At 38.8% G+C, this 144,179-nt stretch overlaps 2 protein-coding genes and 1 pseudogene across 7 annotated transcripts in view; 2 read left to right on the plus strand and 1 right to left on the minus strand.

Annotated features, from left to right (window-relative positions):
* The first annotated feature begins 2,949 nt into the window (after positions 1–2,949).
* Positions 2,950–71,561, plus strand: MRAP2 (melanocortin 2 receptor accessory protein 2). Of its 6 annotated transcripts, XM_090279630.1 has the most exons (6): positions 31,155–31,234; positions 31,466–31,560; positions 38,399–38,451; positions 51,239–51,372; positions 62,439–62,538; positions 71,151–71,561. In XM_090279630.1, the coding sequence occupies exons 4-6, from the start codon at positions 51,246–51,248 to the stop codon at positions 71,542–71,544; spliced, it is 621 nt and encodes a 206-aa protein (XP_090135756.1). In that variant the 5' UTR covers positions 31,155–31,234; positions 31,466–31,560; positions 38,399–38,451; positions 51,239–51,245; the 3' UTR covers positions 71,545–71,561. The 6 variants fall into 6 exon arrangements, with proteins under 6 accessions (XP_090135757.1, XP_090135756.1, XP_090135759.1 ...); XM_090279631.1 differs by lacking the exons at positions 31,155–31,234; positions 31,466–31,560 and adding an exon at positions 2,950–3,176; XM_090279633.1 differs by lacking the exon at positions 51,239–51,372.
* A 15,159-nt stretch (positions 71,562–86,720) lies between these two features.
* The window catches only part of CEP162 (centrosomal protein 162), a 68,806-nt gene continuing 11,347 nt past the window's right edge, over positions 86,721–144,179 (minus strand). The window contains exons 6-27 of the mRNA XM_090279634.1: positions 144,062–144,129; positions 141,636–141,754; positions 140,024–140,054; positions 136,323–136,439; positions 131,174–131,365; positions 130,511–130,592; positions 128,668–128,950; positions 126,723–126,981; positions 121,498–121,631; positions 121,004–121,234; positions 120,360–120,500; positions 111,924–112,036; positions 109,809–109,914; positions 107,279–107,405; positions 105,338–105,501; positions 104,488–104,592; positions 98,407–98,619; positions 96,711–97,363; positions 94,033–94,174; positions 92,028–92,126; positions 89,490–89,624; positions 86,721–87,161 (exon numbers count right to left, since the gene is read on the minus strand). Coding sequence (XP_090135760.1) covers positions 86,952–87,161; positions 89,490–89,624; positions 92,028–92,126; positions 94,033–94,174; positions 96,711–97,363; positions 98,407–98,619; positions 104,488–104,592; positions 105,338–105,501; positions 107,279–107,405; positions 109,809–109,914; positions 111,924–112,036; positions 120,360–120,500; positions 121,004–121,234; positions 121,498–121,631; positions 126,723–126,981; positions 128,668–128,950; positions 130,511–130,592; positions 131,174–131,365; positions 136,323–136,439; positions 140,024–140,054; positions 141,636–141,754; positions 144,062–144,129 — 3,724 coding nt within the window. The 3' untranslated portion in view covers positions 86,721–86,951. The remainder of the gene's footprint in view (positions 87,162–89,489; positions 89,625–92,027; positions 92,127–94,032; positions 94,175–96,710; positions 97,364–98,406; positions 98,620–104,487; positions 104,593–105,337; positions 105,502–107,278; positions 107,406–109,808; positions 109,915–111,923; positions 112,037–120,359; positions 120,501–121,003; positions 121,235–121,497; positions 121,632–126,722; positions 126,982–128,667; positions 128,951–130,510; positions 130,593–131,173; positions 131,366–136,322; positions 136,440–140,023; positions 140,055–141,635; positions 141,755–144,061; positions 144,130–144,179) is intronic.
* LOC150007411 (small ribosomal subunit protein eS24 pseudogene) lies at positions 106,250–106,757 on the plus strand (annotated as a pseudogene).

Below are 144,179 nucleotides of genomic sequence, written 5' to 3' on the forward strand. Positions count from 1 at the left end.
ATTAGGGAAAAGAAAGGCTTCTTTGGAGGAAGGTATGCAAGACACATCATACTTGTCCAAAACCCTTTTGCCCACTATACATAGTTTGGGCTGAGGGAAATATTTTAGGTTTTCCCCCCTCTTAGACCTCTGGGCCCTTTCTGTCCAAGCCATTAGGATAGAAAAGAGAAATCAGTTTTAAAGTGAAGCCCACAGATCACCCCATGCTTCAGCCCAGCCCCTTAGTTCAGCCAAACTGTTGAGTCTCAGGAGGCAGTGATGTAGACAGAATTAAGTGAGGCCTATATGTACAGACAATTACTCAGATAATGAGGTCATAGGCATATGCCCTTTGAAAATAGAAAACACATGTTAATTCATGCAACATAACCCACAAACCAGTCTCTAAATCTGTAAGACTCTCTAATTGGAAAGACATCCAGTTGCAAGGCATTTGACATTCTTCTTGCCTGTAAATTAAACATCTTTGATGATGCCACAGACCTAGTTTAATTTCCAAATGAAAAGGAACTTTAAAGAGAGTTAGCTGCACTACTTTATAGTCTACCACTGAGCACTGTGATTTTCCTTGATTCATGATTTTTCTCCCTAAGATTACTCTCCTTGTCATTAAAGGGACTTCATTAAGTCAATTTTTAATTTATCCTGTTGTTTACATAAACACAACAAGAGCAGCAAATGATCATTTATGATCTTTATGTCTGCTTTGCTGGAACTTACACAAGGAACATTTAGGGTGACCTTCAGTCTGCCCTTCAGGGCACAGAAGCTGAGCCACATACCTGGCATTCAGCCTTGCCTGTACACACCTGTCTTTTCCAAGTCCTTCTGTTTTTCCATTGTGCCTTAAGGTCCCTTCTAGCCATCTTTCAGGAAAACAACCATTATTCCTTCCCTGGAAAGATTGCTGTGGACTGCACAACCAGCCAAGGTACCAGGCCTTTTATCTCCTGGGCTTTTATTACCTTTGAAAGTCAATCCCAGTTCCTCAGGACTTTTTTAGTAACAACCATAGCCCAAGCATGTCTCCTTTAGGCATGACATTCCCGTCAAAGTCTCGGTCAACAAAACCTCTATTAATAACTGGTTTTATTAGTCTTATGCAAAGAAACTTATGTCATTACTTACTTATTTAGAATGCCAAACTCTGGAGGGACCAGATAGGGAGAAAAATATACAGTGTGAAGGAAAATCCTTGTCCTTCTAATATTCACTGAACTTGCATTTCCATTCTTTATATTTTCTTTTTTTCCTCCACTAAAAAATTTTTTGTTTGTTTTTCCATTACAGTTGTCCCACTTTTTTCCCCCTTTTGCTTCCCCACACCCTTCCCCCCCTTCTCCCATATTCGGGCCCCACCCAGCTGTCCTTGAAATAAATTCTTGATGTAGCAAAATTAAAAGTGGTTTTTACAAAAAGAAATGTTTTTAAATGACATCTTACTCTACCATTTTATACAAAGTATCTGTTTGTGTCCCAGATATAGTCATATGTGGCTCAGATTCCCCTTCAAGGAAGGAATTGTCCCCACTACTAGGAGTGTTGTCAGCAGACAGCCCCCAGATGCAGCCTGTGCGGACACATAACTGCCTCTGCCTGGAGGGCCCATGTCCAGTGGCTGAGCTTATGTGGTGGGGGTGAGGGGAGTATGTAGGGCAGATGTTCTGGCCTCATGAGGGGCAATCCAATGGATGGATTCAGCTGGACTTCTGTTGCTCACCTTGTTTCTGCTTTCTCTTTTCCACAGGTGGTGATCCTAAGGGCTACCTGATAAACATCTTGAATCCAACTCAAGAGTCTGCTTCCCAGAAAAATAAAATTGTAGCAGTTTTTAATATCTCTTGTCTACACATATTATATTTTTATTTTATGTTTTGGCAGACATACTGAAGTGCTACTTTTATTCTAATTTTTAAACTTAACATTCTTTCATGAACAGTTTCTCAGTATTACATAGCCTTCATAAGTACTTATTCAAAATGTAAAACTAAAGTAATATAACCATATTATAGAATCTACTACTTCATTGTTAATTTTATATTTTGGTATATTTCCTTAAATTTCCCCCCCTGTACATAGTTATTATAAGGCTATAATCACAATGTATGAACTGTCCATTTTTCATTCTTTAAATTTGTTTGTTTACTTATTGCTCTCCCTTGGGCCAGAAAGGATTAAATGTAGGTTATAAAAATTATGTAAATTTAGTAAAATATAAGCTAGACATTAGCTCAGGGATCCTATTCTTCTATTTATGTAAACAGACATCTAACACTGGAACATGTGGTGAATGAGAATCCAGAGACCTTCTAAGGTTTTGAGAATTTCTGACTACTCACGAATTCACATTTTTCCCCAGCTCCCTGCCTGTAAAGGAGACAGCTGGCTGTGTAAGTCCTGTCAAAACCATCTGCATGGTAAGCACAGCACGTTCTTCAGCTGCCGAAACCCCACAGAATTAAAAAAAAAAAAAACAACAACCCACACTCTACTTTCACCAAACATTTTGTGATTTTGCCTACTTCACGAAATCTCTGGGGACTCCAGGGTGCAAAGTCTTCCCCATCTTGCTGGCTCCTGCGTCCTAGCTCCCCTGCTGAAGCAAATTCCCTCACCTCCCCCAGAACAGTTTCACCCTTTTCAGGTCCCTCAAGCAGAGCTTCCGCCCCAAAGCAGCTGATTCTAATTCAGATGATTTTCTCAACAAGGACAGGTCTTGCCCTGCAAGTAGTTCTCTGTTTTTTAAGGCTGAGACAAGAGAAACGTCTTTGAATGTCTGCATCCAAGTAAGGTTGTGAGGAGATAGGTCAGAGGGGAAACTGAGAGTAGAAAGACGATGCTAGGAGAGGGACTAGCTTGTGAAGTGCACGTCCTGAAGTTTCTCACATTATTACATAGCCTGTATAAGTACTCATTCAAAACGTAAAACTAAAGGAAGACAACCATTTGCGGGGTTGCGAGGAGGGCAGAGGAAGGGCTTAAGTCAGGCAACATGACAAAGAATTGTCTGAGATCGTAGCAGCTGGTGAAACCTGAAGAACAGAAGAGACGGGGAAGTAAAAAGGGACACCACCATTATGGATCTGGGACTAAGGAACGTGGCCCCATGGGCAGATGAAAGGAGAAACCTGGAAAAGGCCAGTTTGGAGGGGAAAGTGATGCGTTTTCCTTCACAGGTAAGGCTCCCGCCGGATTTGTTTCTAAACAGAAGTAGAGCGTGGATGAATGGGGCTCCGGGGTGTTGCTGGGGCTGTCCTGGCTCCTGGCTGACCGGGAACATTTGTGAACTATGGAATGACACTGTCACTAACAATTCTTTCCAAAGAGACGGGAGAGTCTTAGTAAGAGGTAGGATGATTCAAAAAATATTTTTGGTAGGGCTCAGGTGACGGCGTGGTGTGGGGAGATGGATTAGTAGAGCAAGTAAGAGACTGTATCTGTGAATGATAGCACGCTCGTAACTAGGGCTTTTCTTTTTTGCTCTTTTGTCTGTGTGTTGGGGTTCTTTTATGAAAGGGGAAGGCATCGTGCTGGATATGAAAAATGATTTTTTGCCACTTGCTGGTTTAACTCTGTTACCATGACAACTGATTGTATCAGCCAGGAGGGAGGAATTTACTGCAGAGACACCCTATACTGGACTGTTGTTATTTTAAAGGGAAATATTTACAACTCTGTCAATAGTGTTCCCATTGAAATTGTGAAGCATGGCCCATTCAACTTGATTTCAATGATTTTTAAAAAGTGTATTCGCTGTTGAATCCAAGTAACACCACTGTGTTTGATTAGTTACTGGAAACAAACCCTCTGTTGGTTGGGGTTAGTTTCTCTTTTTGTCTCAGCTCTGTCAGTAATGAAATTAGTTTATCTCCTTTGTGGTTTAAATCAAACGAAAAGGTTAAAATAATTGTGTGAGACAGATGTGACTGTGTCCTGTGGAGAGCTTTGGTTCTTACCTCATTACTGTTTGGGACCAGAGCCCAGAGGGTCTCCTCATTCTCCAAATAAAAAGCCTCTCCCTCAAGCCTTGGTGAGAATGGACATGTTGGTAGGGAAGCTGGTTTGTATCACAGAGCTCAGAGCCTTTCACCTGCTCCCCACTGAAGACACGTTTTCCTCTGTCTTCTGTAGCCTGCCACAGTCTCTCCTCTTCTCTCTCCTCCAGCCCTTCCTCCCTCCACATCTCCATTCTCAGGCAGGTCCACAGGGTCTGGGCAGACTCCTCCGCTGGGCCTTCTCACACCCATGTCTTAAAAAGTTCTTTTAAGGAAGCCAGATATCATCATATTGGGTTTTTTAAAATATCTACAAACAAAATCCTTCACTGAATAAAAGGGGTACTTATAAATAAAACACCTTTTTTTTTTCTCTGTTTACCTGTTAGTGTTAAGAGGGGTACTTTCTTGGATAAAAAGGGTACTTATAAATAAAACATCTTTTTCTTCCTTCTGTTTACTTGTTTGTGTTAAAAGCTATATGAGTGATGTTAGGTTTCTGCATGCATTTGGTTTGAAAACCACATTTCTTTGCTTTTGAAATAGAATATTTCTCCAGATTCCTACAGTAACAGAATCTGGATATACTGTTCTTCCCCAAAAGTATAAATAGTGAAAATAAGAGCCCGAACCTTTCAGACCCAGATTTGTTTTTCCTTCTAGTTGTAAGATCGCCTCCAACTTTAATTAGCCTCAGTTACTCCTCTTCTTATCCTGCAGTGGTGGTTTTCATTGTGAAAGATGATCTTGTTAATTAAATGGACCTTACTTAAGGAAATATTTGTGTGTTAAGAGGGATTTGAAGGGGGGAAATATGGAGGATTCTTACCTATTTCCAACCCTGTTCTGGAACTAGCATCACTGCACCCTCAAATGTAGTTCATCAGAGAGTTAAAGGCATAGAATCAGCTTGCAAATGCTCCTCATTGAACCTTCTTAATCTTTCTCCCAATTTTTCTGTAACTTCACCTAAAATAGAGGGTCTCTCATTTACTCTATTAAATCTGTGGGTTTGTTGAAATACTGTTATGGACTTTCGGCATTATGGACATATATTCTGAGTAATGACTAACTCAGAATTTGGAAAATTTTAATATTTGGCACAATAGGAAATTTCCCTCTGAATTCTTAATCAAAACACCTTTAATGCCTATAGTTCCTTTTAATTTTAGCTGTCTTAATTAAAGCATGTTAAGAACCCTTATTTTTATTTCCCTTCCAAATGCAAACATGATACTAGACATGAAGATACTAAGATAACTCAGATCAAGACCCAATCTCTTCTCAAGGAACTTATACTGAAGTAGGGAAGATAGATGAGTAAATAAATATTTTATTACAATATATAATAAAGGCAATAACAGAAGTAAACAGAACATTCAAGGGTGACTAACCTGGCCTGGAGAAGTGGGAAGGAGTAAGAAGTTTTCTCCAGAGTTGACACTGTTATTTAGGTACCAAGATGAGTTTGCCTGATTAGGTGAAGCAGGAATGGGCAAGGGGTGCTCCAGACTGAGGGAATGGCAATAAGGCAGAGAAAATATTGATTGGCAGATGAAACTATAATAGGTAGTACATGGCATATAACAGGCATATAAGTTTATTGCGAACTACATGCTACCAAATTTTTTTGTTATTCGTAGTTCCAAGCTCTCTATGACATGTTGCTGTTACTACTGCTCTTCTATAAGTGAGGAAGCAAAGATTACGTGAGGATGAGTATTTGCCCAAGGTCCAACAGTAGTGACTGAACTGTATGGTTCATCCCAACTTGGCCTGACTCCAAAGGGGTTTGATTCCACTTCTCTTTTGTAGATTCCATATGAAATTGTACTGAAAAAAGATATATGTATTTCTGGTTGATTCAATTTCCTGATAAATGATGTGATTATTCATGATAATTATGGATAATTTATTCAATTAAAGATAAATGAAATGCTTGCACAGGGACTCAGATGTCTGAACAAGCCTTTGGTTATAAAATATGAACCTGAGTTTGAATTTGATGATTGGAACCTTTTTAATGAAACATATGTTAAAAGCTATTTTTCTGACATATTAGAAACCTGTTTCCAAAACCAAGGCCTCATAAAGGAGCCCTATTTCTGTTTATTTTATGATTGGAGATGCAGAGGTTGATGGTGATGAAATCAAGGCAGAAACATTTGTGGGCTTTTGCTTTTTTTCCTACTTAAGGAAAGAAAAACAAAATGCTAACATAAATGAGTAGCACATTGAGTTTGGAGTTTTAAATATAAGAGTTATCAGAAAGTACACACCCAGATTACCTTACTCAAGTACAATCTACAAGTGGGACATCACTTTCAGAGTATGCTTTTGCACATTAATATTTTCCATAGTATAACTGCATTGATGGCAAGTCCACTATGCATCTTTTGAAATGTAATCTATTCCAATGTATTGAGGATCTTTTTAGTACACCCAAAGGATAACCTTGGAATCTCTCACTGGTGTTGTAAATATAGTAGAGCAAACTAGTAATTATTCCATTTCCTCAAAGTGTTTGAAATATATAAACACAGTACGAGTTCCTGGATTTCTCATTTCCAGTTATGTTTTTATGTCTCCTTCTCCATGCAGTCAGCCTAATTCAAGGCCACCATATTCATTTCAAGAACAAAAAGATAAAATCTGACATCTGCTGACTTTAATGAGGCACCAAATATCCACTAATCATTATTTACCTTAGTGAACAATAAAACAGAGATGTGGAAGACATAGGAGGGCACAATAAATCATGCCATAATTAGGGAATGCTCCAAGTATGGTCACAAAAGTGTTACTTGCTGGCTCTCCAGAGTGAGTGGGAGTTCTTTAGGAAGATCCATAGGATATCCCTGAATGTGAGACCAGCTTCATCAAAGGCATGGAGCGTGAAAGTGCACATTTTAAAAACAGGAAGTTAACACCAGGCCAGAAGTGAGAATACACTGTGTGGAAGGAGGGAAGCAGAAAGTGACTCACAGAAGCCCTAAGTTAGAAGGTGGTGCAGATTATAAAGGCTCCGTACTCTGTTCTACAGCAATTGGACCAAAAACCAGTACAGAGTATTTACGCCAGTGAATTGAGAGCTCTGTATTTCAAAAAGTGGCTGTAGAGAAGACAAGTCTATATATTCTTTTTATCTTAGTCCTGTATTCATAGGATATCCTAACTTGGATATTCAAGCTAAACCATTGGTGTTTTAACCCTACTGCCTACTGTTTTCAGGCAAGATGGCAGACGGCTGGCAGCCATCTTGCTGTTTGGAGTTCTGTTCTATCACTTCTCACCTTCTTTTTTTGAACCCGATGAACAGTTTCCCTCCTCAAAGGTCTTGTTCTCAAGTCTTGATAGTCTTTGTAGCATTCCACTGAAATGCTACAATGATTAAAAAATAATTTATTTATTTTTGACTAGGCAACACATTTATATAATTTAACCATAGAAACCAATAGTATCTTTCCACCTTGATCTCCATTTGCCCATTTCTTGCTGTCCCCTCCCACAAATAACACTTATTTTTAGTTTTGTATTTGCCTTTCTGGAATTTTTAGCATACAAAAGCTGATGCAATATATGTGCTTTTTCCTCTTTTAAAATAAATAAATAAAAGAAAAATATTCAAAAAATCTTTAAGCACAAATAATGTTAATCTCTTTATAAAGTTTTTCACCTTTTTTTCACTTAAAGTGTTGAAAATATTTCCAAAAAAGTTCACAAAGTTTTTCTTAATTCTTTTTTAACATGGATAATAATCCATTATATGACTGTACCATAATTTATTCAACCAACCCCCTAATGATGGACACTTAGGTTGTGTTTAGATGCTTGCTATTATAACTTCACATGTGTAAATATAATCTGGAGGATAAATTCTTGAAAGTGGATATTCTGTGTCAAATAAAAAATATATATATATATGCAATTGTAATATTGATAGATAATGCCAAATTGTACTTTCCTACTATCTCACATCAAAAGGTCTTATTTCCTCACACACTCACCAATACAGTATGTTGCCAACTTTATGATATTTCCAGTTAATGAAAACTGAAATCCAAGTATGCTTTCAATTTATACTTCTCTTATTGTAAATGCATGGAAACATCCTTTCATATATTTGAGGCATTCAAGAGGCACCCTTTTCTATGAACTGTTTATGCATAACTTTATGTATTTTTCTGCAAATTATATATCCTTTGCCATTTTTCTATAGATGGTAGACATCTTATAAACTTTATGTTTTCTATTCATGCTGGATATACACTTTTTGGCAACCAGCATTAATTTTCCCCCAGTCATGCTCACTCCTAAATCATGGGGATTGGAAGCTAGAAAGTACATTATATGAATAAAATGCACACCTATAAGATTTCAGGAGATGGAAGGAAGGCAGAAACCATGTTCTCTTCCATAAGTCAAGGCACATAAATGGGCTTCAGTGCCATGAGTCTTTGCAGGGACCTCCAGGATCCCCTCCCTGCCCCCTTCCTCAGGACTATAAGGATACTATGAAGTTGACTGCAGTTTCCTGGTTATATAACAACAAAAATCAGCTGAAAAATCTTCTACAATTCAGTAAGGGAGCATAGTATAAAATTAACATTTACAAATTATATGTAATTTTCTATATAGTTAGTATAAAAATATAATGGAATGAAAGAGTCTGTTATCAATAGTGGCCATAAGATAAAATATCAAGAAATAAATGTAGCAATAATTAGACAAAAACCTGTGTGAAGGGAAAGTAAGACTTAGACAAATGGGAGGGCATTCATTAATTTTGGATGGCAGAACTCATTATCATGAAAAATTTTTGGGGGTTTTCTATGTGGCTTCATCTGGTCCATTTTGGTGACTGTACTATGAATGCTTGAAAGAACTATTCTTTATTTTCTGTGTATTGACTCTACATTAATTTATGTCTCTTATTAATTTTGTTATTCAGTCCTTCAATATGCTTACTTTTTTTTGCCAATTTATCTTTCATGGACTAAAAGATGACTTAAAGTTTTCTATAAAAACATGGTTTTGTCAACCTTTTTGGTATTTTCTACAATTTCTGAATTATGAAAAAGTATGCTGTTATATTGTGTTTAAGTAAATATTTATAGCTGTCATATATTCATCATTAACTGAAAGTCTTGGGATTATAAAATGCCTTTTCATTGTCTCATTTAATGTTCCTTTTCTGGTACTCCCTCCACCTATTCTGATATTATAATTGGGCCCCTTGCTTTCTTTTAGTTTATAGTTTATATATATAGTATAACTTACCCCATATGTTTATTTTTAATTTTTCTGAATCATGTTATTTTAGTGAATTTTACATGACTTGGAATTGTCTTACTTTTTGATCTCGTTTACAATTATTTTTCTTTTAATAGATGAATTAAGTTTATTTGTATTTATTCATTTGAAAGACACATGTAGTCTTAATTCTATTATTTATATTTGTTGTTTTTATAGTTTTAAAAAGCATCTCACTCTGTAATATTTTTTCTTTGTTTTAGGCTGTGGATGCTTCATTTGATATTAGGAAGCTTAGTGCTTTGCTTTGTGGTTACTTGTGTAATAATAGATATATAATACCCTAAGCTCTTTATTTTAGAGACAATATTTCTTTTTCCTTACCATGTGCAAATGGCAAAAAGAAAAGAAAAAAGCTCTTTTCACATCCTTCCCCCAGCATTTTTCCCCTCTCCTCCCAATTTTGGTCAGCAATATATTTTTTCAATTTATATATCTTTATATATGGTCATATTTATATTAGTTTAATTTGTAGCTTTAAATGTTATCTTTCATTCAGATATATTATAGATCATTGTACTTACTCTTCCATTTTTTTCTATCTTCTCATTTCAATCTGTGATAATTAAATCACTTTGATACTGCCTGACATATAACATTTACAACTTCTCTATTGCAAGGGATGTATGATGTTTACCATTGTGTTTCTGTCCAATATTCATACTATTTGTATGATGTTTTTTCTTTTCTTATTTGTTAATTCCAACTATATGTTGGATATCTTTTGCCTATTTTTATCCTTTTTTTAAAAATATTTTTTCAGCTTTTAAAGAAATACATTTCTTTTTTGTTTTGATTACAGTGTCTATTTTGAGTTGTGCTCCCACCCCCTCCCCCACCCCCAGTTTTGCCTTATTTCTGTGACGTTTCCCTTTCAGCTCTCTGCTGGTTTTCACCAGCTCACGTTTCATCTCCTCCCATTGCTTTGCCGTCTCTTCCCTCAGTTCTCAGATTCTGTTTTCAGAGAGGTAATTGCTTCACTTAATTATTAAGTTTATGAATGGCTTCCTGTCCCTGTTATTGCTCTCCATTTAAACAATGAAATTCTGTGTTTTAACTTGAACCTTTTTCTGTTACATTTGGACTACATTATCCAGGCAATGCACAGCAGCCCATGAAAATAGATGGGGCAAGAGTGCTTTCTTTTTTAATGGAAAAGTAGAGTTTGTCAAATATTAATAAAATACAAGGTTATGCTTTATCAAGTTTTTATTGATGAGATCCAGAGTTTAAACCTGTATTTGAAAGAGAATTGTGATATAGGAAAGGAGTATGAGAGATGCCCTACTTGAGATACAGTAATTGTAGTCTTCAGAGAGAACTTGCCAGCACATTCAGTGTAGTTAGTTGTAAGACAGCTTGGAACCTGTGAGGCCTGAATTCTGGAACAATAACAACCCAAGTTTCTATATATATAGCCAGGGAGGGATGACGTGCCAATATTTGTCAATAAGATGGCCCAATGAATTTTTATATTTTGTTAATAAAATGTCTACTATAAACTTTATCACCATGCCTGTGTTGTATTTTAGATATTGGCTGAAATATTCTGGAAAAGGAATATACTACCTGGACACTTACCATGAAATAAAATATCCTCATGGTGGTGTTATGCATTCCTCTATAAGTAGCTCATAGGTTATGTGGGTTATTCCACAGTTTAAAAAGAAAGCTCTAGTTAATGATATGCATGCTGAAGTACTTAGGAAAATATGTACTGATGTCTGCAATTCAGTTTGAACTGCATAAAAATAAGATAGATTGATAGGTGCCTCGAGGGTTGGGCTAACAGATAGACATATGAGAATGCAAGTGTAGTGAACTGTTAAAGAAAGACTAGGTGATATTCACTGTAAAATTCTTTCAGTTTTGCTGTATGCTTGAAATTACTCATTGTTAAATGTTGGGGAAGATTGTAGAAGTGAAAACAATTACTATGTAATTGTTACTTTCATGACAGTTACAATGCTACCAAATCAAGGGCTTTGCATATTTAATCCCAACAGATAAAAATGGAGGAGTCAGTCACAATAGTTTGATGATTTCTGTGTACTCTTTTTCTCAGAGCTACCTGATTGACTTGTTAAGAGGTTCAATGCCTTAATATGAATGTCCAAGGTAAGGTGCTCCTGGCCAGCACCCCCCTAAGGGGGACAGAAACAACACCAAATGAAGGCAATTTCAGTGGGACTTCTGCTAAAACAATTCTCCCTATTACTCTTTTGAAATCAGAAAAACTACTTTCCAAGCAGTCTTGTCTTGGAATTCCACTGGAAGCAGCCCAAGTTTGGTGGGTCACATAGAATACTTACAAAGTGTATCCGGCTTTGTATCCCCTATCTGCAGGTCCAACATGGAAGTTGCATGAAGTCCAACACCTTAGATTTTGGTCTCTTATCACACAGATAAGTCTGGATGCCAGAAGTCAACTTCAAACAGGCCATTTTTAAAGACTTCCCAAGTGCCGCAATCCAAATGAATTATTTTAATGAGACTAAAGGTCACTGACTAGATGGGTCTCTTAACAATCACTTGTCAGTTTTGACCTTCTGTATAACACATAACTTGCTGACATCCAAATCTCAGAGGTTAAGCTAAGGGTTTACATTTTTAGGGGTGAGATAATTTATACAAAATGGTTTCCTGCCCTTTACGCATTTTTTGTTAAAATCAGAAAAAAAGATTCTGACTGTTGGAAGTTGCCTGTGTCCCACAAAAGATATTTTGGAGTCCTAACCCCTAATCTATGTGAATGTGGCCTCATTTGGAAATAGGGTCTCTGCAGTTGTAATTAAGATATAAGTTAAGATGAAATCATGCTGGAGTAAGGTGGGGCCCTTATGACTAGCATAGTTTTTAGAAAACACACACATATACCCAGCAAGAAACTCCATGTGATGATAAAGGTAGATATTAGAATGATGGGCCTACAAGCCAAGAAATGCCAAGATTACTGGCACCCACCAGAGGCTAAGAGAGAGGCACAGAACAGACTCTCTCCCAGCCCTCCAGGAGGAACTGTAACAGAACCCACGGGCTGTCCATGGGCTGTTCAGTTATTAGGGGCCCGACTGCCCACCGCCAGAAGCATAACTCTCTATACCAGAGTTTGGTGAAAAGAAAAAGAATTGTTTATTTAATAGTTATATAGATTTAGATTATTTGCGGATTTCTGCTGTTGAGTTTTATTTTTCTTTAAAACACCCACAAACACATAGTTCTGCCTCCCCCTACCAAACCAGGCTAGTTTTAGAAAAGTCAGAGATACAATCTTTTTACTTCCCAAATACAGTTCAGCTTTACCAGGACCTCCCAATCATTTGATCCTGATTGGGGAGGTTTTGCCTGTGCTGTGGTGCCCTCCAGCTCTTAATGCAGAAATGTGTGGAGTTCCCAGCCTCCTTGTAAACTGCATGGAGTTCTCCCTTTTCTTTCCAAAACCGCAAAGGTGTTCCCCCTTCTCAAAGCCGCATGGTGTTCTTTCTAAAAAATGTCTGCTGCTTATTTTTAAATCCCTGACTGCGTCCTGTGACACAGTGGGCATGGTAACCAGTTTTGACCATTCACAGAACCTGACACAGGCTCTGTGTGCTCTTTCTGTACCATCCCATGGTCCAAGACTCCTCCCATCTTCTTGGGGCCTTAGAAGTATCAAAGTCATTTGTGTAACAAAGACACTAGCCACTAGCCACAGGCATGTGAAGGCATCCTAAAAGCTGTTTTCTTTTCTCCACCCCCCCAACCCTCAGGCTCTGGGGATTTTTGGACACCCCCACTCTGCAACAGAACCAGACTTGCTAATACCTTGATTTTGAACTTGTAGCTACCAGAACTGTGAGAAATAAATTTCTGTTGTTTTAAGCCACCAAGTTCATGGAATTTCATTATGGCAGCCCTAGGAAACAGTACACTGACCAGAATTATGGATTCCTGTAGACATAACTTTAAAGATCAATATGATCATAAATGTCTTCCTGTGTTCTACAGTCTCACCCTTCATTTCTTTATTTCATAGAGCCACACCATGCCGTACGTGACATTCTGGGTCAGATTTTGATTTTGTTCAGAGAAGGAAGCTTGTAACTCTCTTGGTAAAATCCATACGCTCACTGCATACAAGCTTTCTTTCCCCAAATGAAAGAGGTAATGGAGAAAATAATTTTCTAAAAAGCCAAACAAAATTTATGTCAGCTTCTGGCTTGTTTTAAATATGTTCTTTTTTCTACTTTTGTGCTGAATCTCCTCACTAAATTATATTTTCCTGGTCTTAGAACACAAATACACATAAAGCTTTGGTATAATTTTCCTTTTTAGAAACAAAAAGTGGAAACTTTTTAACCATTTAAAACAATGGGCTTAATTTCCTTCGTTTGTTGTGATTTTCATAGTAAAGTTCTTAAAATTTGGCAAAAGGATGAAAGGAAAAGAGTAAAACTTCTGTTGCCATTTTCCTTTTCCATTATTAATTTAGAGAGCCATGTTGCTGTGAACCTGTATTTCTGGAAATCAGGAAATGAGGCAGTGGATCTTGAACTTTCCCAGAATTTCAGATCACTTGCTGTTAGTTGGGTTATGCACTATGACACTTTGATTAGAAGGAAATAATGTGTATTACATGGCCATTGCAAGGGGTGTGGCTCAGGACAAGGAACACTATGATAAGAGCTAGGAATTGCCTGATGAAGAGCTTTAATTATGTTTTCTCAAGCTCTTATAATTGCTAAAAAATGACTTTCTTCTGTTGCCACACCATATAACCTTGTGAATCTCTACTTCCTGCTCTCTTTGTATAGCTCTCTCAAAGGAGGAACTAGCATTTTGAATCACAGCAAAAATCATGACTGAATTTTTCCCTTTTTGTTCTCTGGGCTTTGGATTCAGTTCTAAAGAGACAAAAGGAGCTCTGGGGTAATGTGCTGGCTGCTTAGAAATAGTCAGGCTAGCAAAAAACACTTGTGATCTCCTAAATCTACTTTTCTGCTAGGAAATAAAAAGTACCAGAGTTACAGCTGAAGAGGAATATGATGGAACCAATATACTACTGGATATCGGGAGAGTTGCAGACACTTTAACTAGGGGGATCTATAACCGAGTGATGCCCCACATCCCACACCATAATCTAGTCAAAGGCTCTATAACCTATTGCATGGCTTTAGCTTTTGCCTCCCAAATTCTTACCTGTATATCCCTGGGGGTTGGAAAGGAAGTATTGATTGAACATCTTTTCCTTACTTATATTTCTTTCTTATATACGATGAATTAAACCCTGATGTGTCCATTAGGATGGAGGTTTTTTAAAAAGTTTCTTCTTCAGATCTTGCTTTTCAAATGCAAATGACACAAAAGCCATTTCTGAGCCCATAATTGCCTTTTCCTGGGGTCTCTTAACATTTCCCATTTAAAAATACATTGCCTATATGTAACTGAATCCCTGGACTGGGGGATTCATACAACACCAATAATTTAACCAGGCATTATTATGAACAACTGATTTTTCCTGAGGGTAGAAAAATGTTGGCCTGTTTATAAAGTAAATCTGCCAGTTCCATCAGGACAAAGCCTGGGGGTTTGGTGTTCTGTATGCTTCATTGTTCTTTACTGCTAGGCTTCACCAGCCTTCTTTCACTTGCCTGAGGTGGCATCACAGAACCTTGTTCTTGGCACACAGTTCTCCAGTTGCTTTGTGATCGCTGCCAGGCACTGCTCAGATCTCTCTTCCTACCTCCCTTTCCAAATTCCTGCTGTTGTCCCAGAGAAGCAAACTATTGTCTCGCACTACCCTGGACCATGTTTAACCAAATTCTGAAAGCCTGCTGGGGTCACTGAGCACAGAGGCCCCTAAAGATTTTCTAGTCATTAGTCTGTAGCTGTGCCAAGGGCTTATATCCACACCATGTAGGGCATTGGGAGTCTCCAGATGAGAGATCCTTCAGTTAGATGTGCCCTGTCACACCACTTAGTACACTTATCATTTACTGTACATACTTAGACATGTTTCGGTAAATATCTATTAAATGAATGAAGTCTTCTAAAAGGTAGTGAGGCTTTGCCTAGAGGGTATGAAAATGAACCTGTAACCATACACAATGCTTAAGGCTATAGCATTGACTGCTTTGCTTGGAGCCATGGTGCTCTTCTGAGAGGAAATGATGGAGCTGAGAGTAAACCAAAAGATATTTTCTTGACAAGATAGTCTCTCTCCAGAACAACTGCCTCTTGCAGCTGAATGAAGCTAAGAACAGAGAACACAGCTCTGGTAAAGGTGTGAATACCCTTCAGTATGTTCTGGCTGTGGCTGGCTTTTTCTCTCTAGGACGTTTGGCAGGAAGAATCCCTGTCCGTTGAGAATCCTCCTGTGCACCCCACCATGACACTGCCTGCGTAACCAGCGACTCTCTCTTTCCATCCAGCAATACGTACCAGCTTCAGAAATTACAATTCAATTGCTTAGTGCCCCGTATCACAGATGTTCCAAAAGTTCTAAAATGATACCCCTGAGAATGTGATTACCAGGTCAGGGAATCTCAGCATTTGATTAAGTCAAACCTAGAAACATAATTTAGAATTCTGAAACAACTTAAACTTGCACTTGTAATTGCTTTTTAAATGGCAGCCTTTTCCAAAGCCTGTATGTCTTGTGCAGCAGGGGCAGTTTATCTTGTTCTCTCATATATCCCCAGAACCTAGTAGAGAGCCAGGAACCTGAAGGCAGTTAATAATGTTTGTTTTGATTCACACTAATGTAGTGTCTAGCACTGGTGTGCCATAAAAGCAGAATGAATGGATAGCCTTCGGTCTGTCTGATACATACTGGATCAACTTGCATTAATTTCAGGGTTTTTCAGTTCCATTTTTATTATGTTTCTAGCAGCATTCTCATATATTCACTCACCTAGAAGATGCTCTCAATTATTTTTCATGCTAAGTACAGGCTTGGCACATGGAAGGAGTTTATGAAATGAATGAATCAGTGATCTTGGGAGAGTCATTTGTCATCAGCAAGGGAGAGGCTGGGCATAGAACAGGGAACAGGAAGTAGGTGGGACCCTCCACTCAGAACCAACTGATGGAGGCAGAACAGAGAGAGAGAGGAAACTTTGGCAAGAAGATGGACTCCCAGCAGCAGCTGCCCACTCTGTCCACCATCTTGTGAGTGATATCTGCCCATTGTCTGCTGGAGACGCCTCACCCCACATGCTGAGGTTCCCATGCATGTATCTTTGTAAATAGAAAAGGAAGATTTTAAGGTAGGGAATAAATGAAATGCTTTTAAATATTTTTCATAAAATATTTTAAAACACAGCATAGCAGAGTGTGTAAGAGTATGGATGCTGGAGCAGACTCTAGATTTGAATCAGGGAGGCTGTGTGACCATGGGCAATTTATTTAAACATTTTCTGCCTCGATTTCCTCAACTATAAAGTAGGAATGAAGATCATAATGACACCTACCTAATTCATATGATTGTTATGAGGATGAAATGAGTTAATTTTCATAAAGAACTCATAACAATCCATGACCTATATTAAGTGACATACAAATGTCAGTTAAATATAAATAAACAATTGTCTTTGGGGAAAGGATGGTAAGGATATTGCTATGTATGTTAGCCTCTTATCTCTGATTGTGTTGCAAGTAGTCTATATTTTATGTCTTCTTTAGAGGATGCAGAAATCCATGATGTCTACGTGAGATTTAAGGAGACTGAGTTATTGATTTTCACCTTGCTTTTGGTGTGGAATTAAAACTTTCCTGCCCAATGAGATATCTGAAATGGAGCCAGTTCATGGCTCTTTGATGACTTGATTTTCATTCTGCTTCCAAAAGCTGCAGGAACATTCATTAGAATTTGGCAGAAACCATGCTCTCTAATCAGCACTGCAAACCATGAGTTTTCACCAGAAGCTGGAAGGAAGAAAGAACTGTTTTTCAAACAATTCACTTGCCCCCTAAAGACATACTTTGCTTAATTTGTCTGATTTTTGAGTTAAATGATTTCACCTGGTCTTGGAGGGACCTGACGGCTCAGTTTCTCATCCCCATGTCACCAGTGACAATTTCTGGTGACTAAAACAACCACAAGCACATTCATATTCTGAATCTAGTCAGGTGACATGTTGCTAACTGATTCATTTGAGTTCTATAGCAGAATTATTTCAGAAGGCCTAAAGGAAACTAATGTGCCCTCTGTCATTAGAAAGAACTTCTCTTGAACTTTGGTTTTTATCTTCTAAGGCAGGTATCTTACCAAGGCTGAGCCCAGAGGGATGAAAATAAAAGTTAAGAGGAAATGGGTAGAAAATTATCATGATTGGGAAGTCTGGGGACAACAGTGAATTTTATAGACTTAGGTGGTGGGCTTGGTAAGAGGCAGAGCAGGAGGCAGGATGAAGGAATGTGTACCTAGGAACATACTAATATCTGCATACCTGCTTGGCATGGTTGGCTAGTTGGATTGACCACTTTTATTCAAATGTTCCATCCATCTGGCAAGATTTGACATTGTTTGGTATCATCCTTCTTGCTCTGACATGGGCTTTGCTGAATTCAGAGTCAAAAAACCAGTTTATAATGAAAGCCCTTTATTGTGAATTTGAGAGAAACTTCTGGAATGGGAATGACATATACACGTGGGTTTACATTCCTCTGTCCTTTTAATAGTCATCTAGAGTAACTCTTCTTGAAGACCAAGTCCTGGGTCCTTACATATGACAGATCTCAAAAGCTATTCAAAATGAATATAGTCTTCAGTTTATGGATCCTCCTAAGAGGGCAAGCAGTTCCTCCCTCAGCTTGATACCCGCTACTGAAAACTTGAGCGCACCCTTCCCTCTTCCTTTGCCACACTCCTGACAAATCACAAGGATGCGGCTGTCAAATAAGACTCACGTAAATCAGGTATCTTACCCAGGCTCAAGCTTTACTAAGAATTTCAAGGAGACAAGTAATCAAGAGGTAAAGCAGGAACCCATCTAAGACCATCAACTCTATGTCCCCAGGCCCTTTCTCCAGGTACTGGATCATTTCTGGCCCAGGTGAACATGCGAGGTCTCTAAGCAATGTGTGCTGGTTGAGTCACTTACATAGAAGAGGGCCGTTTTAGTCTTGAGACCTCTCCTTTTTATACTCAGCTTGCTCCATAGCTTACATGACTTTTCAGAGAGCCCTGGCCCAGAAATCCACAACTCCCAGTTTTATTTGACAGAAGCAGTTCTAGGCAAATTGGTACACACAGCTAAGTCTTTCCTCAGAGAAGGACTCTCCCACTATCAGTTCAATTACGTTGCTTGGCAGAAGACCTGTCATTCATTTCTTTTCAAGAACAGTAGAGCAAGTCACGTTCTTTATTTCCTGCAATCCATTTTCCCTGTCCACTTAACAACAGGGAGAATGGGTTGCAGACCTGCTAATCCTCTGGTGATAAAGTGGCTGCTTACTTGGAAAGCCTTGGGGAGCATGGCTCTAGGAAACCCATGCTGAAAGCAAACACTACAGAGTCTACTCTTCTCCATAGGAACGAGCCATGTTATGAGACCCCAGAAACAGAAGAGAGTAAAAAAAAAAGTCTCTTCTATTTGAATTGGGAATATGACTGCTGGCAATTTTCCCCCTCATCATGTTTTGATTGAGTTCCCCAAGCTGTCATAATTTCTGTGAGAAGGAAGCCACCCAGCTCCAGAAAATGCTCTCGGGCACAGAACAGAGTCACAACATGAACCACAGAGAGCAGCCTTCTCGTCTCCCTGGGAGATGCTCCAGTTTTACAGAAAGTCTATTTGTGGCAAAACCCGTTGAGATCTGGTGGTGATGCTCGTTTGAAGCAGCCCATCCTCGATTACACTTTTATGTGACACTGGAATTGAAAAAGAATTAGCTGTTACTTATGATGTTTAAAATGACTGACACCTTGTTACCAAAAGGAGCATAAACAGATTCATTGATATGCCCGGAGTACATTTTTAAAAGTCCTTACCCAAGGGGAGGAGGGGAAGAGAGAAGGGTGAGAGAGAAAGAAACAGTGATTGGTTGCCTCCTGCATGTGCCCTGACTGGGGATAGAACCTGCAACCCAGGTGCGTGCCCTGACAGGGGATTGAATCCACAAGTTTTTGGTATATAGAATGATGCCCTAACCAACTGAGCAACCTGGTCAGGGCTGCCTAGAGTACATTTTTTACTTTTGGACTCAAATTCAAAAGTCCAGACTCAAAATCTTGTCTTTTCTCCGCAAGGCAAAGACTGAGGTCATGCAACTGCTGTTAACATCAGGCATAAATAACCAAGATTCACGGCTGCTGTCCTGTGTTGAGTATTTACCCTGTGACAGACCCCATCCAAAACTCTTCACGTAAGTGATCTCATTCTAGCTGCAAAAATTCTGGAGGCATTGTTTATTCCTGTTTTGCAGATGAGAAAACTGAGGCACAGCACAAGTTAGTTGCAGAACAGAGATTTGATCCTAGCTCTCTTGAATGCTGAGCCTGTGTTCTAATCGCTCGTTACTTTGCTTCTTCTTAATCGCTGGCATCCCATCAATCAACTTTGTTTCATTAATTAATTTTCAAAATGTTTTCACAAATGAGCAAGGGTGGCTACTTGTTTTGCCAGGGCACAGACACCCATGAGTTTGGAGCTCTGCTCAGCATTAAGCTTTTGTAGGTTTTCCCATCTACCTATATAGCTGTGAGTTTCAAGTTATTTTCACCTGATGTCCTTTCCCTGCCACTTCCAATTTGCTCTCTTATACAGTAGCCCCTCTCTATATTGTGGTTCACTTATCGCGGTCTCACTGTATCATGGGATTTTTAAAAATATTGTATTTAATTATTTATCGCGATTTTTTCACTATATCGCAGGATTTTGTGGCACTGTATACGTATGTTGTTAAAGTTACGTAGGTTTAAGAGTGTAGAATAAATGTAAGGTTCCTACTTCACGGGTGTGCCTAGAACGTAATACCTGCGATAAGTGAGGGAGTACTGTATTGCATATAATGTATAAAGGTATAACATATTTATAAATTCATGACATATGTGTATACACATTCTCTCTCCTGCCATGAAAAACATGTGCTTACTTTTCTTAATTTCCAAGTGCAGAGAATGCCTATGATGTCACAAGATGACTCCACTGTGAATACAGTCCAGTGATAATACTGAAGAACTTAACTAAAGTATTGGAAAACTACAGGCCAGAATTTAATTAAAAAGAACATCTGAGATGTACTGAGAAATAATAATGCAATTGTTAAAAATAATCACTGCTCTTCAATGAAGAGTAAGTCAGACCCCCGTTTTGTCAAAACATTGGTCCTATACACGTCTCACCAAGCATGTCTATTATCGATACACAGACCCTTATCTTACCCTTCTAGTTTCTTCAAAGACATGTGAAATGCTACAACTTTCAATTTCCTAGGTACTGCAATTTCACAGAAACAGTATACTTTAAAAATGCAACAGAAGAATAGCATTTGATTTTTATGAGTTGTGATTCTCTATTAACAAATACTGGTAAAACATGTGCTATGTGCCAGGCATGAAATTTTCACAAATGAAAAATACAACATTAGCCTTTGAGGAGATCATAACTTAGAAATTAAAATATATTAGGTGTGTAAGGACCACTGCTTCTGAGGTTTAATCTCTTTGCTACATTAAAAACACAGTCGTTTTTAGGGAACTCAGGCCTTGGCAATCACTCCTGAAGTTGAGGTGGGACTGTAAGTGTAGAGGCCCCTCCAAGACCACAGAGGCCCCAGATGAGACAATGTGGAAGCACATGGGGCCCTGGGACAGCAGGTAGTAGGTCTGGGTTTTCATTCTTGCCCCACAACTTGGTGTGCGCCCCTGGGTAAGCCTCTGAACCTCTAATTCTTAGCTTCCTCATGCATAGCAGGGAGTAACCCTCCCCTGCTCATCTCACGCCATCATTATGAGATCAAATGAGAAAATACACACAAAAACATTTTGAAACCTGTCAGGTATTTGTAAGCTCCCTGAAGGCACAAATTTTTTTCTGTTCTCACTTTTGCATCCCTAGCATCAAAACAATAACTGAACTATGATAAATACACAATACATATTTGAAGCCAAGCTGTATTGACTCCGTCTTTCCCTTGGACCCTTCAGCTGCGAGGAGAGGGGGGGTCTGCTGCATGGGCAACAGCAGACCCTCCATGTCGCCCTGCCCAGGCTCTGTAGCTTCAGCTTCACTGGAGAGGACACTCCAGCATCATCACAAGATGTCGATTCAACGCGGGGGGAGACAGATGCCGTGTCGCTCCCGGGTTGGACTGCACAGCCATTCTCGGCGGTGCAGATAGACTCTTAAGAGGCTACACCATCGTCTCTCGAGACGGACGGCTGCCGACGACGACGACGATTTATTAAATAAATGCACACCACAATAAAAAGTCTTGTCTTTTGCTTTGAACAATTTAAAATTATAGTAATTGATTCTTTTCTTTTTTACAAAAGGAAAAACTCATTTGGTATAACTTCTAGAGCCGCCACATCTCAGGGTTGGAAGAGATCTTTCAGAGCGCTCAGTCTAGCCTTGCAGGGTAACCTCAATTCCGCGACTCAGTCCTTGCTAGGGGCTTGGCCAGCCTGTTCCCTAACAGAGCCGCCGAGGGGGCTCTCTCCAGGCACCTGGAAGATGTCTCATCGCCTTCAAATATTTAAAGACAGTTATCACCTCTCCCTGTGCTCAGATTTCCTCTGTCCAGGCCAAATTGAATCTTCATTTATAAACTTAAGGCACTTAATAATTATATATATATATTTTAGTTAGATAAGTAGATGTTTAGAACTTTTAAACAAAAACAAAAAACCTTTTCTGGTGTATGACTGCTGTTACTCACGCAGGCTCTTATGAAGCTGGACATGGCCAGCACCGCCTATTGGTAGGCAGCTGAAAAATGTAAAGTAAACATTAAAGGACAGAGAGAATAACTGCTATGAATTCTGTTGCACCTGCCATTACAGAAGAAAAATGCAAATATCATTGCAGCCAAACCTATAGGAAAGAAACCTGGAGTCTACTTGTCTATCAATAATGAGATAGTTAAATTTTGGCATCCATTCAGTGAAATATTTCAGCTATTAACAGTTGGTGCTTATAAAGATCATATAATAAAATAGAAAATGCTTAAATATAATAGGATTAAGTTTAAAATACAAATTTATAGGTACCATATGATTACTATTTAAATGCAGTTGTAAACAGCCATGTTTTATAATAGTCTAAAAGTAAATGCAAAATACTATCATTGGTAGTTTTATGGTAGTAAAGTTATAGATTATTTCCTTTTCTTCAGCTTTCTATAAAGTCCTGATGCTACTTTTAAAATAAGAAAAATTTAAATTTTAAAATAAGAAAAATTTATTTCAACATTTCTTTTGAGCTTTTATATACAAATACACATACCCAGACACACACATGAATGTGCAGAAGCATCTTTTTCCTCTTCTTCCTCCTCCTCTCCTTCCTCCTCATTCTTTATCTTCTACACATTGAGACACACTTTCTGGTGGAGTCAAAAATATTAAGAATGGTATTAGCTAGAATTTCAGCACATAGGAGCATATTCCTATTCTTGATAAATATTAGTTTCCTCATCTGTAGAATGGGCATGACAATAATAATAGTGGCTATTTCATAGAATTGTTGTGGGGATTAAATATCCTGTCTACAAAGCACTTGGCATGGAGTATATGCTCTGAGGATTAGTGTATTCTACTCTGAGATCATTGTAAAATTACAGTAGATTTAAACTGTGTGAATGCATGATGTGTGTGTGTGTGTGTGTGTGCGCGTGTAGATGTGAGTTGTTCAGGAAGACTGGAGGGGAATGGGACCAAGGGTGACAGGGCTGTGGCTGAGAGATAGAGGCAGCTCCCACTCCTACCCTCCACCCCTCAGGCATGTTCCCCAGGGACCTAACTGTCTGATGCTCCTGGGAGGTGAGGGAGAAACTAGGAGGGTGTGGTGTAGAATATACTGACTGCCTCTGGACCAGCAGAGCTGAGGAGCCTGTAGGAATTCAGTGGAGGCAGGTTGTGGGTTCCCACTTAAGTGGTGTCATTTTAGGGGACTGCACCTGGGTTAGTCCCTGTGGTGGCAGGGACACACTGGCATCACAGAGAATAGAATCCTTCATGTAAAGATGATGGGTGCAGACTTCCTCCTAGGCAAAGGGGCCAGGAAGAGAAAGGTTGAAAGAAGGTAGATTCCATCAGCAGATGAAGCCAAGCAGGGCTGCAAGACATTAACTTGTCCTTCCTCATTGGTAGGTAGACATACAGACTGAGAGAGGCATGAATCTGTACAGAGCACCCATGTGGCTGTAACTTCCCATGTCACAACTGCAGTCGATATGTTTTTTCATCTTGGAATAATTCCTTTGTGCTTTGATATGAGCAAGGAGCCAGTCTCTCTTTTCCTCTGCTGTCAGAGTTGCTGAGCCTCAAGGCAATACATGGAAGTGTCCTCTTTATTGTGTGAGTAAACAAATAAGGAGCCCTGGCTGGTTTGGCTCAGTGGATTGAGCATCGGCCTGCGAGCTAAGTGTCGCTGGTTCGATCTTCCAGTCAGGGCACATCAGAGAAGGAAAACTCTAACTCCAAAAAACCTCCGCTGCCTTGCGGCATACCTCTTCAGGGGAAAGGCTAAGGGAGTAAACCCCGACAGAAAATCCGGAGCCGGAGTCCCTAAGGCGGTTTGATGTTGTAGTCAACACCGGCAACTCCTGCAGCGCACCCGAAGCCAAGCTGTATTGACTCCATCTTTCCCTTGGACCCTTCAGCTGCGAAGAGAGGGGGGGTCTGCTGCATGGGCAACAGCAGACCCTCCATATCACCCTGCCCAGGCTCTGTAGCTTCAGCTTCACTGGAGAGGACACTCCAGCGTCATCGCAAGATGTCGATTCAACACGGGAGGAGACAGATACCATGTCACTCCCGAGTCGGACTGCACAGCCATTCTCGGCGGTGCAGATAGACTCTTAAGAAGCTACACCATCGTCTCTCGAGACGGACGGCTGCCGCCGCCGCCGCCGCCGCCGCCGACGAAACAAATAAGGAGCCACCAGAAATTCATTCCCAAATGCACAATTTGATTTTGAGGACAGGAAATATCCATGCATTATCGCTTCAGGCTATAAGTTAAGGCTATGTTCCTCCCTGGTACATTGTGTCCCCCTCTGGAAGTGTAAAATGTATTCTAGTTGACATTTCAGCTCCATCTTCCTGATTGAATTCCAAACATGAACTAAAATACATTTGATGTTTTGTCTGCCTGGTGCCACGCTCTGTGGGCGGAAATCTGTGCAGTTCTACTGTAGGAAAAGCAGGACTGACAGCAAGAGAGAAGGGAGTTCTCTAAGCGTTGGAAGGGAGGGCATGGGGTGCCATCACAAGGAGGGGCCCTGGGAATGCTGAGAATGCCCACGGTGTTCGCTGGTGTGTGCCTCCTCCTTGGAACAAAAGGGAACAGTTGGCAAAGGAAAGCAGTTTACATATATTCAGGAATAATTGTGCTAATTTGTATAAAGCCAAGCCAAGGCAATCAAATCCAATACATACAGAGTAAGAAAGAGAAAGGAGACAACTCTTCAATTACTTAAGAAAGTAGGTGGAGGGCGTCTACCGTTATGGACATGATTAGAGCGGGGCCAATGGCAGCCTCTGGGTCTCACATCTTAGAAGTTCAGATTTCTGAACATTTACTTTCTATTTATTTTCTAAAACTTAATTGAGCAACTGCATCATTGAATCGAGTCATACTGCTCCCTTGGATAACTTTGCATAATGAAGTATGTGAGATTTTGCCTTAGATTTGGATGAATGGTGTTTTTTTGAAAAAAATAACATTACAGAGGTAACTGTGTTATATTATGTATTTTAACATCTGAAAACAATGTTAATTTTATTTTTCTCATTTTCTTCAGTTGGTCCTTGCCTTGTTTTAGGCCTCACTGAAACAATGCCAAGTTTTCCTCATGCAGACATATTAGCTATTCGAGATGTGTTCTTCTCTGAGACAGGTCTGGATTTTACTGCTTCCTGCTGAGCGCGCTGGCATGGGTCCTAGTCAACTGGAAAATAAATGGAGCTGTCCCAGGTCTTGGGCCAACACTGAGCCTGGGCCTTCCAGATCCTGAAGGCTGCCAGCTGGCCCATTGCGAGCAGGTGGTGCCAGAGCCCACAGTCCCTTATTTACTCTGTATTTCCTTTAACCCATCTCCTCCCCAACTCTATGGTATATTTACCTCTTGCCTTCAGGTTTTTTCCCTCAGTTCATTCTGTTTCCAAATCTTTCCTTACTACTCAGACACTTGGTAACAACTTGCTGAGTTTCATTGTTATTCATCATTTTCCATGATAAATTTCTTAAGCAGATGGTGTCACCTTGTAGGGCTAGAAGGGCATATCTCTATGTTCCCCATCCCGGGTAGGCTCCAGGATAAAGCAAGGCACTCACCATTGAATGAACAAATAATGAATTTCTCAAAGGATGATTCTGATATATTTTTTGCCTTCTGCAGTTATCTTGATATATTTTCTTATTCTATCCTCTGGTCATTTATTTAACCAGTGATTTCCTCTCAACTCTGTCTTCAGCTTCTCTCTTCCTGCTGGGTCCTTGTTCTCAATCTATAAACATGTTTAAGTGTCTCTCATCTGAAACAAATAAATGAATAAAGATTTTTTTTTAATAACCCAGACCTTTCCTTTAACTTCTCAACCTATTCATTTATTCAACATATGTTACTGTGCCTACCGTGTGCCAGGGACTCCTGCTAGTGCCGACTGGAGACAGGACTGCTACTGCTCTCACAGAGCTAGTGAGGTGACTCAGATAATAAGTATACAGACAATGAAAGCTCTACTGCAACTCTATTATTCAAGGCTAGGACATTTGGTGCCTTTGTTAGAAGACCTCCCATCAGCCTCCCTGTGACCTTGGTGATAGAGTGTGGGCTGGATTTCAGTCCCCTGGGCTTTCACAGGCTTGCACCCAAGTTCTCAGCAGTCCCACTGCACTCCCCATCCTCAGCCTCCTTAGAGGAGTGGCCTGTAATGACAGCCTTATTCCTTCACCAGCAGCATTCTGGCCGCAGTTCCTACCACATGATCTCATGCAAAAGTCAGTGGGCTGCAGGTCTTAACCATGACCTTGGCCCTTAGATACTCTTGCCTATTTTTCATCAGGTTCCACATTCTCTTGTTCACCTTCTATTTCTCTAGTTGTCTTCCTTCCAGGTTCATGTTCCAAGCTTCTGAGATCAGACCCCTTCTCTCGACTTTTCACTTCGCGTTTCCATGGAACAGTCTTTCCCAGTCCCCCAGCTTCTGCCACATGTCTCTGCTAATGAGTCCTAGGTTGTTTTCAGATCATCATGCCTGTATTCCCATGACCTGGCTTCAGGGCATGTGACCAGCGCAGTGGCACAGGACTCCGTGCTTAGGAGGGTCCTCCTTGGAGAGTGAATGCTCTGTGGTCACCATATTGAAATTCAAAATGTTAGTTTTGAATTTTGAACTTGTGTTTTGTAAATCTATTACTTTGCTAGCACTGCCCTAACAAAACACCACACACTGGGTGACTTAACAGAAATTTGTTTTCTCACAGTTCTGGAGACTGGATGTCCAAGATTAAGGTCCCAACAGAGTTGGCTTCCTCTGAGGGCCATAAGGGGAGGATCAGTTCCAGGTCTCTCCCCCCGGCTTGCAGATAGCCATCCTCTTGCTGACTCTTCACATGGTTGTCCCTCTGTCCATGAGTGCTTCCAGTGTCTGTGTCCTAATCTCCTCTTCTAAGGACATCCATCAACTAGATTACATTAGGCCCATATGACCTCATCCAGTCTTAATTACCTCTTGAAAGGCCCTGTCTCCAAATACAGTCACACTGTGAGGTACTAAGGGTTAGGAATTCAATGCAGGGAGTTGGGGAACACAATTCAGCCCATAAAAGTAAGTAAAGTTTGCTGAGGCAATGGATCATGCACTGAGGGCATACAGTCTTGGCTCACTGTGGTCTTGCTTTTTGTTGCTTCCCTGGATCTCATTTGCCAGCATCCTGCCTACTGGCTGCTAAGTTATCCTCTCCTTCTGCCTTTAGAGGGAATCCTGGTGCAGATGCTGTGAAGGCTGGGGTCCAGCCATCCTCTCCCATGGCTGACAGCACCACTGCAAATTTGGAAGTGATTTGGCAGGGCCATGCATTGCACCCACTCTCAGGCATCCAGTGCCTCCCAGCTGATGTTGTAATCCTTTGGGCATTACCTGTGGTCCATGGGTTGGGCAGTGGCTGTGGCAAGGGAAAATCACTTATTCACCTCCTGGCATTGGGTCAGTCATCACCCTTGAGAATTTGACTAAAATTATCAGACCCCTCCTGTGAAAAGTTCCCATTCATCACAACCATGACAGTATACCTTTTTAGGGGATAATGGATGTCATCAAGGTATTTATGGATCCCTGTGGTTTGGCTCTCCTTACCTTTCCAGCCTTATCCCAATACTGCTCTCACCATGCTGAGCCCTCCCAAGGGATGGTACTCTTCTCTGAATGCATTGCCTTTCAGGTTTCCGTGTCTTTGCAGATGATCTTTACTCTGCCTACCATTTGCTCATTATCATTATAACAAATTACTGTATCTCCTTCAAGATTAAAACTAAATTCCATCTTCTCAGTGAATCCTTAGTGTTATTTCCTACTTCCCCTAAGGTAAAACAAAGTGCTCCTTCAGGCCTCTATGCATCTCTTATATAGGTTGCAAGCAACTTTTGAATGCAAGAACTGTGACATATATCACTGTAAAAGATTAAGGTATACAACATAATGGTTTGGCTTACATATATTGTAAAATGATTACCACAGTAAGTTTAGTTAGCATCCATTATCTCAATAGATACAATAAGAGGAAAATGCCAAACAAGAAAAAATAAGTCTTTTCTCATGAAGAAAGCTCATGAGTTATTCTCTTGCTAACTTTCCTATATATCATACAGCAACGTTAGCTAGTCATTGTATTTTATATTATATCTCAAGAACTTATTAACCTTATAACTGGCAGTTTGTACCCTTTGACACCTTCCTCTAATTCCCCCAAAACTGTGTTTTAATCATTGATATTTTCACTATGGGTGATGCAGAGCTGAACTAGGTGAATATAACTATTTGTTGAAAGCTCAAATGAATGCGTGCATGAGTGAATGAGTGAGTGAGGAGCAGCATGAGGCTGCATTGAAGAGCACGCACTTTGGAATCAGACAGTTTTGGGTTTAAATCTTGGCTCTATCATTGACTAGTATTGTGACCTTGGGGAAATTACTCTTCAACCTCAGTTTTGCAGTTTCAGAATGGGGCAAATAGAATTAATCTCACAGTAAACTGTTGTCAATTTATATTGACAAACAACAACTGTAACTACATATAGCTTAGTCCTATCACTAAGTATCTGTGAGCTTGAAAGGAATTTTGGAATGAAAAGACAAAATTAAGGGACAATGAAGCTATGCTCCTCTATCTTAATTTATTAACAAAAAATACTTATTGAAAGTGCAGTGGGTTCCAGACACTATGCTAAGACCTGTGGAGAAATTAAATATAAAATTGGTTTCTGGAAGAATAGGAGGAGCCTATTTTAGAGTTAAAACTCTAAAATGACAGGTGTTATAGAAGGGTATCAGATTTTAGAGTAAGAGATCATTTGTAGCTGGGGCAATAAGGAAGGCTTCCTGGAAGAACAGACCTTTGAGATGGCATTTGAAGGGAAAGCAGGAAGCACCCAGGGAGGGAATAAGGAAATATATGCAGCCATGGGAACACAGAGGTACCTAGGAGAGAAATGGAGCTCTGTCATCCAGTTTCAGCTTCTGAAGCTGATTGTTAGTGGCATTTTCCACATGGTACAAAGTGCCCTGTTCTCTGCCTCAAGAGTCATTGGTACTCTGCCCAAAAGAGGCCATCTGATTCTGATGGCTAAGTCAGAGACTGGCCTCTTAGCAGCAGGAGTTCTGTAGCTCTGCTCTCTTTCCCTCCTTTTTAAATAAAATTACCATTTCCCATCCCCTCCCCCTTTGGTAACCATCAACTCATTCTCTATATCTGTGGGTCTGTTTCTCTTTATTTTATTTATGTATTTTTAGATTCCACATATAAATGAAATCATATGCTATTTGTCTTTCTCTGATTTATTTCACTTAGCATAACACCCTCTAGGTCCATCCATGTTGTCATAAATGGCTAGCTTTCATTCTTTTTATTCATTCATTCTGTCCTCTGCCCTCTGACTGTCTTCAACATGCCATATAGGCTCTACTGTGTGGGTGATGGATCATGATCAGCTGAACTGGAATGTGCAACTGGAATCAATGCGGAGAATTAGGGAAGGGACTAATGAGTCATCACAGATGGTCAAATTATATCATCCAGAATTAAACTGCCTGTGAATGAGGCTGAGGCATATGCACACAGCTGTACAGATAGTTCATCAAATATTTCATTTTACATATAATGACACAAGATTTTTTATTTTTTTTTAATCAGTGCAACTGATATCATTTCCAGGAATCTTTTTCTGGCCCCGGGGAGATTGAGTTAATCACACCATTGGCAGCCAGCGTGGGTGCTGCTTATGTTGCGTTTCTTCCGCTGGCTGCAGTATAGTCAAAAGAGGCTAAGGTTCTGGGGCGCCAGGCTTCCTGAGCTTACTAACATGTGACCTTGGGCAATTCATTTAACCTTTCTAAACTACAGTTTCCTCGTCTGTGACATGGAAATGGTCATAATACTGCCTGAAATGGCGGCTGTGAATAGTAAAAGAAATGGCCCATACAATAATTAACAACTCGGGGTGTGGAATACTTTCCAGACACCAGTGTGACTTGCATGCTCATTTTCAGTTCTTTACTCAAAAGTCCTCTTCACTGGAAGGCCACTCAGGCAATCTGATTTAAGACCACACCCACACCATCAACATTCTCTACGCCAGAGGTCCCCAACCTTTTTGTCACCACAGACCAGTTTAGTGGAAGGCAGGGGCGAGGAACTGGGGAAGGAAAGGAGGTGGAGCTCACGTGAGCTTTGCTTGCCTTTGGGTTCCTAACAGGCCATGGACCAGCACCAGGGATTGGGGACCCCTGCTCTACTCCCTGCTTGAGTTATTTTTCTCTAGAGCACTTATGGCTGTTTCACACACTACATATTTTCTTATTTGCTATGGTTATTTCCTGTCTCTTCACTAATATATAGGCTCCAGGAGGCTGTCTCCCTAGTACCTAGATCAGTGTCCAGCATGGAATATGAATTCAATAAATATTTACTGAAACAGAGGAGTGAGCCACGTCTGTTAACTTGAATCTACTCCTGGCTCACTCCTGTTCTTCTGGGGCTCTGTTTGGGGGACATCTGACTGCCGTTGTCACCTGTATGTGCCAGGATGCAGGAGGAGAGCGAAAATACCACACGATGGAGGGTCCTTACTGAACTTGAACACAGTGCTAAGGATTTTTCATAAGTCTTATTCATGCTGCACCACTCCCTTTGGCTCAGCTCTGTTACCCAGAGGACCTGGCCTCAAGGACCCGCTGCAGAGCCGGGGATGGGGGTGGGGGTGGGGGTATTGAGGATGGGGGTGGGTAAAGAACATTTTCAGATTACGGTTTCTTTCTTCCCGGCGGGGTCTTGCCCTGATTGTGAGTGAGCGCAGCTTTAGCAGGAGAGGGCTCTGCAAAGCTCACTTCTTGGCCTCACCATCCTCCAGGGCTGTGCCCCGCGCCGCCTCTGGTCGGGAGCGCGCGTCCCGCCCCTTGCAGTGCAACGCAGCACCGGGAGCGTTTCGCCCAGCCCTGGGAAGCCGGAGACAGAGGCTGCGCCAGCAGCGCTCACAGACCTCGGAGCAGCGGGGCCACAGGTCGGGGCATACCATCGGGTAACCGCGGGAGGGAGGGGGCGCCCTGGGACGCACAACCTGGGATACAGGAGTGGGTGCTTGAGGCTCTGGCGAAGGCAGTCAGCTCAGTCGGTTTTGGGATGGTTTTTAGTTTGGGATTTTTGGAGGGAGGATGGGGGTGTGAAGTGGAAAACTGGGGTTTGAGGGTGCCCAGGGGAAGAGTAAGGCCTGAGTTTGAAACCTTTCTCATAGTCCACTGCTGTGAGTTTCTCGCCGGAGGGCTTTGGAAAAAGCTGGAAGTGGCGGCGCTTGGGGCTTCGGTGGGTTTCCTCCACCTTCTCCCAACGGTGAGAAAACTTTCTGCGTCCTGCTTGCTTGCCTGCTACGGTTGTGCCCTGAAACTGCGAGACCTTCTGGGCTCAGGGTCCCCCCGGTTCCTGCGAAATACGCTGTCCGCTTGCCGGGGTGCGCGCCCCTGTAGGCAGGGTTCTCAGAATGGACTGCGTTTTGACATTAAATTCATTTTGTTTGCACTGGGCAGTCTGCCCGAAGATCATTTTACTGATTAGAGGGAAATATCGGATTCGTTTTTCTCGATCTTCCATCCTTTCTGCGTAATTAATTGCTCAAGACAGAGTCGCCTCATTAGAAACTTGTTTTGAGGCTTTGTGATTTCGAAGCAAAGATAACACGAGGACTCTGAAATAGCCCTGGGTTTAATCTGACAGCACATAGCACTGCATAGTGTTCTGAAAAAGCAAAGGGAGCTTGGGGGAAAGGGTCTGGGCTACTCAGGGGGAAAAGAAGGGAACTCTCATCAATAAATTAAGTCTTACAAAATCCCCAATGGTAAGTGGTAGTATTTCCAATTTACACGTGAAGAAAATTAGGTTGAGATGTTAAATAAGTTTCCCAGCTGAGTCCCGCAGTTACAAGTGGGGTCTGCAAACTGGCACATCATGGAGAGCTTAAGAAGGAAGGTGGCCTGGCCTGCAAGGATAAGTTCCAGAAAGCAAGAGGCTGCCCTGAGCTGGGGTGCCCACAACAGAAGAGTTTGGTTCTGATCAGCAAGCTCATTCAGTGTTAAAGGAAGATGAGGTGATATTCATGGGTGACAGAAGAAAGAGTAGCTCCCAGTCTATTTCTTTTCAAAAGGGGAAGGCCCCTGCCTCCCACCAAACCCTGAAGTGGACTGGATCGTTCCAGGCCCAAATAACAGGCATGCCAGAGCGTGAAAGCCTCCACAGTAACCTTTGAGCAGGCTTCAGAGATGAGAACAGAGCCAGGAGACTTTTCAAAAGAAGGAACCCTTAAATCTTGGCAGCATTCCAAAATAAATTCTTCAAGAAGATAGCTCAAGATCACCTCGGGGAAAAATTTACGAAGACAATTTATTGCAAACGAATTTCTTTTTCTTTTCCAGAGCCCTACTGGCCTGTAGATTGGGGCAGGCCATATCCATTGTTCCATTGCGGGTTGTGAATCTTTAGGGTAATGACATCAGCGTATTGAGTCGCACCAGCATTTTTTGAAACATGAAATCACTAGAAGGGAAGAGAAAACATTAGAGTGCACAAAGCTAACTATTGTTTTGTGAACCATGTGTTAATTCTTTTATTATTATTATTATTATCATTATTATTATTATTATTATTATTATTTTTAACCAATAGCCCAGGTATAGGGGACCAGGGTAGGGGGAAGGGGAAGTGAGGCCCCAGCCCCACAGCCCCTCCCTGCCTGCGTTGTTATGCATTGCTTACCCTGCTTCCTCTGCCTGGGTGTGCACACCTATCCCTGGCTGCCCCCAGTCATCTTTCCAGGTTAACCCCCCTCTGCTCAGAGTGGGGTCACCTTCTTTCACCTTGCAAATGATATCATCAACACCTTTTGGAAAATGCAACCTTCCTCCTCCCCATTTCTCCAGGCCCCCAGATGTGGAGGCATTTTGCCAATCACAATTCATCTCTGATTCCTTTATTCTGACCTTTGAATGTGACAGTGTGACAGCAGCTTAGTTAGTTTTTTATAATGTACCCTTTGGTCCTCACAGCTAGGTGGCTATTGTTATTTACATTTCACAGAAGTTCCCAAAGTGAGGGACCTACAAATAGTTCAGTCACTAACACCCTCCCCATCATGGACATCTAAAGTGTGTCCTGCCTTTGCAGAGGCATTTGACAAAGTCTTACACTGTCCCTAAGGATAAAGCTGGGAAGAATGGACATACAGGAAGGCTCTATGCTTCTCCCTATACCTCCTAGATATCACTCATCAGGAGAAAGACATAGCAGGGACATTTCTCAGAGTGGTAGCAACTACAACTCTAGGAGGGTACTCTACCAAACTCATTTTATTTACTAATACTAGGATGTTGAGCTTCCAGTAGGGTTGAAGGTCAAAGACTCAGGGGTTGGGTGAAAAAGGTAAAGGGATTAAGAAGAAAAAAACACATAGATAACAGCATGGTGGCTGCCAGAGGGAAAGCAGTGTCGGGCAGGTAGAAGAGGGCAAAGGAGGGATAAATGGTGACAAAAGGAGACTTGACTTTGGGTCGTGAGTGCATGATGCATTAAGCAGATGATATGTTTTGGAATTGTACACTTGAAATCTGTATGGTTTTATTGAACGGGGTCACCCTGATAGATTCAATTAAAAAAAAAAGTAAAGGAAGGAGTGGCCCCGGTGAGCAGTATTTCATGTAAGAGGAAAAATCCTGGGAGTTTCAATGGCCTACCAAGTTCTGAATGAAATGCACATATTGTGATATAGGCCCTTTAATAGGCATTTATATGGAGCTTATTATGTGCTCAGTTATGAGTGTTTCACAATTTTATCTCAATCCCTGTCACAACCCCATGAGTAGGGAATATATTTATCACCATTCTCGTTTATCAGATGAGAAGGCTGAAGCACAGAGGGATTGAGTAATTGGCACGAGATTACATAACCAGCAAGTAGCAGAAGAAGTAGGATCGGAACATCAGAATCTGAACCCTTAACCAGCATTGTCTACCTCCAACCTGTGGTGTTTGGATCAAAGGAGTCCAGGCCTGCTTTCCTCAGTGTCCCATTCTGGATGGCCTCTTTATGGAGAACATGGACCAACTTCAGGGTCTCCAGAGGAAGGTGATGATGAGGGTCTGAATACCAGGCCATCTGAGGAACAGGAAGCATTTAACGTGGCAAAAGGAGCCTTGTCAAGTTATACAGCCAGTCATCAGACACCTGAGGAAGAGGAGGCAGCTTTGTTCCCAGAAACAGATCAAGCCAATGCTGGTGCCCTTCTGCCAAGACTGGGAAAAGATTCAAACTGAGTGAAGATTTTATGTCTCTGAATGCCCCTTTCAATACTCAAATTTCTCATTTTTATTAGATATATGAGAAAAATGAACTTCAAAAATAATTGGAAATCAGCAGGCTATCCAAAACATTTATATGTGGGTATAAAAAATAAGGTACTAAATCAAAATTTTGACTGAGACACTTATTCAAGTTAGGTAAAATTTGAAAGAAAAGTGCCAGACCAGCAAGTAGAAATTTCAGTGCAGATATTTGAAAACGTTTCCATAACTCATGAACCACTGCTCATTTCAAGAATGTGAGGATTGAGAGAGGAGACTTTGCTAAACAGATTTCTTCAAAGGAATCCTTTGTCATTTCCCTTATCCCAAACCCAGTGTAGGGGGCTATGGTGGGACCACTAGTTGAGCTGTACATGTGTTTCCTGCATTGCAGGCTAATGTGGTGGCCTGGGCAGCAGGCTCACCTGCCTTCGCAGTTCGTCAGGACAAAGGATGCCTGAGGATGTGCCAGGTGGGGACACTCTAAATTCAACTCAAGGGTAGGCTACCGCAGCAAGGAGAGTTTCCAGAAATCTACAAGGCTAAGTAGGAGTGAGCTGTCAGTTGAAGGAAAATAAGTATCACTAAAGCACCCATAAATAGTGTAAAAACAGTTAATACAGTCTTGTGCTCTTGTTTTGATCTTGGAGCTGGGCATAAGGTGAGAAAAGAAAAAAGAGGTCCACTATCCCCCAGTCCCTGCAGGAGGCCAGTGTGCTGCAGAACCTTGCTGGCATTGGGCAGAGATTTAGTGTTATAATGAGGTTGGAGTTTCTTTAATTTCTAGAATGCACATGTTAATTCTTTTGGGACTTCAAAATGGTTGCTTGAGCAGAAAAGTCATGGGACCTGTTCAAGTGTTCATCTGAGGCCACGGAGGATGAATCCAAGAATGCATTTTAAAGGGCTGTGGAAGAAAAGAATAAAATTATTGGCCAGGTGCCACAAGTTGTGCCAGTTCAGAGTAGGGTTATATATACTTCAGGTGAAAAGTAAAGAGCATCAGTGTGCTTGCTTGATGCTACGTACTTAAGATAGTGGAGGATTTAGTTGTAGGAGCATTTAGAGTGCAAAGGAGTCAGGGTTCAGCAGACTGCCTCACCAGATAAAAACACAATGAATGCTTGAAAGAAAACACCCCACAAAATTACCAGGGTTCTTAAGTGGATATTAATCTGTTGGTGGTGGTTGAAAACAACTTTCTTACGCAATTATCATATTCCCCAAAGTCATGACATATCTTCAGACAGTCTCATAGCAAGCAGTTTGGGGGGGGTGTTTTTTTTTTTTCTTTAGGGAGTCCAGGCTTATGGGACATGTTCAAGGTTTTATTATTTAGACCAACTTTTAGACAGGATGGTCATGTTATTTTTGGCTTATTTCAGGGTGCAAAGTGATATTTTCCCCCTTGACTGAAGTATATGAGAAGTGCTTAGTCTTGTTGGAGAGGGGGAAAGTATGCATTTTTGCTTTTTCTTCCTTGCAAATGTCATTCTTCAAACTGTTATGATGTGGCTGAGATGTGAAGTAAAGAAAGCAGAAACTGAGAACCTATGAAATGCTAAAATTAGGGATGTTAAAGTCCAGGTTTAATTGTTGCTTGTGTTTGTGTTCCCAAGATCTATGCAATTTTTGCCCGACTAGAGAATGTAAGTAAATTTCATAACCCTTCAAGTGCAAGTATCTTATAAAGTTCAAGTAATTATTCTTCTGAACGGCATTTGTTTTCCTCATGTATGTCCTTGGTAACAGCAAAAACGACAGTAAAGGTAAAGGCAGGGCAGGCTGAGGGGGTGCCTTCCTATGGGTTGGCTCTGAAGTTGCCTGGCTGATGAAGAAAGAAAAATTAGGAGATGAGTGAGGCTATATGGTTGGCAACGTAACCTGCCTTTCTATGAACCTTTGTGTAGATTTTCCCAGATAACGTAATTCTCTCTTGTCGGGGGGGGGGGGGGGAGTAACTTTAAGATGAAGATCTGGAGATCTGGAAGCTGTATTATGTAAACCTACAAATACTCCTTTCAGAGCTTCTTTAAAATTTTTACTACATTATCTCAGTAGGAAAGGAGGGTACACCTCCATTTCTGGGAGTCTGAAACAGGGCCAAGGCTTCAAGAAGCATGTATACCTTGAATATTCATTTGATATTTGCAGGTACTCTGTAACATATCTGTACTTGTTTAATATAAAAATTACCCTCCAAGTCTTGTCTTAAAATTGATGCTGCAGGAGAACATACCAAATATGCTTTAGACTTTGGGGCTTATTTAGCAGATGGGGGAACTACTTTGTGCCCCTCACTCCACGCGGTCCTCTCTGGCTCTCTCCTGGCCAGACCCCTTCATGCAAGCTGAGGAGGCCCTGGGTAGCTGGGCCTGGCTACCTCTGCTCTACCAACCTCTGGTTTTCTTGTAATCATGGTTCGTACTAGAGTAGCAGTGGGTGGGGTAGGTGGAGAAACTAGAAAAGACACCCACATCCCTAGTTTAAGAATCCCAGACCTAGGAGGATAAGATGATCCTCAGAAAGTGTAGCCTTCCTACTGCTCTGTCTCCAGCTCTTAAATAAACCGCTGCTTTGGTTTAAATTTATTTTTCTGTGGAATAGAGATGGAAATGCCTCATTTCTCTCCTTTTTGTTTGGTTGTCAAAAGAATGATTCCACTTCAGGCTGTAAAGAACAGCGTGTGCTGCTTGGAGACAGATGCCATGAGCAATACCTGCAAAGTACGCTCACTTGCCAAATCATCCTCTAAGCATTCAAGAAACTGCCAGTCTCACTCTCCTGAGTCTTATTGTGCCAAGTGTTTAAAAAAACTATGCTAATTAAAATGGAAAGGGTGGTTCCTTCCCCAGTACCATTAACCTGATAATTCACCTGGCCATGATGTTTTATAACATAGCAGCTATGTGTATCCATATGAGAGGCAAAGTCAGATCCTTAGGGAGTCTGATTTATACTCTTTCCTTATTAAAATGATTCAAGTTATCCATGTGGTAGATTTTCAGAGAAGGGAGAGAGTCCTCATGGGTTGAAATAGTTGGACAGGACTCCTTGGGGGAAGTGGTGACTAAGCCTGACCCTCGAAGGTAAGCAGAAATCTAGAGAGAAAGGAGATGGCAGTCCAGGCTGGCAGATGGAACAGAGTGGGCAAGGGTGCAGAGAACCATCTTTGAGGACCCCTCTCAGGTTCCTATGCCATAATGAGCCCTCCTTTTCTTAATGAATCTTTTTCTTGAACATTTATTTTTATTAAGTCATTTTTTATTGTTATTCTATTGCTGTTGCCCCAATTTTTCCCCCTTAGCCCTCCTCCACCCATGTGTGTGTATTTGAGAGTTCAAGGGGGGAGAGGATGATCCGAAATATAAGCCTGAATTCTTTGGGATTACAGCCCTTAACTTTTCATCCTTCAGTAAATCTTTTATAGTTGAGCTCTCAGTGTTTAGAATATACTTGTTGGGTACTGGATTGACTTACACTAATTTTAGCATGTTCAAAACTAGTGTTCTTTCTCCTTGAAGGACATGCTGATGTGAAAGTGATAAATGTAATTGTTGAAGATTGCATATACTGGAGTAGATTAGTGGTATTTTAAAAATAATTTTATTTCCAAAAATACATATATTTGTTGTTTAGTTATGGTAAGAGTGATTGGTATAAAGTAAGTCATTTTTAATGGACCTTCTAGGGCAGTTTTTATGACTACCTTATCAAAGAGAACATTGTTATTTTAAAGATTTGTTCCTGCAACTGTATTAGTTTCCCAGGGCTGCCATAACAAAATACCAATGACTAAATGGCTTAAGCAATAATAATTTATTTTCTCATTGTTCTGCAGGCTGGAAGTCCAAGATAAGGTGTTGGGAGAGTTGGTTTCCTCTGAGGGCCAAGGTAAGGATCTGCCTCTCCTTGGCTTGCAGATAGCTGTCCTCTTGCTGTCTCTTTACATCATTGTCCTGCTGTGCATAAGTGCCCCTGGTTTCTCTTTCTATGTTCTTATTGTCTCTTCCTATAAGGACAGCAGTCAGATTGGATTAAGGCCCACCTAAAGGCCTCGTTTTATCTCAATCACCTATTTGAAGACCCTGTCTCCAAAGACACTCATTTTCTGAAGCACTGGGGATTAGGACTTCAATATATGAATTTGGGGGACACAATTTTTATATGCACTACATATACACACACATACATGCACACATATACACATAAACATAATTTTTACAAATAGACACACACCACTGAGTTCGTGATGCAAGTGGAAAGCAACTTGGTATTTTGTTAAGTTACAGAATCACAGATCTGGAAGGGAATTTCACTACATCCCTTTTGGTCCTTTCCTTTGCTTTCAGAGAGAGTGATGTGTAAGCTGCTTCAGGGAGCTACTGTGTGAATGCAGTAGCTAGAGGCAATGTAATGCACATGCACATGGAAGTATCTGCTTGCTGTGAAAATATTGATGTCAGACTGCTAGCTCTCCTTTCTTGCAGAGAGAGGAATGCCTTTACTGTGAGATTGTATCTTCCCTACTTGGACGGTACTTGAAATGACTTTTTTGCCTACAAAATGATCATTGTTAATGATAGTTGTTCTTAAAAAATTCCTTACTTGGCAAAATAAAAACATCTGCAACCCTGTTTTCTAGGTCCATAAATTCTAACTGGTCTCCAGAAGATCTTCCCCAAAGACTGGAGCCAGTTTGGTGAGATTAAAGCACTTCCTCTCTGTCATCGGGAAGCAACTGACTCAATGTAACCCATGAGAAGGCCCTGGAAGCCTTAGAATGATGGCTTGTGATGGGCTTCTGCTGACATGAAGTGGGCTACTGACAGGGACAACAGAAGCTAATCAAAAGGAGAGTTTGGGAAACGGTGTATTTCCAGGACTAGTCAGGGTGAGGGGGTCATGGCTGGCACGGCACAGCACAAATGCTCTCCCTGAGGTAGAGAGGATGATTCCTCACAGCCGAGACAGAGTATTTCTAAAGGAATCGCCACAGGACCTCTTGAAAAGAGCAAAGCTGGATCCTTGAAGTTTGGCTACGGAGGGAGAGTCCAAGTGGGAGGGGTGTCTGGATGACCCAGCACCATCTTTGCTCACCTGGAGTGCTCCTTTGCTTTGAGGATCTCTCAGTTACCCTCCCTCTGAGTACATTGGTCAAAAAAGTATTGACTTAAAAAATTACTTCCTTATTAAAAATTTTTTTTAGAACTTTTAAAATATGCATACATAAAATTTACCATTTTTATATTTATTGATTTATTTATTGATTTGAGAGAAAGAGAGAAACATTGATTTGTTGTTCCACTTATTTATGCATTCATTTGTGGATTCTTGAAGGTGCCCTGACCAGGGATGCAAACAGCAACCTTGGCATATCAGGGAAAATGCTCTAATCAACTGAGCTACCCAGCCAGGGTCAGAATTTACCATCTTGAAGTATACAGGTTGGTGGCATTAAGTACATGCTAACCATCACGACTGTCCATCTCCAGAACTTTTTCATCATCCCAGACTGAAACTCTGCACCATTAAACAATAATTCCCCATTTGCCCCTCCCCCTAGCCCTTAACAACTCATTTTACTTTTTGTCTCTATGAATTTGAATAATCTAGGTACATAATTTCAGGGGACTCATGTAGTATTTGTCCTTGAGGTTCTGGCTTATTTCACTTAGTATAATGTTTTGAAGGTTCATCCATGTTGTAGCACATGTCAGAATTTTCTTTTTTTTAGGCTGAATAATATTCTGTTGCACATACATCGTGCATGTTGTTTATGCATCTTCCAGTGAGTGTACCTTTGGGTTGCTTCTACCTTTTGGTTATTGTAAATAATGTGGCTGTGGAGATTGTTGTACAAATGTCTGTTTGAGTCCCTCCTTTCAATTTTTTTGGGTATATACCCAGAGATGGAATTGATGGATCATAATATATTCCATGTTCAAAGTTTTGAGTAACTGCTATACTGTCTCTCATAGCAGCTGCACCAATTTACATTCCCACCAGCAACTTATAAAGGTTCCAGTTTCTCACATCCTTGCTAACACTTAATTGCTTTCAGGTCTTTTATTTTAAATAATAGCCATGCTAATGGATGTGAACTAGTTTCTCACTATGAAGTACTGCTTTTTGATAGTTGGTCATTGACTTGAATTTGGTACTTTTAAACACAATTTTACTGAAGGTTCAGGGAAGGAGCAAAAATAAATAGACAGTATTGGAGTCATGAAGACCCAACTATAATAGAGTGGTCTACTTGAAATTCCACTAGGGTCTTCAACATGCCTACAATTTTTTGAAGTCCAGATCAGGAAAAGCAAGGTCCAGAAAAAGGCATGAGTTAACCCTATGACATTTCTGTGTTGAAGACCCCAACCCCACCATGGAAGTGACCTCACTTTGTGACTGCAACAGAGCATCTGTGTTGGGATATAAGACAAACAGCATAGTGTCCTGGCACATGTGTAGGAGGAAGAGGGGTCTATCCCTGTTTAATTATATAGTTCCTTTGCCCTAATTCCACATTCACCAGCTACTCTTTTGATTCTAAATTTTGCTTCCCAGACCATGTAAACATACTCTGGTCTGCTTGGCCATTTTATCTCTTATTATAATTCAACAAATTGATGCTCTGGTTGTAAATTATTCTCCTATGCTTGGTCAGTGTGACTCAGTTCAGAAAGGCTTTCTCATCCCTAGTGGACTGTGAAAACCCAGCTTCCTAAATTTGCAGAGCTGGGCTGAGGTGTGGTCATGGGGACCACTGTCCCTGCTACCTCCACACTGAGCCTTGCCTCATCAATTCTCAGGAAATTCTTTCCAGATGGAGGTTTTACACTTTTTCCTGGGGTGTGTTTTACCTGTGTGGGCAACTAAAGTCTCTGTTAGAATGAGAGAACTTGGGTCTGAGGTTCAGGGATGAGAAAGAGAGTGAAAGAAGATAATTTTTTGGCTTCTCTACATTGTAAGAAATTGATTCAGCAAGTATTTATTGCATGTCTCCTATGAGCCGGGCCTTGTGTGGGATGCTGGAAATACTGTCGCGAGCAAGCAGGGAGGCCCTGCCCTGATGGTGCTTATGAAAAAGAGTCGGAAGGAAAGAGGAGGCCATGAGAGGACTGGTCTATGTAGTCCGATCACAGACTGAACTATGGTGTACATATTGCAAAGATCTGTTACTGTTTCCAGACATCTCCAGAGGGCTCAAGGACAGTCATTGTGTCTCAGCACCTAGTAGTCATGCAATAAATATTTGCTGGACTGAACGAGGGAGTGGGACAAAGCCAGGAAGCATTAACTTTAAAAACTACTTTCTAAATTAGGGGAAAAGGGGACAACTGTAATTGAAAAACCAAAATTAAATAAATAAATAAATAAATAAATAAATAAATGTGGGCAAAAGATCTGAGTAGCATTTCTCCACAAAAGTGCCAAGAAACAGATAAAAAGATGTTTAAGGTCAACATCGTAAACCATGAGGAAAGTACAAATCAAAACCACAATGAGATTTTACTCATACCCGCCAAGATGTTTGTATTCAAAAGACATATAATAACAAGTGCTAACAAGGATACAGAGAAACTGAAACACTCACACGCTGCTGGTGCAAACGTAAAATAACGTAGGCCCTTTGCAAGATAACCTGACGGTTCCTCAAGAAATTAAATTCGGAGTTACCATATGACCCAGTCCTAATTATATACCTAAGATAAACAAAAATAATGTCCGCACAATAATCTGTATATAAGTGTTCGTGGCAGCATTATTTATACTAGCCAAATGTGGCACAACCTAAGTATCTGTCACCTGATGGATGGAAAAGTAAAATGTGTATCTATTTATACATTAAAATATAGTCTATATTTGGACAGAAAAAAAAAAAACAACTACTTTCTAGCCTACTTACTACTATGTAGGTGCCCAGGGCATTACTGGAGGAGGTAGATATTGGAGTCTAAACCCCTTACTCTCTTTGTTGTACCAGCTGATGGAAGAAGGACACTCACCCATTAAGTAAGTGTCTCTCCATATCAGGTGTTGGATGAATATCTAGTTCCACAAAATATTAAGTTCTTATCTGGTCTTGGAAGTTGTTCTTCTATTGGCATTCATTCTGATTTTAAGACAGAGAAGATCTTCAGGCTCAGGAACACTTCTTGTTCCATGTTTTGCTCCTAGAAACAAGTTGCTGCTGTGAAGTCCAGTGGGAATAGACAGGGACATGCAACCAGAATATCTTGGCCAGCTATCAATCACCATGTTTTCGAGTCTGCTGAGTAACTGAATACCTTCTAGGAAATATCAGGGAATGGCATGAAAATGTTGATAGTATAGAGAAATCTTGGAAGTATGTCCATTTACAAAGGAAGAAGGAACCCATTGTGTTAGTGGTCAGAGTGTCAGACTTCAGAGGATACCTGCTCAGGTCAAAAGATAGTAGCCAGACTATGGGTGGTGAACACACCATACAGTGTACAGATGATGTGTTGTAGAATTATGCACCTGAAATCTGTATAATTTTGTTAACCAGTGTCACCCCAATAAATTTAACAAAAAGGAAAATATGCCTATACTTAAAAAAAAAGATAGCAGGTGAAGAAGAGAGAAGATTCTAGGGTCCTAGATACATGACCCCTTTAACTAGAGGAAATAAAAATTCACACCCTGTGAAAGGAGTTACTGACTTAAAATGGATTCACAGAAAAGAGATCTGCAAACTTGAGAATAGAAGTGATAAGCGCAACTAGAAGGTGGTGGTTTGCACGGAATCTATACAAAGAAGTAAGCTGGGGAAGGGGATCATGTCAGCATTTAAATATATATATTTTATTGATTATGCTATTACAGTTGTCTTAATTTTCCCCATTTGCCCCCCTTCCACCTGGAACCCCCATTTCCTTCAACAATACCCCCTTCATTCATGTGTATGGTCATGCATATAAATTCTTTGGCTATTGCATTTCCTATACTGTTCTTAACATCCCTCTGTCTATTCTGTACCTACCAATTTGTTATTCTTAATCCCTGCACCTTTTCCCTCATTCTCCCCCCCCCACCTGATAACCCTCCAAATTATCTTTATATCTATGATTCTGTTTCTGTTATGCTTGTTTACTTAGTTTGTTTTAGATTCAATTGTTCATAGTTGCAATTTATTGCCATTTTAATGTTCATGGCTTTGATCTTCTTTTTCTTAAATAAGTCCATTTGACATTTCATATAATAATGGCTTGGTGATGATGAACTCCTTTAACTTTACCTTCTCTGGGAAGCACTTCATCTGCCCTTCCATTCTAAATGATAGCTTTGCTGGATAGAGTAATCTAGTTTGCAGGTCCTTGCTTTTCATCACTTTGAATACTTTTTGCCATTCCCTTCTAACCTGCAAAGTTTCTTCAGAGAAATCAGCAGATAGTCTTATGGGAACTTCTTTGTAGGTAACTGCTTTTTTCTTACTGCTTTTAAGATTCTCTCTTTATCTTTCACCTTTGGCATTTTAATTATGATGTGTCTTGCTAGGGTCTTCTTTGAGTCTGTCTTGTTTGGGACTCTCTGGATTTGTATGTCTATTTACTTCACCGAATTAGGGAAATTTTCTTTCATTATTTTTTCAAAGAAGTTTTCAATCATGCTCTTCTTCTTCTCTTTCTGGCACCCCTATAATTTGAATTTTGGTATGTTTAAAGATGTCCTAGAGGCTCCTTAGCCTATCCTCATTTTTTCTTCTTGCTGTTCTGACTGATACTTTTTTCTTCCTTATATTCCAAATCATTGGTTTTATTCTTGGCTTCATCCTCCCCACTATTGGTTCCCTATAGATTTTTCTTTATTTCATTTAGTGTAGCCTTCATTTCTTCCCTTATGTTTTTGCTGTACTCAATGAGTTCTTTGAGCATCTTGGTCACCAGTGTTTTAAACTCTGCATCTGATAGGTTGGTTATCTCTGTTTTATTTAGTTCTTTTTCTGGAGTTTTGTTTTGTTCTTTCATGTGGGCCAGGCCATTTTTCTTTGCCTCCTCCATTTGGCCCCCCTGTGTTTGTTTCTGTGTATTAGGTGGAGCTTCTGTGACTCCCTGTCTTAGTAGCGTGGCCTATTGTAGAAAAGCGCACTTGGTAAATTGAATAGGGAGGAGCCTTAAGATTGCTAGGGTGGGGCAACTTGGTGCACTGCTCTGTGGCTCTGTGTCAGGGAGGGCCAGAGAGGGGACAATACCATTGCCTGGCCTCTGGAGTTTTGTCTGGGAGGAAGCTGTCTCCCAGCATTTGTCTTGATACCAGACACTTTAGTTTCTCCCCATATGCCACTGGTGCCTTTCCAGCTGTTGCCCTGGTGCTGAAGTCCAGAGGGAGTGAGTTGGCATAATTCCTAAGTTCATTGTGGGCCTTGTAAGAGGAGACTCATGAGAATCCTGCAGTTTCTTCCACTGCCCCAACCCCCACTCATTCTTACAGCCATAAGTTATGGGCACTTATCTTCTTGGCACTGGAACCCTGGGCTGGGTGGTCTGGTGTGGGGCTGGAATACCTCACCCCCAAGGTGTCACTCCTGATTTTTATCCACCACATGTGGTGTGGGACCCCCTGTCACACCTCCATGCCTCTCTGCATCTCTTCCCCTTTTACCTGTCTGGTTGAATGTGGCTTTTTAAATTCCTTTGTTGTTGGATTTCCATACGGCTCAATTTTCTGACAATTCTGGTTGATAGTTCTCTTGTAGTCTAGTTAAAATTTTTGCTGTAGTTGTGCTAGGAGGCAAGCTGTGTTTACCTACACCTCCATCTTGACCAGAATAGGTAACATGTCTCAGCATTTTTAAAGCACTGCCCTGGGAGGAGACTGCAAAGGCTTTGATTTTAGAGGGTCAAGCATGGTTATTTGCTGGGATATGTTGCCTTATAGAAATTCTTTAGAAATATTCAGCTGGCTCAGGTCTAACCAAACTTATAGCCGGCAGTCTCTCATCTGATCTCTGTGTCGTCCTACCCACCTTGATGCAGGTAAGTGGAGTGCACCGTCAGTTCTGATTTGGATGCCTGGTCACATCTCTGAGCAATGAGGGAATTAAGCTTCGGAAGCTGTGATTCTCAGCCACTAGAGTGTGGCCTGGTGGGGACTTTACCTTCGGTTTCTCAGATGCCTTTGTGGGAGATGGATTGGGTGATGGGTCATGAGGGTGACTTCTCTGCATTGTTCTAGGAACCATTGTTCCTAGAAATAGGATGAAGGAAGACATAAGAACAGATAACTAATGAGACTTCTTTGGCCCAGACCAGAACAGAGGATGGTGTCCTGAGGGGCATGCCCATTTTGGGGGTTTGTATATTAAAGAGAAAGAATATAGAATTACACTGCAATTGGGAATTTTGATCTGAAATCTGAATGGGCCATTAGTCCTTCCTCTATACAAACTGGTCTTTGGGTCTGTGGCACTGGCTGGCAGCTTCTGAAGTGCCCTTCTAGTTACTCAATCTGGCTGTGCTATTGTGTGTGAGTGTGTGTGTCTGTGTCTGTGTCTGGGCATGCTCATTTTTCAGGGTTTATAGTCATCTTTTGGATTTTTCTTAATGTGTTAGTCCTGTGCCTGAGTTGGCAGTCACTTGGAAAACTCAGCTGCTGATGTTTACCCATTAACATTGAAATAAAGTTTGTCCAATTCCAAGGTAACGACCCCTGTGGTGTGTTTATCCATCATAACCCACCAAGGCTATTGATGAAGAGCCTTTATTCACTCCATAGAAGGTTCCATGTCCCAAGACATCTCCCTAAACTTGGGAGATGGAGAGAATTGCTTAATCTGGTTTTAAGAAGCAAACAGAGTGCCCAGGAGTGGTCTGGGCACCTATGTTGGAGGAGGAAATATTGGATAGTCAGAAGAAGGGATGAAAGTTTTGGGAACATGGAAGGGAGAAGAGGTGATGTTTAGACAGCCGTGAGAGGCACCTGGGGCCTGTGCACCATGCTCTTTCTTTTTGGGTTTGAGGTATCTTTGCATCCATCTCCCCCAAGAATATGGCTTAAACTACCCCATGTACAGGTAAACTTCCTTTTCAGGTGTGGCTTTGAGGCGAGGTCATAACTTCTTATTATCATTGGCAAGGGTGCCTTCAGCTGCTTAAAAGAGCAATTAGTCTCTATTGCTGCTCCAGGAAGCTTGGTTAGGATGTTTCCTCTTGAGGAAGTTATTTTTAAAGATGCCATTATCTTGAAGAATGAAACACTAAGAAAGTATGGGTTGTGGGGAGCACAGGAGCTGGAGGTGCAGAAGGCAGCCACTCCTCCCAGCTCCACACTTGCCGTTGGCTGTGTTCAACAGACAGCAGCTGCCTGCTCCCAGCACACCAAGTGCAAGTGGTGCCAGGCGACCTTGCCCTTGCTGCCTGTTTTGACCCAGATGTTCCTCATTGCGGTGAGAATATCAGACTGTGGGGGCAGCTACCCAGACATGCTGGCATCTTCCAAATGGTGAAATGGAGACAGCTTATGTTTCTGAATGCTCAGAAAGGCAACCTTGGGTTTTGATAATGGAGCCTAAACAAAATACTGTCTCACGGCAGCCTTCTGCTTGCTGCGGGTCATTGTGCACTTGATGGCCAAACTGGTCGCTTTGAGACTTGGATGAAAAAAATACTGCCCTGTGGACTTTTGCAGGGGTGCTAGGGGACTGCTTTCCAGGAGAGGTGAGAGGTTCTGTCCTCCAAACCTCCCTTTGGGCTTCAAGACCTGAGAGAGAAAAGCAGTGGAAACAAAAGCCCTCCTTTTATACAAAGGCCACCAAAACGGTGGTTGCTGGGGAGAGGTTGTCAAGCATTTCACTTTGCTTCCCTGGAGAACCTCTGATGGTGTTATTCACTGAGAACCTCTGGCTCTGTTACTCACTCACTCTTGTCTCCAGGTATTTGTCAGGGCAAAGGACAGCCTTCCCACTTTCAGGGTCTTTGACCACATGACTTTCATCACCCTTTGGTCTTTCTCCATCCCTAAACGGTTCATATAGATGAACAGGAGTGGTATAAGGGGGAGAAGGACTGTGAAAAGACTTTCTCTATGGGAGGTAACCAATTGGTATTTCTTGTATCTGACTCTTTCACAGATATATTCTATTTGGTAGTCCTAGGCCTCTCTGAGGGTGGTAGTAATGTTTCCTTCTGACCCGAGAGAGTGACAGGAAGGCCGGGGGTGGGGGCCAGTGCTGTGCACAGATGTGGAGAACGGCATAGCTGGGGGAGAGCTGCTTAGACAGAACATGGAAAACTCTCTCCCAGCTCTATTTTCATTGTTTTATGTAGTTTTTGCTGTTTTCATATTAGCTTTTTTTTTGACACTAGATGAAGCCGGGTGCTTCCCTCTGCTCTGTTTGTTACATCGTCTGTAATGTTGATTTCCAATGAAATGATGTGATCAAAGCAGATTTCATCATATTTCCCTTAAACAAAAAGAAAGAGAGATTATTACCATATTTTTGATCGATGGAACAGCATGAGTGCCATGATGTACATGTTCCTCATTATAACTTTTAAGCCATCTAAATAAATGTCTCCTGAGTTATTTTTATTATAATTTTATTCATTTGTCTAGAATACATTGATCAATCACCTACACGGTGACTTTGGTAGAACTGGCTGACAGAGGAGTTGGTAATGCTGAAAAAACAAATCTAGGCTTTTCTATCCCAGACTAGCATTTCTCAGCTAATAATCGTAGTCCTGGCTACTATTTATTGATCTTTACCTGGATCCTGGCTACTCACATGTTATGCAGTATCAGATTTGGTCTTTAACAACAATTCCACAAAGTAGGTACTGATATCATCTTTATTTTCTTGATGAAAGAAATGAAGCTCAGATCATTTTTTTCCATGGCTCTAGAGGAGGGGTTGGCAAACTCTATAGAAGACCAAAAAGTAAATATTGTAGCCTTTGGGACACACTCTATCACAACTACTTAGCTCTGTTACTATAATACTAGAAAAGTCATAAAAAATTATAAAACCAAGCAAGGGTGGCTGTGTTCAATAAAATTTTAATTATGGCACCAATATTTGAATTTCATATAATTTTTTCATGTCACAAAATATTAGTATTTTTTTGATCTTTTTCAACCATTAAAAAATGTAAAAATCATTCTTTACTTGCAGTCTGTACAAAAACAGGTGGTGGGTGGGGTTTGTGGACCCCCGTTGTAGATGATGAGCGTATGCAGGAAGGAGGAGTGGATTAGAATGGGGATGTAGCAAGGGAACGCCTACCAGAGGGAACAGAATGTGTGTAGGTAGCAGAGATCATGAAGTATTTGAGGAAATGCAGTTGACGCAAGTACAGTTTGATAGGGTATGTGGCACAGTCAGAGGAGTCATTAAGCCAAAGTCATGACCTTTTAGGACATTTTAAGGATTTTGGACTTTGTCCTTGGATCAATAAAAAGGCATTAAAAGTATTAAGCAAAGAAATGAAAGGGACAATTTTTTTTTTAAAGGTCATTGGCTGATGTGTGGAGAAAGGATTGCCATGGGTTAGGAAGAGTAGAAGTAAAATAACCAGGATCGAGAAGTGGGCCAGGTGGGTGATGATGGTGGCTGTTAGTGACCGCAGCCGGGATGGTTTTCTCACAATAGCATCCTTGGGCAGCCAGGATGATGGGTTTTTCAGATGAGGTCAAAGTGGCTGGAGAGGTGAGTGTCTTGCCTGACCACACAGCAAAGGCAAGTAGAGCACAGATGAAGACCCTCATCTTCTAACTTCAAATCCGGTGGCTTTTTTCCTGTATTGTGTGAAATTCTTAACATTCTCAAATAGAAATTATGTTTATCCTAACCTGCCATTTATCTCTGAACCCTACAACTGAAGAGCAACTCCTCTTTCTCTCTCATAAAATTCTGATGAATGAGGCTAGTTAGCCTCTTAGGTTTGCATTGTTAATTCTCATTTCCTGAGGAAATTAATTTTGTAGTTGAGGAAAATAGCCTCATGTTCAAATAAGAGAAAGGCCAAAGATGATACTGTGGTGATGGTTTTATGTTATGTTCCTGCTGGCGTGAGAAAGGTAGCTGAATACTTATTTAAAGGTCAGCTTTTCTTAAGATTTGTGTGGCTTTGTTTCCCAGATGAGAATTGGTACATTCTCTTCCACCTTTCGAGGAATAATTCACCTGGCTGTGCACTGGGCGTCATGCTCTGATTCTGATACTGGCTTGCATCTCTGGATCAGAGCACTTCCTCTTTTGAACAATGTGATGCCAAGGGGTTGCAGTCTGTTTCTGTGGGGGATGGGGGAGGGGGAAAAATGAGACTCATGCCTTGGAGCTGAAGTGTGGTGGTGATTTTGCATCTTCTTCTCAGGGGGTTGTGCTCCAGAGGTGGCGGTGGCTGATACTGACCTATGGTAGGGGTGGGAGAAGAGGAACCTAAAAAAGATTTTGGTGGGTGGGCCCCAGCACTGGTAACTGCTCAGTGAATCTTGGTTTTGGCTGGTATTTCATTCGAATTACTGTTCTTTGTTCCTTTTCATTCCTTCCCCCATTGTAAGGGAAGGTCTGTGGTGTCCTGGTCTGTGTCTCAAGCATCTCCTTCTATCCCATGTCAACCAGGTGTTTCATCACCAAAAAAAGATTTATTCAGGAAAAAGAAAGGGTTGCAACCCAGAGCAGCACACGGGCCAAGCCATGTGCACACTCTGATCTGCATGCCAAGATGGAGGGTTATTTATAGAAGGGAGAAGAAGCTAAGGGACAGCAACGTTAGAACCATAGAGCTCTACTGTAAACTTAGAACTTGTCCTGTGGAGTTCTCACATGAAAGGTTCTCATGATTACAGAGTGCTAGAACTTCCATCCATAAGTCCTAGCTCAGCATAGATCTTCCTGACTTATGTTTGCTTAAAGTCTCAGTTAGCTTTTATCACCCACAGTGTGCAGTGTCTTGCACACAGTAGGTGCTCAGTATTGAATACTGGCTCTATTGATTTGTCACCTTTGGCATCTATGCTGCACAGTGCAACCTCTTCTCTCAAAGAAGTCAGAATTTTCTAATCTAAAATCATCAGAAAGAGGATACTTGGGACGCCCTGAAAACAGGACAAATTTTAGGAGTGGGCAAGAGTCAGGCTTCCCTTGAGGGTCTTCCCCCATAATGCAGCTTTTGTTGTTCACTTTCCTTTTCTTCACCCCATTTCATTAGACTTAGGTTGCATGTCTTTATTGTTGCATAATAGTGGCTCAATAGATACCAGCTGAGTTAGTTCACTTCTGATACTGATTTTATTTATTCTTTGTAGGCTCTTAACCTACTCACATGGATATAGGTGGTGAGGCTGAAGATGTAAGCTTAGAGATACTCTCCTCCCTTCCCTTTGTTCTTTCTTCAGCTATTGAAAGTTGATTATGTGCCAGGCACTGGGTTAAATTCTTGGGAACAACAACAAAAGAAGACATGGTGTCCGACACCAAATACATTCTAGTCTAGTGGAGAGATAAAAAGGAAGAATGGTCATTTGGTATGAGATATGCACCTCCTGCCCCACCCCCCACCAGCCTCCATGAGGACCTCTCCCTGACCTAGTGGATAGGACCCTTCTTGAGGGCTTTTCCTGCTGAACTCCCAAAGGTGGCCAAGAGCAATCAGAGTACCTGAGCTATTGTGAATGAATTAACAGGTTCCGCACTTGCCTTTCTCCATTTATGCAGGGTGGAGATGTCTGCCCAGAGGTTAATTTCTAACAGAACATCTCATCAATCTGCATCTAATTCTGATTACACCTGGGAATATGAGTACTATGAGATTGGACCAGTTTCCTTTGAAGGATTGAAGGCTCATAAATGTAAGTCCTATACAATTCTCCTTGTAAGCTTAATATGAATTTGTCTTAACCTGTGAAATCCCAGTGATTACTTTTCCTGAACATTCTCTTTGTACAGGACTCTGTCTTTTACTCCCCAAAATCTCAAAAAACACCTCCTCCACACAAAGACTGATTGCTCAGGGATGGTATTACATGAGGGCTTTCATGATTCTGAGTGACAAGGAACTTGAAAGACTCACTTAGTGAGGAAACATGAACCAATATCATTCTTAAACTGAGATGTTTTATTAAAGCATTAACAATTCCAGCTCTCCCAAACTGTGTGAACATTTAAATTATCAAAAATGTGACAAAAGTAGAATCTGGAACTATTTATGGAAGGACCTTGTTTTGTAACACATGGTCAGCGACATCGCTCAGCTCCCCTGGTTTTCTGGGGTTGGGGAGCAGTCTACCTGTGCACCTTCATGATGATGGACAACAGTAGCCTGCAGTCCTTCCTAACACTGTGTTTTGTGAATCGTGTGTCAGGTAATTGAAAGGTTACTGTCCAACTCCAGTTGTAACTGAATGCTGACTGACCACTATGAAGCATCTTTGTTTTCTTAAGTGGAGTTGACACAATGGGCAGGAACTGCTGCCCACTCCCAGGTCCTGTTGTGGGTGCATGATCAATATTCCAGAGATGGTTGTTTCAGAACTAATATCCACAGCACTACCAACATTTTAGGTTGGTAACTGGTTTAGATTAATGGGACACATTAGGAAATATAAGACACATTAGAATTGGAGATGCAAATGTGGCAAAGGAAATGCTTTTGTTCCTTTAGTATTTCCTGGCAGCTATCATACTGACCTGTCTTGCCATTCATGATCCCTCCCACCCAATTGCTGCTCCTTTGCAAGGAGGACTTTCTTTTTTTTTCTTCAGCTTTTTAAAAGTATAACTGACAAATAAAATGGGAATATACTTAAGATATACAGCCAGGATTTGACAGTTGTGTACATTGTGAAAGGATTTCCCACATCAAATTTATTAATGTATTAATAACCTCAGATATTTTATTTATGAGAATATTTAATTTCTACTCTCATAAATTTTAATTATACAAAACAGTGTAACCAATGATACTTATTCATTTTATATCTGAAAGTTTATTCCCTTTTACCAGCATCTCTCTGTTTCCTCCACTCCTCCCTCAGCACCTGGCAACCACTTTTCTACTCTCTGTCACTATGAGTTTAATATTTTTAGATTTCATATGTAAGTGATACCATGCAGTATTGTCCTTCTCTGTCTGGCTTATTTCTCTCAGCATTATGCCCTCCAGGTTCACCCATGTTGTCATAAATGACAGAATTTCCTTCTTCTTAAAGGCTAAATAATAGTCTATCTGGTGGATGTATGTAGGTGTGTGTGTGTGTGCACATTTGTGTGTGTCTATCACCTTTTTTTTTTTTTTTATCCATTCATCCATTGATAGATCCTTTAGGTATTTCCATACGCTGGCTGTTGTGAATAATGCTGCAGTGAACATGGAAGTATAAATATCCTCTTCAAGATATTGGTTTTATTTCCTGTGAATATATATCCATAAGTGGGAATGCTGGATCTATGGTAGTTGTATTTTTAATTTCTTAAGAAACATCCATATTGTTTTCCATAGTGGCTGTACCAGTTTGCATTCCCATCAATAGTGTATGAGAGTTCCCTTTTCTCCACATTCTCGCCAGCACTTATCTCTTGTGTTTTTGATAATAGACATCTGAACAGTTGTGAGATACCTCACTGTGGTTTTGAGTTGCATTTCCCTGATAATTAGTGATATTGAGCACCTTTTCATGTACCTGTTGGCCATTCAGATGTCGTCTTTGGAAAATTATCTCTTCAGGTTCTTTGCCCATTTTAAAATTAAGTTTATTTATTTATTTTTGCTATTGAGATATATTAACTCCTTATCAGATATGTGGCTTGCAAATATTTTCTGCCATTCTATATGTTGTCTTTTAATTTCATTGATGGTTTACTTTGCTGTGCAGAAGCTTCTTAGTTTGATATAGTACCAACTTCTTTATTTTTTCCTTTTTTGCTTTTGCTTTTGGTGTCAAATTCAAAAAGTCATTTCCAAGATCTATGTCAAGGAGCTTACCTTCTATGTCTATGAACACTATTTTGAACTCTATCAGGTAAATAACTTATCTCACTTCATTAGATCTGTTTCTGGAGATTTATCTTATTCTTTTGTTTGGAACATATTTCTCAGTTTCTTCATTTTCCTTGACTCTCTGTGTGGTTTCTGGGCATTATATACAAAATCCACCTCTGCCAGTCTTGATGCAATCTTGCGTGGGAGATAAACCCTGTCATTCAGCCAGCTCTGAGCTCCTAGTTGTCTCTCAAAGGTTTATGATTGCCCAAGCAACCATTGTTATTCTTAGTGATCCCCAGTACTTGGGGGTGTGCCAAGACCTCTCTGTGTCCCGCATTGGAGGGTCATGGTCAGCAACTAGATGCAGTCTGATTAGAAGCCAGACCCTCAGGCAGCAGCTGGGAAAGTATGTAGTTAAATCCTTCCAGGGAGAAACTGGGAGATGGGCATTTTTGTCTGCTCTCTCTGTGCTGGCCCTTGTGTGTAGACATGAGGGGTGCTCCTGCACTTGCTAAGAACTGCTCCTTTGTTTACTAAAGTCCTGTGGAACTCATGAATGCAAGCCCCATTGCCTGTCAGAGCCAGGAGATCCCTTGGGTAGCTGTTGCAAAAGCTGAGGCACCAGACCTGTGTACAATGTCCTTTCAGGGAGATATAACACATGATTTAATTATTGGAGTGGGCTGGAGGGAGAAGGAAGGTGTCCAAAGGCTTCTCTGGTCTCTGGGAAGGGCCAGAGCCAGCCCCCAAATGCCTGCTAAATTAGAAGCCTGAACCTTAGGCAGCATCTGTCAGAGTAAGAAGATAAACCCCTTTCAAAGAAGAGTGGGAGATGGGTGCTTTTGCTGCCCTTTCAGCACTGAGCCCTGGGGGCATAGCCATGGGGAGGGCCTATGTGCCCATAAAGAACTGCTTTTCTGTTTGCTGTAGTCTTGGGGTCCTCATGGATGCAATTCAGAACTAGGTATTTTGGGGGCCCATCTCTCCTGTGGGAGTTGAAAATTTGAGGATCTAGATGGACAATCCAGACCCTTCCCTCTTCAGGGAGAAAGTGGGAGTTGGGGGTTCCAACCCCATTGTATGTTTTGTGCTGAGAAACAACCTTTGATGGTCATTTGATGTTTTCTCTTACCCTTAGTTTTTAATCTGGTATTAAACCTCATAATGTATCAGATGTGGACATATGTCTGACATATGTTTGGTACTAGCAAAGTGGACATTCATTCATTCCACATATGTTCATTGAGCACCTGTTTTGTGCAGTACTATTTTAAGCATTAGAGATACAACAGTGAACAGAAAAGACAAAATATCTCCTGTTATAGATCTTGCCTTGTAATGGGGGAGACAGACAATAAATAAGTTAAATAAACAAAATACATCAAATGGTGATAAACAAAAAAGCAATAATAAACTAGGGATAGGATGTGGATCATGGAGCTAAAAGTATAGCATGGCTGTGGAAGGCCTTACTGAGAAAGAAAAAATTGGTAGAAGACCTAAGGAAGTAAGAAATTGAGCTATAAGATATCTAGGGAAGAACATTCCAAACTGCACACTGCAATTGTGGAATGCAACCTTCAAGTAACAAGGAGCTAGCATGGTACCAGGGGAGTGGATAAGAGGCAGAGCAGCAGGAGATGAAGTCAGGTAATGAGAAGAGGGTATTCACCCCTAGAGGTCATACTAAGGACTTTGGCTTTTTTGCTGGGGGGGGGGGGTTGTCATTTGAGGCTTTGGGGATGAGGAGTGGCATCTGGCTTAGGTTTCAGTAAAACCACTTGGCAGCCAAGGAGGGAAGGGGATGAGACTGGAAGCAGAGATCAGTCAGGAGGCTATTAAGACTGGCCCGTGGTGGGGGCAATGGAGTAATGAGGAATTTATAATTCTGGATATTTTCTGAAGATAGATCAGACAGGATTTGTCAATGGATCGGCAATGGGGTGAAAGAGGAAGAGAAGCGCTCAGGATGATTTGGAGGTTTGTGATCTGAGTAACTGGCAGGATGACGTGCCCTTAACTGAGATGGGGAAGACCGTAGGAGAAGCAGGAACATCATGAGCTCAGTTTGGGATCTGTTAATTTGAGACCTAAGACATCCGAGAAGACATGGTGGGGAGAGTTCAGTGAAATCTGAGTGTCATCAGCCTATAAATGATATGCACACCCAGGAGATGGGTGAATGAGTGTGGGTAGTAAACTACAGAGGTCCAGGAATTGAGTTCTGGGGCACACTAGCATTTAGAAACTGGGGGGCATTGAGAAGACAGCAGCAAAAGAGCCTGAGTGGAATTTACAGAAAGACAGACAGAAAACCAGGCAGTTGTGGTTTCCTGGAAGCCAAGTAAAGAAAGGGTTCCAAGGGCGAGACAATGGTCTGTGTCAAGTGCTATTAGGTCAGATTAGTTGAGGGACGAGAGTTAACTGTTGGAATTAAAATGTAGACGTCGTTATTGGCAATGATTTTAAAAGCAGTTTTAGTGGAGTGGTGGGAGTGAAAGGCTGGTGGAATTGGTTCAAGGTAAGAAATAAGAGGGAAAAGCTCTCAAGAATTTTACTGTTCAGGGAAGAAGAAAATGGGACATTGGCAGAAGCAGAAGCAAAACCTGTAATTCGATGAGTGGACGTGGCTACATCTTAGCAGGACCATTCAGGCTGCTGCGGTGAGGAAAGACTGAAGGAGTTTCTCTTACTCTGAGCCGCCACTGGCAGCCACATCCCATGCTTTTATCCTATGCCAGCGTGCAGATAATGCCCGATAGTGCACGGATGCAGCAGCGGGAAGAGGGGTCATCGAGCTGAGAAGCAGAGGAGAGGTTCCGAAGGCTGGGAGTAAGATGTGTCATTGGGAAAACAGCACAGACAAGTGCTGGAACATCGCTGTCGGCTCCTTGCCAGGAACTCATACCACAGAACTGACCCTAATGCCTTAGGAACCCCAAGTGGTGTGATGACAGGGTTAGCTCTCGTGTCCTGAATCCTCTGTTTCAAGTTAAAGATTAACCTTTGTTTTTCATACAACCACAGGATGGAAAGGTCACAGTTTATTCCTAGGATATGGAGAGGCAGGACAATTGGGTGGTTGCTACATGGAGTAGAAAAAACGCTACCTGGCGAACAGGACCGTACTAGTGAAAAGCGTGCACCTGTCAGCTTTCAGCTCTCAATTCCCTTCGTTTACTGGAGATCAGGTTAAGGGGAAATTATTTTATTATGACACATCCCATTTGGAATTCCCGTGGCAATCTGCTCTACCCGCTTACTGTAATGCTTGCTAAGTAACTCAGTCTCTGGACAAGCAAGGCTTCTCTTGGCTTCCTTAAGCATGGACTCATTCGAACTTCACCCTGTGTAAACCTCTATGCTGACTTCCTCCCAGGAAAGGGTGTTTTGAGGAAGACCAGGGGCTGTGTGTTCCCATTTTACCACAGTGCCCCTGCTCTTGAAATGTGGCATATAAATAAAAGTTCAAGACAGTCTGTCAGTATCCTCCCGGGAAGGGGCTTAGGGTGAGAGAGCACCCTGGGGTCGGCCCACATGGCTGAGGGTGAGGTAGAGGAGAATTAAAGGAAATAATTGGAGGAAGCAGATGTTTGTTTGAAGGGGGATATGAATAAGCAAAACTATATAATTAAGCAAGGATAGATGAAATATGTTGTGATGAGAAACATAGAGGCCACATTGTCAGGGAAACATTTGGAAATACTGTTGGGTCACAGAGCTTCTCAAATTTTAACCACAGAACCTCCACACTGTGCTCTCCCATGATTCTCTGCAGGCTGCGACCCTCTCCTCCCTCTCATTATTATTGCTTTTTGATCAGCTCCCTGGGGCACTAGCAGGGCAGAGGGAAAGGTCTGGACTGGGTGAAAGGCACCCCACTTCCACCTCTGTCCACTCTGGGTTTGTGACGCAGAGGACGACAGGCGTAGCTACCATCTACAGTGTGGAAACTGTCTGGATGAGGACCCCTTCCCAGTAGACAGATTTGAAAAATGAATAAATTAGATTAAATTCTCAATTGAGGACTTAAACATAATGCCGGTGTGTCATTTTTAGAACTTGCCTTTGCTCTGCAGGCAGTTGATGAAGCACAGTATGCTGTCATTTCTTTGTACAATGGCGTTTCTAGTCTGTGCCCCCATAATTGAGATGTTATTGTTACATGTCAGTTGCACTTGTTTACCCATGTTTTTTGGAGCTTGTCCTTATGCCTTTTCTAGGCCTCATTTCCATGATATTATAAAGCAAAATTAATAATTCCTATTTCTTTGGCATGCTTACCACCAGGAAAGATACATTAGTTTTGCATCTAGAGTGCTGATTATTCAGCACACTGTTGAATAAAAGTTGTTTACCTTTAGGCAATAGTATATGTAGAATAAAAGTATGAATTATACAGAGTAAATTGTTAATTTGATTTCTTCACTTTAGAAAAAATGAATTAGAATTTAATTAGAAGAATGCTTTGCATTTAAACACATTTAGTGTATAAGCCATTCATTTTTTAAAAATTACTAACATTCACACTATATTCCCACATAGATTAACTTCTTAGAATAAATCAGAAAATGTAAAATAATTCAACTCTGTTGTCTCCCCCAGATTGGAGACCTATTACGTATGTGCAGGATCTGTGGACGGTCCAGTCCAGTCACATCCCTATCCCAGAGACACATCCTTGTGACTATTACCCAAGGGAGGGCCCATGTAGAGAAGTACAGACAAAAATGCCATGGTGTTCAAAGGAGAGAATGAGCACATCAGTTGGTGAAATTGGTCCAGGCTTGGTGAAGAAGATGGTGTAAGGAATGGGCTTTGATGAATGGATGGACTTTCATCAGCTCTAGGTTGAGGGAAGTTGTTCTAGACATGTAAAGGTAAGAGCCCTAAAAAGGCATGGGGGTTAGGAAGTTTTACTCTAGGAGTTACAGGTAAATACAGGGACACAATGTCCTCTAGTCTGATTGGAAAGATGGGTTTTATATTTTTAAGTATATTTCATTGATTATGCTATTATAGTTGTCCCAATTGTTTTCCCTTTTGTTTCCCAATTGTTTCCCCATCTGTCTGGTACCTCCCTTCCCACCAGCAATCCCCTTAATCCTGGTAGTTCATGTCCATGTGTCATGCATATAAGTTCTTTGGCTTCTCCATTTACTTTACTATTCTTAATGTCCTCCTGTCTATTTTGTATTTACCAGTTACGCTTCTTGGTCCCTGTACCTTTTCCCCCATTCACCCCCTTCTCTCTAATAACCCTCCATATGATCTCCTTATCTATGGTTCTGTTCTTGTTCTAGTTGTTTGCTTAGTTTGTTTTTGTTTTTTGGATTCACTTGTTGATAATTGTAAGTTTGTTGTCAGTTTACTGTTCATAGTTTCGATCCTCTTTTTCTTAATGTATCCCTTTAACATTTAGTATAATAAGGGCTTGGGGGTGATGAGCTCCTTTAACTTCACCTTGTCTTGGAAGCCCTTTATCTGCCCTTCAATTATAAATGGTAGCTTTGCTGGATAGAGTAATCTTGGTTGTAGGTCCTTGCTTTTCATTATTTTGAAGACATCTTGCAAGTCCATTTTAGCCTTCAATGTCTTTTTTGAGAAATCAGCTGACAGTCTTATAGAAACTACTTTATAGGTAATTCTCTTTCTTTTCTCTTGCTGCTTTTAAAATTCTCTTTATCTTTAACCTTTAACATTTTAATTATGATGTGTGTTGGTGTGGTCCTCTTTGACTCTAGTTTGTTTGGAATTCTCTGTGTTTCCTGGATTTATATGTCTATTTCTTGCCCCAAATTGGGCAAGTTTTTCTTCATTATTTTTTCACATAAGGTTTCAATTTCTTGTTCTTCCTCTTCTCCTTCTGGCACCACTGTGTTCATGTCCATGGGCCATGCATGTAAGTTCTTTGGCTTCATTCTTTTCTACATTATTATTAACTTCCCCCTGTCTGTTTTGTACCAACCAATTATGTTTCTTAATCCCTGCACAATTTCCCCATTTCCTCCCCTTCCCCCTTCCAGCTGAAAACCCACCAAATGATCCCCATACCTAGGATTCTGTTCCTATTCTGTTTTGCTTAGTTGGATTTTGTTTTTGTTTTTTAGATTCAGTTGTTAATAGTTGTGACTTTGTTGTTATTTTAATATTCATAATTTTGGTCTTTTTCTTAAGTAAGTCCCTTTGACATTTCATATAATAATAGCTTGGTGATGATGAGCTCCTTTAGCTTTACCTTGACTGCAAAGCACTTTATCTGCCCTTCCATTCTAAATGATAGCTTCACAGGATAGAGTAATCTTGGTTGTAAGTCCTTGCTTTTCATCACCTTGAATACTGCTTGCCAGTCCCTTCTTGCCTGCAAAGTTTTTTTTGAGAAATCAGCTGATAGTTTTATAGATACCCCTTTGTAGGTAACTCTCTGCTTTTCTCTTACTGTTTTTAAGATTATCTCGTTATCTTTCACCTTTGGCATTTTAATTATGTGTCTTGGTGTGGTCCTCTTTGGGTCTAGCTTGTTTAGGATTCTCTGTGCTTCCTGGACTTGTATGTCTATTTCCTTCACCAAATTTGGGGAGTTTTCCTTCATTATTTTGTCACATAAGCTTTCAATGTCTTGCTTTTCCTCATCTCCTTTTGGCACCCCTATGGTTCAGATGTTGGCATGTTTAAAGTTGTCCCAGAGGTTCCTAAGCCTCTCCTCATTTTTTTCAATTCTTGTTTCCTCATTTTGTACTGGTTGACTGTTATTTCTTACTTATGTTCCAAATCATTGATTTAAACCCCAGTTTCCTTCCCTTCATCACTGGTTTTGAATGGCTTTTCCTTCGTTTCAGTTAGCATCGTCTTCATTTAGCATAAGAGAAGCCTTATGCGTTTGCTGTACTTAAGCATATTTATCAAGCCTGTGAGCATCTCTATCACCAGTGTTTTAAATTCTGCATGTGTTAGGTTGGCTATCTCCTCATTGCTTAGTTCTTCCACTGGAACCTTGATCCGTTCCCCCTTTTGGGCCATACTTCTCTGTCTCCTCATCTTAACAGGCTCCTGTGTTTGTTTGCCTCTCTATCTTAGGTAGAGCTGTTACTCCTGTTATGTTGTAAGTGGCGAAGCCTTAGGGATTTGTCAGTACAGGGCAACCCATTTCACCACATTATGGTGCTGTTTGTGGGGGAGGGGTCTTGAGAGGGAACAATGCTGCTTGCTCAGCACTTGCCCCTGTTCCAAGCACTTCTCCCACTTCATATGGGACTGGTGCCTCTCTAGCTGTTGCCCTGGCTGTCATTCCCAGAGTGGGTGGGTCTGTGGACGTTCTAGGACCATGGGAGCTCTCTAAACAAGTGGACTCTGCTGAGAGACTGGCAATTCTTCCTCCGTCCTAACCCCCACTGGTTTGCACAGTCCAAAACAATGAGGCCTTATTTTCCCTGGCACTGGGACTGTGAGCTGTGAGGTCTGGTCTGGTGCTGGGAGCGCTCCCCAGGTGTCCCTCCCGACTTTTTAAAATGTGTGACTGTGCTTTCCACCAGCCTGCCACTGCCGCTACACCGCCACCACCACACTGTGTCCTCTCCGCCCTGGCTCTGCCCCTCTTACCTGTCTGGATGAATATTTCTTCTTTATATCTTTGTTTGTTGGACTTCCATGCAGCTCAATTTTCTGGAAATTCTGGTTGTCTCTAGTGCTGAGGTAGTTGTATTCCTTCTTAGTTGTGGAGGGAGGAGCAGCTTATCTGTCTATGCCTCCATCTTTGCCGGAAGTCCACTTTTTCACTTATGCTTTTGCCATACTCAATCATTTCTGTGAGCATTTTTATCATCAATGTTTGAACTCTATATCTGTTATATTGGGTATTTCTTCCTCACTTAGTTCTCCTCTGGAGCCTTGATCTGCTCCCTCTTTGGGGCCATACTTCTCTGTCTCCTCAACTTGACAGCCACCTGTGTTTGCCTTTGTGTCTTAGGTAGAGCTGCTGCACCTGTTACATTGTAAGGGGCAGAGCCTTAGGTGTTCACCAGTGCTTGCGGACCCATTTCACAGCCATATGGCTCTGTCTGGATGAGTATTTCTTCTTTATATCTTTGTTGGACTTCCATGCAGTTAGATTTTCTGGTAATTCTGGTTGTTTTTCTTTTGAAGTAAATGTAATCCTTGTTATGGTTGTGCAAAGAGGCAAAACTTGCCTACCTATGCCTCCATTTTGGCTGGTAGTCCTCAAGACATAGGTTTTAAATTAGGGGTAAGCTGGGAGAAAATAATTTTAACAATAATAGCTGATAAATGTGGGTTACTTCTCAGATGCTAGACATTGTATAAAGTGCTTTACTTATGGAATCTCTTTCAACTTAGGAAAGGTCAGGTCTATCTTTATTGAACAATTTTTCATAAAAGAGCAATATTGTCAGAGCTGTGGTAAAGCAGGTTCATGCAGAGATGAAGCACATGGAAAGATAGAAGACAACGCAGCAAGCCATTTGTGTGTTCTCAGTGAGAGATAATGAGGACGGGAACTATTCAAGCATGAACAGAAGTAAAAATACAAAATTAGGTTGGTTTGAAACAAAACTTATTTTAAACATTGTACTGTGGTTTCTGCTAAAACCTGTATTCTATAACTCAAGACTCTTCAGTGGACTCTTGGGGACCTAGATGGCCTTTGCTGTGTCCTAGGTTACTTCATTTGGATAGGAACACCAATAGTTAGTAAGACTGACATCTTTTAGTGTTAGCTGAGAACAGAACCTGGACACAGATTGTTCTCTGTTTCTCATTCCCTACATCTTATATGTCTGCAGTCAATGGAGGGGTCAAGATTGTCTCATAAGACTGTTAACATCCTATCTCATTTCATATACCCAAAAGCCCAGATTTATTGAACAGTCAAGTTTTCAGCTGCTGTGAAATATTAATCCCATATTAACTGTCTTGCAGATTCCATTGTGATTGGATTTTGGGTTGGTCTCGCAGTCTTCGTGGTTTTCATGTTTTTTGTGCTGACTTTGCTGACCAAGACAGGAGCCCCACACCCAGAGTAAGTTTGGGCTGTTCCTAAATATCTGTTAAGCTCCACAGGGAACTGAAGAAACAGACGAGACAGAAATAGTTATGGATAGCTGCCTGGCCCAAGTATCTGTAGGTAGGTTTCGCCTTTCCCTAACCTCTTGTCTGGGACTTATTTGCAAGTGGATCCTTATATACCTGTTTTTTATTTGTTTGGTTTTTTTTTTTTTTTGGTCCTTTCACATGGCCCTAATTCTGATTCAGGCCTGATTTTTATGTTGCAATACTTATGAAATAGGATGTATTTTCTCCTAGTCCCAAAAGAATTTAGATGAGTCAACAAACTAAAAACACTGGGAAAAAAAAAAAAAACAACAACAACAACAGCAAAGTAGAATGAAAACTAGTTTTAAAAAACACTTCAAGGAGTAGAGAAATAGTTGCTACTGAGTATTTGGTGGAATTAATCACTGACAATAAACACTGAGTTAAATACTGAGTTTCCTTGAAACTGGGATAAAAAAGGAAACACCAAAGATTATGTGATTCTCATAGCAGGATAAAGAATATTTGTGTTGGGCTTTGGATTTGAGGAGGAAATTACTACATGAGTGCTTGAAGAATGTTGAGTAGCATCAGAATGTAATTGTTCAGTTATGATTCCAAAGATCTCAGAAACGTTTTAGAGATTTTTTTAAAAATTAAAACTTTTAAAAAAGGGAAAAAGAACATATGTTGAATACCTTTTTAGTTGTCCCCAGCAGGCACAGGAAGCACACTCAACTTAGGTAATTAGAAGAGCGCTGGATGAAGGGACTGTTCATAAGTTGTGACCAGAGAGGAAGAAGCCCCATAGGACAGTACAGTACTCCAGGGCTAGTGATACTGAGGAATACATACCACCCTGATCTGAAGGAGCCCTGAATGGAACCTAGGAGTCCTTCAGAGAAGGCTGCTGAGAGGAGCTGTGAGAGAGGAGCTGTGACCTTGGATGGAGGGACACAGCTCCCCAATGTTATCTCTCAGAGAGGGAGCCTCAAATCAATATCCACACCCTCCTTTCCACCCTCCTTCCCATCTCTCACCAGCAGCGATAGCCTCCATCTGAGTCTGTTTCCCAGGGCACAGAGCAGGATGGGGAAGGATGGAAAGAGACCTGGTGTTCAGTTTTCAGCCTGTGCTTGAACTATAACAATTCAGCTATTTCTAGACCTCAGGGTCTGGGAAAAAATTAAACACATTTTACATGAAAGGAAAATACCATTTTATTGAAACATCTGGAGACATAATGTTGAGACTCTCTTTAACAGCCACTGAAAAGTCATGAACATCCCCTTTCTCTCTCCACATCGTTATAGACATTTGCACATGCCTTTGCTTCTATTATATTGGTCCATGCAATTTGAAAATATGATGTGGATTGCAATAGTAGCAAGAAAAATGAATACAAAATTCAGATTAGGGCACATCTCATAGAGTGGTCAGGGAATAATAACACCTCATTATCTTCCTTTTCCTTGGAGGAATGGATGAATTTTTGCAATGCAGTTATTGAGATGGATTTGTTATATGTAGGATATAGGTGATTGTACCCTAGCCCAAAATAGAACATGACTTCCTGTGATGGTTAATCTTGCAGGTCAAGTGGGCCAGGCCATGGTACCCAGATATTAGGACAAACAAACATTATCCCATATGTTTCTGTGAAGGTTTGTGTGTATGTGTGTTTAGTTGAGATTAACATTAAATCAGAATTCTTTGAGTAAAGCAAATCATTCTGTATAATATAGGTGGTCCTCATCCAATCAGTTGAAAGTCCTCCTAGAAACAGACTAATCTGCCTTAAGCAAAAAGGAATTCTGACAGAAGACTGCCTCAGACTTGACCTGCATCTCTGCCCTGAGTCTGCAGCCTGCTGGCCTACCTACAGATTTTGGACTTGCCTATCTCCACAATCACATGGGCCAATTCCTTAAAATAAATATCTATCTATCTATCTATCTATCTATCATCTATCTATCTATCTATCTATAGACAGATGAAGAAAACAAAAAGAGAAAGAAAGAAAGAGAGAGAAAAGAAAGATCTCTCTTACACACACACACACACACACACATACACACACACACACACACATGTGAGCGCGTGCATGTGCACCCTGTTGGTTCTTGGTTTTGTTTCTCTGGAGGCTCTTGACATGTCATGATGACCCTGGATAGCTGAGATTTGCATTTCCAGTCTTCCAACTGGCAGTTCAGTTCTGCTGCAAGTGGTTTCTTGCTTGATGGCAGCTCTAAATAACCTCAAAGAACAGGGGTCATTGTAACTCTCCATGCTTTCAGTTAGGTTAAGGAGAAAGTCTGACCTTTTTTTCACTAGTAGAATAATGGATCAGCCCTCTGAGATACACCTTAAATTCTTTTTGTAGTCTAGGGTAGTGTAAGATATGGCATTTTGTTGCAGTATATCAATAGAAAACTGGAAGGAACAAACATGCAGAAACCCCCCTAAAAAGATCAATTAAAAGGGCTTTTCGATCTTAATAAACTTGACATTTATTTGGCAGAGATTTTCTCTAAAATAGACACTATTTTTTCCATCCAGCGAACTTTAATATAAAATAACCCATTTTAAGTTTGCCTGTGATAATTAGGCATGGAGGAAAGAATGATAAATCATTGAGAATACTAATAAGACCTTTTAAAAAATATTTACCAGATACTAGGGGCTACTAATCACTTTATATACATAACCTCACAAAACCCTCACAAGAAGATGAAATAAACCCTGTAAGTGTTTGCTCTTTAAAGATGAGAAAAATGAGGCTGAATCACTTGTCTGAGGTCTCACAGGTTAAAAAAAAAAATGCTGCAGAGCCAGGCCAAAGCCTCTTGTCTCTGAAGCTCCTACTATTAACCAGTATATTAAGTGACCTCATATCAGTAACTTTTAATCTTCTTCTGATTGAACCAAAGATACTAGTAAGCAATCAGGTTTGTTTTCTTTTATCACGTATAGGACCAAGCATGGACTCTGGAGTCAAAGATTTCCAGATTTACTTATTGAGATTTTGCCTGGATTCTTAATGTCCCTATGCTTGAGATTCCTCATTTGTAAAAATAAAGTTGCACCTGCCTCCTAAGATTATGGTAAAGATTAAGTGAACTAATGCCTGTGGAGTTATGGGCATACACTGGACTCACAGCGGCACCCCTTTGGTGCTGGTGGAAGTCTGAATGAGAGCCAAAGGGTCTAGGTAAGGAGTAGGATGGAGAAGAAGAAACCTATCCTCTCATGGGACAGCCAGGCCCTAAGGATTCACGTAGCATCTCCACTTGTCAAAATGTTGCCTTATCTACCCCAGCTTCAGCTTGCATGTGTCTCTCAGTGAAACAGTCAGATGAATATAGAGAATCTACGTAGAGAATCTTGGTGATGGATTAAAAGGCCTGACATGTCTGAATTCTGATTGCTTTATATAGCATGCTCTCTGGGTAGTTTGTCATAAGAATAGTCACTTCCTTAATTAGTATATCATGAATATAACTCCAATGTTCTGGTTGAGATACCTGACCAAGTCTGCAAGCTCAAAATGGATTAGTGGTGAATCTACTATTTAATTCTATTTTTTGCCTCATGGAAGCATCGTGGTGTGGGGGTTGAATGGCTCACTAGGGTCTCTTCATTGCTGACACATGGGAAGGATATGTGTATCCCTTTGGCAGTAGGGAGACCCAAGGATGACAGAGACCACCACCGCTGCCCCCACACAGACATCACCAATCGATTGTGTTATCTTCTATGCATAGCCAAGACTTGGCTTCAGCATCATTTTCAAAATACCATCCCAGGAAGCCATCAGGAATCAATCACAGTTTACCTAAGAGAGAACATTTATTTGCCATCTTTTGGGATGGCAAGAGTTGAAATCTATTCTACTGCACAGAACTAATGACATCATAATAAAACAGGCAAAATTTTTCCCCTCAAGTTTTCAATGTGGGATCATATTAGGATAAGAACTTCATCAATGGGAATCACTGACTGCTCAGCAGCTTCTGTTAAGGGAGGAAATGTGCAATAGCTAAGACTAGGTTATAAGACAGTAAAAAATCAATGCTCCATATCTCAGTATCACACAGCATAAGTTTACTTCTTGCTCAAGCTGCATGCCTGCCGAGAGTTGGCAAGGGGTGGACAAAAGCCTCTGCACATGGAGCTGCAGAATCTCCACACTCAGCCTCCTGGGTTGCTGTGACAGAGAATATAAAGCCTGGAGAGCTCCCCTCCACTCTGCTGGTCTTCATCCAGGAGGAACACATCCCCTCCTGTCACAGCTCATGGGTTAGAGCCTGCCGCACACACCTGGCTGCCCAGGTGGGCAGGCTAATCTTCTGTCCTGGAGAAGAGAACCGGGTACCGATACACACTAGTAAAGGGCCCTGCAGAGAGAGAAAGGCTGTTATAAAACTGATATCACCTTTCTTAAAAGCTTTTAGGCCCAAGAAGCAGCATTAATGGGGATTATTTTCCCCATTGAATATTTGCTGTTGTGCATAAGGGAAAAAGCCCTCTCACCTGAATTCTTCATGAACAATAAAGAGAAAAGAACCATTTTCTCCTGCTTTCTCAAGTAAGGAGCCATTTACTCTCTATGCTGTCTTGTTAAAGCATTATGGCTCCATTATCATAAATATGCCGAAGAGAAAGAGTAACGGGAAGGCTTGGATCGCCTTTTTATGTTGAGTATTTTGGACTTACTTTAAAAAATTATCAAGCCCAAGACATCATATACCTTAAATATCCTACTTTGGTAGACTTTGCTAAGTGTACTTTGTCCAGGTGGGGAAGAGTGCAGGATTGCTCATGACCCTATAAAAATGGAAATTACACTTTACCGTGAGTCAGAATTTATATGACTATGGCACTGACTACCGGGTGTATATGATGCAACTAAAAGCTAATAGAAGGAAAGTGTCAGTGCTCAAGGTCTTTGATAATAACCAAAGCCACAGGAACTAGCTGGTAGGTGCATATGTGATGAGTGGTCCCCAAAAAGCCCTGTCACTCTGAGAGGTCTGTCCTTACCAACAGGTAGAAAATCTGACTATTTTTTTAATCTGATTCAACTTATACCTCTTTGTTCAGAAGTTACTTTTAATTCCTCATCAAGCTATGGGCTTGCTCAGGACTGTGCTGAGGGTTATACAAAAGCAGCGGAATTTTCCAGAGAGACTGACATCTTCCTGGAACTCAGTATTACCAACTAAAGCAACCAGAAGTCACTTTTCACACACAACCCTCACTGCATCTGCTCATTAAAAGACATGTTTAAGAAAATGAAAATACAAGTCACAGATCAAAAGCAAATCTTTGTAACATGTATATCTAACAAAAAACTTATTTTCAGAATATACTACAAAGCTCAAAAGAGAATGTTTACAATATCTGACAAAGTCCCTATATTTACAATATATTATCACATTTCTACAAGTCAACAACAAAAAACAACCCAAGTTTTAAAATGGACAAAGAACTCACACAGACATTTCACAAATGAGGTTAAACCAATAGCCAATACATATATGAAGAGAGGTTCAATATTATTTGATTGCTGAGAAATGCACATTAAAACAATGAGATGCCATTTCACTCCAACGAGAATGGCTAAGATTAAAAAGACTGACAACACCAAATGTTGACAAGGATGTGGAACAACTCTAATTACGATACATGTGGTGAGAGTGTAAAACAGCACAACCACGTTGGAAAACTTTGCGGTTCCTTATGAAGTTAAACACACATCTACTATGTGACCCAGTAATTCTACTCTTGGGCATGTACCTCCAGACTGATAAAAACATGTCTACAAAGAGACTTTCAAGAATGTTCATTACAGTTTTACTCATGACAGCCCCAAAATGGAAACAACCCAAATACCCTTTAACAAGAGAATGAATAAACAAATTATAGTGTGTTTATACAATGGAATTATACTGAGCAAGAAAAAAGACAAATGATTGTTACATGCAGCACCATGGGTGGATCTCAAAAACATGCTGAGAAAGGAATGCAGGTACAAAAGGCTATATATTGTATGATTGTATGTGTATGAATTTCAAGAACAGCCTAAATTAATTTGTGTTGAGAAAAAATTAAAAAGATTGCCCATAGGAAGTGGAAATGATCTGGAAGTTCAAGAACAGGCAAAGCTAATCAATGAAAATAGAGATTAGACAGTGTTACCTACAGGGGCTGGGAAATGAATGAAAGAAACTTACTAGGATAAAGGAAATATTCTATGTCTTGATTGAGGATAGTGGTTACATGGATGTATAAATTAATAAAAACACATTGAATCTGATACTTAAGATCAGTGGATTTCTGTATGTAAATTTCACCCAATGGCAGGATGAATAGGAACCGTTGATACATTTCAGCAAGTTGTTTCCATGATCACAGATTTTTACATATAAACCATTTAGTGTATCAGTCAAGGAAAGAAAAGAGGAATAAAAGCACAACCTGTTGAATACTTAGTGTGTACCTGACTAAGAGTACAAAGATGAACTTTTCCCTTGTTCTCAGACAAGGAGAATCAGACAAATCACTGTTCTCAACCCAAGAAATCATTGGGAAAAAGTTTGGTGGGCAGGGAAGGCATCTCAGAAGCCTTGGCTCTGCCCTGGGGAGGGCCAAAACTCTCTTGGACTTCTGTGCCTTTGTTCTTCAACCAGGGTGCCTAATGGACCCAATGTAGCCTGTGTTACGGAAGAGCTGCAGAACATAGCTAGGTTTCTGGGTCTGCTCTCCCACTCAGCTGATGCACCGGGCAGGTGGAAAAGCTGTGACTCAGAGCTTCTTAGCCCTGCAAGTGGAGAATGGTGTGGGCCCCAGACATCTTAATCATGCCTTGTCAAACATGTGACACCCTTCTTTTTTGCCAGGTATTATTTTAGCTTATTAGGTCACAGGTTGCTGACACATTCATCTTTGTTCTTGAGCATCTTTTAAACCTCAGTGAAGTGATAATTAGGGGAAGAAAATCACCTACTGAAAGACAAGGCCATTTAAATTTGCATTAGAGCAGAAGTCTTTCAGAGTCTCTCTAAAGTGATTTTTTCTTTAAACTCTGAATACATGACCTACTAAATGTTTAATGCTTTACTCTTTGCAAATCAATGATCTTCACATCACCTTTGCTCAGCAGACAATGAGATTTGTTAACCAGGCTTTTTACTAAAAGGAAAAACTCAGGCTTCTGAGAGGAATGCCTTGACTGATGCCACCCAGATAATCACAGTAGGAGATAGAGCTGACATAAAAGTCCCTCAACCGGCTGGATTACAAAACTTCTAGGATTACTGACCTCTGAAATCCAGGTGATTCTTGATAATTTGGAGGTTTGTAAAATATGATCAGATTTTATAGACCTGTAATTGAATCTATGCCCCTCCCACCTGTGGGAATTTGGTCATCAGCACTTTATCCTGAGTGATGAAGCTAGAAGAAAGAGAGCTGAGAACTGACATCCAGTCCTGGCTGGTGTGGCTCAGTGGATTAAGTACCAACCTGTGAACTGAAGGGTCCCTGGTTCAATTCCCAGTCAGGGCATATGCCTGGGTTGCAGGCAAGGTCCCTGGTTGGGGATGTGTGAGAGGCAACCACATATTGATGTTTCTCTCCCTCTCTTTCTTCCTCCATTCTCCTCTCCCTAAAAATAAATAAATAAAATATTTTTAAAAAACCCTGAAATCTAGATGGTCACACACTTGTCTGGACTTGAAAACATGTTCAGACATGATTTTTGCTCTTAAGGAGTCATTTGTGTGCAAGCAACTTCTATAAGTCTGGGAAGAAAGGCTTAAAATCCATGGGATAGCAGGGTATTCAATTTACCTGTACTTGTAGAAGTTATTTTATTCATTGATTTATTACCATTAAATTGCTAATTTGTTTCACTTTAAATATAACAAGAGATTAGGAACGTGGGTTTTATTCCCACTGCTATCATTAACTGGTTGTGTGACTCATCTGGACAGTCTGACTGTTCCTTGCCTTAGCTTATGGGTTTGTAAAATTGGTATAATAAGTCTTCCCCCACGTGAGTGCAATGGTCAGTTTGGAGAATCAAATGCGATAAATGGATGCAACAGTGCTTTGACAGACGTGAAATTCACCTCTGTGAGATATTGTAGCTCAGGCCAGCCTGATGTAGGTCAGTGTTTCTAAACTTGAGCATGAATAGCAATCCTGGAGGATTCTATGAAAATACAGATTACCCAGTCCTACCTCCAGAAATTCTGAGGGTCTGCCACTCAGGATTCTGCATTTCAGAAGCACTGGAAGTAATACGGATGCAGATGATCCAAGTGTCCCATTGAGAATTAGAAGATTCCTCAGTAATGTGTTTTTTTCCAGGAAGGTCCCTGGGCCCTCATCTGGGGGCTTTTGTCTTGGGTTTATCTGTGCATGTTCAGAAGTGATGCCCTTCAGTTCTGGTGGTCACACACTCTTCATAGGGACTTGCACTCAGTATGTGCTCAGTGGGAATATGCCAGCCTGACTTACACATCAAAAACTGTGGTTCTGCAGGAGAATGAGCTGGAGTGTAAGCAGTCTTTATTTCCCTTTTCTTTACAGCAACACAGAGTCTTCGGAGAAGAGATTCAGAATGAACAGCTTTGTGTCAGACTTTGGAAGACCTCTGGAACCAGATAAAGTGTTTTCTCGACAGGGCCATGAGGAATCCAGGTCTCTCTTTCACTGCTACATCAATGAAGTGGAACACTTGGAAAAGGCCAAAGCTTGTCATCAGGCCACAGCCCTTGACAGCGTTGTTCAACTCCAGGAAGCCATGAGAAACAGCGGACAGCCAGAGGAGGAGCTGAACAAGCTCATGAAGTTTGACATTCCCAACTTTGTGAACACGGACCAGAACTCCTCCTTTGGGGATGATGATCTTCTGATTTCAGAACCACCTATTGTTCTAGAAAATAAGCCAGTTTCCCAGACTTTGCACAAAGACCTGGATTGAGAAACGTGCTCTGTAGAATGTCTGTCTGAAGATGTTGGGGTGTGTTTGTATAGCAAGAAATCTTCATGCACCAAAATAGGGTGTGTGCATTGCGTGTGTGTGACAGATGGAGGCAGAGAAACAGAGACAGGAAGACAAAGAGAGAAGAAAGTTCCCTCTGAAGAGACCTGGTTAGGCTGAGTTTTTATACCTTTAAACACATTTGAGGCTTTGGGGGAATAAAATATTCACACTGTCTCATCTTCCTTGTTGAGAAATTGGGCCACATACTCAGTGTCATTGTTCTTGAATAGGGGTTATCACTCTGTGTTCCAGTCCTGCCCCCACCATGCTTTACCTTTAGCATTTTGCTTTACTTCCCTGGGCTCCCACATTTTTTCTTTTAAGATGAAAAGTCTGGAGTAGATGATCCATCTTGGCTCTAATACTTTGTGAATTTATGACCTTGCATCCGGATGAGTTTTGAGTATACATAAAACTGTGTAAACTAGGGCACTGGCTCTGATTTCTTATTGTAGGGCCCCCAAATGTCTGTACATTCCACTCAAGCTCAGCAGTCGCCAGGGGCCCGAGTGTCTACCAGGATGTCAGGACTCTCATCTCATACATCACTGTGGGAAGCATTTCTGTTGGTTGTGCTGAAACAGCTCTTCTGAGAACCTCTGGCCACCCATGTTCAAACCTGGGGACACTTCTGCCCCTCCATCCTGGAATGAGTATCAATCCATGGTGCATCTCATGGTACACCTGTCCCCAAGAAATGGAAGGGAGGTTATCAGCTGAGTGATGGAGGTGGCTTTTGTGTTGTCTGTGTCTTTGTTGGTCCATCTATGTCTGGTCGTACTTGTGCCATTGGCCACTGAACTAGGAAAGTGCTATTTGCAATGCTGTCTGCTTACTTGGCAGATATGTAGGTGACAGTCATCTGGCTAGTATGTGGCTTTGAGCTGAGATGGTGAAGGGGTTGTAAATCTACCAACAGTTGTTCAGGCTGGCCTGGTACAATACAGTAAAACCTGCACAGTGGTATCAGAAGTAATTTGGTTTTACACACCCAGGTTGCATGCGTGGCCTGCTGCTTATCTCTGGGTGGTATTTTTTATCATGATTTTGTTCAACTGTCTTGCTTATGCTAAAAATAAATGCATTTGATTGCATAAGAATTTTCTCTGGTTCTTTGTTCTCACACATCTAGTTTTTAAATTTCCTTCTTGAAACTATTCCTTGTTTATAATATCTCCTAACTTCTATCATCTCTAGGGTCTTAGTGGTCCAGTCATGTAACAGCTTTCATTTAGGAATTATTCCACCAAAGAAATCCCTTTCTCATAATGCCTTTTGAGGAAAATATTATTCTTTAAATAACACTACACACAACAAGGAGTGGGAGATTTTTTTGTAATTAGAGCTGCTATAACACATTCTTGCAAATAGTTACTTGCTATTTTTAATGAATATTTTCAGGAAAGAGCAAGAGTAGTGAAGAATGCTGATTTTGTTAACTTCTAATTGAATATTATTCATATTTACTTAACCAAGTATAAACCATGGGCTATTTCTTGTTAACATTAAATGCTCTTTAAATAGTATTTGATTTAGAGGTAGATTTATTAGAAGACTGAAGTGTATTTAAAAGTTAGAAAAATACCCATGACTATACCATCATTTTTATGAACTAAATATCAAGAACTGTGAAGGGTCTAAGATTTCATCTCTCTTGCATGCTAACAAGTTAGCTTGGCACAGTCTTGTGGATGCTGACAGAAGACACAGACGCGTGGGTCAGAGTCTAAGAGCTTGATTACAGCACAGCAGGCAGCATGTTGGTCCCTGCGTGCATTTCCTATTTCTGTCCAAACAAAAGATTCCAAACTCTATGACTTAAAGCAATACAAATTTAGTCTCTTGGAGTTCTGGGGTGCAGAAGTCCAAAATCAGTCTGAGTGGGCTAAATTCAAGGTGCTGTCAGGGCTGTGTTTCATCTGGAGGATCCAGCAGAGAATCCATTTTCTTGCCTTGGCTCATGGCCCCATATCACTGCAACCTCTGATTCTGCTTTACATCTGTCTCTGACCATCATGCCTCCCTCTTATAAGGAACCCTGTAAGTGATTACGTTGGATTACCCAGGATAATATCCCATCTCAAGATCCTTAACCACATCTGCAAAGTGCCTTTCGAAGTGTAAGGTAACATATTCACAGGTCCTGGGGAGTAGGACATAGACATGTTTTGGGGGACATTAGCCTACCACAGTCTTCCATTTGATCCCAAAGATTCACATCCATCCCACATGCAAAATGCATTTATCTCATCCCAGCATCTTCCAGTCTCAATTATTATAGCATCATCTCAATGTCCAATATATAGTATAAATCTTAACTCGAAAGTCCCAAATCTCATCATCTTAATCGCCTAAGTGAGGTATGGGTGAGACCCTGGGTATGATTCATCTTTGGGAAAAATTCCATCTGTGGACCTGTAAAACTGAAAAACAGTATTTGTTTCTAAATATCTGGAGTACCTGGAGGAAACCCTCCGTAGACATGGAAAGAGCATTCAAATTCCACAGACAGTGGCCCTAGCCAGGAACTTATATATTTTTTCTCATCAATGTTAGAACAAAACACCGTTGAACAAAACAACATTATTTGAAGAACTGAGTATCTATCTTACAGGTGCGATAGGGCATTCAGTATTTTGCAAAGCACAGAGCCAGTAAGTGGCAGACCAAGCTGGGTTTCAAGTCAATGATGAACCCGTGGAAGGTTTGAATGATTCCTTCTATTAGTTTGGAATTATCTGGTATATCTTTTTTTTTGGGGGGGGGGTCTCTAACTTTGGACTTCTATGTCATTCTTTTTAACTTTCAATCTATATTTTAAATTTAAACTTTGCTTTGTTGCAGGTAAACAAATGGAATCTGTAAATCTATCCTTTAACTTGCAAATTTATTCCATCTAAACATATTGTGATTACTGATGTTTCATTTCTAGTATCATATTTCGTGATTTTTATTTAGTTCTATTTTTTTCTGCTTTATGTCATGCAGCCTTGGTCAAGAGCATGGGATCTAGGAATAGTCTCTCTGGGCTTGGCTCCCTTCGCTTGCTAACTGTTACGGTCTTAACCAGGATACCTAATCTCTTTGAGAGTCAGTTTCCTCTATACAAAAAGAAATAATATCCAACTCAAAGTTTGTGAGCATTAAGTGATAAAAAACATAAAGTACTTGGAATAGTGACTGGCCTATTGTCACCATTACATTTTCCATGATATATTTCTTACAGTGATTCATCCATAGTTAGTTCATGTTCTCCATTATAGTGCCTTTAGATGTATTCTCTTTTTAAGCAAGTATTTTAGAGATAACTCCTGAATTTTATTTTATTTTTTAAAAGATTTTATTAATTTATTTTTAGAGAGAGTGGAAGGGAGAGAGAAAGAGGAGAGAAACATCAATATGTGGTTGCCTCTCGCGTGGCCCCATCTGGGGACCTGGCCCACAACCCAGGCATGTGTTCTGGCTGGGAATTGAACCAGCCACCCTTTGGTTCGCAGGCCGGTGCTCAACCCATTGAGCCACACCAGCCAGGAAAACTCCTGAATTTCAATGTACACACTAGATATTGAAAGTTACAGTCTATTGTTTAATCTACCCATTAAATTTTATATATCAATTGTTATATTTTCATAAGTTCTGTGTGGTTTTTTAATGTTATCTGTTCTTTTTCATCATGTCCTGATTTTTTCATTACACTTTCCATGATATATTTCTTACAATGATTCATCCATACTTATTTCATATTCTCTTTTAGACTCTTTTACAATTTTAGGTTTGGGAATACTAATCATCCTGGGGTTTTAAAGTCTGCATCTTCCACTCACAGTTAATTATTTCTGACTATTCTTAGTTGTGTGTGTGTGTATGTGTGTGTATGTAGTTTGTTGTATGAGCTTCTCTTCCGCATGAATTATTTTTTTCCTATGATTGTCCCATGAATCCTGGTTTATAAAAGTTTCACTGGAGAACAAATTTGTGTTTCTTATCCTTAGGCTCCAAGTGATTTGATCAATCTGGGATTATGTTTATATATATATATATATATATATTTTGCTTGGAGATCCTGCATAATAAGTGGAGTATAAATTTCCATCTCCAGAGAAGGAAAACTCTGATTCCAAAAAACCTCCGCTGCCTTGCGGCATACCTCTTCAGGGGAAAGGCTAAGGGAGTAAACCCCGACAGAAAATCCGGAGCCGGAGTCCCTAAGGCGGTTTGACGTTGTAGTCAACACCGGCAACTCCTGCGGCGCACCTGAACCCAAGCTGTATTGACTCCGTCTTTCCCTTGGATCCTTCAGCTGCGAAGAGAGGGGGGGTCTGCTGCATGGGCAACAGCAGACCCTCCATATCATCCTGCCCAGGCTCTGTAGCTTCAGCTTCACTGGAGAGGACACTCCAGCGTCATCGCAAGATGTCGATTCAACACGGGAGCAGATACCGTGTCACTCCTGAGTCGGACTGCACAGCCATTCTCGGCGGTGCAGATAGACTCTTAAGAAGCTACACCATCGTCTCTCGAGATCGACGGCTGCCAACAACAACAACAAATTTCCATCTCACATCCACGTGAAGCATGAGCTTAGGGTTTAGGTTTTTTAAGGGAGACTGTTTTTTCCTAGAGCCCCTGGTGGAACTGGTGTCCTCACCCCTTTCTTGTGTCCATGTATGGAGTTCTCTGAGTCTCCCTTTCAGTAAAAAGGCAGCCCTTTTAATGCCTTCCATGCAGGGGGTCTCAGTAAAGTAAGAGTGTACCAGGTATGAATCCTTTTTTCCTGAATGGACATTATGACCTTCTTCACTGTGCAGGTTAAAACCCCTTCCTTCCAGGGTGCTGTGGCATCAACCCCAAAGCTTCCTATTCTGGCTTTAAGTTTCCTATTTATTTTTTGTCACTTGTGACCTTCTTTTTCCTTCATGATTAGCTCGTGGTTATTTTTGTTGTATTTTATCCAGTATTACTAAAAGCTTTATGTTTAAAAGGGACCCAGATTAGCTCAGTTCACCATGTCTCTAGAACAGAAAGCTTCAGTTCTAGAGTATGTTAGATTCTACTTAAAAATGACATCTCAGTATATTTCCCTGGTGAAAATCTTTAATCTATTTTGTCCATCATTTCCTCTATTTTATTGAACATATTAATTATTTTATATTCTTTATTTGCCAATCCTAATACCTGGGCTTTCATTTGTTATCTAATGTTTCTTATTCTCATATTATCAATCATAGAGTCTTGACACTGCATCTGTAGGCATTTTTTATTATTCACTGAACATTGTTAGAGAAAAACCCATAGACTCTACACATGATGTCATCTTCCACAGGAGAGGTTTGTCCCCTTCCTATCAGGCAGATACGGTGATGGCTGATCGTCTCGCTCCAGTCAGGAATGGAGGTGGGACAGGACTAGATTGCAATTTTTAAAACAACATTGATGTATACTTAACAAAATACCCTTCATATGCATAAAGTGTACAATTTAATATATTTTGACATAGGTAAATACACAAGAAATCGTCATCACAATCAAAATAATGAACATATACATCACCCACAAAAGCTTTCTCATGCCTTTTTGTAATCCTTCCCTTCCCATCCCTTCCTTGGAAACCATTATTCTTCTTCCTGTCACTATACATTGGTTTGCATGTACGAGGTATTTGCATGAATGTAATCCAGCAGTATCTACTCTGTTACGCCGGGCTTCTTTCATTCAGCATAATGATTTTGAAATTCATCCAGGTTATTGTATCAGTATTTCATTTCATTTTATTGCTGAGTAGTATTTCACTTTATGGATAAACCATAATTTGTTTACCCATTTATTTGTTGATGAACATTTGAGTTTCTTACAATTTTTGGCTATTAAGAATAAAACTGAGACTTCCGGCCAAGATCGAGGCCTAGACAGACACGCTGTGTCTCCCTCCAAAACTAAGAAGGAATACAACTATCTCAAAACTAGAGACAACCAGCAGTTCCAGAAAATCGAGCTGCATGGAAGTCCAACAAACAAAGATATAAAGAAGAAATATTCATCCAGACAGGTAGGAGGGGTGGAGCCTGGGTGGAGAGGATGCAGTGTGGTGGTGGCAGCAACAGTGGCAGAAGTAGCAGCGGGCTGGTGGAAAGTCACACATTTTAAAAAGTCAGGAGGGACACCTGGGGAGTGCTCCCAGCACAAGACCAGACCGTGCAGCTCACGTTTCCAGTGCCAGGGAAAATAAATCCTCATTGCTTCTGACTGTGCAAACCAGTGGGGGTTGGGGTGGAGGAAGAAATTGCCGGTCTCTCAGCAGAGTCCACTTGTTTAAAGGGCCCCCACGGTCCTAGAACTTCTGCAGACCCACCCATACTGGGAACAATGGCTAGGGCGACAGCTAGAGAGGTGCCAGTTACATAGAAAAGTGGGAGAAGTGCCTGGAAAAGAAGTGAGTGCTGAGCAAGCAGCATTGTTTCCTCTCAGACCCCTTCCCCCCATATAGCACCACAACATGATGAAATGCATCGCCCTGTACTGACAAATCCCTAAGGCTCCGCCCCTTACAATGTAACTGGAGTGACAGCTCTACTTAAAACACAGAGGCAAACAAACACAGGATCCTGTCAAGATGAGGAGACAGAGAAGTATGGCCCAAAAGGGGGAACAGATCAAGGTTCCAGTGGCAGAACTAAGCGACGAGGAGATAGCCAACCTAACAAACGAGGAGACAACCAACCTAACAGATCCAGAGTTCAAGCACTGGTGATAAAGATGCTCACAGGCTTGACAGATATGCTTAAGTATGGCAGATGCATAAGGGAAGAAGTGAAGGCTACACTAAATGAAACGAAGGAAAATCCACACAAAACCAATGGTGAAGGAAAGGAAACTGGGGTTCAAATCAATAATTTGGAACATAAGGAAGAAAAAAACAGTTAACTGGTACAGAATGAGGAAATAAGAATTTAAAAGAAATGAGGAGAGGCTTAGGAACCTCTGGGACAACTTTAAATGTGCCAACATCCAAACCATAGGGCTGCCAAAAGGAGATGAGGAAAAGCAAGACATTGAAAGCTTATGTGACAAAATAATGAAGGAAAACTCCCCAAATTTGGTGAAGGAAATAGACATACAAGTCCAGGAAGCACGAGAGTCCCAAACAAGCTAGACCCAAAAAAGACCACACCAGGACACATCATAATTAAAATGCCAAAGGTGAAAGATAATGAGAGAATCTTAAAAGCAGTAAGAGAAAAGCAGAGAGTTACCTACAAAGGGGTGTCTATAAAACTATCAGCTGATTTCTCAAAAGACACTTTGCAGGCAAGAATGGACTGGCAAGAAGTATTCAAGGTGATGAAGAGCAAGGACCTACAACCAAGATTACTCTATCCAGCAAAGCTATCATTTAGAATGGAAGGGCAGATAAAGTGCTTTGCAGTCAAGGGAAAGCTAAAGGAGTTCATCATCACCAAGCTATTATTATATGAAATGTCAAAGGGACTTACTTAAGAAAAAGAAGATCAAAATTATGAATATTAAAATGATAACAAAGTCACAACTATTAACAACTGAATCTAAAAAAATAAAAACAAAATCCAACTAAGCAAACCAGAATAGGAACAGAATCCTAGGTATGGGGATCATTTGGTGGGTTCTCATCTGGGAGGGGGAAGGGGGAGAAATGGGGAAATTGTGCAGGGATTAAGAAGCATATTTGGTTGGTACAAAATAGACAGGAGGAAGTTACCAATAACATAGGAAACAGAGAAGCCAAATAACTTATATGTACAGCCCATGGACATGAACTACGGGGAGTGGGATTGTTGGAGGGAAGTGGGGTACTAGGCAGAGGGGAGAAAAGGGGAAAAATATAAGGACTACTGTAACAACATAATCAATAAAATATACTTTAAAAATTTTTTAAACTAAAATTGTGAATATTTGTTTACAAGTCTCTATTATTAGTATATACTTTTTTTTCTTACATGCTTAGAAGAGGAATGTCTGAATTATATGGTAGATAAGTGTCTATAAAAAAACTGCTAAATAGTTTTCCAAAATGATTGTTGTATTATTCTATATTTCTCACAGTGTATATGAATTCTGGTTGCTCTGGTTCCTTGCCAACTTCTTGTAAAGTAAGTCTTTTAAATTTTATTCATTCTAATATGTGTGTATAGTAGTATCTTATAGTAGTTTTAAGTTGCATTCATTAATGACTAATAGGTTTCAGAATCTTCTTATATGCTTATTTTTCATCTGGATGTCTTTGGTGAAGTGTCTTTTGAAGACTTTGGCTCATTGTTTTATGGGGTATTATTATTGAGTTCTGAGAGTTCTTTATTCTGGATCTGAATGCTTTATCAGATATATGACCTGCAAATAGTTTCTTTTAGTCTATGGCTGTCTTTTCATTTGCTTAACAGTGTCTTTGAAGAGCGGAAAAGTCCAAGATATCAATTTAAAAAATGGATTACACTCTTGGTGTTATATTAAAAAAATCTGTGCCAAATTGAAGGTCATAAAGGTTTAATCTTGTTTTTTTTCTAGCTTAGTTTTCTAGCTTAGTTTTTCTATGAAGGTCTATGATCCATTTGGAGTTAATATTTGAGGTATGGATCAAAGTTCATTTTTTTGCGTATGGCTATCTAATTGTTTCAGCAATATTTATTGAAAAGATCCTTTCTGCACTGAATTGCTTTGTGTCTTTATTGAAAATCAGTTATTCATATATGTGTTGGTTTATTTCTGAATATTCTGTTCCACTGTTTATTTTATGCAAATATCAAACTTCTTGATCACTGTGACTTTATAGAAAAATTTTAAATAAGGTAAGTTCTCTGATTTTGTTCTTCTTGTTTGAAATTCTTTTGGGCTATTTTGGGGTCCTTTGCCTTTCTATAGGAATTTTAAAATTAGCTTTTAAATTATCTTCCTTAGATCCTGTTCTGTCAAAATTCCACCCATTTCTTAAGGTTCATCTCCAAAGCCGCATTTTCCAAAAAACATGAAAGAAATTTCTCTTTCTTCCATGCTTCATTCACACTTCATAACACTCTTATTGCATTTATTCATAGTTGGTTCTATGAACTTGTCTGATCTTTCCTGGCTTACTATAAACCCCTCAAAATCAGAAAACTTGACTTGTTCCCTCTGTGTGCTGAAAAAACTTGCTTTATATTTTGCAGGAGTGAGCCTTGCATTAAGCAAGGTCTGCAGCAGATATATAGCTCATTTCCTGCACACTGCTAGGGAACCCAACAGATTTAGAATGATTTCCTTTTTTGTTATCTCCAAGGTTTCTTAGCCTTTATTATTTCTGTTGCTATTACTGCAAAGAATAGTGAGATAATTATTTCCCAAATGTCAAAACACTCTAATTTACTTGTGATGATAATTACATAAAGCTGTCTTAACTATTTATTTATCACATACTCCCTCAACATTCAACTCCTGGGAGAATGTCATATTCTTATAGATATCAATGATATCTTTGGCTACCAGGGCGTAGTACCTCCCCTCAGACCTGCTATATTTCTACTAATTCCCTCCAGCCCTACACTGGCCCTACTCAACCGGGGGGAACTGCAGTTATGCACTTGCCATCTAAAAGCCTGTCATTCTCGGAAAGAACTTTTGTATGGAGTAGAATCATGTCCTTATAGGAGAAATTCAACTCAGTGGTCTGGCAACATGGGAATATGTTTAGCCTGCTTTTTGTACAGTCTGATCTGTTCCATACCTATTAGGAACAAATACAATGGGAAAATTGTTTTAGCATACAACAAATTAGCAGCACAACTATATGAGTAAGAAAATCAGCTTTCTCATCACACTCAAGCATTATGTTAATGTGACATTCACTGTGGGTAATGATTTCTGTGAGCAATTTGAGGGCCAAGGCACTTATGAATGGATTTTTGTTTTTCTTCCTTAGTCATTACATCTGGTGAGATTGTATGAATCCTGTGTTGTGTAGCACAGCACCAATCTTTATTAAAGCATCAAGTATTTAAAGGGCTAGGAGCAATTTGTTTCTAAGAGTATTTCTAAGAAATACTCTTAGATTTTTGTCCTAAAGTAGAATCTTGATTAGTGGCTAAAGAAAATTTACCATTAAAATCATAAGTAGCTATGTATAATGATAGATAGGTACTAAACTTAGCCAGGCGATCACTTCCTAAGTAATGTAAATGTCTGATCACTGTGGTGTATGCCTGAAACTAATATAATATTGTATGTCAACTGTAGTTGAAAAATTAAAGAAATTATTTTAAAAAATCCATGGCCTAAGAAATCTTAAATACAGTGATATAAAATAAAAAGTGATAAACACGATAGCAGTTATGAGCCTATTTCTGTGGCAGCTTTGCAATGATTCCTTCTTTATCGAGGTGCTTGAGAGGCCTGGGCCATCATTGTCAATATCATCACCGTTATCATGGAATTGATTCCTCTAGATATTAGGAAAATAAAAAGATGCACAGGGGATGTGTCTGTGTGTGTAAAGGAAGAACAAGAATCAGATACGAGATACAGAATATATGTTCTGTTCAGAGAAGAATGCGATCATGAAAACCTGGTGTGGACAAAGGAAGTGGTGGGAGTGAGCTGGTCAAATAGAAGGAGGAGGACCAAGCAGAGGTGATAGCATGGATGGTGGAGTTAGAAGATAAGTAGTTTAGTTTGAATGAGGGGGGTGTGACAGGCAGACTCCCCACCCTCCACCCACGTAAGGTAGCCACCTCTGAAAACAATACTGTTCATGGCAGAGGGACTTTGCAGCTGTGATTAAGTTGAGGATTTTGAGATGAGAAGAGCATCCTTGATTGCCCAGGTGGGCCCAATCTGATCATGTGGGGGCTTAAAAGCAGAGAACTTTCCCCAGCAGAGTTCAGAGTCAGAGGGAGATGTGACAATGGAAGAATGCTCAGAGTAGTGCAAGTTGCTGGCTATGAAGATGGAGGAAAGGGGCACAGGCCAAAGGTTGTGGGTGCCCTCTGGAAGTTGCAAAAGGCAAGGCAATCATTTTCTGCTGGATCCCCCTGGGGGCACCCTGATTTTAGCCCAATGAGAATTGTGTTGGACCTCTGACCTACGTAACTGTAAGATTATCTATCTATCTGTGCTGTTTTTAAGCTGTTAAATTTGCCAAAATTTGTTACAGCAGTAATAGAAAACTAATGGACAATTTGTGTAGGAGTAGAAGTCTTGAATGGAGTGTGGAGAAGAAGGCTGGGATCAGACCGAATAGTGCCTTAAAGGCTAGGGTAAAAATTCTGATACTTACACCTAAAAACAACAGGGTGAAGTGGGATGGCGGAATATAGAGTTTTAGGAAGAACTACCTGGTAATGCTGCTTTGTAGACTATTTGGAATGAGAAGAGCATTGGGTAGAGGAAGCAATGAAAACTCTTATCAAAAAAGTAAGTAGTAAAATGGAGACAGGGCTCAAGTGGGGATGGGTACGGGATGGGAAAGGACAGAAAGATTATTTTGAAGGAATTGGCTACAGGTTTGGTGTTCCATGCAGGGGAGAGTGAGCCAATGTGTGGACTAAATGTCTGTCTCCTCAAAATTCACGTCGAAGCCCCAATGTGACGGTATTTGGAGGTGGGGTCTTTGGGAAGTTATTAGGGTTTATGAGGTCATGAGGGTGGAGCTCTTATGAATGGGATTAGTAACTTTATTATAAGTGTCTCAAAAGGGCTTGCTTCTTTCTGTTTTCCACCATGCGAGGATACAAGAGAGCCATCTTCAAACCAGGAAGCAAACCCTCACCCAGACATCTTGACCTTGGCCTTCTCGGTCTCCAAAATTGTGAGAAATAAATGTTTGTCATCTTTGGTAAATTGTTATAGCACCCTGAACTAAGAAGGTCAAAACCGCCTCCAAATTTACAAATGACTAAACAAAATGGAGTGAGCAGCTGGTTTCAGGGAGAGAAATTAGTGGATTTCAAACATGTTGACTTTTATGAGAAGAGTGATTCTGGCAGGAATTGGGCATAGAGACTGGCCCTCAGGAGAGAGGACAGGTAGAGGAGCCGATCCAATGTAATCCTGTTATCCTGCTGGCAGTGGGAGCTGTGCCATGAAATGTGAGAGCAGATACAGTCTCTGGGAATTGGAGGGAGGAGAGGGTTGTATTTGTAGATGGAAATCAAGGGACAAGAGATTTGTTTACCAAGTCCCTACCCTGTGTGAGGGCTGGGCTGCTGGGAAGGCTCCATACCCAAGTCAAGGGAATGAGTACCTGTCTGTTCTCATTAGGGCTCGTTGCATGTGGCCACGATAATGAGCAAAACAGGTAGGAAGACAAGGGCATGCACAGGTGTGATTACTTACACCGACCGCCTGGAGCTGGTTGGAGGGAAGATGCTTCATTCCATTCAATCTTCCCTAATAAGCTGGCTCAATTTAACCCTTTTATAAATATCCTTTCCCTTATGACTTCACATTTGCCTTCCTCACAAATTCTTCCCCCAAATCCCTTCCAGGCTTTTCTCTAAGAAGTTACACAGGCCATGTGCCGTTCTACTTCTTATCTGTCTTCTGCATCAGGATGTTTTCACCGTAATATCAATATCCTAAGACAGGAGGACCTATTGGCAGGTGACTGGGAAGGGTTCAAGTGCAGGGCAGTCACTGAGACTAGCTCTACTGGGCCAGACCCCCATTGTGTTCTTGCCGCTTTACTTTTGTGTTCCAAGGATGCATACCTGATACAATTGCCCTATTTTTGGTCTTCTCCACAAAGTCTAGTTCATTTCTTGTTCCTGAATTTACTAATAATTCATTTTATTCTAAAGAAACTTGATGCCTCTCTCCCATTAGGGCATTGATTTCCTGACTGATAGTGCCGTATTGCATACAACAATCCTATAAATAGGTGTAGGAGGGAAAGAATATCTTTGCTCCTGCTTGTACTATTTAGGTGGTTGTGATTGACGCTTTCAACACAACTGGAGAGAGAAAAATGAACTTACTATGGTTTAAACTAGAGGGGAGGAATGGGTTCATTAGCACTAGGACCTACCCTTATCAAGCTGAACAGGTATTGAGAAGAAATACATGAGCTTTTTATTAATAGCTTTCCTACAGAAACTGAGGAAAGGCTCTAAGTAGATCAAATATTAAAACAGAATTATCAGTAACTTGGAAGGATTCTAAAATATTTAAACTTCACTCTTCTCACCATTCAATGCTAAGGAGCTCTTTGAAGCAGGATGGCTGTTGTCACTACAAAGTATCTTATCTCATTCTGAGTAAGATTACGTCTTATTTAATACACCTGCAGATCTTGGACTTTTAAGTCGTTAGTAGATATGGGTGGGAAAGGAGGTTTTCACCTCCTTCTAGACATTTAGTCATAAATTTAGGAGGTTTGCAATAAGGAATGGGACCCTAATACTAAAGCCCGGATATCCCAGGGTTGATAAGTACATACTAGTTATGGAATGCTATGGGCTTACAAGTAGTAGATCCGATCAGACACGTCTCTGCACAAAACAGTGGTGTCAGTGGCACGCCATATATTCTGATAAAGTTCCTGAAGGGAAGGCCTGTAGCTGCAGGTGCCTTATGACATTGTGAGATGAAACTGGCAGGACTGGTAGCTTCTGGAGCTTAAATCTTCATAAAAGCCTTCCTATTCAAGATAGTCTTAATGTGTCTATCATCTGTGTTCTCATCCTGGACCTTTACAATGACTAAGGAATGGAGTATGGTTCTTGCTGTTTTTAGTTGAACTAAAAGTTCTGATAGTGCTTATGGATCTTTCATCTGAAAATGTAATTAAAGGCCAGCCATGTACACAGTTTATTCCAAAATAGAATATAAAATCCTCATCAAAATAGGATGCACTTTTATTGTAAGTAATCATCTTTCTGATGCTTATACTTCCTTGTGTTTCAGAATCAGCCATATTTGTGACTGGAATGAAAAGCCCATGAATAGAGTCAGTCAAAGGACAAAGGGAGGGAGGAGTGGAGTTATAAATTAATAGGTTTGCAGATAAAGAACACACAAAGCAATAATAACCAAAATAGTTTATATTATAACTTAAAGTAAGATTCTTTCACATAAAAAAATAGCAGACTATAATTAATGCTTTTTCTACCCTCTTAGGAAAAGGACATTAAAAAATGTTGGACATTAAGACATTAATTGCATTTCTTATAATTAATTTCTTCCTTTCACATTTGCTACCCATAATTTCACCAAGCTCTATTTCACCTGTCCTTTATACAGTATTTCACATTGTATTATTTTAGAATTACATTAGCCTGTGGTTATTCAGCATTTGGAATGTGGCTAGTCCAAGTTGAGATGTGTTTATAAAAGTAAAATATACCAGAATTTGGAGACTTAGTATGAAAAAAAGAATGTAGGAACTCAACTTATATAATCACATTTTGAATATATTAGATTATATAAATTTCTAAAATTTATTTTATTAAAAAAATCTTTTTAAATGTGGCTATACTAAAATTAAAAATTACATGTGGCTCACATTAATTATACTCCTATTGGACAGTGCTGGGCTAGAATATTTGAAAACAAATTACCCAGAGCTTTAACTTACCAGTATCTTATATACTCACTATCTGTATTTGAAAGTGGGAATTGCAAATTAAAATAACAATCTGGCTACTTTTGTGCATGCTTTAGGGTTTAATTTTTTCTAATGAACATATATTACTTTTTAAATAAAGTAAAAATGTTATATTCTATCATCTTAGAGTTACAAGAAAAGAACTAGCATTTAAGACATTGTAGCATAAACAATCAAGTCCCATTACTTGTGGAATATATTTTTCACCTATAACAGGTGGAAAAAAATGAGGTAGGAGTGGAAATATGGGAGAACACAAGAGCGTTCACTGTCTGCTTTTATGAAGTTACAATTCTTGTCCAAATTATTGTGGAAGCTCTCCTGCTCAGGTGACTGTCGATGTGGCTGTGCTCACATTCCTCATGCTTCCATGAGAAAGAGGGGCTGTTTTTCTGGCACAAAGGATTAGTCAACGATGGCAGAGTATGTGCAATTTTCTTTTCCTTTCATATCTAGCAGCTAAGTGAGAACTTCTACAATACAATTCACTAACTCTAATCACCCAACTTAAGGAGACTTGTCCATAAATTATTTAATATATGACTAGTTAATGCTTTTCAGTAAAATACACCATAATGCTTTTTTCTTGTTCTTCTTATTGGTTAATTTATTTTGAAACATTGCTTTTGTGTCTTCTGGCAACATACTGGAGCATTTGTTTTCAAAAGCCGCCTCTGACAGTGGCACAGTCCCAGCCATCGCGCACGTCCAGGCCTTTCCAGGTAATGTGAAACCTGCATTTCTAGTAATACTCTGGTGCATTCACTTCATCTGCAAGAGCAACTGGCACAACCACCCCCTGTCGGTGCAGCTCTCGGAGAACATCTAACATTGAGTCTAATTCTGTGCGGAACTTGTCCAGCTCACGATTCTTCAATTGTGCAAGTCTTTTCCATTTCTCAATTTCTTTGTTTTGCTCGGTTTCTACTACTTGGTGTGTCTGCTGTATTATCTGTGAAAAAAAAAAAAAAAAAAAAAACAAAAAAACAAACCCATATTAATGTTACAGTTCATCGTGGGAGTGAAGAACATTTAACAACCTCAAATTGCTGAAGTGAGACAATGCTGACAATGGTGACGTGGTGACCTGGGAGGAGAAGGTGGGGGAGCCCTACCCAATGGACTTCATTGTGTCAATAAACAGGTGTGGAAGTAAAGCCAATAGGGGGGAAATTCTGATAGGGAATTTTACAGTCCTTTTTATTAAAGCTGTGAATGATAAGAATACCATTTAAAGCATTAGAAATTTCTGATACCCTGGTATGAATCCAAACATCCCCAAAACGCTATTCCTCTTCACAACAGCACTTGAGATGCAATCAAGACAGTTTTAATATACAATACATGTCATTGTACTCATTAACAGAACTAAAAATAATGATAACAGCACACATGTAGCACCTATCATGTGCAAGGCTTGGTTGTAAGCATTTTATCCATGTTAACTCATTTAATTTTGCCAACACAACTAGAAGGTAGAGTTTATATATTTATCCCCATTTAACAGGTGGGGAGATAAAAGCACAAGAAAAAAAAAAATTTGGTCAAGGTTCACACATAGCTCATTGGAGGCAGAATCAGCGCTCACACTCAGAGAGCCTGGTCCAGAGTCCCTGCTATTAACAATCATACTAGACTGTCTTGCTTATGTGGGTCAGTGTTTTCAACTGTGAAGAGAGGATACCCTGTCAATAACCATAAGAGAATCATTAATCATAAGCAGTATAAACCACAGAAAGCTAGACGTACAAAAACTAGATGTTAGACATGCTGAGCATCTCCAATAAAATTTTATCTATTATCCTGACTTGCTGTAGAATAACTGCAATTCTAAAAAGCACTTCAGAAATATTGTGTAACAACGTGTTTCAGTGAAGGGGAACACAAAATGCTGTACAAATTTTCTTTTTTTTTTTTTGAGAAACAAAAGCCAAGTTTATTTGTTCATTTCTTGCATTTGAAGTACTCCTCGATGACATCCTTTGCCTGAGACTCTTTGCCATAGTCCTTAACCACCACACAACTGCAGCCAACCACTTTACGGGGTTTTCCCTCTCTGTCGATCTTACATTTCGTCGGCAGCCGTCCGTCTCGAGAGACGATGGTGTAGCTTCTTAAAGAGTCTATCTGCACGCCGAGAATGGCTGTGCAGTCCAACTCGGGAGTGACACGGTATCTGTCTCCTCCCGTGTTGAATAGACATCTTGTGATGACGCTGGAGTGTCCTCTCCAGTGAAGCTGAAGCTACAGAGCCTGGGCAGGGTGATATGGAGGGTCTGCTGTTGCCCATGCAGCAGACCCCCCCCCTCTTCGCAGCTGAAGGATCCAAGGGAAAGACGGAGTCAATACAGCTTGGCTTCAGGTGCGCCGCAGGAGTTGCCGGTGTTGACTACAACGTCAAACCGCCTTAGGGACTCCGGCTCCGGATTTTCTGTCGGGGTTTACTCCCTTAGCCTTTCCCCTGAAGAGGTATGCTGCAAGGCAGCGGAGGTTTTTTGGAATCAGAGTTTTCCTTCTCTGATGTGCCCTGACTGGAAGATCGAACCAGCGACACTTAGCTCACAGGCCGACGCTCAATCCACTGAGCCAAACCAGCCAGGGTTATAACTGGATTAGTGTCTTTTTAAGAGGGGGTATCAGAGAGCTCTCCTTGTCTCTCTACTTCCCCTTTTCCATGCTGCATTACACACACCGAGGAAGAGGAAAGGCTATCTAAAGCCAGAATGAGAGCTCTCACCAGAAAATGAATCAGATGAACTTTGATCTTGGAATTTTAGCCTCCAGAACTGTGAGAAAATTGTGTTTCAAGCCTACTAGTTTATGATATTTTGCTGTGTCAGACCAAGCTGAATAATACACTGTTTCAGCAAAGTTAAATATCAGCACCAGGCTAATGCCTAAAACATATCATGCCTTTACTTCTGCCATTTTTCATTTCTATTAATTCATCTGTTTGTGAACAATAATGATATTACTTGTACTAGGCACATAATTTAAATGATCACATTTTAATGTACATCTATTTCTTACAATCATTTATTAAAATGACTTGAACTTTTTAGAGACCTACCAATAATTAAGAACATGATACAAGTTGTTTCTTTAAGGCAAATCAACCTTCAGGTATTTGAGATTTAAAGTTACTTTAAAATTGTTAATAAGATCAATATATAATGGAAACACTTTAAAAAGTAAGTTTTGCTAGGGATGACAAAACTATAGCAAACTGGAGGTACTTAAAAGAACTATACAAATATGTAAATGTGATTTATGACTTTACCTGTTGAAGTTCTTGCTCTCTTTGTTTATGTCTCATTTCCATTTGTTTAATTTTCTTTTCTAAGTCCATGAAATGTTTCATCTCTGGTGTATGGTTTTCTTTGGCTTCTCTCAATTCTTCTAAGAGTTTTGTAATCTAAAATTGAGTTATGAAGTAAATGAAAAAATAGGATATGGAAATAATTCATTTTTAACAGGTACCCTTAGGAAGTATGAACATTAACTATATTTTCTGAACTGACCTCATATTCCAAAAGGTCTCAGAAAATTGAGACCTTCCACATATGCCAAGCCAGTTTGTGGCATTCAAAATTAAGCTGGGCACTTTTCTTTGGTGTATTTAGCTTTGCTACTAAGTATTTGTTAATAGGCTGATTACTTTTAAGATTAAATAGTACAAAAAGAGTTCAGTAAATATATGGATACTTCTGTCAACTCCCCATAATCCTTTCTGGCTCTTACCATTTTATGCTTTATAATTCATTCCACAAATAAATGTATGCATATAAAATAGAGATAATGAAATAAAGTTTCTGTGCTTGCTGCTGTCTTAAATCCTGGGGTTGCAGAGATGAAAGACACATGGGAAGTTACAGTCTACTGCAGCACCTCCTTTGTCACATCATGGCCCACAGAGAAAGTGGCAACATCTTATGTCCCCAGAAAGTTAAATGAAGAGGATGTGAAGCTTCTTTATATTGGGCTTGATGAAACAATTACCTATATTTCCTTTAGACCATATAATTATAATTTGCTAATTATTAACATCAAAAGGCAAAATAATTGACAAGCAAATGAAAATAGAGAAAATTAACAAATTCAATCCTGTTTTACATGGAAACATCCAGTGCCTGATAACACTGATAATAGTAAATACACAAAACTTTTTCCTAAATTAGTTTTAAAAATGTAAAAATATAAGCAAATTAAGTCAGAGACAAATCTAAATATTTTAAATGTGAAACATTCCTGACCAAAAATATATGCAGATTTTTAATGGGATGATTTGCAGAAAGGTCATAGGGGCTTTACAGAACATGTTGTGGTGATGGGTGCTAGGCATAGAAATATTATATGAAAACAATGATCACTAGAAATCGTAAAAACAAAAATAAATAAAATAAACAATGTTTCTAAACTAAAGCTGTCAGAGGTATTGTCATACACATAATGGTCAAATATCACTTTAATTTCTGTGAACTTTTTAATGATTGAAAAGCGATTATGAGTTTATCATTAGACAGCACTTCCAGCCATCACTATCTTGTGATCCACAGGTAATCTGTTTCCTGATACACTAGCTGGGGAGTCCTTGGTGAAGGAAATGAAACAGCTGAGTGAATGAGAATTCCAATATAATGTGCTATGATGGTGAGATGCCCAAAGAGCAGTGAAGGACACTTAACTCGAAAGGGAGGTGGGCCACAGGATTCTTAACATGCGACAACTGTGTTTGAATCAACTGTAAATTACAAGTAGTAGTGAGTCATGACAGTATGTGCTAGGCACTGTTTTAAGTATTTTACAGATGTTGTCTTAATTTAATTTATCAAAGATATTTATTTACTGTCTGATTCCACAAATAAAATGTAAGCTCCAAGAAAGCAGGCATTTTTTCTACTTGGTTCTCCTAAAACTGTGCTCAGCAGAGAGTAGGTGTTTAACAAGTATTCATCAATGAATGAATGAATTCACCTTTCAACGATTAAACATTCATTTGTAAATTGCATAAATTCAGAAAATTGGTTCTAGACAAAGAATAGAAAAAAATTTCCCTCCATTTGTACCTACTTAAATGTACCTTTAAGAGTGTAAAGTTGAATACTTATTTTTATAGAATATATACTTCTATAAAGTTCTTGTTATTTTAGTGAATTTATCCTATGCAAGTACTGGATACATAAGCAATGATGCATGATCAAAAGTGCTTCCTGTTACTTAAGTACTATAGAAAAAAATTATACTAACAACCTCAATATCCAATGATAGGGGCTTGGTAACCTCAGCAAGTTACTTAATTTTTCTAGCATCAATTTCTTCATCTATAAAATGGGAATAACAGTACCTATCCTTTGGGGTTATGGTGAAGAACCACATAGAGCACATATCACAATGCCAGAACATACTAAACACTTAAAATTCAGTAACTATTATTGTTATGGTGAGTTTCCAAAAAGATCTATTTCCTGTGATTATATTATTACTGCTGATCCAGCATCACTGTCATGATAACTTGACCTATTTCCTAACCATATTAAATGGCTGTAGTACTTAATGCAGAAATGGTTTTAAGCATACAATTATATAGCATAAAAAAAAAAATCAAACAAAATAACCAATAATCCCATTTTCCCAATGCTCAGAAAATAACATCTGGGAAAGCAGACTTCCCATAAATAAGTTATTAATATTATCTTGACGTGATATTTCTAGATATGTCTATTTGTACACTTAAGTTAAAAATTTATGCAGAAATGACAGTATAATTTAAATGGATAAGAGAACCTTATGTTAGCCCAATATTTTTGTTATTTCTTACCTCTTTCTGTAGAATTTCTTCTCGAACTTGAGAAGCTACTAGAGATTCTTGTTTATCCTGCAGCTCATTAATTTGATTTTGGAAATGTTTTATAAGTACCTAGGAAATTATGTTGGAAGTACTGAGTTAAGAAAGCTCTTCTTTGAACATTTTTTGAAAAAGTATAAGAAAGTCAACTAAATACTTTTGTACTAAAAATAAAAAAATCCTAATATTTTAAAATTACCAAGTTCTAACAAAGAAATAAACTGCCATAGGAATTAAGTTTATAATTAAACTCACTGAATAAATTCATTGTTTTGCTTCTTTTAATATTTAATATAAAGCATCACATATTACAAATTAATGACTATGTAACTACTTGGCTTCTTTATCTCTAGTACTTTTCTTCTAAAGGCCTGAAAAATACCTTTAAAATAAACCTCTATGAAGTCTGAGCATTTTGAAGAAAGTGGCCAGTATTATTTTTATACTTTGTGACTAAGTAGAATAATAGCTTTTATTTAAGAGCTACTGACTAAATAAAGATAACATAATACTAATAATATCTGTGAAATGTTAATTTCATATTTTTAGACAAAGAAACTGAACACTAAGATTTCCACTAAGAAACTCAAAAAACTTAAGAAAAATTCATCTCATCTCTAATGTTTTACTTTTACTGTTTTTATGATTAAACTATGATGACTTGCATTTAACTCACAATTTGCAATATTACATTTAGAATTCTGGGAAAGTAAAATATTTATGCCACTGTGACATCATGATACTACCTTTCCCAGGTCTCCTGGACCGCCTTTACATAATCATGTGATATAATGTCTACATCACACAATGACACTCCACTCTTATGAGGAAAAAGGCTACAGAGGTTATCTTCAAGGCTCTATTAACGGTTACTTTTGAAAAGCACTTTAAATCTTTTTTCACTGAAGTATTAAAAACAGCCACAGTTCCTTGTTTCTGAGCTATCTGAGATTAAATTATAGACCTCATTACACTTCGTCTTTTAAGTACCCCAAATATTTCAACATGCATCTCCTTATAAGGGTATTTTCTCACAAAGCCACAATAACATACTTACACCTAAGAAAATTTAACAATAATTTCACAACATCTAACATCAAACTTCTGCAACTGGGGTATTTGTTTTTAATTAAGATGTTATTAAATAATTACAGATGGGAGAGGTGGTGGTGTGTTTATTTCTTGAATAATTACCTTAGCTTGTTTTTTAAAATTAAAACCTACAGAAAAGATGTAGAGCAAAATGAACATTCATATAGTCTTCAACTTGAATTATCAACTGCTAACATTTTGCCCTATTTGCTTTTGAAAGTGAGTTGCACATTCTATGTTAATGCTGTTGTTTCAACTTACTAACAACACAGAAGATGGGCCACATGGTAGATATTCATAGATATGCCAGTAGACATACATAGTATCCAAGAAGGAAGACACTTTTGAGGAAATACAGACGAGCTGTCAGCATACCCTGTCATAATTTTTAAAAGGCTGAGCTTCATAATGGCCAGAGCTGTGTTATTTCTCTGCTCATTATTTTATCCCCAGTGCCTAACTGTCTATAGACACAGGATCAGTATTTGTTTAATGAATAAGTTAATGGAGCAAGAAGAATGACTAGGCCAATTACTTGTCAGTTGAGATTTGGGGCAGAGGGAGATGGTTTAACATTCAAGTTCAAGGACTAAGGTCCCAATCACATTAGACACAGCCCTCAAACACCCATTAACACTCACTTAGAAGATTTACTTGAGAAATGTAGGGACAAAACTGTAAAACACATATTTAGTAACTTTAGAATAATTAAACATATGGTAATGGCATCCTCATATAAAAATAAAATCAAACCAATACCATTTCTATCACCAACATATCAAAGCGAAGTTAAAATAATCACAAATTAATGTTCTAGTACCAGTACTAAAAAAAAAAAAAAAATTCATCACACTAAAATCAAAGAAAGTTTGTTAAACTCACTTACCTCCTGAGTTGCTATTTTACGATTTAGTTCAGCTACTTTGGAAGAAGAATTTTCTACTGCATTTTGGCAAAGGAGTTTCTCTACCTCCCTCTGATGAGATGCTTTGAGAGATGTGATGTGTGCTGCAGTCTCTTCCTTGAGCCTTTGGAGCAAACAAAAGAAAACCACAAATAAAAGCAGCTCTCCAACCTTTAATTCAGAGTTAGCACAGAAATAGTTTAAGATGCCTGGATGTTAAGAAGCAAAGAGAGAGAGGGCACCAGTATCTACTGCACTGTGCTTGGTTACTTATACATTATTTGCTGCCTAGGAGTTCTTACAACCACTCCATGAGCTCACAACTATTTACTGAATTTTACAAGAGTAAACCTGACTTTAGGAAAGCGCGATGTATCTATAGTTCCAGATCAGCAAGTTACAGATGGTGGTTTGAGTCCAGCAGAGGTGAACCAGGCCAGGCCTTGCACTCTGTCCCCAGCCTGGTGCTGCACATCTGAGGGAACCCAAGGTTCTAAATGTTCTGTTTGGATTTAAAGCAATGGGCCTGTCATTTTACCTTTTAAGAAAAACTCAGATTTCTTGCCTAGATTCTTATTTGGATAATCATAATTGCTCCCTTTAAAATCTCCAATGCTTTGTCTAGGCATCCTTCTCTAGTTTTTGAACCACACATATGACTCTGGGCTAGTTCTACGTTTTGTAAAATTGTTTTTACAGTAATTCTCAGGAAACAGAGTAACTGAACCTAATTAATGGTAATCTGGACCTCGAGAGACTACTCATTTGTCTCTGTGACAAAATTTATGCATTCAGAGACAGTTTAGTAAATGGTAAAGTTACAACTAAAGAGCTGATATAGTTCTTATAGATAAGCATCTCCTCTCTTATTGGAAATGTTTAAAAATGACAAGATTATAATCAAAGCAGATATTTAGTCACTATTGATACCTATTAATATGACAATTCCAAAACTACTAAAGAATATATCAGTTACCTATTTGATTACATGAATATTTCAATTAAAGTCCTAAGAAAAGTATAAAAATCTAAAGCACCCATGATATCACTGTTCATATTAAAAAAAAAAACAAAACAAAAAAAAAACAGCCTAAATCTGGTACTAGGAAAGGTTATTTCTTACTTATCAGACCCAGAGCTGTCTGAGAAACAGATTAACAAAACTAAAAAATTATAAATATGTATAGAAAAAATTTATAGGTAAAACCTGAATTATTTCTAGTAAAGAATGTGATTCTTTTCAGATAGCTTCACTGCCACCATCACATTCGGGACTATAGAAAAGAAGTTCCGACTTGGGAGCAATATGGTTACCATGATGACTCAATGAGGAGCTGCTGCCAATCAATCAACAAGTGTTTGTTAGGTGCTTCCTATGCTTCCTATGCTCATTCTTCCTTTCTTCTTCCAGGACCTACCTATTTCTTCATATAGGCACTCATTGCTCAGTGTGACGCCTTCAACTCTGTGTTCCTTGAGTCAGTTAAATGTATTATTTGAATGCCATAACATTATATATATAATATATATATATTCTCAATATATAATATCATAATTAATATGTTGCTTCATAAACATTAAATTACATGTTTTTATACTCCCTAAAACATTTTACATCTCCCAAACCTATTATTGTGTTTACTGGTTGTAAAGGAAGTATAGTCTTACATCAGTTCTCAAGGAGCTACAAGGCAGAGTTATGTACAAGTTGGGAGGCAGAAGCAGGAAACTTCTTAGGAAGCTCTCAGAAATATTTTGTGAAAGAGGTAGGACTTGAAACATAAATGAGCAAAAAGGCAGGGAAGAAATTCAGCAAGTTAGGCCAAGAAAGTCAGATTTCTGAGGATGGAGAATGGAGAGTCAGAAAAAAAGTTTTAGTGAGAGCTGCCAAGCCATGGCAGTTAAAGGAGGCAATCATTTCAGGAAAGGCAGTGTAGTCAACAATGTCAAGGAAAATGAGGATGGAGAAAACTCCGCACGACTGGGAAAGGTTACTGACCAGGTTTAAAAGAATAGTGAGGATGACAGCCATATTTAAGAGGAAGTGAGATGGAAATAGAAGAGGCTACTTGTGGAAAAGGGGTACAGAAAGAGAAAGGACTAGAACTTGGTTTTATCAGGTGAAAACAATGAGTATGTGAGAAACTGCAGAGGAAAGAGACAGCAGATAGTACTTAGATTCTGAGAGGGAAAGGGGTGATTACAAATTCTTTAAGGTATGAATGGTGTGATCACAAGATTAATTTGAAGAGTTATTTTGGGAAAAAAAAACCATTTTCTCTTAGAATGTCAACTTGTTTTCATAATAGCTATTTTTTAACAGCTATCTGCCTATGACAATCATAAATAGTGATATTCATTTTAAAGAGGGCCCAATGGGTCAGCTTACGAACACCATTCAGATACATGCAGAAAGAAGACAGGACTGGTCAGCCCCAGGACATGACTTGGGTTGACATGGGGATTCAGGTTCATCAGAAGCCGGCTTCCGAAAGGCAGAGGATCTTACCCAGAAACACATCTATGCTTAGTGATGCAATATAATTACTTAATTTCATTAGGAATTCAGTTCAGGGAGTAACTGTTCAGAGGAACTACATCTTGTAATTTAAAAACTTTTCTCTTTTTGTCCCCATATATTTAAAAAATTCACATCGTACCTTTTTATGGAATTCTCAAACTGATTCATAGCTTCTTCAGATTTCATCTTCAGCTCATTCCTCTCCACAATTAATCTCTCCAGTTCATTTTTCAATCTGCAGTTTTCTTGTAAAACCTCTGAAATATGGGAATCAGTAAAAGTATGTGGTTGGTAAAGTTTGCCCTCCAGGGTTCCAGGGAAGGCATTGGCATTTCCTTTATCTGGGTACAAAACATCTTTCTTCACCCTTTTTGCAGTCCTTTCCTCCCTGCCCTTAGAGTTCTGATTAGACAGCATCATTCTTCTCTCCTTCTGAAGCCTTTCCACAGTTTTCGAAAGGTCTTGTATTTCTCTTCCCTTTGCAGCCAGCTCCTCATTGAGTCTTACTAGTTTAGCTTTAGCATTAGCCTGTTCCACCTGGAATTCTATAGACTGGAAATGTTTATCATCTTCATCATTTTTCTTGAGTTCTAGTTTAGCATTCTGATGTTTAAGCCTGTCTATTTCAGCTTCAAGGTTTCTTACAGTGATTTGATGGGCTTCCTTAATGTCTTCGAGTTCCTTCTCTAATGCTTTAAGCTTGGAGGAGTTGTCAGGTCGGTTCTGGTGTGCTTCTTTCAATTTGCGGGCAAGTAGCTGCTCCTGCTCCTCTAGTCTCTGTTCATACTGAATCTGAAGAAAAGAATGCATGTAAAGCCAAACCAGTGCTAAAACACTCCATTAATTACTGAAGCCCTCATATTACCGAAACCCACCTAATCCTTTATTCAGGTACTCATTACACATTCTGATGCCTCCAACGCTGTGCTCCTTGAGTCGGTAAAACATATTTAAGTCCCAACCTTTGAAGGGCAGAACATTATATAGTCTCAATATATGTTACATACTCTTGGAATTAATGTTGCTTCATAAACATTTTTGTATACCCCAAAGCTCATTTTAAACCTTACTATCAAACCTACTATTATATACCCCTTTCTATGCAAATTGATTAACAATATACATTTTGAGGAGTACTAGGGAAAGCAATTGGCAGAACTGAAGTCTTTAGCATAAAACACATTCTCAGCTTCCTAATATCAATTTAGAAATCTCAGAGGGAGTAAATCAGTCAGCTTGAAATTTATATCCTTGAGGTTTTTATTATAAATGAAGTAACCTCAATAGTTTACTCAGTGGAAAGAGGCACTGACAGTGTTTGTTCATTCAATGAATATTTATTTAGCTATGACTATGTGCCAGCCACTGGGCCAGATGCTAGGGATAAAGAAACTCAGTTCTTGCCTTCAAGAAGTTCACAGCTTGGTGAGGAGAGTGACATGGCAACAGTCTCAACGTCTTAGGGTAAGTGCGATCATGGGCCTTTGAACATGTAAATTTCAGCGAAAATAGTTTTATCCATGATAATTTAAAATTTTTTATACTGAATAATATATCAGAGATGCTTTACTCTGCTTTGTCATGACTTAATTTACACTAGTTGTAATATCAATGAGAGGAACTTATGTAAAGATTATCCTGTGCCAGATTATTTCATGATTGAAATAAGTTACTGAAGGAGTACAAAAAGACAGGAAGAATCTAGGTTTCTTTTGTATCTGACAATAATGGTAAAGGTTTTATGGGAAAGAGCTATTTGAGAAAATCCAATCTAAGAAGTCCCAGCCTCCATGGTGCATCTCTGAGCCCCATCTCTATGGCTACCTGGCACTTACTTTCACTTTCTGAAACTGTTGTTCCATGGTCCGAAGGCTTCGCTTTGCTTCTTCATCTTTGCTCTCCAGATGGGTTTCTAGTTTTTTTATCCTTTTTTCCATAAATTCCACTGTATTTCTATCCATTGTATCACCAGCTGCTGATGCAGCCAATATTAAAGCAGGTAGAGAATTAGGATATCTTCTCTTTAGAATTCCTTCCATTTCCTTAACCTATTAAAATATTTTTGTATATATGTAAATTCACAAATGTAATTAAGCAGATTAATATAGATTATGCTATATCAGTTATGTCTAGATTTCAAAGAGATGCTTTTATCACATCTCAGGACTAACTTGAATGCATAGAAGGACAGAATAATTTCAAATTTTAGATCCTTAAGATTATCTGATTTAAAAACCCTATAGTATACTGTAATAAAGTACTAGTGAATTTACAGAAATCCTTACAGTCATTTGAAATAGATCGTGGGACTGTTTTACCACTAATAACCAGTCTTTTTGAGGAAAAAGCTCTTCTCCCTTGTCTTTTTTCCTACAGACCCCCGCAAATGATGGTGCTTATGCTATCTACTGATTGAAATATTACTTATATGTACATGAATGTGCAAACTTACTGCAATAAACGTACACCTTCCTGAGCACCTGCCACATCTTGCAACAATCTCCACCCTACCCTAACCCTATCTCCAAAAGCCCCCTCTCAAATGAAGTTTAAGGTGACCTCAACTAGGAAGGAGGATTAGATGACAAAGCTAGTGTTCATTTAATCTATAAAACAATTTCATATTATATGGTCCTTTCTGTATGCAAGAATAGCACCAGGGTCTACAGAAATTAGTTTGATTTTATATATGCATATGTTTGTATACCTTCTTTTGCTAAAGGTATCATGGTTAAGATAGCTTTGAAAAACATAAAACACTAAATTCTTTTGTTTAACAGTTTTCTAGCCTCTGAGTATGCAATCCAATAAAATAGCACCTGAGAGGAAGTCTATGCAGTGGTTAGAGCACATCTGTTGTTAGATGCTGCTACTAGCTTTATGACCTCTGTCAACTCCTCAGTCAAAATCTCTTTAGCCTCATTGGTAAAATGGGGATGACAACAACGCGATTTCATGGCATTGATACAATTAAGTGAGGAACAAAAGGCATCCGGTAAAGTGCTTAGCAGAGTACCTAGCAGATAGCAAGGGTTTGATAATGTCGGCTTTTATTATAATCTGGTCTCAAAAACTACCTTTCTTAAGACAAGATGGATTGCTGATGCTCAAAATCCTGATTACAAATTGAACATTGTTCATATTAGATATTTAAGTATGGCATCATTTACAACATTAACAGCAAATATTTCCATTCATAAAAACTTCTTGCACATTCAGACATACCATAAACTAGAAATATAGACAGCTGTATTAATAACTTACTTCATCTGCAAAATTTTCAAAGCTTTGCTTCCTTTGGTATTTAAAACCTAGTTATTTGAATTAGATGCAAGCATATAAAGATATATACATACAGGTAACCCCCATAAAACATGGTTGTTAGGTTCCTAACAAATGCCATGCTATGTGAATCCATGTTATATGAAACAAAGAACTAGTACAAAGAGGGGGATTAGGTTCCAAAAATTAAAAAAACATACTATTATATTTTTATAATTAAGAGAAATATCTTTATTAAAGAAATCTTCATCAAAAGTATTACATATTAATGTGAACTAAGTAATGTTTTCTTCGTCACCACTACTGAGTTTCATTAACCAAACGCGTTTTCTTTTTTTTAGTATATTTTATTGATTATGTTGTTACAGTATTTCCAATTTTTTTTCCTTTGCTCCCCTCTGTCCAGTACCCGACTTCCCTTCAGCGACCCCACTTCCCTTAGTTCATGTCCATGAGTCATGCATGTAAGTTCTTTGGCTTCATCCTTTCCTATATCATTCTTCCCCCTGTCTATTTTGTACCAACCAATTATGCTTCTTAATTCCTGTACCATTTCCCCATTTCTCCCACTCCCCCTCACAGCTGATAACCCTCCAAATGATCCCCATGTCTATGATTCTGTTCCTATTCTGGTTTGTTTAGTTGGATTTTGTTTTTATTTTTTAGACTCAGTTGTTGATAGTTGTGAGTTTGTTGTCATTTTAATGTTCATAATTTTGATCTTCTTTTTCTTAAATAAGTCCCTTTGACATTTCATATAATAATGACTTGGTGATGATGAACTCCTTTAGCTTTATCTTGATTGCAAAGCATTTTATCTGCCCTTCCATTCTAAATGATAGCTTTGCTGGATAGAGTAATCTTGGTTGTAGGTCCTTGCCTTTCATCACATTGAATACTTCTTGCCAGTCCCTTCTTGCCTGCAAAGTGTCTTTTAAGAAATCATCTGATAACCTTATGGGGACTCCTTTGTGGGTAACTCTCTGCTTTTCTCTTACTGTTTTTAAGATTTTCTCTTTATCTTGAACCTTTGGAATTTTAATTATGATGTATCTTGGTGTGGTTCTTTTTGGGTCTAGCTTGTTTGGGACTCTCTGTGCTTCCTGGACTTGTATGTCTATTTCCTTCACCAAATTTGGGGAGTTTTCCTTCATTATTTTGTCACATAAGTTTTCCATTTTTGCTCTTCCTCCTCTTCTTCTAGCACCCCTATGATTAGGATGTTGACACATTTAAAGTTGCCCCAGAGGTTCTTAAGCCTCTCCTCATTTTTTTTTTTTTTTTAATTCTTGTTTCCTCATTCTGTACTGGTTGACTGTTATTTCTTACTTATGTTCCAAATCATTGATTTGAACCCCAGTTTCCTTCCCTTCATCACTGGTTTTGTGTGGATTTTCCTTTGTTTCATTTAGCATAGCCTTCACTTCTTCCTTTATGTGTTTGTTGTACTTAAGCATATCTGTCAAGCAGTGAGCATCTTTATCACCAGTGTTTTGAACTCTTCATCTGTTAGGTTGGCTATCTCCTCATCTGTTAGGTTGGCTATCTCATCACTTAGTTCTCCCACTGGAACCTTGATCTGTTCCCTCTTTTGGGCCATACTTTTCTGTCTCCTCATCTTGACAGGCTCCTATGTTTGTTTGCCTCCATGTCTTAGGTAGAGCTGTCGCACCTGTTACATTGTAAGGAGCGGAGCCTTAGGTATTCGTCAGTATGGGTGACCCATTTTACCACGTTGTGGCGCTGTATATGAGGGAGAGGTCTGAGAGGAACAATGCCGCTTGCTCAGCACTCGCCCCTTTTCCAGGCACTTCTCCCACGTCTGTATGGGACTGGCCCCTCTCTAGCTGTTGCCCTGGCTGTTGTTCCCAGAGTGGGTGGGTCTGCAGATGTTCTAGGACCATGGGGGCCCTTTAAACAAGCAGACTCTGCTGAGAGACCAGCAGTTTCTTCCTCCGCCCCAACCTCCACTGGTTTGCACAATCAGAAGCAATGAGGCTTTATTTTCCCTGGCACTGGGACAGTGAGCTGTGCGGTCTGGTCTGGTGCTGGGAGCACTCCCCAGCTGTCCCTCTGACTTTTTAAAATGTGTGACTGTGCTTTCTGCCAGCCTGCTGCTGCTTCTGCCACTGCTGCTGTCGCCACCACACCATGTCCTCTCCATCCCAGCTCTGCTCCTCCTACCTGTCTGGATGAGTATTTCTTCTTTATATTTTTGTTTGTTGGACTTCCATGCAGCTCAGTTTTATGGAACTTCTGGTTGTTTCTAGTTTTGAGGTAGTTGTATTTTTTCTTAGTTGTGGAGGGAGATGCAGCATGTCTCTTTAGGCCTCCATCTTGGCCGGAAGTCCTTTTTGTTTTTGACAAGATATCCTCATCCTTTGAACTTCCTTCAGCATTATCTTGATTTCTATGCTCTACTTTTTGCAAAAAATCTGTTATTTTAGATTGTTTGCCTTTAGCTGAGAGATCTTTATAAATTTCGTTATCTGGTGGTAAGCACTTCTGAAGTTCTCTCTTAAACTTTGTGCTCCTTTTAGTGCAAGGATCTTCATTTAAGAAATATGACTAACTGTTCAGCTAAGTCTAGGCCTTTCTGTACGCTTTTTAGAGTAAACTTCAACTTCTTTGTTTTTATCAGTGCTATCATCCCCTAAGTTATCTTGGCACATTCCAGATGTCATTTCTACCAAAATTGCTTCATCAGTTTCTTCTACCAGCAACTCTTGGATATCTTCTACAGTCATACTGTATTACAGAAGTACTGTGTTATACGAGGAGTCTCCCCTATTCTCTAACTATGTTAGAGTGAAACTATGTTACAGAAGTACCATGTTATATGGGGGATACCTGTATATACCACATATATTAAAAAAAGATCTAGATTTTAGTTGTAGCACTTGGGACAACTGTAACAGAATAAACAAGAAGAATAAATTTAAAATAAAAAATTTTTAAAGTTAATTTGTTTTAACATATTCACAATGCATTCATTTAAAATTTTAAGAAACATTTTCAGTCTGATTTAGATACCTTGAAATGTATATTACATTTTTTGGGGAATCAAATTTTATTTGTATCTTCAATTTCTATATTTTAATATTATTGTTTAACCACTGATACTGGTGTGGCTGTCATACAAAATAGATTTTTTTGTTTTTGTTTTTTAAATTCCCACTGGAAATTAAACTATAAAATATCCCAGTAAATAAAGCATGAACAAATGCATGTAATCTGCAATTTTCATTAAAATATGCATCTAATTAGCCCCATTTTAACTTATGTGCTATTTAGAAAATAAGATATTTTATTCTGTAATTAATCTATTCCAGAATATGTGGCTACAAAATGATTCTGAATATGATACATCTTGATTTTAAAATATATATTAAGGTTTAAAATCTTTAGGACAGAAATGTTCATGTGAATAGAATTAAGATCTAAAATGTATATGCAGCAAACTATACAAAATACTATTAATGATAATACTTTAGAAAGATATAATTTGATAAATGAGTTAATTTTTAATAAAAGTGGGAGGTTACTTTCATAAAGCATTGTATTTCTGGTCAGTATTTAGCACCATTTCACATCTTTATTTTGCTATTAAGCATGCTTAATCTTTTTCTCACACATTCAGTTCTACATTATTTCTCTCAAAATAATTTTATCTATTAGAAAAGTATTTCTTTTGGTCTTTTTTCTTTCACAATTCTGGATAGCCAATCCATACTGAGTACTCTAAATCTTAAGCATAGAAAAAGAAGCCAAGCAACCCTAGACTACAGTTATTTTAGAATATTTCTAGCTCCTTTTCCTGTGGACCACTGACTCACACTACCAAGTCATACCTTTTAATATAAGAATAGGCCCTGTAAGGTAATGAAATTAATTTTTTACTTAGTTTTCCTTCTTCTCATAACACTAGGACAATATTCAGTCCAGTGATGACCTCACGGTTTTGGGTTTGTGATGAAATAATAGCCCTACATTTAAGTATCATGACTTGACAGCAGAATCATGCTCTCCTATAAACAAGGCTGGAAATTCTTATTTTAATATTTAGTTATGAATAGAAATACTATATTATTGAAAGCTTTAAAAACAGAAGGAAAAAGTTAACTAATAGTCCACCCCACAAAACAACTACTTCGATGAAAAATATCTTTATCCTAATAAATGTTACTATATGATTTTTGAAAAAGATCTCCCTTCCACACTGATCATGTAATGAATATTTTTTTTAAGCCTAAATAGTAAGAGCTCAAAATTCTGGCCAGCTCTTTGGGGTGCTGAATGTTATGTTTCCAAGGTGTTTTGCAATACTTTCCAGCATTACTAACATGTTCCAAACTCAAGGATCTCCTTTCCTGCCCTCCTGTCACCTATCTTTTGTCAGGAAAAGGAATTCTAACTCTATACCCAGAGCTTCTAAATTCTGCTTCCTTTTCCCAGATGTCTAATAGAGCTGTAATGCAAAAGAATCTCATCAATAAGTCTACCATCAAATGAGGCACATTAGTCTACAAGAATTTCCAGGTTGACTACATCTTATAGGATCTCCTGAAACAAGAAAAATCACAGAAGACTATATATATAAAATACCTTAATGAAAATTTACCCTTAATACATACTTGTCGCTCTAGGTCCTGAATTTTTTTGGCATCAGCTGCTTTATCTTTTAAACGTATCTTCTGCTGAATAGATGGATTTCCAGATTCAGCTTTCAGGTTCTCAACCTATCAATAAGTAAAAACATGTTAAGAAGCATATTTAAAACATACCAGGGGAACATTAGGAGGTGGCACAATTGTAATTTACTCAGTCATGTATTAATTCCAAGATATGGCACTCTGCTAGGGATGGACGGCAAACAAGCTGAGCCAGGTCCCTGTTTTTGTGGTGCTGATGCTCTCTCTAGTGGAAGAAGACAGTTGATAAGCTAACAAACTAAATTAACAAAATAACCTCAGAAAGTGACAGTACTGTGAAGAAAATAAAAAAGAGGGAAGGAATGAAAAGAAAGGTCAGAGGGTGAAATTAGCAGCTACATTAGATAAGGCTGGTCAGGAAAAGTCCTTTCTGGGAGTAGAAATTTGAGCTGAGATCTTAATGAGGAGCGAGACATAGAAGAGTCCAGGCCAGAGTAATCTAGGCCAAGTGGCTTGAGTTTGGTGTGTTCAAGAATCAGTGGGGGGTTTGGTGTGGCTAAAGGAGAGACATTTGTGGGAGTGTGATTTGGATGAGGCTGGGGAGTCAGGTAGGGTCCAGGCCACGTGGAGACCTGACAGGTTATGATAAGGAGCTTGGATTTATTTGCAGTCTAATCTAAAATAAACTACACATCTAAAAGCAAACCAAAACCCAAACCAGCTATTTTAATTCATGGAATTTAGAGTATTGGTTCAATGACACAAGGCTAAGAACTGACTGTTGAGTGTAATAGGGCTGACTACCAAAATACATTCTGAAATGATCTATTACCTCAAGTTTGAGCTTCTCAATTTCTTCATTTGCTTCTTTAAGTCGAACTGCATCTTTATCCAGAAGTTCCTGATTTTCTGCATACCACTGTAATCTTTTTTGCAAACGACTAATTTCTTGTTTATGTGTTTCTTCTAAAATTTTTATTTCATATAATTTTTCACCTATAGGATAAAGTAACTTAATAACTTGATTGTAATTTTTCAGAATGTAGAATTAAAAGATTTTAAATTAAAAACAATGTATATCTAATAAAAGCATTATGAAAAGATAGGCAAAAAACAACTGGTATATGCAAGATAGCGTCTAGTTTAACTTACTATTAGTAAAGGGAGATGAAGATTGTGTTCATAAGCTAAATCCTTAAACTCTTAGCAAAGTTGGCTACATAGAAATTTTTGATACATCAGTTGTTTCCCCCACTGACTTTCATTATAAAAGTAAACTTGATTCCATAGAAAAATAAATATTGGATTCAGGATATAATAAAAATGAAGCATTCCTATAATTATATTAAAAGATAACAATAGCAAACATCAGTAGGTGCTTACCACACATGATTTTATTTTACACAACTTATAGGATGGGTACTGTTCTTATTATTCTATTTATACAGAAGAGGAAAGTAAATGTAAATAATTTTCTTACAAGCAGGCAAGTGGATTTTATTGTACATATCTTACACTGAAGATCATAATATCACAGAGGAAAAATCTTGACCTTGGCAAACAAGAACTTTTTTGATCTACCTTTCTGGCCCTATATTCTGCCACCCAATCCACATGTTCACTCAATAACATGCTCACGAAACACTTTAGGACAGCGTCTCTCCATTTTTTCACTTCTGAATCTTACTGTCTGCCAGGACCCAGCTCATATGCCACGCATCCCCAAAACCCTTATTTAGCTCTTTTCCTCCCTTGCTGCTTGAAGATTAGCCACCATCATGAACGACACAGTGACTATCCGGACCAGGAAGTTCATGACCAACAGACTACTTCAGCGGAAACAAATGGTCATTGATGTCCTTCACCCTGGCAAGGCAACAGTACCCAAGACAGAAATTCGGGAAAAACTAGCCAAAATGTATAAAACCACACCAGATGTCATCTTTGTGTTTGGATTCAGAACCCATTTTGGTGGTGGCAAGACAACTGGCTTTGGCATGATTTATGATTCCTTGGATTATGCAAAGAAAAATGAACCCAAACATAGACTTGCAAGACATGGCCTGTATGAGAAGAAGAAGACCTCAAGAAAACAGAGAAAGGAACGCAAGAACAGAATGAAGAAAGTCAGGGGGACCGCAAAGGCCAATGTTGGTGCCGGCAAAAAGAAGGAGTAAAGATTCTTCAGTGACTTTATCTGTGCTGATGATGCAGATTTTTCATGAGGATTAATAAAAGACCTTTTATGTTTCTGGTTCTTTGAAAAAAAAAAAAAAAAAAAAAAAACCCTTATTTAGCATCTTGTGTCATGTTTATTTGTAATATTTTTTACATTAAACTTTTCTGTATTCTTCTCTTATTCTCTTTTGTTTTTGCTGATAGGAATGCCATAGTTATCCTTGTGTTTTCTACCAACACAGTGCAGTGTTATTTGTTCACCTGGCAAATACTTGAGAGCCTACATTTCTGACCCAGGGATAAACAGTCAGCCCATACCCACAGGAAGGTCAAAGTCCAGCTGGAGTGATGGGCACGTAAACAGTTAAACATAAAATGGCACAAATTGAAAATAATCCTTGATTTTCTTTGATCTTACAATTATTCCTGATAAAACCAATCAAATGCACATACCTATGTATAACTAATTAAAAAAAATGTTTCTAACACTGCAATATACTTTAAGGAATAGCATTTTGGTTACTGTGCAATTGCTATTACTTAAATTCAAGGTTAAACAGTTATGAGTATAAACTGTTTTTGCTCAGTGTTTTACCTGTGACATAAACAACCTGATCTTTGGCCTGGTCTCTCTCTTTCTTCATTTTTTCCAAGTCCACTTCAAGAGCTTGTTTGTCTTGCTTCAGTCTTTTGATGTCTTCCAATAAACTGTTTTTTTCTTTCTTGATATTTATAGAAATACAAGAGCAAATTATTTTTAACCACAATAAATTGTAGTATAGTCTCTTTCACACAATTCATCATAAATGCTAATTATTTTTCCTAAAATTTAGCTCTGATTTTTACCATGCCCCTTCACCGCCCCCATTTATTAATAGCTCCCCACAGACTACTAGAATCAGTCCTAATCATCTAACTCAGCACTGTCTGAAAGAACTTCTTATCCACTGTTCTAACTTCTGGCTATTATAATAACCTCCTAACTAGTCTGCCTTCTCCATGCTCAGTACCCAGTCCATTCTCTTCACAGTAGCCAGAGAAATTGTTTCAAGGAGTCAGTCAATATCACTCTTCTGTTTGAAACTCTTTCGTGGCTCATCATCCTCTAATGACGCAAAGTCCATACCATGACCTTCCCAACATTGCCCGTACCTCTGAATCCATCTACAAATCTTCCTCCTCCAACTCCACTCTAGCCAGAGACCTCCTAGTTCTTTGAACATACCTAGCACACTCCTATCCCAATGTGTGTGTGCTTAGTTTCCTTTTTCCCCAGAGAGCAGATGGCTTGCTCCATCATTCCAGGGATTCTGCTCAAATGAAGTCCCAGAAGACCTTCCCTGGTCACTCTTTCTCAAACAGCAACCTGCACCCTGGCCCCAGGTATACTGCTTTATTTTCTTCTCACAACACTCATCACTACCTGACACATTATATATTTACTTGAAAGCAGGACTTTATTTTGCTAACCCTTGTATCTGTCATAAATGCATAAAAAGTGCTTGGCACATCAAGAAAATGTTGAATGAATTCTTAGTATGCTGTACATTCCACACTACCCTTAGTGGCCTCATTCTGCTGCTTGATCAAATCATACTTATCTTTCAGAGATTAGATCAAATGAGGCTATTCTTGATTTTCTCCTCCTTTGCACTCCCACAAACTTTCACTGCACCGATAGTATAGCATTTGTACTTTCTGTTTCATGTGGCATTGATTTGTGTACATGCTCTTAATAGGCTGAAAGCTCTATGGGGACCAAGACTGATTTATTACGACTAAGCACGTGGCAGATACTCTATAAATGTGCCTTGAATTGAATTCATAACTGCTAAAGAAATTCTTGGACTCATGGTAGTACACTTGGTATAGTTATGTTTCAAAATAAAAATTCTTACAAATTCTGTACAATACTACATTACAGTCTAAAATCCAGTCTCACTAATAGTTTTCAAATGAAGTTAATGCTATGCTTGAAACCTTACCATGTTTTTCCAAGCTTTCATAAAATATGGCAATATTCTTTTTAACTTGCTAATTTTGAGGTCCACTGATAAAGAGGTAGGAGGAGGTCTGTATAATATTTATTCTTTATTTTTACCTGTCTACCTATATACCTGATAATTATTCTGTATATACATGCATATGAAAAAAGTTCTCTAATGGATATATTTGAAACGGCATTTTATATACTACAAAAACCTGTTAAACATCAATTAAACTATGCTATGTTCAAATTTCTATGTAACTGTAACCCCACTTTATATAAATTTCTAATTAAAAAGTGGTACATAATTGGAATTTTTCCAGTTTACATCATCATTCAAATAGATTAGACGGGCTTTTAAATTTAATGCTATGATTCTTAAGGGGAGGGAGTGGGGAGAATGAACTGCCCTCCCACAGGGGAGGTTTGGAAATGTGGCAGTGGTTTTGATTGTTACAATGACTGGTGAGTGCACAGGGGACAGGGATTATAAAAATGATGCAATACATGACACTGTTCTACTTAACATACTATTAACCTGCCTCAAATTCCAGAATGGCTCCCATTGATAGATACTGCTCTAGAAAATTCTAGGGCATATTCTTTATAATACAATAAATAAAAATAGAGAAAAATTAGGGAGCAGATATTGCATTTTTACCTTTGTCGTTAGGTACATGAGCTACAAATATTTGTGGGTATAATCTCTACCCCCTAGAAGTATAATAATTCACTTAGGAAGACAGGTAAAAAGCTAACTAAATTTTTAAGGTAAACTATCATCTTCAAATTATTTTTCTATTTTAGCTGTACATTTTTCAGGAAGAACTTGTTTGAAATAATATATGCATGCCCTAAAAGGTTATGACTCCAATATAGCTCCATATATTAAATGCCTGAAGAAAGGTTGTATTATACATAGGATGCCATTTAAAACCAGTATTTCACTGTTTCCTCTACATTAGGGTCACATGTATGCTGAATGCTATCTTTGATATTTCTCAATTTTTAAATGGTACAATACTTATAAAAGGGTCTTATTTATTCATAATTACAAAAGACAGATTTTTTACACATACGGTGATTTTGTATAATAATCGTTATTATCGCTGATAATGAACATCCTTAAGCATCTTACCTGTGCCACACGTAGTTCTGCTAACAGATCTGTAAAATTCTGGTTTCTGGTGGGCTCTGAATCTTCAACTACTTGAGACAGGAAACGATTCTTCTGCACCTGTTCTCTAATTTATTTTGAAAATAAAAAAATATTTTTTTAACAAGGCATTCTTTTCAATACAAAATATTCAATTTTTAAAAACTAAACTCTACTGGATGTTGGAACTATGTGAGTCACTGAAGCTAAAGAGTTTATTTAATCTAAACAATAAAATACCACTTAAAGGGAAATGTTTATATTTAATCACAGGAACTGAAGCCCTAAGATTATTGATTTATTTAATATGTAATAAGTAATATAACTATAAAATATTTCCCCCCAATTCTCAGAGAAGTAAAAAGTCAGAGTCCCAAAAAACCATGCTGCTTATTTCCTGTGGTGCTGTGTACTCGTCACATCATCCTAGATGCCTTTCCGAGAAACAGGAACTGCCAATCATACACGTGAAAACTAACAAAACCAAACACAGTTTACTATTTTTACCTTAGGTACAATTTCTTTGTTTTCTCAGAGACATTATATAAGGAGTTGAAGAATCCATACGCAATGGCGAACAGATGACAACTAGGGGGTGGAGGGATTGAGCAACAAGGAAAAGGGACTCCTGGACATGGACCACTGTGTGCTGATTGCTGGGGGGCAGGGGTATAAGGGGACTAATGGTAATGGGAAATGCACAATAAAGATTAAATTAAAAAACCATAGGTGGCTCATCGGACCCTAATGTACTAAAGAAACCATTTGTTTCATTAAAGTTTATTTAGAATATCAGTTTTAGATCCTGGAATAGCTCTGTTTTAAAAGCCAGGCAGGATAAGATGTAATATTTTAAAATACTTTATTGAGGCATCTGGGAAGAAAGCAGATGTAAATGTGTTTATGCATCGAAGCAGTGAAGATCATTACTCTTGGAAAGGATCATTTTTGTTTGTTTTTTAAATTTTACAACAAAGTGCCCTTGCTTGGCAACCTGTGTACCTTTTTCTATTTCGCATGGAAGGTCAGCACGGGCTAAGAACAGCCCTGCCCCTCACACCCTAGGTGATCCAACAACGGTGACAACAACAAGAGGAAGATGTGCGCATATACACAATATTCTGTGAACCGGTGCCCAACGGGTAACCATTTCCTCAAAGCAGACAGAACGCTAGCATGTCCGTGTTCAGGGGTTCAGCTTTTTCCATTTAATATGTTAAAGTTAGATGGGGTAACATCCCAAAGACATGAAATATGATTCCTAAGTAGGTGTTGGTCCTCCATCAGCCCACCATGGTGAGTGCTGGTTGGTAACTCAAGGCTCTCCTCTGTATAAATGCCTCGGACAAAGCAACTCCTCCCCTTGGCCCAGAGGAAATCCCTCAACTGCTCCTGGGACACATCTCAGACAGTGACAGACTGGCTTGTGGGTACAAAAGGCTGCTCCCCAGAGGATATCCCCCGACCCCTTCCTGGGGCACCTCTTGGCCAGTGACTGGCTGACTCAGGGGTGCAAAAAGCTGCGCTCTCTTGCCCCAAGTGCGGACCACCTACATGATGCAATCTGTTCTCCCAAGCTTACTGGTGAGAGCAGAATGAAGCCAGTCTCAACTGAGAACACATTCGTACTTACCTTCCCTACCTCCACCCACCCCTCATCTTGCTTCTCTTGCTCCTTCCCTCCTGAGAGTTATCCTCTAGAAAAACACTTCCTCAAAGATCCCCTTCTGAGACTCTACTGGTATGGAACCTGACCTAGGACAGTAAAGTGGTACTGTAGGATTATTTTTTAGCATTATTACTAATATGCATTACATAAACATCCCAGGCTTAATGATCAATCAAGAGGAATACTATGTGTTCAATCTTCTGAAACTGATCTCAAACTCAATATAAATATGCTGAAAATATTCATCTGTATGTATCAGACATCTAATACTAAAGGAAAATCTACTGAAAAATTAAAATATAGAAGTTACGAGTGTAAATCAGTGCACACATTTTTCATTACTAAGTATAAAAATGTATTACTATAACTATAAAATACATGGAAACAATCTAAGTATATCTGAGTTTAAGAATTTAAGAAGAACTTACTTTAAGGAAGCTAACTCACAGAATAAACTCTGGTTTTCCTTGAACATTCGCGCCTCATTTTTCTTGTTTTGTTCTTGGAGATCTTTCACTTGATTATACAGTCTTTCATTTTCCTTTTAACAAAGAGAGAATAACATTTTAGTTAAAAGTCAGTAGTACTTACCTAAGTACACATGCTCATAACAGATGTATCCTTTAAACATTTTTAAGGTTTTAAAAAATTTCTTCAGTTTTTGGGCAAGCAAACTCTTTTAAAAATTCTTTATATTATACAGAAGAAAACTTATTTTCTGAAAACAATTTTTTTTCCCAAAATGCTTATTAAAATAAAAGTTGCAAAAATTCCCAAAGCCCAAGAGCCTAATGTCAGTAGGAGGTACTGGATTTTACAACATAAATGGGTGCGTGACTGTAGAAATAGCCATGTTTCAACTCCGTGCTCCAGGGATGGAGAGGACAGTGGGACTGTTAGCACCCTCTTTTTTCTGTTTTTGGCTTCTTCACATGGCAAGGTAATTCGATGTAGTCACAATGAGTGTCCATGCTTGTTTCTGAACTTTTTGTGATTAGGGAGTTAGAGACTCGGTGTTTCTGAAAGATCAGTTCAAGGCAGAGCAGAGACCAGACCTAGTTTACCACTAGGCTTTAGCTAAAAACTGACACAGTGAGATCAGAGGGAGAAAATACCAATCCATGCGTAGGTACTGTGGCTTATTAACCTCTTTAAAATTAGGAATCTGATAAATACCAAGGACCCTGAGGATCTAATGAAAACTAGGATCCATCTCATCATGTCTGGCCTAGTGCCTGGTAGAGTGTCTGTGCTTAAATATCTGCTGAATTAATGACACCCAGAAAAATACATAAATGCATATATATTGATACATAAATTTTGTGTTTCTTTGTGGGAGGGGGTGGCTGGCAAACTTGTAGGTTTGTGAAGTCCTCCTTAAAACCCATGCCCTATAAAGCAAGATCAGAATGGCAGGCTAAGGGTTTGGAAGGTCTAACTCAAGGAGAGTGTCTGTAAAATCAGTACTATTTCATTTATAGTGAACATTGTCATCCCTGAGGTGGTAAGGCTTAGGCTATGGCTGTGAAAAGAGAAAAAGGCAGCTGACTTCCGGTCAAGATGGAAGCGTAGATAGACATGCTTCTCATCCTTGTGCAATCACAAAAAGAATTACAACTAAATATCAAAACAAATAAAACCCAGAACTATATGGAAATCTGACAAGCAAGGATTTAAAGAAGCCACAATCATCCAGACAGGTAGGAGGGACGGAGTGGTGGAAAAGGGGCAGAGAGGCAAGGAGACGTGGTGTGATGCAGAGAGCCAGCAACAGCGGTTCACATTCATATGTGGTGGATAAAAATTGGGACGGGGAGAAACAAGATGGCGGAGGAGTAAGTGGAAGCTACACTAACTTCCTCCTAGAACTAGTCTGGATTTACAATGTAATTTTGGAGAAATCATCTGGAATAACGAACCGAACACCAGCTGGAGAGAAGTCTTATAACCACGGAGAGACAGAAAAGGCCGCTACATCACAACGTGACCGGTAGGGAGTGCGGAGACGTGGAAGGGCTGGCTGGGCTCCCACGGGTGGCAGCTGAAGGGGCTGAGAAACAGCTCAGCAGCCGGGGATTCCCCCTGAGAAGGGCAGGGTCTAAACCCCCAGCTGGGCTTCCCAGCCTACAGCGACAGAGTGGAAAGTAAAATAGTATCAGCTGTGAAAAGCGAAAAGCCACAGGCTTTCTTGCTAGCCGGAGAGAAACAGCAGGAGAAAAAGAGCTCTTAAGTGGATCACATACGAAAATATTTTGGCCACCACTTACCCTGGGCTCAAGCAGAGGGAAGGCAGAGAGGACTGGAGACACTTGGGGAGAATTTGGCACGGTGGCTTTGAGGGGAGAACTGGAGGAGCAGCTGACTGGGTCCCAGTGCTGACTCATCCCCAGTACTGCGGGTAGACCATTCCCCTCCAAGTGGCGTCAGCCTGAGGGGAAGCAAAAGCCCTGCCTACAGGAATTAAGCTGCCACACCCACAGTCCTTAAGCCTGACAGCTAATCACAGATTGAATAGATTAACAATCAAAGAAGACAGACAACAGCAGTAGATCCCTGGAAGTCTCCAACAGGCTGCCTAGGGCCAGACTGGTACATGATCTGACGCCACCAGAGGCAGATCCAGGAAGTGCAGATCATTCCAAGAAGCACCAACAAACAATAGGAGTCAAAAAAATGGGGAGACAGAGAAACAACCTCCCATCAAAAGGAAAGGTAGAATCCCCAGAAAGAGTGCTAAATGAAATAGAGGGGAGCGAACTATCAGATATGGAATTCAAAACATGGATTATGGAGAAGCTGAATGAGCTCAGCGGAAACTTCAAAGAACTCCAGAAAAACTACAAGGAACTCACAGAAAATTACGTGAGCATGAAAAAGGACATAGAAGCTATCAATAAGAGCCAGGAGGAAATGAAAAATACGATCTCTGAATTGAAGAACACAGTAGAAGGAATTAATAGCAGGCTAGAGGAAGCAGAAGATCGGATCAGCGAGCTGGAGGACAACCTACACAAAAACTCCCAGACAATGCAACAAAATGAAAAAAGACTGAACAAGACTGAAGAGGTTCTAAGACAGCTGCAGGACAACATGAAACGTAATAATATCCGTATCATAGGAATTCCAGAAGGAGAAGAAGAAGAGCAAGGGATAGAAAACCTCTTTGAAAAACTAATGACAGAAAACTTTCCTAACATGACGAGAGAAAGAGTCACGCAAGTCCAGGAAGCACAGAGGGTCCCAATGAAGATGAACCCCAACAGGCCCACTTCAAGACACATCATAATTAAAATGCCAACATTCAAAGACAAAGAGAGAATCCTAAAAGCAGCAAGAGGGAAACAACTAATAACATACAAGGGAGCTCCAATAAGGCTATCATCAGATTTCTCAGCAGAAACACTACAAGCCAGAAGGGAATGGCAAAAAATATTCCAAGCAATGAAAAACAAAGGCCTACAACCAAGAATACTCTACCCAGCAAGGCTTTCATTCAAAATGGAAGGTGAAATAAGGAGTTTCCAAGACAAAAGAAGGCTAAAAGAATACATCTCCACCAAACCAGCATTGCAAGAGATGCTAAAGGGTCTGCTTTAAGAAGATGAAGAAACAGAGAGACAGAGAGGAACACGAGTACAAAGGGGGAAAATGACAATGAATAAGTACTGAAAGAAAGAAGGAACTTCTACCATTTGCAACAACATGATTGGAACTAGAGAGAATTATGCTTAGCGAAATAAGCCAGGCAACAAAAGAAAATTACCTTATGCTGTCACCTGTTACAGGAAACTAATGAACAACACAAACAAATGAGCAAAATTGAACCAGAGGTATGTAAACAAGGAATAAACTAACAGTAACAAAGGGGGAGATGGGAGGGAGAGAAGGGGTAAGAAGGGGAAGGGTCTAGTCAAAGAACATGTATGAATGACCCATGGACATGGACAACTGGGTGGGGACTGACTGTGGGGGGGGGGCAGGGTGCAGGGAAGCAAGAGGGGGAAAAAAAGTGAGACAACTGTAGTGGAAAAACAAACAAACAGAAAATTTTTTAGTGGGGGGGGAATAAAAATATAAAGAATAGAAATGCAAGTTCAGTGAATATTAGAAGGACAAGGATTTTCCTTCCGATAAGACAGTCCTACAGATTTAGAGACTTGTATGTGGGTTATGTTACATAAATTAACATGTGTTTTCTGTTTTCAAAGGGCATAAGCCTACAATCTCATTACCTGAGTGATTATCTGTATGCATAGGCCTCACTTAATCCTGTCTGCATTGCTGCCTCCTGAGACTCAATGGTTTGGCTGAACGAAGTGGCTGGGTTGGTGAAGAACGGGGTGGTATGTGGGCTTCACTTTAAAACTGGTTTCTCTTTTCTATCCTAATGGCTTGGACAGAAAAAGCCCAGAGGCCTGAGATGGGGGAAACCTAAAATATTTCCCTCAGTCCAAAATAAGTATAATGGGCAAAAGGGTTTTGGACAGGTGAGATGTACCTGGCACACCTTCCTCCAAAGAAGCCCTTCTTTTCCCTAATGTGGGACATTGAAAAATTAATACCTGTCTTTTGTCATCTAGTGGTTACGGATTAAATGATGTCCTTTAACCCTGTTGCCCCCAGAATACAACAAGGATGCCAGCCTGTCAAACCAAGCATGCCGCTGTCCAGAGACAGCCAACCAACCTGGAGTCTGCACGATCCTTCCCCTTGTGGGAAGGCCACCCTCCCCTCCACATCCCCACTCTTATTAGGGATTTCTTGACCCACGGGTAGGTAGGACGACGACCATGTCCAGCTTGAAGCAGCTAGAGGAGCCCGAGACCTTCATCCATTGTCCTTTATAAGATTGTAAAGGGTCTTAAGTCTGAGAGGGAGGAATTGTTATTTTTTATTGTTAAAATATTTAACTAATTAATTAATTAATTTTAAAAAAAGAAGAAGAAGAATATATGAAAGGGTGAGGCGGGAGAGCTTGTATGTACGACCCATGGGCATGGACTTGGAGAGGGGATTGTTGGGGAAGGGGGGTGCTGGGCGGAGGGGAGCAAAGGGGAAAAAAAAATTGGAACTATTGTAACAATATAATCAATAAAATATACTTAAAAAAAAAAAAAAAAAATTGGGACGGACACCTTGGGAGCCAATGATCCCAGCTGCAGGCCAGACCAAACAGCCCAGGGTTCCAGCACCAGGAAGATAAATCCCTATAACTTCTTGCTATAAAAACCAGTGGGGGTTGGAGCAGTGGAAGAAAATGTCAGATTTTCAGGAAAATTCACTTAAAGGGCCCATACGGTCTTAAAACGTACTCAAACCCACCCACTCTGGGATTCAACACCAGGATAACAGCTGGAAGGGTGTCAGTCAAATAAGGGGAGTGGGTGAAGTGACTGGAGATGGGGTGGGTGCCAGGCAAACCCCCCAGAAGCCAGGCAGCAGCACAATTCTCTCTCCAAGCCCTCCCACCACACATAGCCACAAAGCAATGAAATAAATGAGTTGCCCCACCCTGTCTATTACCTGAGGCTCCACCCCACACAATTTACAGGTGCTTTTTATAGGGAGTAAAAGCAGCTCTACCTAATACACAGAAATAAACACAGGTAGGCTGCCAAATTGAGGAGACAAAGAAATATAGACCAAATGAAAGAACAGAACAAAACCCCAGAAAAAGAACTAAACAAAATGGATAGCCAACCTGTCAGATGAAGAGTTCACAACACTGGTGATCAAGATGCCAAAGGAACTCATTGAGTACAGCAACAACATAAAGGAAGAAATGAAGGTTACACTAAGTGAAATAAAGAAAAATCCACAGAGAACCAACAGTTAAGAAAAGGAAGTCAGGATTCAAGTCAATGATTTGAAACATAAGGAAGAAATAAACAGTCAATCAGAATAGAGAAGAAACAGAATTAAAAAAAACGAGAATGTGTCAACATCTGAATCACAGGGATGCCAGAAGGAGAAGAGGAAGAGCAAGAAATAGAAAACTTATTTGAAAGAACAATGAAAGAAACCTTTCCTAATTTGGTGAAGGAAATAGACATATAAGTCCAGGAAGCACAGATTGGACAGAGGACCACACAAAGACACATCATAATTAAAATGCCAAAGGTTAAAGATAAAGAGAGAATCTTAAAAGCAGCAAGAGAAAAGCAGAGTTACCCACAAAGGAGTCCCCATAAGACTATCAGCTGATTTCTCAACAGACACTTTGCAGGCAAGAAGGAACTGGCAAGAAGTATTCAAAGTGATGAAAAGCAAGGACCTACAACAAAGACTACTCTCTCCAGCAAAGCTATCATTTAGAATGGAAGGGCAGATAAAGTGCTTCCCAGACAAGGTAAAGCTAAAGGAGTTCATCATCACCAAGCCCTTATTATATGAAATATTAAAGGGACTTATTTAAGAAAAAGATCAAAACCATGAACATTAAAAAGACAACAAATTTACAACTACCAAAGTTAAATCTCAAAAAACAAACAAACAAACAAACAAACAAAGCAAACAACCAGAACAGGAACAGAATCATAGGTATGGAGATCATTTGGAGGGTTATCAGCTGGGAGTGGGAAGGGGGAAAATCGGGGGAAAGGTGCAGGAATTAAGAAGCATAATTTGTAGGTACAAAGTAGGGGAATGTCAAGAATAGTATAGGAAAGGGTGAAGCAAAAAAACTTACATGCACAACCATGGACATGAACTAAGGGGAGGATTGTTGGAGGTAAAGGGGATACTGGGCAGAGGTGGGGGAAGGAGGAAAAACTGAGAGAACTATAATATCATAATCAATAAAATATACTTAAACAACAAGAGAAAAACATAAGAGAAAGAGAAGGGGAGGGAAGTAAAATAATAATGGAGAGAGGAGGGAAGAGGGAAGAACTAAGATGAAATCTCATGCTGGAGATCACTAAACCTGTCCTGGTTGATTGTCAAGTCAACATCACCCAGATGCTATCACATATCACAGATATTTGCTTTCTATAGGACACACAAATTTTCTCCCATTTAATTCAAAAAATTTCATTCTCAAGTGATTTCAGATTCATATTTTTCAATATAATAATAAAATATTCAATATTATCTACTGAAAAGTGTTATAGAAAAATAGGAAAGTTTTTAAGGAACATGGCTCTTAAAAGTAATAACAGGATAGGGACCTGCAAAAAAATGAAACTAGACCACCAACTTACACCACACACAAGAATAAACTCAAGATGGATCAAAGACTTAAATGTAAGCCGTGACACCATAAAAGTCATAGAGGAAATCATAGGCAAGAAAATATCAAATATCTCACGTAACAATCTCTTCACGGATACATCTCCTAAAGCAAGAGAAATAAAGGAAAAAATAAATAAATGGGATTACATCAAACTGAAGAGTTTCTGCTCAGCAAAAGAAAACATCAGCAAGATGAAAAGGAAACCAACCATATGGGAAAACATATTTGCCAATGACATCACAGACAGGGGACTGATTTCCAAAATATATAAAGAGCTGATACGACTCAACATCAAGAAAACAAACAACCCAATTAAAAAATGGGCAAGGGACCTGAACAAACACTTCTCCGAAGAGGACATACAGAAGGTCCATAGACACATGAAAAAATGCTCAACATCATTAGCCATCAGGGAGATGCAAATAAAAACCACAATGAGATACCATTTTACACCAGTCAGAATGGCCATCATCAACAAATCAACAAGCAACAAGTGCTGGCGAGGATGTGGAGAAACCGGAACCCTACTGCACAGTTGGTGGGAATGCAGACTGGTGCAGCCACTATGGAGAACAGTATGGAATTACCTCAAAAGATTAAAAATGGAACTGCCTTTTGAACCAGCGACTCCACTACTAGGATTATACCCGAAGAATCTTGAAACACCAATTCAAAAGAACTTATGCACTCCTATGTTCATTGCAGCACTGTTTACAATAGCTAAGTGCTGGAAACAACCTAAGTGCCCATCTGTAGATGAGTGGATCAAAAAACTGTGGTACATTTACACAATGGAATACTATGCAGCAGAAAGAAAGAAGGAACTCCTGCCATTTGCAACAACATGGATGGAACTATAGAGAATTATGCTTAGTGAAATAAGCCAGGCAAAGAAAGAAAAATACCATATGATATCACCTAATACAGGAAACTAAAGAACAACACAAACAAAGGAACTAAATAGAACAAAGAGCAGAATAGCAGTTAACAGGGGGGAGGGGGGAGGGAGAGAAGGGGGATAAGTAAGGGAAGGGATTAGTCAAAGTACCCGTATAAAAGACTCATGGACATGGACAATGGGGAGGGATATGATTGCGGGAGAGGGGCTGGGTTGGGTGGGGGAGAGAAATTAGGGGAAAAGGGGACAACTGTAATTGAAAAACCAAAATAAAAAAAATAAAAAATAAAAAAAAAAATTTCATTGCAGAAAAAAAAAAAAAAAAAGTAATAACAGGCAACATTCACTGATTGGTTACTCTGTGCCAGGCACTAAGAGGTTAGTTTGCACTGTCTTATTTTAATTTCATAACCCACCTATGAGACAGGTATTATTATTATCATTCCCATTTCATGGATGAGGAAATTGGCTTAAAGAGGTGATTTGCCCAAGGCTCCACAGCAGGTGGCACAGCTATGTCTAAAACCTGATTCTTTGAATTCAGAACCCATGCTCTTAACCACTTCAATTCTGCCCATGAGAAATGGGCAGACTAGTCAAATTATCACTTCCTCATATTTGCCAGAATTCCCAGTACCTGTTAAATGAGCACATAAATATTTTAATATGCCTTATTTTAATAATCAAAGAGACTCAAGAACAACTTTAGTATGTGCTGAAAAAAAATCACACCTGTTGATATCCTTGAAGAAGTGTCTCTTGTTCTTGTATTTCTTTTTGGATTTGCTTCAATTTTTCTCCAGTAATAGCATCAGCTGTTTCTCCAAAATGTAAGAACCTTTGTGTTTTGTTTGTTTCTCCAAAGCTATTTAACTTGAGAAAATGCAGAAATTGTTTATATGGGGAAAGAAATGATAAAGTGAGAAGTGAGGAAAATTAACAGTCTTATAACCATACTGGAATTAACATAACGCCAACTACAATTAAATCATTACTGTGTTGTTTTGTGCTGATGGTTCTGAAATGGAAGTAACTCAGAAATGCTACATAGTGTCATTCCCTTAATTAAGACTTTCTACAGCAGTTGTTTCTGAAATCTCCTTTGAAGGTCACAGTGAACTAAGAGATTTATTTTAAAAAGGACTGCTAACTGAAGAAAAGTATCAAAATGAGCCAATATAAATTTTGATTTTTTTCCCTTCTGGGGTTGGATTTGGGTTCTTGTGTAAGGAGGCCCTCCCAGGAACCATGCTCATGTTTTATACAGCATATACATCAAGCAAAACAGCCCAAGAACAAAAAGATAACAATGCATTTAGCAGAATGTACAATTATTATTTTTTTTAATAAAAAGAAGAAGACAACATTTCTAGTACCTTGGCTTGAAGAATATAATTGTCCTGATTCAATTTGAAGAGTTCCTTTTCCTGTTGTTTCTTTAGTTCTTCCATCTTATTCTCTAGCTCTTTCTCTTTTTCTGAGAATGTGACTTTAATTTGCTCAATTAAGGCTTGTGCGCCCCTCCATTTTTCCTCTGCTTCCTGAACTCTTTTAAACATAATTAACTCTGTGTCCATGTTCCCACCACGGTATTTGGGAGATGAATCCTTTTAAGGAAAAGCATTACTTCATTATATATTTACATGTAAGATTCAAACACAAGTGGTTTGTAAAAGAAAAGAAAAAACAACCCATAAAGAATAAAATGAGAAGTTAATAATGTTCAGCTAAGAAAATACATAAGTGTTCAATAAGAGTGAACACTTAAAGCAAAAGAAATTTCATTTATTTCATTATTTATACTTTGGTTTTAATATGATTTTAGAACATAAAAAACATTATGAATATTATTTTGAAATTTAATACTTACATTCTGAAACTGAATACAGGAACCACTTTCTGTAGAGTCTTCAGACTTCTTAGGAGTAGCTAGACAACTTTCAGTTTTGGGAACTGGTTTACTCAATGCTGCAAGCTTAATGAGTTTTGTTTCAGATAAGATTTCTAAATATTGTAGACAGTAGACAAAAACACAAATGCAAACAAAGTTGAATGTGTATTCAGCAATTATGTAACAATAAGACGTATGAGGATCTCAGAAAGGCTAATGTGTAACACTGAACCCAGAGCTGTTGCCCATAATCCATATTCTATTCAATTTGACAATTTGAGAGAAGGCTAATGCACATAAGACTCAGTGTCAAATGGTGCTAAATAAATGTGAAAATGTGGATTGGGATTTTAGGCTTTGCTACTTTTAAATAAATTATTCTTTTAAAAGTTCAAAGCACTAACAAGTAAGAATATCTAAACAATGAATCAAAAAGTAGACAATAACTTTATGAAGCACTTTAGTTGAAATTAAACGTGCTTTCAAAGAAAGCATACTTTTATACAGTGTGTATCAAGATATTACACAGTACGAATGGAAGAATATAAACTGCATGGAAACTTTATAATAGCTAGTCTAAACCGATTAAAAAAAATAAAATTATAATCCTGCTCTACTACCATGATAATATTTATTCAATTAGAAAAAATGTGTTTACTGTATATTTTCATCAAATTTTCAGCCTTTAAGGTAGGTACCTTGTAAACCCAAAACAGTAGAAATAATTGTGAGGCCAATACATTTGATTAGTAATAAAAAAATTTAAGGGATACACCTACAAGAGGTCTTGAGGTCCATATTCAAATATTATAGGTTCTGAGTTGAACACTCAGTAAACATTACCTGATTGCCTTAAATGTTGGTAAATAACTTGAAATTTATATTTTTAATATGATTTCTTCAAGATGCTAAATTTTTAAGTTTGAAGTTTACTTTTTGATTGAAAGTGAAATAGATAGTTATTAAAGATTTGGAAAATACTCCTGACTGGTGTGGCTCAGTGGGTTGGGGGTCAACTCGCAAACCAAAGGGTCACTGGTTGGATTCCCAGCAGGGCGCATGCTGGGTTGTGGGCCAGGTCCCCTTCCCCCACTCTCTAAAAATAAATAAATAAAATGTTTTAAAAATTTTTTGGAAAATAAAGACAAGTCTAAAGAAGAAACAAGTCACCAATAGTACCCCACCAAAAGATTTCAATCTTTTTCCAGGCATATGGACATTTTCCTTATAGAGAAGTAATCATGTTTAACTGGACTGTTTGATTTAGAAGGTTTTGTGGAGAAATTTCTTAAAGCATTCACTAAGAAATTGTTTGAGTCACTGGAAAAACAGGCATTAAACCTTCCAAATCACTGGAGGTCCATTCACGTGGCCAAAGAGTAGTGTGTGAGCTGCTGGCACTGTGAGTCTCCCTAAGATGGGACAGCCAAGAGTGGCAGGTGGATCTTGTTCAAGCTATAGTCATTGCTTTTATACCAGAATTCTCCCTTCCTAAGTTCTTGATTTTGATTTTGCTAAGCAATTATTTTCAATAATGACAGATGAATAGTATTTTCTTATTTTATACATATAAAAATTTACTTGGATATAAAATTCAAACATGAAAACAATGCAGAATTTAGAACCCATGAGCCCTTCTTTGAAAAACAATGCATTAAGAAAATTCAGGCAAATAAGAAACCAATCAAAATAATTTCAGAATGGAGAAGCTATGGCTAAAGGACTGGTGAAAAGCATTCAATCTCTTTAATAATCAAAACTAAGATCTAAATTCAAAACTGTGGGAAATTACAGTTGTAGGAGAGAATACTATATCTTAAACAAGTAAAAATTAAACCAACAAAAATAGGTAGGAGGCATGTGAGTGGGAGATGTAAGTTCTGCTACCTTATATTTCAAAGAAGGGTAAACTGATAATGTATAAAATTCTACAACATTTAACAAAAGAACATGGTTTTCACAACATTTGAGGGGTTTTCATAATTTTTTCTTAAAGGGATCTTTTGGAATATAATATTTCTTAGGATGAAATTTCTTTTTCTTTTTACAGATTTAAGTAAAACCAAATCTAACCTTTAATTTAAAAGGAACCTGTAAAGTGTGATCCTATTCTTATAAAACGCTTTGTCCATTTATCCATGTCTGCCCCCTCCCTCCCTTCCATCCACTCATGCTTCTGTCTACCTCTGTAAGTGCACATACTTAGTGAGAAGCACAGACCAGTTGTTTCTGGCAGAATTATTTCTTTCTTTTTCCTTTTCTGTATTTTTAACTTAAATAATGAACAACTATTCCTTTCATGGCGACAAAATGATTAGTCTCAAAAAAACCCCCAAACAAACCCACAAGAGTTAACAGAAACCTGATATTGCCCTGGACAGTCAGTCATCTCCCTGGACTCCATGCAACTGGGGGTGGCCACATGATCCAAGTTCTGACCAATAAGATGAAAGCAAAGTTTTCCTATATGGTTCCAGGAAAGTGACTACTGTCCTCGTTAAGAAGCTGACAATTTAACTGGCATGTACCTTTTACCTTTCACCTTTCCTTGTGACAGGGGCTGGAGGTTGAATAACCGTCTTATGACAGTGAAAATTAAAGTCACAGACTAAGGATTTTGCAACAGCAATGAAGGGATCTAGTTCCTTGCACAATTTCAGCAGCTCTGCACTGCTTAACCCTGGCCTCTTTGTTACACAAAAAAGAAAAGTCTTTTGTTTGGGTAAGCCTTAGTAGTTGGGCTTCTTTTTCATCTTAACCAATATTGATCCAAGTGCAGTCTCTAGACTTTCTGTACACAAACCTCCATCTCAGAGTCTGCTTCTTGAAGAACCTGATCTGTAAAAAATAGCAATCACCCCAAAGAAATTACAGTTCTGAATAAAACTAAGATTACTTTGGGCAATTTTTTCAATAAAAAGACAAAAATAAAAAATCATACCTAATAGTCTAATGAAAATAAGTAGCTCAGTATAAAAATAACCAGCTTCCAAAGTACAAAATGAAAACTCCTAAAACATAAATGAAAAATTTTCATACTCTTCTTGATGATTCTAAAATTTGATAAGCATTCCAAGTATCTTTTCTTAATATTAAGTAATAGGTCTAATGAATGGTTAATTATTAAAAACTGAGTAGATGACAACGTCACAAGCAAATGTTCCACACAAAAGCCAGCAAAAAGAGAATACAAAAGATTTCTTAGTGGGAGGGATTACAGATCTCTAGGTTAAGAACAGGAGGAAAGGATGCTTGTATTAATCCAATATGATCATAGTCCTGTTCTCTCCAAAATAACCAACCCCTACAGCTGTTCTTCACTCTCACATATATCAGTCCTAGCCTTTCCATCTTATGTGCACAGGTTGCTGCAGCTAAAACACAGACATGAAGACACAAGAAGGGTCTTTAATGCCTAAATAGTTTTAAATATGGGCATTTTTTGGAGATGTGCATTCAGCTCCAGACCATCATAATAAAGCAAGTTGTAATTTTTGCTGGTGGAGGGTCTTGCCCTCCATTTGTAAAAAACCTAACTTTTTTGAAGTACAATAATGCAAAGTGAAATAAAATGAGGTATGCCTGTATAATCAAGGTGGTCCTAGAATGAATAGTTGTAGGGAAAGGCAAGGGAAGATACTTTAAGCTAGAAATGAATTTTCCAATGAGGACAGTTCTTCTCTGACAACTATCACCATATAACAATGATGAAATCAGTCACTGATTCAATTTAATCACAAAGAAAAGGACAAAATGCTTCTGGCTCTATTATTGCTCTCTTTCCTCTCTGGAGTCTAAAGGTAACAAAAATGTTGGTCTGACTTGAACATTTCTATTTCTTTTAATAGCTACATTGGGTGAGAGTTGAAAATTACCCTTTCCAACTGTCAACATAAATGACTCCATTAGGAAATAACAGAAGCACTGTGATGTACAAAATGAAAACTATGTGATAAACAGCCTGCCTCTCCAAGTCTATGGAGAACTAATGTCTAGATAATCTATCAACCTTTGTTTGTAGGATGCCATTTGCATTCTGAATTTATTAGAGCCAACCAGATGAGAGGTTTGACTCTTATCTTATATTCGCTTCCCATGTTTTCTAGGTCTCGTTCATGAAAACCTAAATGTAATGATGAAAAACCTACTATAAACTGAATCTTTCAGAAATAGAATATGTACCCTAATGTTAATTATTTTCTATAAATAAGGAAAGTTCATAGAAGGAGAGAAGGAAACAGAGAAAGTAGAGAACAAGGAAAGTAAAATAATATACTACAGGTGACTCATGAACAATACGGGGGTTAGGGGTGCTGAACTCCCATGCAGCCGAAAATCCATATATAATTTGACTCCCCCAGAACTTAAGTATCAATAGCCTACTGTTGACTGGAAGGTTTACTGATAACATAAATAGTCAATGAACACATATTTTGTGTGTTACATGTATTATGTAGTCCAGTGGTCCCCAACCTGGGCCACGGACTGGTCCTGGTACCAGTCCTGGTACAGGTCCACAGCCCATTAGGAACCAGGCCACACAGCAGGAGGTGAGTGGCTGGCCAGTCAGTGAAGCTTCATCTGTATTTACAGCCGTTCCCCATTGCTTGCATTACCGCCTGAGCTCTGCCGCCTATCAGATCAGTGGCAGCATTCGATTCTCTTAGAAGCAGGAACCCTACTGCGAACTGTGCATTCAAGGGATCTAGGTTGTACACTCCTTAGGAGAATCTCGTGCCTAATGATCTGAGATGGAGCTGAGGCAGGAAGCTAGCACTGGGGAGCAGCTGCAAATACAGATTATCATTAGCAGAGAGGTCTGACTGCAGAGACCCTAATAAATCAACTGCTTGCAGACTTGTATCAAAATCCTGTCAGTGAGTGGCAAGCAACAATTAAGCTGCATCTGGTGGCAGACTATAAAGCTATCCCCCACTCCCACCCTACCCGTGGAAAAATTGTCTTCCACTAAACTGGTCCCTCATGCCAAAAAGGTTAGGGACCACTGATGTACAGTATTCTTACAATAATGTAAGCTATAAAGAAGAAAATGTTATTAAGAAAATCATAAGAAAGAGAAAATACATTTGCAGTATATGCTGAAAAAAATTGGTGTATAAGTGGGCCTGTGAAGTTCAAATCCATGTTCAAGGTCAAATGTATATATACATAATTCTATTATAAAAAGAGTATATGATGATTACCTTTTTTCCTAGCTTGATTTGAGGTGGGAACAGACCTCAAGTTTTTGCTTTTCATCATGTCTTTTGAAGTTTTCTTTTCAGTAGTAGAAAATGTCTTGAATGGTGAACTGGGTTTTCCATAGCCCGAGCTCCTAACTGATGCATATAATCCACTCTGGGGTTTTCTTTTGGGTAAAGGAGGTGCACTTCTGGCCTTCTTGTATGGTACCTGTTTACCAATTACAGCCCCTTCTCCAGAACTGAGTTGAGATCTAAAAGCCTGCACACAGCAAGTACAAACTCTTTAGTACTTAAGTGAACTTCAACTACTACAGTTGTAATGAAAATTTAACAGATGGCAAAATCATAGCAATTACTAAATAATGTAGTTTGCTAAAGGCAAACCACTACATTAAAGTTCTCTAAGTCTAAGTCATCAGAATTTTAGTATTTTGAAAAACATCTTCAAAATCGGGAACAGAACAGCATAATATTATAACAAAATAATCCTGCCAGAAAGCACTATGTGTGAATTATGAGCATGAATATGGAGAAGAATGGAAAGAACATATTTTGAAATTACATAAAATCTTATTTTCTTTTTCCTCTAAATTTCTCAAGATAAAAAAAACATTTAATGCCCTGCCTTATTCCACAAAGGAACAGAGATAGTTTATGATAAACACATAACTAAAAATTGTAAAATAAAAATAAAATATTGGGATCACAAACTATAAATTAAAATAGCTCAAGAAGAGAGGAAAAAGAAACAGTGAAATTCAAGTTGTCAATAGTTGCTAATAGCATTAATATGAAATGCCAACTTAACTTACTTTCACAGAACACAAATTACTAGAAAGATTGAATGAAAAGCCCTAGAATGATGAATAAACTTTTATTTTCGTATGCTAATCAAATTCTAAACTATGGTTATTTAAAAAAGAAAAAGGAAATGTAAAGGATGGCTTCTAAAAGAAATCTAATGCCTCTCTGGCTGGTGTGGCTCAACTGGTTGAGTGTCGTCCTGTGAATCAAACAGTCACAGGTTCATTTTCTGGTTGGGGCATATACCCAGATTGTGAGTTTGATCCCCAGTTGGGTGGCGTAGGGTAAGGCAACCAATTGATGTTTCTCTCATTTGCACCATCTGTCCCTCCTTCCCTCCCTCTCTCGCTAAAAACAATGAAAAAAATGTCCTTGGGGAAGGATTAAGTAAGTAAATAAATAAAACTAAAAAAGAAGAAAGCTAATGCCATAGAGGTATTTTTGAATTTGGGCACTGCAGGGTGTTGTAAGAAATCCTCGGCAGCCGTCCGTCTCAAGAGACGATGGTGTAGCTTCTTAAGAGTCTATCTGCACCGCCGAGAATGGCTGTGCAGTCCGACTCGGGAGTGACATGGTATCTGTCTCCTCCCGTGTTGAATCGACATCTTGCGATGATCTGAAGCTACAGAGCCTGGGCAGGGTGATATGGAGGGTCTGCTGTTGCCCATGCAGCAGACCCCCCTTCTCTTCGCAGCTGAAGGGTCCAAGGGAAAGACGGAGTCAATACAGCTTGGCTTCAGGTGCGCCGCAGGAGTTGCCGGTGTTGACTACAACGTCAAACCGCCTTAGGGACTCCGGCTCCGGATTTTCTGTCGGGGTTTACTCCCTTAGCCTTTCCCCTGAAGAGGTATGCCGCAAGGCAGCGGAGGTTTTTTGGAGTCAGAGTTTTCCTTCTCTGATGTGCCCTGACTGGAAGATCGAACCAGTGACACTTAGCTCGCAGGCCGACGCTCAATCCACTGAGCCAAATCAGCCAGGGGGTGTAAGAAATATTGCTCACAAATATCCAGGATCTATGTGGAGGATAGTAAGTAATCAATCCCACAAGTTTAAGATGTACTTACATATCAAGGGTACTTATATGACTTTATATAACATCATTTATCAATATGTCAAATTAATTTAAATTATAAACACTTACTTTCTTTATTTTGTCATCCTGAGGTAATACTGAAGGAACAACAGATAGTTTCTCCCTCACAATATTGAGGTACGTTTTATCTATATAGTCTTCTGTATTAGTGACTCTTGGACAGCTATTGTCTACACTTTCACTTGCTGTCTTTGGTAAAACCACATTCTCTTCATTTTTGTCAGAAAATTGGTTCACATTTTGTGGCTCTTGAGGTACAACATTTGGCTTCATCTTAAGAGGTAAAGGGTTTATAATTTCAGTTTCTTTACTATCAGCCAGTTTCTTACAGCTATAAAACAAAACAGGACACAGAGAATAAACCCTACATGACTCCTCAAATATCAGTTATTATTAACATATACACACTATATACATATATATTTAATATTTGTAACTATTTAAATTAGGTCACTAATGTTAAGTGCATTATTTATAGTTCTGGTTAATAGAGTATACTAATATAGTATAATATAATTATTTTGAATTTCAAATAATTTTGATGCAGTATAAGGGATTATATGAATGACTCTGAGATATAACTTCAAAGGAAAGCCAAACCAAATAAGACTAAGATTGCTTTTGTATAAGAAAAAATAAAATATGAATTTCTAGGTGAACTTTTTATAATATATCTTTTATCATACTGCCTTATAAGGTCAACATGCATTTGTGGCAGAAAAAAGATTTTATACATTTTTAGAAGAAACTAAAGAGGTAATCATAATTTATGTCAATGAGACATAGAATATAAATATTAAAAAGCATAAATTTCATCACAGTCTAGAAACATTTTAAAGTAAAACAAAAAAATCACGAGGATTTTGAAATAAAATCACTTCTGTGGTTAAAACAGTTAAATGAAATCTAATATCTAAGACTATTAGATTTCAAAAATACGGAAAATTGTCCCTTGAAATGTTCTAAAGGTCAGTTGGTTACGTGTTGGCCTGCAAAGCTAAGCGGTCACTGGTTCAATTCCCAGTCAGGGCACATGCTTGGGTTGTAGGCCAGTCTGCAGTCAGGGTGTGTGCGAGAGGCAACTGATTAATGTTTCTCTCATACATTGATGATTCTTTCCCCGTCTTTCTTCCTCCCTTTCCCCTCTCTAAGAATAAATAAATAAAATCTTTAAGAGAAATTTAGTTATCATCAACATCATCATCCAGTTCTTGTGAGAACTCCACCACTAAAGTGAGCTTATTGTAGTTTCATCACTTGAATGATGGGGATTAAGGATGCCTGTCCCACTTGTTATAAAAAACACAGAAGATAATGGATGTGATACTCTAAGTGATACACAAACAGCAAGTTGTTTTATGATGAGGTTATTGTGATATGCTATTCTGTGTGGTGGAGAATGACAGTGAGGTCCCACAAGCCTCAACTAAAATGTACTGGAGCTGGAGCATGTTCATGAAGGCCATTTCTCTTGTGCCCAAAGAACTCACCCTGTGGTTTATAAACAAGCAAGTCTATGACTCATATACCAAATAAAATTCGTGTTTCATCTCTTCATTTGAATCAACTGTCTCTGAGTTATTGAAAGCTGAAGAAATTAATTTTTTAAGTAAAAAGCTTTAAGACTACTTAATTGCATTAACTTTTTTAGTAGCATCTTTTTTTTTTTTTAATTTTAGACAAGAATATTTATGGACTAATTGAGTAAAAGCTAATTAAAAAAAACTCATTTAAAAAGAGGAGAGCAGTGACTCATAGGTAAACACATATAACTACATTAATCATTAACTAAGAATGATTATGAAGAACAAATGATTCTAGATGTTTTCAGTGACAAAACAATAAACAAACAAGAAAACAACTTGCACAATTCATTTAAAAAAACTCATACCTGACAGGTTGTAAATCTAAACCACTGATCCCAAAGGAATCTATTCTGATAGGTTTCATCAGTTCCTCTACAGTGTGCAGATCTAAGAGGGCGAAAAAAGTTAAAATAGCAATCAAAAATGTATGTCACTTGCTTGATTTTATGCACCATACCAACAAAATTATATCTTCTCTGGTTGACATAGTTAACAAAATGACATATACAATAAATCCAATTTCACACTGTACAGTTGCATGCACCAAGAAAACCTCTTTTGATATTTATATTTGAAACACATATACATATATTTGATGCATAAATATACATATATCAAATACATGTGTATGGGTATATCCACACACGTATTTATTTGCTAAGTATGTATCTAGTTGATCCCAAAATATTGTTCTCTATTTAAAAAAATAACTGGTATATATACATGGAAAAGATTTAAAAATGTAAAAACAAGTAATTTCTTAATTTGGTCAAGGCATACTATAAAAGAAATTGAAATTTGATCCTATGTTCAGCTCTAACTTTATAGTAGAACCACTGATTTCCAGACTTTATTTGAACAAATCCTTTAAATAAGTTCAGAGACTGAGAAATAATCACTACAGCAAATTGTATCTAAATTACACTAAACTGGAAATTGTTCAGAGAGGGTCTAAAATAGGCTTTTACCAGATTCTGTAGTAGAGATGTTTTTGGAGGACTCTTCATTTTCTTGAGGATGACCTTCCACTGAGCTCTTGGTATGTTCCACGGCAGCATTCTCAATTCTTTGTTCATCAGCATCTCCCAAGGAATGGGCTATATGACAATAAGCCTGATGAAGCGCTTCAATGTCACTATTGCTTTGTCCATATGAAACACCTGTTAAAATAAATGTAATCTCCAGTATAATCACACAAATATGTGAGAAATATAAACAACTAATATCATCCCTTAATCTGTTAGGAATAGTGAACAAGGCTGTAGGACAATGTTAATATTATAGAGATGGAGTTAAATACAAAACTAGGTAATATGTAGGTATGGCCTACCAGTGTGAAATTATAGCCGGTTCAATAAGTCTTTCCAGTAAGCAGAGATGTGTCCTGACATGGTAACTATAAAATCTGTCTCCATTGGTTATTGCCCTCTCTTCTTAACAATCAGACCCTCTGCATTGGATAAAACTACTCCTGAGTTTCGCAAACTGAAACAACCGTCTCAAGGATTCTGTTTCTCCCTTACTACTACCTCTCTCAGCTTCCTGTGTCACCAAGCAGTAGTCTGCATGTCTTCAACTAAAATTCAACTCCTCTAACTTTGTAATTCAATGTGTTCCAACAACCTGCTGAAGCTGCTATAATGAAAAACAATTTCCTAACGGCCAAATACAGTTCTCTTTAGTTCTATTCCACACTGTCCTTTTCCTGGGAACTGTTCTGCATCCTCTCTCCTTTTTCTCACCACTCTGATGGCTACTTCTCCATCTCTTATTGTAAACTGGCTCACCCAACGTTCCATCTTTAGCCTTCTTTTTTAAACTTCTCATTTATTTATTTATGCCAAACATCATCAAAACCCTTAGCTTCATTTATTACACATATGCTCATGATGCTCATACCTGTCTTCTGTCCTAATTTTTTTCTGAATAAATACATTTAGATTGCTTGGTAAGTAAATCATATCTAATATATCCCCAACTGAATTTATTATATTCCCCAACAAAACTTGTTTTACTACCAGTATTTCCTGTTTTAGCTAAGGGCATCACTATTTCACCTAGTCATCCAAAAACAGAACACTTCATGTCACTGTTCACTCTTCCTTCTCTAATAACTTTCTCCTTCTCCCAACAATTGATGAATAAATTCTGAAAAGAAAAAATTTGAGGAATCTTATGATAACAATGATCTAATATTTTTATGAGTATTTTCCTACTCATTTTGTAACTTTCATTACTAATAGTGACATTTTCAAAATTAGAAAAGAGTGTAAGTCTTAGGAAAGTAAAAAATGAGAAAAATAGGATGACCAGTGTCCTTTTTGATACCCGTGATTAATTAATGCTTAAAAATACAATAGTATATACAGCCTCATCTTCTTTTATATAAACTGTAAGTTGTATAGTGGCTCTTATTCATCTAAGGGGCTCTTTTTAACTCTAAATGTAAGAGTCAGCCAAATGCCACACAAAAGATTGTGTTAACAATGCCTGACGATATCTTTCTATCTAATGCTGTAGGTCATCGCTGCTATTTGGAGCATGCCCAATTAATAACAGACTTGCTTAAATAAATTAAAAACAAAAAAGGGGGTAACATTAGAGAAGAATTGTTAACAGTTAAGTGGCAAGTGGCAGGTGGCAGGGATTTTTCAATAGGACTTTAGGAAAAAGATCTCGCCTGTTAAGGTAAGCCTAATGCTTCCCCTAACCATCTGTCAGACTGAGTAGCATGACTAAAGGAGAATTAATCTTTGTAAGGAAAGGAAAAAGACACAGGTGTTTTTTTCTCTCCTCTACAGAAATATCAGAACGTTTAAGTATCTGCTGAGTACATATAAAAGAAATAACCCCAATGTTAAGTAGGAGAGCAGTACTGCTCATACCTAATTTATCAGGTGCGAGGTGTCGGAAAGAAGAGGTCCCAGGCTCTAAAGCAACAGCAGGGAAAGCGTGCAGAAAAACAAATGACCTAAAAGTTAGAAATTAGAAATAGAGGATAGAGAGGTTTAGGGGCAGCTCAGAAAACAGAGCAGGGGAAAGACACTTTTCTTCTTCCTTGAGTCATTAACCCAAGTAACATTAAAATATTTCAAAGTTACACAATTAACTTTTCCCCTGCATTTTCTGAAGAGAAAAGGCCTGATCTGCCTGTCCTTTACATTAAAAATGAATATTCTATGTTGTTATTTCATAAATTACTACAAGTCAAAAGCTCCCTGCATTTTTCCAGTTAAGAAAGTTGAGACAGATCAAATCCTATTTTATACAGAGGCAAGGGTCAGGTTATGGAGCAATACTGTCACCTTGTGACTGCTCCAGGCCATGCAGCCAGAGCACAAAATGGTACCTGATGTGAGACAAATGAAAATAAGTGAAAGGCTAGACCTTGCCTGGTATTAGGAAAACCTCACTTTTATACCACCGACCTTTTTAATACAACAAAGCACAAAGAATTTCATAAATATTACTTTTAAAAGATGATCTTTGACAATGTAGCACCTAATCTGAGCCTGCTTAATCCTGGAAGAAACATGGTAAAAAAAAGAAAAAGAATAAACCCACTGATCTTTTCAGTTCTTAAACATGCTGATTTGAACATTTTCAAGTGTACTTCTTATGTACCAGGTAAATTCAGTATCACACAGCCAATCACATTTATACTATAATGCCTTCAGATTCTTTATTATAACTTCTATTAATAGACAGTTGATATAAATTATAATAATGATAACAACAGAGTGTTCCTTGTTGAATCTTAGCATATTATATAAATTACCTCAGTTGAAGATAACAAGGTCTCATTTTAAAGAGGAAACAGGCTTAGAGGTATTAATTGTCCAATGGCACCCAGGTGAAAATTGGCAAGGATGAGAATATGAATCAAAGACTACATGACAGTAAGTTCATATTTTACTATCTTCCAGTAACTGACTTATCAAAATATTTCACAGTCAAGAACATTTAAGAAATGACACCAAATCAAACCAAACAAAACTACAGATTTATATAACTGCTTGGACCATCTCAAAAGAATTTTTAATTTTAGCAATACATTTTTTTGAGTTTTTCTTATAACCTACAGCGGTGGTTTTCATACTGTATTTTACGAAACCATGGTGTTTCATACAAAATCACAGATTCCATAGATGTTTGGTTGAAATTTCATTTTTAAATGTGCTTTACAACTTAAAGCTTAGACTAGAAGTTATTCTAAACACTCAATGCACCATTTATGTAACTAATATTTTGAAGACCATCAGTAATAACTTTGCCTACTGCTTTGTTTTCATGCATATCTTAGGATAAAATTTCTCTGGCCATACTGTATGTATATGAACTTCCTATAATGTAAAAAACTATGGCTCGACACCCGTCTTTTAAAAGAATTCATGTCTGCTTACTGAAAACTGGGCAAGTGGATCTAGTATCACAGCACTTAAGTGACACAAACTTAAATAAACAGCAGTAAAATGAAGGAACATGTGTTCAGCACATGCTTTTGTCATAGCAGAATACCCAGTGAGTAATAACAAATAAATGAGTACCATGTCTTGATGGAAAAATTGTGTTGTAGTTTTTTGACTTTTACATGTTTATATTTTTAAATAGAAATGGGTGAAACAAGTCAAGATAGTGCTGACTCTTAAAATAGCAGTGACCAGGGAAAAAAGAGATCTGAGTAGACTGTGGTTTGGGTCATATGTTTTTGATTTGGTTGTTAGTTACATGGGTGTGTGTTCGGTATTTGAAAATTCATCAGGTTGCACTATTATAATATATAATATAGATGTATTATATTACTTTTCTATAGGTATATTATACTTCAATAAGAAAGTAAAAATTAAAAAATAAAAATGAAATTCAAACAGATGTTCAGAGTTGGTTAATGATTTATCAATTCTATTGCTCTTTTTTTCCAAGTGTTTGGCTTAGTTGAACCATACGTTCAACTGAGACTTGCAAAGCAAGCTGATTAAAAAGTTTCTATTTGTAACTATTTATGTAGTAAATCAAGAATATTTTCAAATTATACAACAAAAACAAAATACAAACATATTAGAAGTCTGATGGTGATATGGGAATAATAAATATAACTTCTGATTTCAAAAATTTCAAAGACCATTACTGCTCTAACTTTATTTGTAAATGTTACAAATGTAAACATCTATGTTTATATCAACAAAATACCATTTTTACCTATATAGAGTATATGTAAGATTTCATTTGGAGATAAAGATTCCACATTGTCTTAAAGACCTTTACAATCTTGCCCTGGCTGGTAAGGCTCAGTGGGTTGAGTGCCTGCCTGGGAACAGAAAATTCCCTATTTCGATTCCCAGTCAGGAAACATGCCTGGGCTGCAGGCCAGGTCCCTAATTGGGGGTGTGCAAGAAGCAACCAATAGATGTTTCTCTTCCTCTCTTTCTTCCTTCCTTCCCCTCTCTCTTAAAAATAAATAAAGTCTTAAAAAAAAAAAAGACCATTACAACCTATACTAAAGCGTAGATGGTCCTAGGCATTTGAAAATTTGGGGGTATAATCCAGCTTTTCCCTATGTAAGGGAAGTATTTCCATGCAATTTAAGACTGAAGTTTCACTTCTCCTATACAGGGCAAATTTAACTGGAGAAGGATAAAAAAAAATAGTTAATATTCACCTACAGTGCTACACTTTGTATCAATATCATTTATTCATTAATAAGTATTTGCTTAAACTCTGGCCAGGTAGCTCAGTTGGTTAGGGCATCATCCTGAGATGCCAAATTTGTGCATTTGATCTCTGGTTAGGGCACGTACAAGAAGCAGCCAATGAGTGCATTATAAATAAGTGGAACAACAAATTGATGTTTCTCTCTCTCTCTTCCTTCCTCTCTTTAAGAATCAATAAATTTAAAAAAGAAAAAAACTACTTAAAAACACACTTTACTTGGCTTACTAGCACTAGGTGTCGCCGTTAGTAAGTTCAGATTATTAAAGGTGTTAAATATTGTAGAAAATATAAGATTTAAAATTTTATTGTCAATATAGTTATTATGTTATTATGTAGTATACATAAATGAAGCCCATTAGTCATAAAATATTACATATTTAGAAAATGTTTCTCCAACATTTTTACCTGTTCCTGCCATTTCATTATCAGTTATTTCGGGCAGAACTTTCGGCATAGTTGTTGCTTTATCCTGTTTGTCCACGCTGACCTCTGCAACAGAGTCTAATGAATCAAGCAGTACCACTGGAACAAAAATAAGAAAAGACCTTATAAATGTAGAGAATTTGGTACGGTTCCTTAATCATATGCAATCTATATAAAAACAAAGATAAATATTTACATACAAAGAATATATTATCATATTCACATATCTATAATAAGCATGATTTTCTTATGTACAAGTGAGGAGTACATACGTATCTAGGCTTATATACATGCCTAACGTCCATTTATATGTAGAAGGCAAAGGGCATGAGAAAAATAACAACAAAAAAATTCCTCCCAACTTTATTGAGGTATGGTGGACAATTAAAAATTGTATATATTTAAGGTGTACAATTTGGTAATTTGATATATATATATACAAACTGAAATATTTACCAAAATAAGCAAATTAACATTCATCACCTTGCATAGTTATTTACCACTTTTTGTGTGGTGAGAACACTTGAGATCTTCCCTTAGCAAATTTCAAGTACATAATAAACTACTGTTAACAAGTCACATTGTTGCACACTAGATCTCCAGAACATTTTTATTTTGCATTAACTAAAACTCTGTACCCCTAAGCCAACATCTTCCCATATCCTGATCTCCCAGCGCCCAGTAACTGTCATTCTACTGTTTCTATGATCTTGACATTTTTAGATTCCACATAGATCACACAGTATTTGTCTTTCTATGTCTGCCTTATTTCACTTAACTAAATGTCCTCCATATTCAACCATGTTGTTGGAAATGGCAGGATTTCCTTTTTTTTCAAAGGCTGAAATATATACATATATATGTCTTTAACCCATTTCAATTGATTTTTGTATATGTTGTCAGGTAGGGGGTCCAGTTTCATCTCCTGTATGCAGCTATCCATTTCCAAGCTCAATTTACTGGGGAGACTATTCTTTCTTATGTATTCCTGTTGCCTTTGTCAAAAATTAATTGACCATATATGCATAGGTCTGTTTCTGGACTATCCCATTCCATTGATTTATGTGTTTTTATTTTTTATTTTATTTTAATATGCTTTATTGATTATGCTGTCACAGTCGTCCCAATTTCTTTTCTCTTTGTTCCCCTGCACCCACTGACCCCTCTCCCTCCAGTTGTCCCCCCCTTAGTCCATGCCCATTGATTGTGCATATAGTTCTTTTCAACATCTTCCTATCTACTCCACTCCCTCCTACTATGCTTCTTAATTCCTATACCATCTCCCTCCCTTTCCCCCATCCCCCGTCCCCACTGACCTCCTCCCAAAATGTTCTCCATACTTATAATTCTTTTCCCACTCTCATTGCTTACTTAGTCTGCCTTTGTTTCAATTCCTTAGCTTCTGTTGTTGGTTGTTGAGATACAGTTTTCATTTTAATGTTCATAGTTTTGATCCTCTTTCTCCTAAACAAGTCCCTTTAACATTTCATATAACAGTGGTTTGGATCTGATGAACTCCTTCAGTTTTACTTTGTCCTGGAAGCACTTTCTCTGCCCTTCTATTCTGAACGACAGCTTCACTGAATAGAGTAATTGTGGTTGTAGGTTTTTGCTTTTCATTACTTTGAATATTTCTTGCCAATCCCTTCTTGCCTGCAGAGTTTCTTTTGAGAAATCAGCTGAGAGGCTTATTGGGACCCCTTTGTATGTAATTCTCCTCTTCTTCTTCTCTCTTGCTGCTTTTAAGATTCTCTCTTTATCCTTAATTTTTGACATTTTGATTATAATGTGCCTTGGTGTGGTTCTCCCTGGGTCCAGTTTTTTGGGAACTCTCTGTGCTTCCTGGACCTGTAAGTCTATTTCCTTCCCCAAGTTAGGGAAGTTCTGCTTCATTATTTTTTCACATAATTTTTCAGTTTCTAGCTCTTCTTCTTCACCTTCTGGCAGCCCTATGATTTGGATGTTGGCCCGCTTATAGCTGTCCAATAAATTTCTGAGCCTCTCCTCATTTTACTCACTTCTCGTTTCCTTTTTCTGCATTGGTTGTTTGTTCCTTCCCTATGTTCCAACTTGTTGATTTGATCCCTGGTTTTCTTGCCCTCACCACTAGTTTCATATGTGTTTTTGTTCATTTCATCAGGACTAGCCTTCATTCCTTCCCCGTCTTGTTTAAGATCTGCTGTTAGGTCTGTAAGCATTTTTATAACCAAAGCTCTGAATTGAGCCTCAGAAAGATTTCCTATCTGCTGAGCCATTAGATTAGATATTTGCTGTCTGGTCAGCTGCGTCACCGGGATCTCTATCATGATCTGTACCATCCTGACCATTTTGTGTTTACCTTTGCTTCCTGGGCAGGGCTGTCACACCTCCTATGCTATAGGGGGTGGAGCTCTGTGCACTCGTCACAACTGGGTGACCCTTCTCACCACACTGTGGCATTTTCTGCAGGGGTGGGGGTCCAAGCTGGATTCCTGCCATTCACTCTCCACTGAGAGACCGGGAGCCTCCTCCTCCATCCCCACCCCCTCAGGGCCTCACAGTCCATGGCAACGGAGGTCTGCCTCCCCCGGCTTTGGAATCGCAAGCTGACGGGTTTGGCTGGCACAGGGGGTGCTCCCCAGACACTTCTTGCCTCCCCCTAAATACGGGTGTCTGTGCTTACCGCTGTCCTGCCTCCATCGCCGCTGTTGCCACAGACAGCACAGCTTGACCTCTCTTCCCTGGCTTCGCCCCTCCTACCTGTCCGGATGAGCACCACTTCTTTATAATTTCATATGTTGAACTTCCATTTATTTTCTGTAACTTTTGGTTATTTCTCATTTTGCGGTAGTTGTATTCCTTCTTAGTTGTGGAGGGAGATGGAGCATGTCAGTCTAGGCCTCCATCTTGGCCGGAAGTCTCTATGTGTGTTTTTAATGGCAATAGCATACTGTTCTGATTATGACAGCTTTTTAACATATTGATAGTTTAAATTCAAGAGGTGTGATACCTCCAGTTTTGTTCTTCTTTCACAAGATTGTGTTGGCTATTTGGGTTTTTTGTTGTTCCATATGAATTTTAAGATTTTTTTTTTCTTCTATCTGTGAAAATGTCATTGGACTTTTGATAGGGACTGCACTGGATCTGTGGTTCACAGATCCAGTAATTTAATGTCCTATAGTATGGACATTAAAACAATATTAATTCTTCCTATCCATGAACATGCAGTATCTTTCCATTTACTTGTGTCTGCTTCAATTTCTTTCATCGAAATTTTGTAATTTACAATGTACATATCTATTACTTCTTTAGTTAAATTTATTCTAAGTATTTTATTCTTTTGGCTATTATTTCAAATGGGACTGTCTTCTTTTCATGATGTTTATCTGGTTTTGGTATCAGGTTGATCTTGGCCTCATAGAATGAGTTTGGAAGTATTCCATCGTGTTCTTTGAAAAACTTTTAAAAAATTGGTATAAATTCTTCTTTGAATGTTTGGTAAATCACACCATAAAGCTGTTCAGTACTGGGCTTTGCAAAAAAAAAAAAATGCTTCAAGATAAGCAGAAGGGATATATTACTACTGAGACAAACTGTGAACTTTAATTCATCAGCAATATTAAAAAACAAGTACAGAAAGTGATTTATTCAGAATGATTTAGATGCAACTTCAACTAAAATACATGTATATACATAATATTTACCATTGGCCAGCATGCCCGTTTTTTCTTCTTCCTAAATTCAAGGAAGAAAAGAACCATATCATTTAAAACGGAAGTTATGTAAAATGACCACAATGGAAATAGTAACAAAACTTGAAAGCCAGTGCTTTACTCCATTATGAAAAGATCAGGAAATGTTCTTTCTAGGTTTCTTTATCACCCTCATTCACTGATAATTCTACAAGACGAGACACTGAAACTGTGAGAGAATTTCTAGAAGTCCCTTCAGAACCGTGGAAATGACCAGAAATTAATTTAGATCTTAATAAAAGCCTTGTTTAAAGTATATAGAAGCCATCTGCTCATTGTCTTTGCTCAGAAATTTTTTTTTAATCCATTATAACATGTACACCTCATATAAGATTCCTTCTGTTATAACGTCAGCATTTCCCCCGTATTGATAAAAACTAATGAAGAAATATAATTTGTACTCATGGTTTCATCTACATTTTGAGAGAGAAATTTTCAAAAAGGTGGGCCACCAAATGGTAACATATTTAAAATTCATCAATATTATTGGTTTTCTTAGAATAAGTTTTGTAATCAGTGTCACCTATAATCTCCACGTGGAAAGGCAGTATCTAGAATTATCTCATTATAACAAAGCTTTATTTCTTTCCTATTTTAATCCTTATCCAGACAACTCTCTCCTAGGTTCTCAGATTTAGGTTGATCCATTTTTGATGCAGGCTACCCTTTCTTGTATACAGTACCACACTATTGTGCCTTCTACTGACCTATTTACTTTTCATAAAATATTATAAATGCCATATTCTAAGTGTAAATCCCATTAAATTTCTAAGGATACTCATCAGATCTCATTAATCTTTGTGCATTTCGAAGGCCATCTTGCTTTTCCACCCAAACTACATGATACAGACACTCAAAGTACTAGGTAAGAATAAGTTATTTCTTAAGAGTATCTATTAATACCTGTAAGTTTCTTACTGCTTTTTAGAGAGTTTATGGCTTCACACCTGTTCAGAACATCCAGACCTAACATGTATTCCCAACACGAGTTCAGATCAAGACTAATATAATAATAATTGTCCTTCTGGTTACTATTAGATAGCTCAAGGATAAGTTCTATGAGACAGGCAACATGTTATAGTACCCATAACTAGTCTTGGTAAGGACTGAGAAATGAGATATAGTATAGCAGTACTGAATGTGAAGGGAATAATTTAATTCATGATCTCAGCTAAGTAAATTTCAGACACTTATATTACTACTAGCATAAATACTAAGGAGGGCTATTTACTGTATTCACAAGGACAAGACTTACCAAAATAAAGTATAATTTATTAAACCCGCTTAAAATTATATCTGAGATTTTAATTAAGTTTTTAGTTTCTAAAGCTTAAGGAAATTACTTGCTAAAAGATATTCTTAAGAATATCATCACCTGCCATATTTCATTATGATTTATATGAAATTGACATCCTGAGTTAAGAAAATGTCTGCACGTTGAGACCTATGATTTTACAATAATGAGCAAGACTATAAAGAATTTCATATTTCGAGCTCTTCAAGTAGTGATAGTTAAAATGATAAAAGTAATTTCAAAACTGTCAAATATATAACTGATATATACCTGTTTGGGTGCATTTTTTTGTTTTGACTTGGGATTTTCTTTGGAATTAGTCTCTTCATCTTTAGTAGACAAAGATGCATCAATATCCTCCTCATCTTCAAAATCATCACTATAATTTTCTGAGGAAATAATTTTTTAAAATATAAGGATCACATTGTCAAAAAGTCAAATCCCAGGCAAAGACTGATTTCCAAAGGAAAAATTCTGCATAAGAATAATTTACTGAAATAGTAACATAAAGATAACTTTAGAGAACAGATTTTTTGGGGCAAAGATTTAGTAAGTCAATTGATAAGACTGTCTTAGTTTCATTTCATTTTTTTGTACTATCAGGTACTTATAAATGTTTTATATCTTTAATCCTTTACAGTCACTAAAAATTTCTAGAGCTGCCCAAAAGATTTTATATCTCTAAGACATACTTTTAATATGCTTTTTAGACAAAAATCTCATATTTCTTATTTATAAAAGGCAGCACTTTTGTAAAATCTTGATTCTCATAGAAGGATGGGTTTTGCTCATTTTTAAAGTTGATTTTCTTGGTCTCTGTAGGGATATCTACTATATGCCTTAAATGGTACTCATGACAGGTCTATCTCTGATACTTCCCTTAGGAAGTACTGGCCCTATATGACCTTCACTGTTTCCCAGTCCTGCGTTCTTCTCAGTTAAAGGCCCAAATTATATCTCAATGGCTTTGCAGTAGAAAGGAAAGGTGTGTCCATGTTAACATGATGCTATCAAATCATTTATGGGGAAGACAGTGCAGGGATGATTTAGTCAGGATTTATTCTTCAGTTTTTAACTTGTTTAAAGCCCTTATGAAGAATTGACTGAGAGCTGCAGGCTATAAAAGGAGAATGGCCTTTTCAGGCTGGAATCATTCATTCTAACAAGAAATACAGACTTACTTGTATTTCAAGTATTAGATCACATTTAGAAACAGGATGGCCTGATGAGAGAAAGACTGCATGAGGTAGAGAGTCTGTTTCTGGGAAGGCTGTCTTTTATTCTTCTCTTAGAATGGAGGGGACAACTTGAGTGTAATTATTAATGGAAGTTTGGGAATAAACTTAAGAGGGCTTGGGAGTGAGACCTGCCTATAGAAATATCCCCATTTTAGTTCATAACGAATATAAGGTTAGAACAGCAGGGGTACTGTAACCTAGGTAGGTAAGCTGAGTTACTTGGTTAACATCTATATTTGGAGGCTCAGTAGCTCACCTTTGCTTCTTCACCACATGAGAAAACACACTGGGATTTTCTAAATATCAGTAGACACAATTAAATTCAAAAAGTTATTGAGAAATTACTTTGTATTAGACATTGTTCTAGATTCTAGGACCATTATAAAAATGATTATGACTCTAATATTCCAGGTGGGAATCAATGAATTTTAAGTAACCCAAGAGGTTAGATTTGCTAAAGAAGAGATGGTGAACAAGGAGAGAGGAGATATGAGAGAGTATGACAACAGACAACTACCTGGGATTTGGGAACTACCTGAAATCACTGGAAGGGGATGTAGTGTTTGTGTGACTGCAATCAGGTAGTATACGAAACAGTGCAGGTAGAATAGCACAGTGTTTAAGAGCATGATCAGGACCCAGAAGGCTTGGATCCACTACTTAGTTCTACTAATTTCAGCTATAGAATTGTTGGCAATGGTATAATGTTATTTGAAAGTAAACTAATAAGGGCAACTAAAAAAATATATAGCAAAGAGTATAACAAGCCAAAAGAAGGAATAACGGAATGCTAGAAATACTCGATCCAACAGAATGCAGGACAAAAAAAAAAGCAGTAACAATGAAGAAGATGGAAAGATAGAAGACAAATGGCAAAACAGTAAATGACCATTTTAAAAAATGCATTTTTGTAAAGTGTAGAAATAGGTGAATTAAGTCAGAGAGTATCAGATTGGATAAAAAGGAAAAACCTAGCTATGTGCTAAGAAAATCATTTTAAATATAAAAACACAGACACATTGAAAGTCAAAAGACATAACAAGATAAAGCACCCCAATCAAGATTTAAAGGTATTTGTCTTGTCTCCACAGATGTCCCCAGTCCTGTCTTCCCAACTGGTCCACTGCCCACTCCCAACAAATAAGGCAGCAGTGCACTTGCAACAATTTCTTGGTAGCTCAGATTGCAACACAGGCAACTCACTCTGCCTGTTCAAAGCTCTTTCCATTGATGATATGATTTTCTTTTAATTATTTTTCTCTTATCAATGTGTTTATTAAGGCTGTATTATCTTCTCAAATACTGTAAATTTTATCTTATTTAGTCTTTTAATAGTTCATTTTATAGTATTTTTTCCATTACTATTTATCCCCTATACCCTCTTCTACTTCCATCTGTCCCTCTTCCCTGCCACCACCATCCACAATCACTGCACTATTTTAAAACCAATGAAATTACCTGCAAGTTCTTCATGTTTCAATTCATTCTCATGTTTATCTTCAGTTAGTTCTATATTAGCTTGATTACTGAAAAAGATTTGCTTAATTTAGTATTACATGTTAGTAATACATTTTCA

The sequence above is a fragment of the Furipterus horrens genome, unplaced genomic scaffold, assembly GCF_987537825.1.
Source record: "Furipterus horrens unplaced genomic scaffold, mFurHor1.1.pri manual_scaffold_6, whole genome shotgun sequence".
NCBI lineage: Eukaryota > Metazoa > Chordata > Mammalia > Chiroptera > Furipteridae > Furipterus > Furipterus horrens.

Bases quoted from the DNA above. Each gene is read 5' to 3' on its own strand.
- MRAP2 (XM_090279631.1), top strand. From the start codon at position 51,246: ATGTCTGCCCAGAGGTTAATTTCTAACAGAACATCTCATCAATCTGCA. The intron at 51,373-62,438 runs GTAAGTCCTATA...ACTGTCTTGCAG, and splicing joins AGGATTGAAGGCTCATAAAT to ATTCCATTGTGATTGGATTT. The intron at 62,539-71,150 runs GTAAGTTTGGGC...TTTTCTTTACAG, and splicing joins ACAGGAGCCCCACACCCAGA to CAACACAGAGTCTTCGGAGA.